Raw genomic sequence first — 144,179 nt, 5'->3', positions numbered from 1 at the left:
CACAAGATTGGCGCCGGAGGCGACGCCTACAACGTGCTGACATGAGGAAAGTTTCCAACCGATTTTTCATACACAAACAGCAGTTGACCGGCGTTGCCTGGTGAAACGTTGTTGTGATGCCTCGCGTAAGGAGGAGAAATGCGTATCATCACGTTTCCTACTTTGATAAAAGTCGGATTGTAGACTATAGCGATTTCGGTTTATCGTATCGTGACATTGCTGCTCGCATTGGTCGAGATCCAATGACTGTTAGCAGAATATGAAATCGGTGGGTTCAGGAGGGTAATACGGAACGCCTTGCTGGATTCCAACGGCCTCGTATCACTAGCAGTCGAGATGACAGGCATCTTATCCGCATGGCTGTAACGGATCGTGCAGCCACGTCTCGATCCCTGAGTCAACAGATGAGGACGTTTGCAAGACGACAACCATGTGCACGAAAGGTTCGACGACGTCTGCAGCAGCATGGACTATCAGCTCGGAGACCATGGCTTCGGTTACCCTTGACGCTGCATCACAGACAGGAGCGCCTGCGATGGTGTACTCAACGACGAAGCTGGGTCCACGAATGGCAAAACTTCATTTTTTTGGAAGAATCCAGGTTCTGTTTACAGCATCTTGATGGTCGCATCCGTGTTTGGCGACATCGCGGTGAACGCACATTGGAAGGGTGTATTCGTCATCGCCATACTGGCGTATCACCCGGCGTGACGGTATGGGGTGCCATTGGTTACACGTCTCGGTCACCTCTTGTTCACATTGACGGCACTTTGAACAGTGGACGTTACATTTCACACGTGTTACGACCCGTGGTTCTACCATTCAGTCGACCCCTGCAAAACCCCACATTTCAGCAGGATGATGCATGACTGTATGTTGAATGTCCAGTACGGGCCTTTCTGGATACAGAAAATGTAAAACTGCTGCCCTGGCCAGCACATTCTCCAGGTCTCTCACCAATTGAAAACGTCTTGTCAATGGTGGCCGAGCAACTGGCTCGTCACAATACGCCAGTCACTACTCTTGACGAACTGTGGTATCGCGTTGAAGCTGCACGGGCAGCTGTACCTGTACACGCCATCCAAGCTGTGTTTGACTCAATGCCCGGTCGTATCAAGGCCGTTATTACGACCAGAGGTGGTTGTTCTGGGTACTGATTTCTCAGGATCTATGCACCCAAATTGCGTGGAAATGTAATCACGTGTCAGTTCTAGTATAATATATTCGTCCAATGAATACCCGTTTATCATCTGCATTTCTTCTTGGTGTAGCAATTTTAATGACCAGTAGCGTACTTGCCATTTGCGCATCATACATGGTAACTGAAAAGTCTTGTGCAAAAATTTAGTGCACATCTCCATGGAGTCCTTCCGTAACCTGAAAAATGTCTAAACATACTATGTGCGCACGTGCGTGTCTGGAGTATTGGACGTTATTGCATCCACAACGCGTCTACAGAGGTCGTCATGATGCCGTAAATGCGATGCGTCACAATGCGTTATTAGATAACTCCACAGGAAGAAATCACAGCGAGTACGTCCAGAGATCGAAGGGGCCAGTTGGTTAGTCCATCACGTTCTATGAGGGGTGTTCAAAAGGAGAGGTACGAAGCAGCACTGTGGGTATAACTGAAGTCATACTTTTTTTTCGAAAGAAATCACCAGACCCCTGAGCACAACCACCCCGCTATTTCAGGAGCCGTAGTATTCCCTTTTCCCAAAAGTCCTTCAGTTAGACGTCCGGCCTGAAGCGGTTCCCTTTGAAATGCTTTTACACCGACGAAAGACATGAAGCATATGAAGATCTTATCTGTTCTTTCGGACATGTCCGAAAGAACAGATATCATTTTCATATAGTTAAGGCTAACCGGCCATTGACCTTCTTCTTCTGTGCTAGATGCACACGCATTGCCCGAACTCTTTCGGGACTCGGGAAGATTGTGTGCCGCGAGTAATGAGTACAGCGGGCAGGGGCACTACGAATGTGGTGTGTGGATATTAAGTTTGGAATGTGGGTCTCACGGGGAGAGTGCAAGGGATAAATCCCTGCAGTCGCGCTATCGTCTGTGCCCTCGGTGGCTCAAATGGGGAGAGCGTCTGTCCTGTAAGCAGGAGATCCCAGGTACGACTCCCAGACGGGTCACACATTTGCAAGTGTCCCTGTTGATGTATATCAACGCCTGTCGACAGCTTAGAGTATTGATTTAATTATCATTTCATTAAAGACATGAAAGTCGTAGTGCGAAATGTCCGGGCTTTACGGCTGCTCCTACTTTAACTTATACATTACGCTTTGTGTGACACCTAGCGAGGTGTCGCAGTGACTAGCACACTGGACTCGCATTCGGGAGGACGACGGTTCAAGTCCGCGTCCGGCCATCCTTATTTAAGTTTCTGTGATTTCGCTAAGTCGCTTAATGAAAATGCCGGGGTAGTTCCTTTGAAAGTGCACAGCCGATTTCCTTCCCCCATCCGTACCTAACCCGATGAAACCGATGATCTCGGTATTTGGTCGCCTCCCCCACATTAACCGCTGAAATTTGTCTGGCCTTGGAGCCATGTGGACGTGTATTATCGTCAAGCAGAATCACTCTCTCCGCGAGCAGTAGGTTTTCCCGTGATCACGGCAGTCGATGACTATCGAACCTCGGACGTCGAAACAGATGGTGAGCATTACCTTGCGTGGTGAGGGCTCGGCTTTGAATTTTTAGGGGGAGGTAAGGGCACTACATTTGCGTCCCTCAATGTCTCACTACATTACCCCAAAGCAGCATATTCAAATGTCAATGGGGTTTTGGTGTTGCGACGTTTCGTACCTTTTCATCTGAACACTCTGTAATATCCACGCATACATTTTACTACATACATTTCCTACATCATCGTGTGTGGAATCTGAATGAACATTCTCGTGATATTAAAAAACAGGACTTCAGCGTTACTAAAATAATAAATAATTATTGTCAATGACATAATTAAATATTATGTAAAAACCTGTATGTCACATAATACCTATGGAAAAGATAATGATAATCTACACCTTTCGTTATCTATGATTCTTCTAGAACAATCCTTCTTCTTGTTCGAACTGTTGTACTGATCCGATGTGATTGATGACTCGTATCACAGAGGTCTGTAAAAAGCTGTATTATGTTGTTAAGTAATATTTGAAAAATAGAGTTTCTGTGTCACTGAAATCAACCCTTTCGTTTGAACTTTTGTTTCAACATGATTCTCGTCCTAAATGAATGTTACGTTTTCTTATCAGCTACAATTGAGCGCAGCCATTAACGCTATTGATCAATGGTGCGGTTTATTGGTAAATGCTGAATAATCAGTGATTAACATTAGAATTACTTTTAAATGTTAATGCACATAGTAAAGTTGCAGGAAAGGTTTAATATATATATATATATATATATATATATATATATATATATATATATGTGTGTGTGTGTGTGTGTGTGTGTGTGTGTGTGTGTGTGTTAGTAGTAATACAGTGTCTGAAGGAGATTCGATAAGTGACTGTCTTATGTTCAAATAAATGGCTCTGAGCACTATGGGACTTATCATCTGAGGTAATCAGTCCCCTAGAACTTAGAGCTACTTAAACCTAATTAACCTAAGGACATCACACACATGACCGAGGCAGGATTCGAACCTGCGACCGTAGTGGTCGCGCGCCTCCAAACTGTAGCGCCTAGAAGCACTCAGCCTCTCCGGCCGGCGATTGTCTTATGTTAGCCGCCATCTTAGTGAAATATTGCAGCGGCAGTTTCAAACTGAATTTTTAAACAGACATAAATCTTGATCGACGTTATTGCGATAATAATTCTGTATTGGTGGCCCAGAACCCACTCAGAGGTAATAAATTTCACTTAGATTGTGAATAATCTTTAACTGTAGAGTAAACAGTATCTTACGTGATAAAAATTGTTCTATGCTTATGTATGAAGCCAGGTTATTTCGTAACAACTTTCATGAAATGCTTTTATGAGGAAATAATACGTTAGTGTTGTGCGCATGTGGTATTGTGTGTCAAAACTGTTCATTCCGCTTAAAGAAAAGTGTTGCCACCTCGAATAAGAGTAGCGGTAAATTGGACAGACGAGCTGCAACTAGTAACGAGACTGTTACGCAACGTGTGAGGTAGCGGGGGAGTCGTGGCGACCTGGAAATATTCAGAGTTCAGAGTGGGCGGCCACCCCTCTGGCCGCTCGGCGGGGACGAGGTCGTTAGCATCCACGTGGTGGCTCACAACGGCCGGACCACGTGGTCCATCCAGCACGTGGCTGGGAGTTCCTCGGTGACGCTGTGCGCCGGGAGGGCCAAAGATGGCGGACTTTGTGATACCTTAATGGCAGACGTTTCACAGTTCGTATGCAAATTAATAGTAACCAGATGAATTATGATACATCAAAAAGAAACAGGTGCATTACTATTATTTGCACGACGATTCTGATGGTGTAATCAGATTTTCCACTCATTTATTAGTTTTAAGTTTAGTATCTGGCGGTAAATTATACAAGTAACACAGAGCAACGAATTTCCAAAATATAAACGCTTCATCCGATTTTGTCAATCGCTGTGTCTGTAGGACGCTATTAGTGTAAACCTAAGTTGGTATGAATTACAGGCAGGTAGCTTAAATAGTACTTGAGTTATTGGAGGACAAAATAGCCGATTACTGTCGATCGCGTCAGGCCATAAGTACTCCCCAGTTACACGAAAAAAGCAGTAGCAGCATGCTTGTAAATATATTTATTCATCTATGTCTTTGTTTATATCCGATATATACTATTTATGAAGAAATAGGTTAAATATTTACTGTGTTTAGAAAGCACAGTAACATTAGGCTACTGGCCTACTTTTGTTTCTATTCCTTTGATATATGTTTATTTAATTTGTTTATGTTTACAATAATGTGTGTTAGAGCATGTTTATGGTCCAGCTGTAGGAATATTTATTTAATTTAAAGTTATTTAAATGTAACTTTAGTATTTCGAATATGTTTCGTTATGTTTGTGAGTGTACGTTGGCTTGGGGACATGGAGGGAGCGCTCTAGCCAATCACAGCGCTCGTTACTAAGAGAGGCGGATGTAGGCTGGGGAAGAGTATCATTTCCGGAGAGGACACGGGGGAGTACGGCAGAGGACACGAAGAGTGCTGGACGCACTGTAGCAAGAGAGGCTTGGAGAGAGTGGAGCGGTTTGCGCGTGGTCACCGCGGATAGAAATACTTTGGGGTGTCGACTTGTGCTCATGTGAGATTTCCGTGGCTTCTACAGTAGTCTACGTAGTGTGCGTTTAGAAGTGAATATCTCGCAAGCTGTGTTGTTGTTCATAACTAACTACGTGCTGTAGGAATCTATTGTTTCCCTGTTCATCATCATCAGTTATCTGCTATATTAGCAGCTCCTTTGCCTCCCCATTTTCTGCGATCCATTGCTTCCTTCTTAAGGCTTCTGTATGTTGTACCGTCCATCATGTCATCCAGTATCTGGAATCTCTTCCTTCCTCGCTTCCTTTTCCCTTCTACATAACCTTCTAAAACTGTTTTTATCATTCCGTCATTCTTTCTTAATATATGCCTAATCAAATTTCTTTTTTTTTCTCTTTATTACATCTGTCTTTTCTCTCCCACTCTTCTTAGTACCTCTTCATTTTTTACTTTGTCCGTCCAACTTATTCTTTCAATCCTCCGCCATGTCCAGTTCTCAAAAGCCTCCAGCCTTTCTCTGTCTTTTTTCCTCACAGTCCATGTTTCAGCGCCATATAGAAGAACACTCCATACAAGACATTTTATGAGTCTCTTTCGTGTTCTCTGTCCAGACGCTGCAGCAAATTCTCTTTTCTTATAAAACGCCTTTTTTGCAATCGCTATCCTTGTTTTAATTTCTGTGGTGCACTTCTAGTCGGTGTCTATCCTGCTTCCAAGATACTTAAAATTTTGCACCTGTTCTAGTATTTTTCCATTCAGCATAATTTTTATTTCCTTATTTCCTCCTAGTGCCAATACTTTTGTTTTCTTTATCTTAATTTTCATTCCATATTTTTTTCCGTTAGTTTCAATGGTGTCCAGCAAATCCTGTAATTCTTTTTCCCCTGTGGCTAGAAGGACCATGTCAAACACACTACTCTTCTTCCAGCAATTTCTACTCCTTTGTCATCTAATGAGCGTAGCTCAATCATATTTTCCAGGTAGAGTTTGAAAAGAGTATGTGATAGACAGCATCCTTGTCTTACTCCTTTTCCTAGTCTGATCTAGTTTGTACGTTCTCCTCTCACTTTAACTGAAACTTTTTGAATAAGATATAATGATTTTATAAGTCTTCCGGTTTTCCAGTCCACTCTCTTTTCCCTCATTATAGTCGCCAGCTTGTCCCAAACCACATTTTCAAATGCCTTTTCTAGATCGATGAAGAACATATATAGGTCTCTTCCTTTTTCAATAAACCTTTCTCCCAAGATTAGTAGGAGCCCTATTGCATCTCTGGTGCCCGTATTCCGTCTAAAGCCAAACTGCTCCTCGCCAAGATTCTCCTCCATTACTAAGTCTTTTATTAATTATTCTTAACATCACTTTGGCTGCATGTGAAATGAGGCTGATTGTCCTGTGCTCGCTGCATTTCTTGGTACCTTGTTTTTTAGGTAATGGAATCATTACTGGTGTCAGAAAGTCCTCAGGCCATTCACCACTGTCATATATTTTATTACATAACCTCAACATTTCTCCCGGTATTGTATCTGTACCTACCGCTTTGCCATTTTTCATTGCAGCTATGGCAGACTTTACTTCTTCCATTATGATGGTTGGTCATTTCCCTGTTATTCAACTTATATTTTATTTAATTGCTGGACCATCGACACCTATAAGTGTTTTTCAGAAATATGCCACATTCTCAAAAGTACTTCTACTATCGTACTCATCATTTACAGTCGTTAAGATAGTACCTGCAGATTTTATTTAATTGCAATCTTTCATTTGTAAATTTATATGTTACATTCATAATTTGCAACTGCCGAGTGATAGAAACCTTCGACCATTCGATTCGTGTGTGTGTTCTTATCGTATACTGTCGACTCAGCAGTATTTGCCCTGAAATGCGGCAGCTAGGTATCGCAGCCCCTGGACAACGAAACCAGCCAAAACTTTTAGTATTTCAACATTGAGTTGGAGGGTACGTAGTTAGGGGCCACACCATCATTCATTTTCTTATTGTTTGAAAGCACGCAAACAGTACCAAAGATTGCTAAAAATCCTTACTCTTGTATTGTTGAGATTATTTAATGTGCATGTAGCTTGTTTGCTGGTCCTATAACATCACTTTTGTGCACGAACTTAGTGCCATTTACACTGCCTGACTGACAACATTCCTACGCTATCCCAGGTCGAGATTTCTTTAACAAAATAAAGATTATTAGCCGGGAGAAGCAGCGATTAAATAGAACCTCATGTTACGCTAATGATAAGTAACTGGCTTTTTTGTAGTCTTGCCCAAAATTATACAATACCAATCTACCACGACACACCACAACTCCCTACATCCATCAGAGTGGAAATGTTCGGTTCTGAAAGTCACGACCATATAAATTACATTCCGGTGGTGGACTGTCTTACCGAAAGATGACGTTCGGCTGAAGGGGAAGAAACTGAGGGACAGCAAAGTGCTCGAGCTTGTCCTGATAAACGATTACTGTTCCTGTTTACTCGATTAACAAAAATGGTCCAGTAGTGCTGCATTTCATCAACACACACCCCATACTCATCTCTTCACTGTCTCTGACATGTACCCGAAAACAGCCGGCGTTTTACGAACCCGTGATGCGAATGATGTGCCAATTAACCTCCTCACTTCCTCAGAGAAGACGACGTTTCCTAGATAGCTGCGGTTTTGGCCCATCCAGTCCAACAAATCAGTAGCAAATTCATGGCGAAGGTGCAATTCGTTCCGCTTCAATATTTGTACAATTTGAACTTCGTAAGTTTGCATACGAAATCGTTCGTGCAGCACCTTGCGAACTGTTGTGTGAGGGATATTTAGCACTCGAGATTCTCGACGAATTGATGTTGATGGGCTTCTTTTGAAGGACTCTCTGATCTCTTTTACCATTTCATGTGCGTTTTCTGCCTAATCTGACGGTTTACACCATCATGTTCAGGCCTAATCGTCTTAACTCCCTTTGAAATTTACGTAAGAAATTTCTTTGGACATCAGAGGGTGATTTCGTTTCCGCTTACCGCGCCACGCATTTGGCTTTCTACTGAGGTGTAGTCAGTTCTTGAGTATGACTGAGCACCTGAAACAAAACAAATCGTTAAGGAAAATACCAGACAAGTGCGAGTAGAAGTCACGCTTTGAGGGTTCCACGTAAGCTTAATTATGTATGGAGATAATAAAATATAATAATGTTTGTAACCCTGTGCAGACATACATTTACAGGCGCCGGTGCCTATAACTTTGACGCACTGTAGCGTCGTTGGATGACTTTTCAGGATATGGTTTACTGTGTAAAGCTTCATTTACTAAGTCCCCTCTATAACCTCTACAGATGTGTAACATGAATTGTGAATCACTTGGAGGGTATTTATTGATCACCAGTGATAGTTTGTGTAAAACTTAAGCAATCTGCTTTTCAGATTTATGCAACCTTAAAAGTTTGGGTTGAAGTACCTTATCTAAGCAATGACAGAGTCGCGGTCCCTCTATGCAAGCCATGATCAGCGCAATGCAGAGCTTCATCATTATACAGTGAATAAAACTGACGTTACTGACAGTTACAAGAAATATGCGATAGCGATTTTAAAAGTATTGTTGAACATAACTACGGTTTAGGGCCACCTCATGTCATACTGATTAATGCACTACATAGTGTAATAAACACGTTTCATTACTGAGTAAAGTAATTAACTATACGCTAGAGTAAAGTAGTTTATTGCTAGTATTTGCCAGGAAGTAGGTTAACTTATACTTGTCTGCTTTTCTAGTACATACTATTTTCTTCGTATCCTATTACAAACGTTTATCATGTTGAAGCAAAGCTTAATGCAGTACTGCCTTACGTACGCTCGGATGAGCAAACCTCCATAATTACGAAAAGGTGAGGTATAGAAGGCAATACAGGTGCTACGTCAGATACAGCAGTTCGTACGACGTCTAATCTGCTAATTGAATCATCGACGGCGCACGTTATTTGTGACTTTCTCTACCAGAAGCACATTTTACGCAACATGTAAAGTATTAGACAAGATTTGCGTTGTGATTGCATTATAAACTGAAGTCTCATTTAGTAGAAGTGCCTTAGAGGCCCTCATATCATGACATCCATCCACTTCCGTATCACTTTCATTACGCTCACAATTACGTTTTCCTCTCCGACCCGTTCCCTGTTCATTCGTTTGCTTCCTTGTAAATCCCAATAATAACTGACATGCATCTCTCCATTGCTGGCTGCACAAACCGTAGCTTTTTTACGACCTTAACATTAACTGTCCAAAGTGAAGACTGCTGACTTGCATTGATTCTAAACTTTCCTTATCTTACAGTTAATGTAATTGATTATTTGTCTTCTTTCATCCGAAATGTGATACTAATAATTCTAAAGTTTTCAGCGAGCCAAACGCTATCTACAACTTGTACAGTTATAAACAGTTCGAAGACGTGAAAAGGGGGCACTGGTAGAGAATGGAGTGAAATAGGTGTGCAGCCTGTCCGCAATGTCATTCGATCTGAACGTTGGGCAAGCAGTCAATGAAACCAAAAACAAATTTAGAAAGGAATTAAAATTCACGGGGGAGAAATAAAATCTTCGAGATTTACCGATGATACTGTAATTCTTTACTTTTTATCACAAAACGATCTTATGTGACAAAATTTTCTTTTTTCTGAAAACACGATATTCAAAGTCAAAAAAATAAAAATACCGTAGTCCAACGTTTACAAAGCAGGAATGTATATTATTAATACGTCTAACGTGAGAAGTTTCCCATCTTCCACGTTATCTTGTTTTTTAAAGCTAATGATTTACCTTTAATTATTTCTTCGCCACTCACTTCTCTTTCTCTTCCGGGCCTTTGCAGAGGAAATATGTAAGTTTCTTGTACTATCCCTTACGAAATAATTTGTGATCAGATGACATACCCTGTACCTTATATGAAATAATATTTCCTGCAGTAGATTTAATATTTATCTTCACAGAGACCCTTTTCAAAAGGTTCGAGAGGAACTTTTCCTTCCACAAATGATTCGAGCTTTATGTGTTTTATTTTGTTAATTAATCTCTGGAATTCTGGCTACTTTAATTCCTACACTGTTTCGGTGTAGGAAGTTTGTTAAACTTTCATGGTCGAGTGTCATTAAACAATGACGGCAAACAGCCAAAAGATGTGGGCGTGAAACTTTATCATATGTTTCTTTCATCGATGGCCACTATTAATGGTACGTTTTATTATTTTCAGAGTACGACGAGTTGATTGCAGGTGGTGTTAATGCCTATTATAGGACACTAAGAAAATCTCATCGCCATTGAAATGTGCCTTCTTGACGCGACTTTGATTCATTCGCATTTCGTAACGTAATTTCGCGGAGGATTGTTCCACTGCAGAATTTTCTCTACCGACAGGGCACCTTCCAATTCTCGGAGATCGCAAAGGATTTGAAATGTAAGTTGAATGGAATGGATAGCGTATTGCGTAGACGTTGTGAATATCACCAAAGTAAGACAAGGGAAATGAACCGCAGTTGGATGAAATCAAGTGATGCTGAGAGAAATAGAAATTAGATTAAGAAATGAGACACTAATAATAGGAGATGGGTTTTGCTCTTTGGACAGCAAAATAACTAATGATGGCTGAAGTAGAGAGGATATAAATTGCAAACTGCCAATATCAATTAAAAACCTTTCTTAAAATTGTAAATACGTTACCATGCAACGTAAATTTCGATGTCAGGGACTATTTTCTGAAAGTATTTGCCTGGAGTGTAGGCCTGTAGGGAATTGGAACATGAATGAGAAATAGGTCATCAGACAAGAAGAGAATAGAAGCTTCTGAGATGTGGTGCTTCAGTAGAATGTAATTCGATGAGAAGAAGCTATTTTATGTTTCCTTCAATCGAGTACGGTAATGAAAAGATATTTTCCATCCAGAGAGCTGCAGATTAATCGGCTGCTTTTGCAGTTCTTTCCCCATTCATAATTTCTGTTTGTAACTGTTTTCACCATTGGTTACTGAAAGAGTATTCGCCTTGACAAAGATGGCGTTAAGAGTTTGACAATGACAGGTGTACCGACGTTGATCATACACTATGAATCATTTGTGTATCTTTTAGTTTCGTGACTTTTTTAAGTCTTTTGACGCTACCGACTTGGCTGAAAGTTATTTTATGTTTTGTTTTCTAGTTTAAAGAGACAGACGCATCTGATGATACTCTCACAAATCTAAGCCGGTCATAAAGTAAAGCAAAAATATTGCTTTAAAAGACTGTTTTGAATTTTAAAAATTTCAAACCTTAGATCACTGTATACTCAATGCGACTTTTTTTTATGCTACGTAATTTGCCTCTAAGATGTTTGGTTAATAACATAAAAAAGAATAATCTACAGAAGAGAAAAATTAGGAATTCGGTTTACGATTTTGGCAAAGTCTATAAGACTTTTCCTTAAATTTTGTTGCTGAAATTACGTACTGCAACGTAGGTTACCGCTCAATCTGTGGCTGATTAGCTAGCAGAAATGCTAATTTACCATCTAGGTGTTTAAGTTTTTATTAAAAAATAAAAGATAAGCTTCGCTACAGCAGTATGACCACTCTTGTAACCACACTGCGTGTTTTACATCACTATGACAACCGATGGCAGCAAATTGTGTTGTTAAAAGTAGTCCAGCTCCCTAGAATTGCATTTACTCTTTTGCTTGTTTGTAAGGAACCTGCTACGTGCGGCCCTGTAACGCTAATATGAACCTACCATGCACGTAAGCCATCACACATCAATTATTTATTGGCTGTTGCTCGTAATCTATGTTGCACCACAAAAAAGCGTCCAACTCAAAATTTTCTCTTGCAACGATATCAGCGGCATTATGACCTGCAATTTCAGTGGGAATCGGGAAACTCCCGGACGCTGATAAAACTTTGGCAAATATCATCACGTATGTAATTGAAATACTGACATTTTCCTGGTGTGGGAATTACTTATGTTGGAACTTTATGACACGACGAAGTGATGTCATCTGATAATACTCTCTAAACACAAGACTTTGACATTTTCCTGTTATACTTCATGGCTTACAGAGCGAGAAATGATTATCAAGCTTCATATCTACCCTTAACAAATCTACCCTAGTTAGGTAATACAGTACAGGATTATTAAATTATCTGCAGGAGATTTTTTTTATCCAGTAGTTAAGTTAATTTATTCATTTTCCAACTACTTTCTTTCTTTCTTTCGAATATTAACTTATGTTACCACAATGTGGAAACATGTGTGATTAAGGGAGAAGAGAGTACACGAGGAAGAAGGCATAAAACTTAAAGCAACAGAAAGTCAAATTAAACTGCTTTCACAGTACAGATATTACAGGAGCATGCCAACTGATAACCGGATGAGTGAAGAATGAACAATTTCAAGGTTTAGTCAGTTAAATCTTCCATACATCATTTGAACGAAACTCTTATCGAAATCATGTAGAACGAGTCACTTTACGGGCTATATATACATGATTACCCCCCATGAACCATGGACCTTGCCGTTGGTGGGGAGGCTTGCGTGCCTCAGCGATACAGATAGCCGTACCGTAGGTGCAACCACAACGGAGGGGTATCTGTTGAGAGGCCAGACAAACGTGTGGTTCCTGAAGAGGGGCAGCAGCCTTTTCAGTAGTTGCAGGGGCAACAGTCTGGATGATTGACTGATCTGGCCTTGTAACAATAACCAAAACGGCCTTGCTGTGCTGGTACTGCGAACGGCTGAAAGCAAGGGGAAACTACAGCCGTAATTTTTCCCGAGGGCATGCAGCTTTACTGTATGATTACATGATGATGGCGTCCTCTTGGGTAAAATATTCCGGAGGTAAAATAGTCCCCCATTCGGATCTCCGGGCGGGGACTACTCAAGAGGATGTCGTTATCAGGAGAAAGAAAACAGGCGTTCTGCGGATCGGAGCGTGGAATGTCAGATCCCTTAATCGGGCAGGTAGGTTAGAAAATTTAAAAAGGGAAATGGATAGGTTGAAGTTAGATATAGTGGGAATTAGTGAAGTTCGGTGGCAGGAGGAACAAGACTTCTGGTCAGGTGACTACAGGGTTATAAACACAAAATCAAATAGGGGTAATGCAGGAGTAGGATTAATAATGAATAGGAAAATAGGAATGCGGGTAAGCTACTACAAACAGCATAGTGAACGCATTATTGTGGCCAAGATAGATACGAAGCCCACACCTACTACAGTAGTACAAGTTTATATGCCAACTAGCTCTGCAGATGACGAAGAAATTGAAGAAATGTATGATGAAATAAAAGAAATTATTCAGATTGTGAAGGGAGACGAAAATTTAATAGTCATGGGTGACTGGAATTCGAGTGTAGGAAAAGGGAGAGAAGGAAACATAGTAGGTGAATATGGATTGGGGGACAGAAATGAAAGAGGAAGCCGCCTGGTAGAATTTTGCACAGAGCACAACATAATCATAACTAACACTTGGTTTAAGAATCATGAAAGAAGGTTGTATACATGGAAGAACCCTGGAGATACTAAAAGGTATCAGATAGATTATATAATGGTAAGACAGAGATTTAGGAACCAGGTTTTAAATTGTAAGACATTTCCAGGGGCAGATGTGGACTCTGACCACAATCTATTGGTTATGACCTGTAGACTAAAACTGAAGAAACTGCAAAAAGGTGGGAATTTAAGGAGATGGGACCTGGATAAACTAAAAGAACCAGAGGTTGTACAGAGATTCAGGGAGAGCATAAGGGAGCAATTGACAGGAATGGGGGAAATAAATACAGTAGAAGAAGAATGGGTAGCTTTGAGGGATGAAGTAGTGAAGGCAGCAGAGGATCAAGTAGGTAAAAAGACGAGGGCTAGTAGAAATCCTTGGGTAACAGAAGAAATATTGAATTTAATTGATGAAAGGAGAAAATATAAAAATGCAGTAAGTGAAACAGGCAAAAAGGAATACAAACGTCTCAAAAATGATATCGACAGGAAGTGCAAAATGGCTAAGCAGGGATGGCTAGAGGACAAATGTAAGGATGTAGAGGCTTATCTCACTAGGGGTAAGATAGATACCGCCTACAGGAAAATTAAAGAGACCTTTGGAGATAAGAGAACGACTTGTATGAATATCAAGAGCTCAGATGGAAACCCAGTTCTAAGCAAAGAAGGGAAAGCAGAAAGGTGGAAGGAGTATATAGAGGGTCTATACAAGGGCGATGTACTTGAGGACAATATTATGGAAATGGAAGAGGATGTAGATGAAGATGAAATGGGAGATACGATACTGCGTGAAGAGTTTGACAGAGCACTGAAAGACCTGAGTCGAAACAAGGCCCCCGGAGTAGACAATATTCCATTGGAACTACTGACGGCCGTGGGAGAGCCAGTCCTGACAAAACTCTACCATCTGGTGAGCAAGATGTATGAAACAGGCGAAATACCCTCAGACTTCAAGAAGAATATAATAATTCCAATCCCAAAGAAAGCAGGTGTTGACAGATGTGAAAATTACCGAACTATCAGCTTAATAAGTCACAGCTGCAAAATACTAACACGAATTCTTTACAGACGAATGGAAAAACTAGTAGAAGCCAACCTCGGGGAAGATCAGTTTGGATTCCGTAGAAACACTGGAACACGTGAGGCAATACTGACCTTACGACTTATCTTAGAAGAAAGATTAAGGAAAGGCAAACCTACGTTTCTAGCATTTGTTGACTTAGAGAAAGCTTTTGACAATGTTGACTGGAATACTCTCTTTCAAATTCTAAAGGTGGCAGGGGTAAAATACAGGGAGCGAAAGGCTATTTCCAATTTGTACAGAAACCAGATGGCAGTTGTAAGAGTCGAGGGACATGAAAGGGAAGCAGTGGTTGGGAAGGGAGTAAGACAGGGTTGTAGCCTGTCCCCGATGTTGTTCAATCTGTATATTGAGCAAGCAGTAAAGGAAACAAAAGAAAAATTCGGAGTAGGTATTAAAATTCATGGAGAAGAAATAAAAACTTTGAGGTTCGCGGATGACATTGTAATTCTGTCAGAGACAGCAAAGGACTTGGAAGAGCAGTTGAATGGAATGGACAGTGTCTTGAAAGGAGGATATAAGATGAACATCAACAAAAGCAAAACAAGGTTAATGGAATGTAGTCTAATTAAGTCGGGTGATGCTGAGGGAATTAGATTAGGAAATGAGGCACTTAAGGTAGTAAAGGAGTTTTGCTATTTGGGGAGCAAAATAACTGATGATGGTCGAAGTAGAGAGGATATAAAATGTAGGCTGGCAATGGCAAGGAAAGCGTTTCTGAAGAAGAGAAATTTGTTAACATCCAGTATTGATTTAAGTGTCAGGAAGTCATTTCTGAAAGTATTCGTATGGAGTGTAGCCATGTATGGAAGTGAAACATGGATGATAAATAGTTTGGACAAGAAGAGAATAGAAGCTTTCGAAATGTGGTGCTACAGAAGAATGCTGAAGATTAGATGGGTAGATCACATAACTAATGAGGAAGTATTGAATAGGATTGGGGAGAAGAGAAGTTTGTGGCACAACTTGACCAGAAGAAGGGATCGGTTGGTAGGACATGTTCTGAGGCATCAAGGGATCACCAATTTAGTATTGGAGGGCAGCGTGGAGGGTAAAAATCGTAGGGGGAGACCAAGAGATGAATACACTAAGCAGATTCAGAAGGATGTAGGTTGCAGTAGGTACTGGGAGATGAAAAAGCTTGCACAGGATAGAGTAGCGTGGAGAGCTGCATCAAACCAGTCTCAGGACTGAAGACCACAACAACAACACATACATGATTAGTGTTAACATTAATGAACACATTATTTTTTCAGTACATCTCATTCAACTACACATAAAACACGTTTTATTTTATTTATTTTTTAACTGGCTACCAGTTTTTAAGTATAAATTCGTCAGTTGAATAGAAGGAGTTGACCAACAGAAATGATTTTAAGTTAGATTTAAAACCTGCTTTGTTTCCAGAAAGACATTTTATGATACTGGGTTAGGAACAAAAAAAAACGTATAATAAAAGCTGTTTCACCCTCTAGTGCTGTAGGTATCGACATCAATCACCTTCTCAAATTGTGGTGGATTATTTTTGACGAATAGCGAATATATTTTAGCGAATATATGTACTGTGATTGCGCAGTTAAAATGCCTTCCTTCTTGAAGAGGTACCTAAATAATGTAGGTAGAATAACACCACATATTATTCTTACCGTTTGCTGTTGTAAAATCAATGCCTTATCTATAAGTGATGGGCTAGTGCAGAAAATTGTTCCATAACGCATCACTCAGTGGGAAAATGCAAAATATGGTAGGAGCTTTCCTCATTTGTTTCCAAGATTAACAATCATACGATGAGGAAAAGTAGCTGAACTTAGTTATTTGAGAAGCTCAATAATACGCTTATTCCAGTTCAAGTTTTCACCAAAGAACTTGGGGCATTCTAAGCTATTTACTGTTCTACAATTTTTTGTATAAAGCTATTCGCTGTGCAGAACTTAATGCAATGTGTGTCTTTTTCTTTTTTTGAAACTTTATGGAGAAACACTTGATAATTCCTTGCAAAATATCATTTACACCACTTCTGTTGCTTTCTCTCCAATGACACTTATTATAACACTAGTATCGTCTGCAAATAGTATCAATTCTGTCTGTTGAATGTTAAGTGGAAAGTCATTCACATTTATAAAATATAGGAGTGTATCCAAAATTGAACTCTGTGGGATTCCCTTTGTGCTGGCTCCTCAATCACTAAAATTTTCTATTGTTTCAACATTGTTGGTATTATTGTGCACAACATTTCGCTTTCTGTTTGTTAAGTACGATTCAAACCAATTATGTATAAAAACATCAGTTCCATTGTAGTGGCAAGGCAAGGTTTGAAGAAAAAAATATGTTTATTATGCATCAAACTGGGTTTAGGGGTAAAGAAAAGTCTACAAAGAGTACCCACTGCATTTGGTAAATGTTAAGTGGAAGGTCATTCACATATATAAGAAGTAGGACTGCATCCAAAATTGAACCCTGTGGGATTCCCTTTGTGCTGTTCCCCGTCCACAAAAATTTTCTATCCTTCCAACACTGAATTATTCTGCACAACATTTTGCACTCTATTTGTTAAGTATGAATCAAACCAGCTGTGTGTAAGAGCATCATTTCCATTGTAGTGGCAAGGCAAGATTGGAAGCAAAAGTTATGCTTGTTATTGCAGCAAACTGAAATTAGTGGTAAAGAAATTTGTTGATTAAATGCTTCATGTGGAGTGCTTTTGTGTACGGCTGTTGGACATCGAAAACGATAAATAAATTAAAAACTGAAGCATTTGAGACGCGATTTTGGAGTAGAAGAGAGAAAATAAAATGCGTGGATAAATTGTAGAACACTAAAGTACTGGAAATGGCAAAGGAGTCAAGAACTCTCTTAAATACAGTTAAGAAAAGGAAAGCTGAACGGGTAGGACACACTGTAAGGAAACAGCCTGTCAAACGTACAGTGGCAGGACAGGAGAAAATAGGAAGAAGGTTGAAGAAGGACGAAGGATGAGGAAGGATGAAGCGAAAAGAGGAAGATACCATGAAACGAAGCAGTTGGTTTGGAACGGACAGCAGCGGTGTTAGGAACCTTCCAATGGGAAGAAGATCTTATGATGACGATGAGCTTTAGATAGGTCATCTTCGCTTCAAACATTTGTGATGTAATCTCCAGAAAAAGCTAATTAACTAAAGTGCAATCATAGTTCTTTCAAATTAAGTTTGCACTAAGGGTATTTCGGTAGGTAGGGCGCAGCACGTTATCTCGACTGAAGTAACTGCAGGCGTCTTCCACCCTTTCTGTTAATGCATATGACATATGGAAGTTTGGGGTCTGGCACGGAGCAGTGCGCGGGTAGCCTAATGGTAAGGCGACCGCTCGCGATAAGCGGAAAATCCAGGTTCGAGTGCCGGGCCGACACAAATTTTTACAGTCGTCATTCCATTATACAGGTGGGAATACGTTTCATGTCCTCCTGTTAATGTTGTTGGGCGAAAAAGCGTAAGCGTGTTTGAGACTGTCGAACCTTTCGAGAAACAAAAGAGGAGACAGCGAAGAGGAAATAAATCGCACAACCACTAGGAGGCAGAGTCGCTTCGAAGAAGCAATCCGATCTGCAAACCTTCAAAGCTTATCACTTACTGAGTAATGTCAGGGTCGTCCTTAGTGTGTCAGAGGAAAATGTTCCGAGTGTATCAGCTGCGTTACGCTGTCAGGATCTGGAACGCTGCTTCCCCACTAGGACAATATCATGGTATCTTAGTGAAATTGCGTGCTTATGGAATATCGTCTCAGTTATGTGACTGGATTTATGGTTTCCTGTCAGAGAGGTCACAGTTTGTAGTAATTGACGGAAAGTCATCGAGTAGAACAGAAGTGATTTCTGGCGTTCCCCAGGGCAGTGTTATAAGCTCTTTCCTCTTCCTTATCTATACTAAACGATTTGGGAAACAATTTGAGCAGCCGCCTTCGGTTCTTTGCAGATGACGCTGTCGTTTATCGACTAGTAAAATCATCAGAAGATAAAAACAAACTGCAAAACGATTTAGAAGAAATATCGAAATGCTGCGAAAAGTGGCAGTTGACCTTAAATAACGAAAAGTGTGAGGTCATCCACATGAGTACTAGAAGAAACTCGTTAAACTTCGGTTACACGATAAATCAGTCTAATCTAAAAGCCGTAAATTCAACTAAGTACCTAGGTATTACAATTACCAACAGCTGAAATTGGATGGATTGGATTAGGGAAGGACGGGGAAGGAAGTCGAGCGTGCCCTTTCAAAGGAACCATCCCGGCATTTGCCTGGAGCGATTTAGGGAAACCACGGTAAGCCTAAATCAGGATAGGCGGAAGCAGGATAAAAACGTAAATTTGAAGGAACACATAGAAAATTGTGGGGAAGGCTAACCAAAGACTGCGTTTTATTGGCAGGACACTTAGAAAATGTAACAGACCTACTAAGGAGAGTGCATACCCTACGCTTGCCCGTCCTCTTTTAGAATACTGCTGCGCGGTATAGAGTCCTTACCAGATACGACTGATGGAATACGTCGAAAAAGTTCAAAGAAAGGCAGCATGTTTTGTATTATCGCGAAATATGGGAGAAAGTGTCACAGAAATGATACAAGATTTGGGCTGGACATCATTAAAAGAAAGGCGTTTTTCGTTGCGACGGAATCTTCTCACGAAATTCCAATCACCAACTTTCACCTAAGAACGCGAAAATATTTTTTTGACACCGACCTACATAGGGAGGAACGATCACCACGATAAAATATGGGAAATCAGAGCTCGTACGGAAAGTTATAGGTGCTCATTCTTTCCGCGCACTAAACGAGATTGGAATAATAGAGAATTGTGAAGGTGGTTCGATGAACCCTCTGCCAGGCACTTCAATGTGATTAGCAGAGTATCCGTGTCGATGTAGATGTAGACTCACAAGTATGAGCAAAAAGTTTTTAAGAAAACTAAAAATTGTGAGATTCATGTGTCCAGTAATTGGTTCTAAACGTTCTTTTCAGTCATATCAGCCCGTGGTAAAAGTTGGTATTGGTGCATTACGTGAACCATTTCTCGCATGCTAGAAAATGTGGCAAGCGTAGTAGAATTACAGCTGAGCAATAAAGCTAAATAATTTGTGGCATTCACGTCGTAAGGTTTTGACTCCGTTAGTGTCGTCTACGTATCACATATTTATATATTTCTTCGATCGAAGATGTTGAAGTAAATAATCCACAAATTGAATCAAGAGCAACTGCGAAGATGAATACTAGTAATTTAAAAGCAGATCCCCTTCGATTATTTTATACAGGACTGTCTTTTGCTCTAGACTGTACAACAATTAGGTTGCTTTCCGAAATAATATGACGTCTCCATTTTTAGCAATCGTATAAAAACTTCCTCTCAACGAAAGACACATATGTTAAGATCGAAATGTTATGCAGAAAACTTTAACAAACAAGCAATCCACAAAATTATAAACCTATCTCATTAAAATCTATTTATTGTAGGATTTTGGAACGTATGGTCATAGATACCTTGAAGAAAAGTCTGTTGACACACATCTGACAAGAATTAAGAAAAGGCGTTCTTCAAATGGTTCAAATGGTTCAAATGGCTCTGAGCACTATGGAACTTAACTTTTGAGGTCATCAGTCCCCTAGAACTTAGAACTACTTAAACCTAACTAACCTAAGGGCACCACACACATGACCGAGGCAGGATTCGAACCTGCGACCATAGCAGTCGCGCGGTTCCAGACTGTAGCGTCTAGAACCGCTCGGCCACTGCGGCCGGCCAAAAGCATTCAGGTGAAACGCAACTGTCTATTCACCCCAACTAGTGAATGTTTTTGTCTTAGTGCACCGGAATAATTCCTTCAGTAACTTACAGAATCGAGTAACATTTTTATAAAGACATGGCAGTTCACAAAGAGCGACCGTGTTAATATCCTGTGAAACTGCCTTAATATCACGAGCTGTTGCCACCACTTGTTTGTCGAAAACATAGTATTCAAGGACATTCTGTGACGATTTTAGTGACTTCCTGGAATGATGGAGAAGAGGACATGTTTCAGTCTTTGAGGTAACAGACCCTGGTCCCAAAACGATTGGGTCAAGAGTTATAAGTGAAAATCTTTCTGGTACCTCTGACAGTGGAATACATATACCTTTACTATTTTAACAAAGATTTTAGCCTAAATATCTTTTTAAGGTACTTATTAGCTCGTAAATACTTTATAAAATCCATGACACACCAATTCTGATTTTATTTATATTTTATTCTGACAGGTTTCTGACATAAACTGTGTTCACAGCACTGTACGAAACACAAAAGAAAAATCGTGTCAAATATACAAAGGAAATGGCCTAAGAGCTCACAAGATTATTTCGAATGTAACAGCATTTTAGTTGAAACTTCCTGGCAGATTAAAACTGTGTGCCCGACCGAGACTCGAACTCGGGACCTTTGCATTTCGCGGGCAAGTGCTCTACCAACTGAGCTACCGAAGCACGACTCACGCCCGGTACTCACAGCTTTACTTCTGCCAGTACCTCGTCTCCTGTGAGTACCGGGCGTGAGTCGTGCTTCGGTAGCTCAGTTGGTAGAGTACTTGCCCGCGAAAGGCAAAGGTCCCGAGTTCGAGTCTCGGTCGGGCACACAGTTTTAATCTGCCAGGAAGTTTCATATCAGCGCACACTCCGCTGCAGAGTGAAAATCTCATTCTGGAAACATCCCCCAGGCTGTGGCTAAGCCATGTCTCCGCAATATCCTTTCTTTCAGGAGTGCTAGTTCTGCAAGGTTCGCAGGAGAGCTTCTGTAAAGTTTGGAAGGTAGGAGACGAGGTACTGGCAGAAGTAAAGCTGTGAGTACCGAGCGTGAGTCGTGCTTCTGTAGCTCAGTTGGTAGAGCACTTGCCCGCGAAAGGCAAAGGTCCCGAGTTCGAGTCTCGGTCGGGCACACAGTTTTAATCTGCCAGGAAGTTTCATGTCAGCGCACACTCCGCTGAAGAGTGAAAATCTCATTCTGGAAGCATTTTAGTTGATGATGTGTTATGAAGTATACCACAGCTAATATGCTTGTGATGCTGGTTCTCACTCGGTTAACCCCTTAAATGGTCATACCTTACTATTGATCCTCATAAATTAATGAACGTAATATTCTCTGATTGCCTTAGATGTAGGTATGTTGACTTTTGTTTAAGTGACAAATATGGTGATTGAGGGTACTTAAATTTTATTGCTCTATGTGTAGGTTTGCTAATTTCTAGCGTTGCATGTCAGCATGAAATAATTAATTACACTCTATGTTATCCTAAGCTATTATTTTTATATTTTACACTTAGCAAATTGTATTTGTGCTTCATTTTCGTAATTTTTTTTGTGAAAAAGACATCGTTGTTAAGGCACTCTTGACAGAAACATTATGACAATCCTTTGTATCCTTGAAAGTTCTCACTTATGATTTTGTGAACTTATACTGTTGATTTGGTATGCTATTAGTATATCACTTCTGAAGGATTTGATCCTAATTATGCCATGGGATATCCCACTACCGGTTCCCATCTGTTCTCATAGTTTTTCATGAATTTGACAATGCCAGTTTCTGATAACCTTTCTGTAAACGTATCAGATATTGGATTTAATAATTTCTGTGTTGCTGGATGGTACATTTTTCCATAAAAATACGTAAACTGAAATAATACCTTTAAGAAATATATGTGGGCACGGATTGGATATTTGCAGTATGTTATTTACCTAATTCTAAATGGTTCAAATGGCCCTGAGCACTATGGGACTGAGGTCATCAGTCCCCTAGAACTTAGAACTACTTAAAACTAACTAAGGACATCACACACATCTATACCCGAGGCAGGATTCGAACCTGCGACCGTAGCGATCGCGCGGTTCCACACTGAAGCGCCTAGAACCGCTCAGCCACACCGGCCGGCTACCTAATTCTGAGAAGTTTATATTTTATTGTAAAGATGGGCCCCTTTAGTCTTTACGTTAAAGAATGTTGATATCGTGCGTAAAAAAACACTTACGTAATATAATTTCAATTTTTATTACTTTGTTTTCTTCAAGATTTTTGCCTGGAATACAGTTTTGTTGCGAGATGTATGATTAGTGTTATCTTCGTCCTGGCTACAAATGTATTACCTTTGTAGTCCTTAATCTTCGTGTTGTTTACTATAAGTTTTGGCCCTCTACTGTATCGTTTTGGTTCTCTTCAGTTTGTTGCTCTTCACAGTGATATCATACTTGTAATGTTGGAAGTGAATGATACTTTTAGAATTTACATGTAATGTTAGCTGCAGATTAATTTTTCGATGTAAGTAATTTTTCTGTTGTTACACTCGAAATAATCTCGTGACCTTGTAGGTCATTTCCTTCCTGCAATTGAAACGATTTTTGTTTCGTATTTCATACAGGACCATGAACATGGTTCATGGCCGAAACCGGTCTTAATAAAATATAAATAAATTCCACATTTGTGTATCATGACTTTTTTGGGGAGAATTGTAGGGTAGACAGTTTTCAGTGGTGGTAGTATGGACCAAAACATGAAAATAAGTTTGTTAAACATGGGCTCTGAAATATATACCTGAGGAGCTATATCGTTCATCTTCTACTGAACAAGTGTTCATAGCTCTTAGGGTACGCATTTTAGAATCCTTGTTTCCTCACACCTTTGGATATGCTGTCAATATTTTGCAGTTCGTTTTGATCGTGTGTAGAATTAAACAAATTTTGAAAGAAGGAGTTTAATGTAAGATATCTAAGAGTGTTGCTCAGATGTTCCTAAATTATTTATAAATATCAAAAATAGGAAAGGGTCAGTCAAATGTCATTGGGGAACGTCAAATGTAACTTAGATTCTGCTTGATAAGCTTCCATTTGCAAATAAATAGTGTTACCCTTCTGACAAGAAATCACGTTTTCAGTCAGGGGTGCGAAAAAACGTATGGGGTGAATGAATTTCTTTCCTACACTACTTTACAAAATGTGTTTAACTAGAATAAAGAGTCATGTGGCTGTATTAATGGTTATTATTGCGTAGCTTAGTGGATGATTCACTAATAAGCTTAGGCTCCTAACTAGTTACCAAGTAATAAAGAAAACGAATGCTGTAACTTCGAAGAACCTCTCCAATTTATTGCATAATTTGGTAGTTTTGTGCTACCACTACATAGGGAAGAGAGAGTCACAGATATGGTAAGAGTACTGGCATGGTAGTGACAAAAAAATGAAGGCATTTATCTTTGCCTATAAATCTTTGTATGAAATTTCAGTCAACCACTTTCTGTTTCCAATGTCAAAATACTTTTCCGACAAACACTTATGCAGCAAGGAGGGACAATAATAGTGTAATAAGAGAAATCAGGGTTCGCAAGAATGATTTAGGTGGTCACTCCTTCCACGTGATTTTCGACAATGGAACGGAATAGATATAATTCCAACACCTGCAAGCAAGTGCGACTTGCAGAGCAGTCATGTAGCTTTAATTATATCACAGGTCAACTTGTGATGTAAAACTCATTAGGCATCGTGCAACATGAAACATGACTGAATTGCATTCACAATGCTACAAGAAAAACTATGTTCAAATTACGCGTATTCCACTTCTTTTCTTTTCTAGGACAACAGTACAAACGATGAGTTTTATTTTCAAATCCATAACTGATACATACCTCACACAGCAGTTCGCACTGCAACGGCTTGAAGAATGTTTAACACGATATTCCATACTGCAGTTCACTCCATAACTCCTTGAGGGATGTATGGCATATTCCAGCACAATAACGCAATAGCCCAAACTGCGGTTCGCACCACGCCCCCTCATGGAATGTGTGGCATAATCCAGCAGTATAATGCAGTTACCCACAATGCAGTTCGCACCATACCATCTTGTAGAATGTGTGTAAATTCCAGCAGTATAACATAACAGCCCACACTGCAGTGCACACCACAACGCCTTTTGAATTGCATGCCATATTCCAGCAGTATAACACAATACCTCACACTGAGTTCGCAGCCCAACACTCTGAGGAAAGTATGTGAATTATGACCATTCCTTCTGGGACACCTGTGTTGCAAACTGTAGATTCTGTCGCCCTTTTTTAAGCTCTTGCTATGAAACGCTTATCTTTTCATCTTACCATCTTATTTATTTATTTCACATGTTACATTACATTGTAATACCACATCTGTGAATTTTAGATTAACAAAAATAAGACAACTCAGCTCATACAAATACAAAATAAGATTACATCAAGACTTATCAGTTTACTTGGTTCAAATGGCTCTGAGTACTATGTGACTTAACATCTGAGGTCATCAGTCTCCTGGAACTTAGAACTACTTAACCCTAACTAACCTAAGGACATCACACACATCCATGCCCGAGGCAGGATTCGAGCCTGCGACCGTAGCGGTCGCGCGGTTCCGGACAGTAGCGCCTAGAACCGCTCAGACACTTCGGGCGGCTGTCGTACTTTGTTACTATCCTGAAACTTTCTATGCTGATAGCGAAAAGCCCACGGCCGGTTATCAGTTTACCGAAATGTCAAATTATATTTGCTTGTACAGATCTTCATCTTATGACTCCCAATCTGTTAGCCATCTAGCATACATTCAGGGTTTTAAAGATATGTATGAAATTACAATTGGTACCAAAGAGCATCAATACCACTGAGAATCTTATTGAATTACAAAAGTTGTGAAAGTATGAATTTACGAACTAAGTCTGGTTTATTGATCGGCCGTCGTTCACGCTTTTCAGTTATTTACTTTCTGATAGTGTCCTCTCTGTCGTAAAATTACTGCAGTCTAAAAGCATGTGGTCAATATTTTGGTTGTTTCCTCCATTACAGGCGCACAGTACGTCATCAATTATTTTGCACCATTTACAAGAGAGTTTTAGTTTTCCATTACCCGGTAAGGTGACTGCAAAGTTCGCTGGCACGAAGTCGGTGAACCAAAACATCCCAAAGGTGTTCGGTAGATTCAGGACTCTGTGCAAGCCAGTCAATTCCAGAGATGTTATTGTCGCGTAACCACTAAGCCACAGGCTGCGCATTATGAGCAGATGCTTGATTCAAAATTGTTAAGGCTTTCGTGGCCACTTGTTGACAAACTGCCTATAGGCTTCTGTCTTGGGTTCTTCGGCCGACGTTCATCTAATGATTTTACTGTCGTTTCGCCAGCACGAGTGCCTGTATGCAGTATGCCAGTATGCAGTTCACCACCGGCAGTGGGGGGTGAAGCTTTGACAATGCCAGCCACTCGTGCTGGCGAAACGACAGTAAAATCATTAGAAGAACGTCGGCCGAAGAACCCGAGGCAGAAGCCAATCAGCAGTTTGTCAGGTGCTTCATTTGTTGAAAGATACAATCGCCATCCCCGAATTTCTCTTCAACAGTGGGAAGCAAGATGGTGCTTAAAACATCAGTGTAGGCCTGTGCTGCGATGGTGCCACGCCAAACAACAAGGGGTGCAAGCCCCCTCCATGAAAAACACGACCACACCACAACACGACCGCCTCCGAATTTTACTGTTGGCACTACGCACGCTGGCATATGACGTTCACCAGGTATTCGCGATGTTCACACCCTGCCCTCGGATCGCCACATTGTGTACCGTTATTTGTCACTCCACACACCGTTTTTCCACTAATCTTCTTACACCAAGCGTAAGGTGTTATGTGTGGCTTATCAGCATCCGCTCGACCATGAAACTCAGGTTTTCTCATCTCCCGCCTAATTGTGGATCTGATGCAGTTTGGAATTCTTGTGTGACGGTCTGGATAGATGTCTGCCTATTCTTCATTACGACCCTCTTCAACCGTCGGCGGTCTCTGTCAGTCAACAGACGAGGTCGACCTCTACGCTTTTGTGCTGTACGTGTCCCTTCACGTTACCACTTCACTATCACATCGGAAACAGTGGACCTAGGGACGTTTAGGACTGTGGAGATCTCGCGTACAGATCTATGACACAAGTGATACCCAGTTACCTGACCACGTTCGAAGTCCGTGAGATCCGCGGAGCGCCCTATTCTGCTCTCTGACGATGTCTAATGACTACTGAGGTCGCGGATATGGAGTACGTGGCAGTAGTTGGCAGCAAAATGCACCTAATATGAAAAACGTATGTTTTTGAGGGTGTTCGGACACTTTTTATCACATAGTGTATGTGATGTAACAGACCAAGGAATACTCATTGAACTAAACTATACCACACCAGGCATACCACCAGAGCCAAGTGCGTTACACGTTTATAAATACTCCGAGTAATAAGTTCGTTTATTCACATGTGCGCGTTGCGCGTTGCGCATACAGCGCAAGCTGTGGCTGCTCTACATCGCTGGCAACGGGTTCTACACAACGCTGGTGACTACTTTCAAGGACACTAACAGGTGTAACAGGTGTAACTCTTTTGCATCCGTTGTGAAAAAATAGTTGCCACTATTTATGTTCCAGCCCTCGTATTTTGCTTTAACATGGTGATGCATGCGGTAACTTCTTACGATTTTTTTGTAATATGGTGATGTATGGAGCAAATTGTTACAATTTTTCCCGGACATGGTGACGTATGAGATGATTTGTTATGGTTTGGCCGTAACATTTCGATGTATGGAGCACTTTTTTTAGAATTTTGCTGCGACATGGCGACGTACATGTAGTCTACACTGCATTATCAGCAGAAGATGAAACATTGTGTACTGCAAGATAATGTCAGTACCCCAAGATATGGTCACCATAAAGTATAGGGGAATATGGCATCAGTTATAGGCATCCTAAGACGAGTTTTTGACCAATAATGCATACAGTTTGGACCTGAGAATAACATTGTTTACTTCGGCACAAAGATAAACCTTTTCCTGTTGACAAGCGTAAGTACAAGTTAGATTAACAATAGTGCTACATGTATTTTGCAGTGGTATAGAACAAATCATTACATATTTTGATGAATAAGACAGACAACTTTGGTTTCTTTAATGTGTGGTATGAAGATCAAACTAGCTCATGGATATGTTCAAGTGCTACTTAAGCACTTATTGAGATTAACAGTGCCACTATCCTTGCCATATGGATTTTTAGTGCTACAGAACAGTAACTTACAGCAGTAGTGAATGTGTGGCGTGTGTGTTTTACATTCTAAATCTTTGTATATTTTGATAACTAATTTCTGATAAGTAATCTCATTTTGGTGTAAAGACAGAAGTGTAATTTGTAACAAGAGCTCTGTAATTATACCTACGTACTACAATACACAAACTGTATGTGTTTTGTACTTATCTTTATGTATTTTGATAAATAATTCTATTTTGGTGCAAAGATAACATTTTCAAGATATCCAACGTTCCTATCTGTGAGGAAGCTTGTTCCATTATCGTCTTTGGCCATGTTGTACTGTGTTTACAATCGTGTTTCATGTATTATGAAGTTATCCTTGCATATTATGAAACTATGTACTCGAAGTGCCACAATACATTAAACATCTCAACAAAACAGTTCTTTTAGTGTGGGTTATTGTTATAAACAGTTTGAGAATGTGGCATCGGTGTATAGATCACATGTGGTACCTAAGCACTATTGTGTTCAAGATCAGAACGTAATTAAAGAACCTATATTATCTAGTTAGTAGGTTTTTCTAGAGTAAAACATGATATGTTTTCTTCTTCCCCCATAAAATACTCGTAGTACTTGGTGAGGTGAAACATTACTGAAAAACTTCTAAGAACATCAGGTGACGATAGTTCTATCAATGTACATGCAGTAAAATATAGTCTCAAGTAAGTCAATGATCGAAATGCCAGCACATTTTACATACCGGGTCAAATATTTTAGAGACTAACTCAAGCCTCTCTACAAAAAATGGGACACCACAGATGTCAGTAACTACTGGCCAGTCTCCTTGCTTACAGCATTTTCCAGAATTGTTCAGAAAGAAATGTACTCAAGAGTGGTTAGCCATCTCAACAGAAATGGGATACTTAGTAAATCACAGTTCAGATTTCAAAAATGCTGTTCTACTGAGACAGAAACATACAATTTCACTGCCCACATAGTAGAGTCTTTAAATAATAAAATGTCACCAATAGCAATTTTCTGTGACTTATCCAAATATTTTAATTATGCAAACCATGAGATTATGTTACAGAAATTACAATTCTATGGTATAAATGGAACAGCAAATGAGTGTTTTAAGTCATATCCAAAGAGCAGGAACCAAAACGTTTCTTTACATGGCTTAAGTGATTTAAGGAAGTTTCCCACTTCATCTAACTGGAGTGAAATTATATTAGATGTGCCACACAGTTCGATCATGGGTCCCCATCTGTTCTTGATATACGTGAATCACCTCCCTTCTTGTCTGAAACAAGAAACTAATCTGTCATTGTTTGCTGATGATTCATGCATCATTATGAATCCAGTAAAAGAAACTGCAAAAGGAAATGATACAAATAATGTCTTTGGAAAAGTTATTAATTGGTTTTTTGTGAATGGGCTTGGTCTGAACATCGAAAAAGGTAGCACATCCAATTTTCTTCTGCAAGGAGTACAGTTTCTTCAATAAATATATCAACAGAAGTCACTAGCCAGGGTAGAGCATACTAAGTTTTTTGGTGTACATATAGATGAGAGCCTTGAATGGAAAATTCATATTTTGGGTCTCCTAAAACGACTAGGTTCAGCAACTTTTGCAATCAGAATAATTGCAAATTAGTAAGCTAACATATTTTGCATACTTTCACTCTGTGATGTCATATGGAATAATATTTTGGAGAAACTCAACATGTAGGCAAAAAGTATTGACTGCTCAGTAGAAAATGCTTTGAATAATATATGGGGCTCATAGTTGCACATCTTCTAGGCATCTGTTTAAAACATTAGGAATTCTTACAATGGTCTCACAATACATTTAATCAGTAATGAAACTCGTTCTGAACAACTTGGACCAGTTTCAAAACAACAGTGACATTCATGATTACAATACCATAAGAAAGAAAGATTTACACTGTCCTCTACTTAATCTACCTTTGACACAGAAAAACGTAAATATATGCTGCTGCAAAACTTTTTGATAAATTACCAAATGAGATAAAGTGTCTGACAGACAGCAGTAACAGTTTCTAAAATAAACTGAAATCTTGTCTCTTTCACCACTCCTCCTATACCATAGATGAATTCTTGAACACGAATAAATAAATCTATAGTTATAATATGCGCACTTTGTTCCATTTATGGGAATGAGCTAGGCAATAAATATTTTAAGCTTAAAGGAAAGAAACTTCTTTCTTGTGTGCATTTCTTATGCACTTGACACATTATGCATTGTAACAGCGACTGTGAAATTGATCACTGGAACACTTAACATACTAATATGACAAACAGATTGCAAACTTGCCATAAATACTGTGTGCGTTATTGATGTAGTTTTTAATACATATTTTAGGTATGCCAATACTCTTAGTTTCACTCTTAACATTTTTGATGGACGTTTTAAATGTGAAAATATCATTTTGACTCTTGACATAGGCACAGTGTGTGTTTTTATCTTCTTTACTGCTAAAATTATTCTTGGTCATGTTTATTTCTGTGCATAGTGCCATTTAAGCATAAGACGAAACGTCAGCAGCTTGCTTAGCATCTTATTTAAGTAGAGCACATGTGTTTTGTAGAGTTATACATACATGTATACATGTACAGGTGGAAATTATGTAAGTTGGAGACTACATGTTTTCAGAGATATTTTAGACATAAAAGTTACACATTGTGTCTATGACATAAATATTGTGTTGCTGATGGATTCTTCACATATGTGTTAGATGTGGAATTACTGTAAGTTACGCCCTTTATGTATTTTAGATGTGGAAAAAACATTGTGAGACCTGACTGACGCATTCACTGTGTGTGTGTGTGTGTGTGTGTGTGTGTGTGTGTGTGTGTGTGTTGCTGTCATATATTTTGACATACATTTTAGATGTGGAATGAAAATTGTAACACTTGACATAAAAACTGTGTGCATTTGTGTGTGTGTGTGTGTGTGTGTGTGTGTGTGTGTGTGTGTGTGTGTGTGTGTGTGCATGCTCGTGTGTGCTTACATATTTTTGATAAATAATAGGTACAATTTGATATGAATATATTTAATTTGAGGGCTCCATAACGCCTTACATCAAGTGTGGTACAACAGATTGAACTAGGTTTGTTGACAGATGGTGAGTAACCTTAAAGTTAGATCACTAGCGCCAAGATGAAGATGTATTGTCAATATCTTTATATTCTTTCTGGTAATTAATCGAATGCTTTTGATCATGAGACAAAATTCAACTTGTTTGGATACTTCTGAGCATTGCATTAAATCTGTTCCAATAAATTTTCAGCATGGTCCCATTGTACATAATTCAGATGAAATTTACACATTTTAGATACATAATTTGGATGTCGAAATACTTACTATTAAGTAACACCCTTTACACGTTTTCAGTAAATAAGTCTTATCGTTTGGGCACTTTTGAGCAGGGTGCAAAATTCAGATCGTTTGTATACTCTTGAACATGGAATCATAATGACTGGCAGAGAAGTTGTTGTTTTCATCGCCTTAGATTTTCTTGTAATTTCCCACAAGCACAATTGAGCTAGTTCTGCATATTGCAATTTTTTGAAATTCCCGTCTCGCCTTTTTGTGTTTTTTAATTACCTGCCATGCCATATTGCAGTTTTATTGAATTTCCCATAATGCCACTAAGTATTTTTGAATTTCCTACTACTGCTATCTCATATTTTTTGGCGATTTCAGTACCGGCTATTGGTGGTTGCTTGAGCTGTTGAACAACTTTGCCACAGCCATTCAACTGTCAGTGCTTGGTTAAATGGTTAAATGATATGAAGATTGGCTATGAATTATAATGGGTGATTCATGTTAATGAATATCATGGAACCAATGTTTGCTCACACAGATCCCGTGAAGTTCTTATGTTTACTCATCATAATTCAATTCTCCAGGCTGTAGTGTCTAATTACTTGTAAACTGTTTACAAGTGAGCTCTCTGATACTTTGTTTCCCTCCAGGTGACTGCTGTTACAGAGTTATTTTCTTCTTATGGTTGTAATAGATGAAGTGGGGGACTTGTCAAAGGAAAGGTTGACCAACATTTAAATTTATTCTGATTAGTAAGGCATTCTTCTTATTTCTTTGGTGTTTTGTCCATATGTGACATTTTAATAACGCAGTAACGCTGTTGACTCGAAATAACTTTCATGTCATGTACCTTATATTAGAGATGACCACTGACGACGGTGCTGTGCACAAATATGCATAGCATGCGATTTTTGATGCAGCAATGATGACGTATCCGTGCTTGTAACTTAGCCAACTACTGTGTTTGCTTAACACTGCATCTGATGTCGTTGTAGTACGTTCATGTAGCTCTCTTACCTTAGTATGGTGTGTTGTTGTATTTTTAGATGCACTTGACAATGGGCAGTCCCAGAACTAGTGGTTGAAATAACATCCTTCTTCAAATAGTATGGGGTTGTTTGATGTGAGGTAGCATCATGTTACCTGAGGACTTGTTTGTATGGAAGACAATGAAATGAAGTCATTGGCGATGGTTATGAGGATATTGCGATTTTCCAGCTGCTAGAAGAAGAGCACTGAGCCATTAGATGAGTGATTGTGATTTGATGATGGGTGAGAGTAGGCCCATATTTGGTTAATTGAGATCAGTAAAAGGAAAGACACTGATAGCCTAATAATGATAAACAAAATACATTACCTAATACTGATCATGATGAGATGTAACCCAGTATGAGTGGAAACATTATTTTACTTTCAAAATGTTAGGAGTTGCACTATGAATTGATTGTTTTGAAGTTGTAAGGCACATGAATTAGTTGAGATGAAGCGAGGCTAGCGAGAATATTAGTGATCAGTATTGTTTTTGAAGACAGGGAAAAGGCAGAAGCTGGAGCACTGAGAAAATGTATAAATTGTAAAGGTTCCTTGCTCTGTCACTTAGATAAATGATCACCCACTGTGAGCCACCACTTAATATACCAACATGTAGATAGAAGACAAGTGAAGGTTTTCAATGTTTTAATGACTGCAGTATTGTGGTAAATTGCTCGGACCAAGTTTGCTTCTTCGTTGAATATGAGATAGATTACTGAAATTTCAAGTGTTTAATTAATGATTTGAAATGAAAGGTGATGATAGATATTTTCCAGACCTTGATTATTTTCCTGGTACTTATTTTCACAGTGATCTGAATTTTTATAAAAGCTGTACCAACCAGCAGTCGCACATGTCAAATTGCGTTCCTCCATTTACCAGCTGTATAAGAATTGGGTGTATTGAAATGATAATGCTATAATTTTGTATGTTTATGTGTAAGTAATATTTTTTTTCTTTTTAGCTGTGTAGCTTGATTTCTATGGCTTTCAAAATATAGATGATACATGCGTCACCTATGTGTGGTGTTATGATATAAATTATTTTGTTACTAAGAACACATTTTGTTGACATACCCAGCGAGTACTATGGTACTCTTCTATCGCTTGACACTCTCTTACAGGTGGTGACTTTTTTATGTATGCTCTGAGCTCAATGATTGTTTTCTTCCTGACAGATCGAGGAATGACATCTGATTACAGCTATTTTTAGACATAATCACCATTTCTGTCGATGCATTTTTGTAGATGCTGTGGCAGTTTTTGTATGCCCATGTCATACCAGCTCGCCGCCATCCTATTCAGAAAGTTATGAACCTGTTCTTTCACCTTGTCGTCGGAGTTGAATGGCTTTCCGGCCAAATATTCGTTTAACCTAGGGAACAGGTGATAGTCATTGGGCGCCTAGTCAGAACTATAGGGTGGGTGGGTGATTATATTTCACTGAAACTGTTGCAGGAGAGCACCGGTTTGCCAAGTGATGTGTGGGAGGACGTAGTCATGGAGAATGTGTACACCCTTGCTGAACATTCCTCTTCTCCGGTTCTGAATTGCCCGTCTGAGTTTTTTTCAGAGTCTCACAGTACCTTTCAGCATAAATATGGTCCCAGTGATTCAGCTCCGACGACGAGGTGAAAGAAGAGGTCCATAACTTTCTGAACAGCGTCTACAAGAAAGCATCGACAGAAATGGTGACTATGTCGAAAAATAGCTAAATGTTCAAGCCGTAAACAGATGTAAACCATTGTAGAAATAAACAGGTCTACGTAAAAAATAGGAGACCTTACTTTTGGGATTACTCTCGTAACCTTTAATCGTTGGCTGATGGACTGCCATGCGATTCGGTTTAGCATGGTCTTTGCATGCTACTGACTTATCATCTGCTGCACATCACTCAATGGCCCACCCAACGCCATTCTCCACATCCATAATTGGGGGCATCTTCTGTCATAATAACCCCAACAGTCCCTGTGATGTGTCAGTGTGTACGATCAAGTGTGTGTTGAGTGTGCAAGGTAAGTATCCCTCTCTTTCTTAGAAAAACGTTTTGATGCTAGGATGCTATATATTCGATATACGACTTTAAACTGAATTATAGCAAACAGTTTTTCCATCAAGTTATCGTATCTCAAACACTGACTTAAAATTATCAACGTAGTTTCCGTTTTACTTAAAATTCCAGTTTGTCATTCTTATCTTAAGGTTGTTCCTAGGCTATTTCAAGCACTGCCTTGAAATTAGCAGCAGATTTTTCTTTCTTTAGTATTTCCGACGTATCTTGATTCTTCAAAAGATAAGAATGGCGCTTGCCAAGTTGCTGGAATGTCGTACACAACATAAAAACGTAAAAGGTTTCACACAATTTATTTTTAAATGAGAGAGGAAGGGACGAAGTGCGTCTACTTTTCGAATCGAACCACTAACCAGCTCAAGCAGGTCAGGCTTTTACACCTTCCTCAACACACTACTGACTAATTGTCTCCGCTTCCCTGTACCTCTCATTCTGCAATGATATTAATTTCTCCGGACTCAGCAGTTAAAATGAAAAACATCCACAGGTACAACTTCTTCAGACATGTGTAAAATGCACCTCTTTCAGATTAAAAAAAAAAAAAAACACTCCGTCTTCAGGCCACGGGTGGCCTACGGGGACCATTCGACCGCCGTGTCATCCACCAAGGAGGATGCGGATAGGAGGGGCGTGGGGTCAGAACACCGCTCTCCCGGTCGTTATGATGGTATTCTTGACCGAAGCCGCTACTATTCGGTCGAGTAGTTCCTCAATTAGCATCACGAGGCTGAGTGCACCCCGATAAATGGCAACAGCGCATGGTGGCCAGATGGTCACCCATCCAAGTGCCATCCACGCCCAACAGCGCTTAACTTCGGTGATCTCACGGGAACCAGTGTATCCATTGCGGCAAGGCCATTGCTCCTTTCAGATAACATCAGTAAATTAAATTAAAAAAATACTTACGTACACTAAGGTGACAAACGTCATGCGGTAGAAATATGCACATATACATTTGGCTGTAGTATAGCGTTCACGAGGTATAAAAGGACAGTGTACTGGCGGAGCTGCCATTTGTACTCAGGCGATTCGTATGGTTTCCGACGTGATTAGGGGGCGCGACGGTTATTAACAGACTCTGAAAGCCGAATGACTTCACTTAACGACCTAGAGCAGCGGCGATTGTGTAGAGTTGTCACTACTAACACACAACCAGGGCTGCGTGACATAACCTCAGAAATCAATGTGAGATCTACGACGAATGGACCAGTTACGATAGCGTGGCTAAAAGTGTTAATGGGCTATGGCAGCAGACGGCCGACCCACGTGCCTTTGGTAAAAGCACGCTTCTCCTGGGCTTTTGGGTATATCAGTTGGATCCTAGACGACTAGAAAACTGTAGCCTTGTCAGATGAGTCCCGGTTTCAGTTGGTAAGAGCTGATGGTGGGATTACAGTGTGGCCCAATTCTCACGAACCCATGGACACACGTTGTCAACAAGGCACTAGACAAGGTGGTGGTGCCCCCAAAATGGTGTGGGCTATGTTTACAAGGAATGAACTGGGTCCTCTAGTCTAACTGAACTCATCATTAACTGGAAATGGTCATGTTCGGCTACTTGGAGGCCACTTACAACCGTACTTGGCCCTCATGTCCCCAAACAATGATGCACAGTGTCACCGGGCCACAACTGTTCGCGATTGGTTTGAAGAACATTCTGGACAATTCGAGCCTATGATTTGGCCACCTAGATCGCCCGACACGAATCCCATTGAACATTTGTTGGACATAATTGAAAGGTCAGTGCGTACACAAAATCCTGCAGCGGTAATACACTTGCAAATATGGACTGTTATAGAGACAGTTGTTGTTGTTTTGGTCTTCAGTCCAGAAACAGGTTTGATTCAGCTCTCCATGCTACTCTATTCTGTGCAACCATGTTCCATCATCCTTATGAATCTGCTTAACGTTTTCATCTCTTGGTCTCCCTCCACGCTGCCGTCCAATACTAACTGGTGATCCCTTGATGCCTCAGAGCATGTCCTACCTACCGATCCTTTCATCTAGTCAAATTGTGCCACAAATTCCTCTCCCCAATTCCGTTCAGCACTTCCTCATTAATTACGTGATCCACCCCTTTAATCTTCAACATTCTTCTATAGCACCACATTTGGAAAGCTTCTATTCTCTTCTTGTCTAAACTATTTATCATCCATGTCTCATTTTCATGGCTGCACTCCATACAAATACTACCAGAAAAGACTTCCTCACACTTAAAACTGTACTCGATGTTAAGAAACTTCTTTTCTTCAGAAACGCATTCCTTGTCATTGCCAGTCTACATTTTATATTCTCTCAACGTCGACCATCATCAGTGGTTATTTTGCTTCCCAAATAGCAAAACTCATGTACTCGTATAAGTGTCTCATTTCCTAATGTAATTCCCTCATCATCACCTGATTTAATTCAACTACATTCCATTATCCTCGATTTGCTTTTGTTGATGTTCATCTTATATCCTCCTTTCAAGACACTGTTCAGTTCAACTGCTCTTCCAGGTCCTTTGCTCTCTCCAACAGAATTACAATGTCATCGGTAGACCTATGGCGGTATGGCTCAGTATTCCTGCGGGGACTTCAAACGACTTGTTGAGTCCATGCCAGGTCGTGTGGCTGCATTATATCGAGAAAAAGGAGGCCCGATACGGTGTTAGAAGGTATCCCATGATTTTTTTCATATCAGTGCAACCAGGCACGCAAAGAATATTTTCGTTTCAAGTTGGATTTTCATGTCACACAACATTTATAAGAAACTGCCAGAAAAGGGTAATTTCTAGACAGTCGAAGACAGAATCTCAGGTTTCTCCATATACAGTGAGAGAAAGCAGATGAGCCATGACCGGGCAATCAGTTATTTACAAAGCCTCAATGAAATTTTAAACGTAAGATAAACATAGGCGTGCGTTAAAAGCTTCGCAAGAATCTGCAGAAAGGACGAAGTTCTTGTAAGTGTATACTAAGAGTAGATTCTGTTGCCTTCACTTTATAGAACGGCACTTAAAGTAATTCGTGGTTAACATTAAGTACTTGTACTATCTTCGTCTTTGACATAGTCTAATATCAGAAAATTTTTCTTGTTTAATTTGTGGAGTGCACGTTAATAAAGTATATAGTCTAAATCTTTCACCTGTTGGGTAGAAGAAATAGAGACTTACATCTTATTTTCATATAGATTTAATTTTATTTATTAATTATTTAATGTCATTGCAGAAATGAAGATCATATTAGAAAATAGGGAAGCAGTTTTACATGAATCACAGTAATTTTGTCAAACCAGCTAGCTTCTACATTGATAACTTATGACAGGGTTTAGCACAACGAAGACAATCCTTGGAAAAAAAAACACTCTTGGAGATTACAATGTGGATTCCGCAGCCGCAGCCTGTACATTGACTCTCTTTGCCAGATTTCTCTCGGCAGATGAACACAATTCTTGCCCTGGACCGATGACATCGGGGTTCCACCGTGCTAGTAGTCTCTCCCTGAGCAGAGGGAGAGTTGCACTGTTGCAAACGAATAAAACGAAAAGCAGTGGACCCTGTACCATCGTAGCTATATGGACATAGTACACGTACTGCGCTATGCCTTGTGCCTGGTGGAAGCCAATTCTAATAATCGTGCCTATGCCACTTAAAGTGACAGTCTTAGCTGACATGTAAAGAATTAGTGTCTTTGAGTCAAACGTCTCTTTACTATAAATTTTGAGCTGCCGCATGGAATTACGAGTACGTCGGTACATGTATCCCACCAGTCCAAGACAAACAATATTGTAAGCTACTGACAGAGAAATTGCGACGATGAATATTATACGACTGTGAAACAGGTAATATTCGCTCGTTCTTTCCAAAGCAATGGTTGCCACCAGTACTATGCTCCAGGGTATTAGCGAACACAACAGCTGACGGCGGAATATCTTCCTTACTTCAGCACGTTCTAGGTCGCTAGGAAGCCTAAGGTGACGAACGCATGCGTACATTTGGTAACAGAATGAGTTGAGCCAGATACAGTTCAGAAGAGTTAGTGCGCTATCAATCTGCACCGTCGTAGATAAGTCAGGGACACCTGCCATACGATACAAGACCTCAGAAAACAAGATCTGGACCATACCTGTTATCTGAAAGGACAAGAATATCTTTCCGGGCAAGTTACGTAAATTGGGAAGGTACACGTACACTGCAGCAGTCAAAAATCGGAAGAGAATATTCACTGCTACAAATGTTATTTCTAAAGGTTCTAAGCCCTCGATTTTAAAATCCTTGTACTTCAAGGTGCCACTGTTTAGACTGTCTTTGTAGCTCAGTATTCTGTTTGTCGGCTTGTCTTTGCCCTGTATATAATATCCACAGTATGGTGAGTACCAACCACGGTGGTCCATGGGGGCGCGACATGCCTCGAGATAACTTGTGGAAGCAAAATCGCGACACTTTAGCAGGAGAATAGCCCTGCAAACAGAGCAGACGGCGTCGGTTTCGTTGAGTTGCGGACAGGGTTGGTCGTCAGGACCACCGAAAACGCAGCGGGCATCGCGCACAGACTGAATCGTACTGAAGGGGACATCCTGACAAATGCTGATCGAGTTGACAGTCATCCAGGCGAAGAGGCAGAGGTTGACGTTGGCCCTCTGCGTGTAGGCCAGGTAGCTGGTGACGGGTATGTGGGGCGACCCCTGCGACAGGTCGTGCCACAGCTGCACACGGCACTGCTTGCGCCGCTTAATGGTTTCCGGAGGCAGGTCTTCCAGTGGGCACATGGGGTGGTCCAGGGCGTTGGCCAACAGCTGCATGCAGCCAGTGTCCACGGACAGCGTAGCGTTGCTTTTGTCCTCCAGCTGCCACTCCTCGCCTGCAAGATCAATGACAGCAGTTGGGTGGTGGTTCTCGTCGTACGTTGAATGTGCCACAAATGCGGACAACTTTCCACCATAAACGGTTATCGTATTGTGCATGTCGCTACCAAACAATCCCATGTATGAGTATCTCAACAAAGCACGTCATTCTTACACTGCCAGCTGGTGTGAATTGAATAAGTGTTCTTCAGTATTCTCAGATACTTACGATGATTGTATGAAGCTGGTATCTGTTCCCGAAAGAACAGTTACCACTGATGACCGTGCAGCTTCTCTAGAATAAAATGATAATTAAATAGAAACCCTTAGCTGTCGATAGGTGTTGTTGATATACATCAATGGGGACACCTGAAGATATGTGCTCTGACCAGGAGTCAAACCCGGGATGTCCAGCTTACATTGCAGATGCTCTATCCGTTTGAGCCACCGATGGCACAGAGGATAGTGCGAATGCAGGGACGTATCCCTTGGACGCTTCCCGTGAGACCCATATTCCCAACTGTCCACAACCTACATTCGTAGTGTTCCTAATATGAGGGTCACTCCAAATGAAATGCACACTACTTTTTTTAAAATCCATCTTTTATTCTACATGTCTGAAAGTTTCACAGTGTGTAGATACATTCTTTAGGAACAATATTTTCATTTCTCTACATAATTTAGATCCCTCTCAACTGTCTTACGTCATCTTGGAACCAGCGCCTATATACCCGCACGGTAAAATCCTGGACCAACCTGTTGGAGCCACTGCTTGACAGCGTGCACAAGGGAGTCATCATCTTCAAACCTTGTTCTACGAAGAGAGTCTTTCAGTTTCCCAAAGAGGTGATAGTCACATGGAGCCAGGTCAGGACTGTAGGGCGGGTGTTTCAGTGTTGTCCATCTGAGGTTTGTGATCGCTTCCATGGTTTTTTGACTGATATGTGGCCGTGCATTGTCATGTAACAGCAAAACATACTGCTTTTTCAGATGTGGTCGAACACGACTCAGTCGAGCTTGAATTTTCTACTGTGTCGTCACATGCATCAGAAGTTATGGTGGTTCCTCTTTGCATGATGTCCACAAGCAAGAGTCCTTCGGAATCGAAAAACACCGTAGCGAAAATTTTCTACAAGAAGGTGTGGTTTTAAATTTATTTTTCTTGGGCGAATTTACATCATGCCACTCCAATGATTGCCTCTTGGTCTCTGGTGAAAAATGAGGGAGCCATTTTTCATCACCTGTCACAATTCTTCCAAGAAATTCATCTCCACCACTCTCGTACTGTTCCAAAAGTTCGCTGCATAGTGTTTTTCTTGTTTCATTGTGAGCCACTGTCAACATCCTGGGAACCCACGTGGCACAAATCTTTTTTAACGGCAACACTCAGTATTGTGCAAACACTTCCTTCCCTTATCCCAACGTAGCGTGACAATTCGTTCACTGTGATGGGTCTGTCAGCAGTCACCAATTCGTTAACTCTCTGCACATTGTCTGGAGTGTGTGCAGTAATAGGCCTGCCGCTGCGAGGACACTCTTCAATATTGCCGTGCCGGCTTTCATCACCTAACCTGTTTGCCCACCGACTAACTGTACTGCGATCGACAGCAGCATCTCCATACACCTTTTTCAACCTCTTGTGGATGTTTCCCACTGTCTCGTTTTCACAGCACAGGAGTTCTATGGCAGTACGTCGCTTCTGACGAACGGCAAATGTAGCAGCCATCTTGAAGACATGCTGTGACGGCGCCACTCACGGGAACAGGTTGAACTAAGTTTGAAAACAAGAGGGAAGGATGTATCTACACACTGTAAAACTTTCACACATGCAGAATGATAACTGTATTTTTACAAAAATAGTGTGCATTTCTTTTGGAGTGACCCTCGTAGATATTTGCCCATTCAGTGGTATCTGTTCTTTCGGGAACAAATACCATCTTCACAGTTAAAGGCTACCTGGCCATTGACCTCCTTCTGTGCGAATGCGCACACTTTGGCCGAACTCTTTCGGGACTTGTCAGCTTAGGCTGGCGCGAGTAATGAGTGAATGGGCAAATACCTATTAGGAACACTACGAATGTAGGTTGTGGACTGTTGGGACTGTGGGTCTCACAGGAAGCGTGCAAGGGATAAGTCCCTGCAGTCGCACTCTCCCCTGTGCCCTCGGTGACTCAGATGGACAGAGCGTCTGCCATGTAATCAGGAGGTCACGGGTTCGAATGCTGGTCAGGCCACACATTTTCAGCTGTCCCCATTGATGTATATCAACAACACCTGTCGGCAGCTAAGGGTTTCGATTTAATTGTCAATTCACTTGGGTTGAAGTTGTTGTTTGTTGTATTTTGTTACTATCCTGTAACTTTCTATGCTGACAGTGAAAAGGTGACCATTTTTAAATTAAATTTAATTACAGTGTGGTTATATATATGTAGACTAAAGAATCAACTTGCTTAAAATAATGAAGGGTAATCATTCAATCACTAAAAAGAAGGAAACTAATCGTCCACATACTTTGAGCTATAATTTTGTACCGCCATTTTTGCTCCATTCTTCACAGCTGCAACTGCTAGTTTCAACAATCAATTCTAATTACTCTGCAGTCCTCTTCTAAACTTTACAGCACTTATTAATTCGTACTCTTTCAATATTAATATTTGTTAACATGTCATTTAATGTTTGGAATAAATCATAAATTATTCATGTTTTGTAGTAATAAGCAACATCCTTTGTTTCGTAAATGGCCTCAAAAACTGTAGCTGGTAAGAAAATTACAAGCACAATTGGTGCACGTTCGTATTCAAATACTATCACAGAAAAGCTTGCAGAAACTCTTGAACTGATAAGGGCTGTCGAAATCACGTGTTGTTGTTGTTGTGGTCTTCAGTCCAGAGACTGGTTTGATGCAGCTCTCCATGCTACTCTATCCTGTGCAAGCTTCTTCATCTCCCAGTACCTACTGCAACTTACATCCTTCTGAATCTGTTTAGTATACTCATCTCTTGGTCTCCCTCTACGATTTTTACCCTCCACGCTTCCCTCCAATACTAAATTGGTCATCCCTTGATGTCTCAGATCATGACCTACCAACCGATCCCTTCTTCTAGTCATGTTGTGCCACAATCTCCTCTTCTCTCCAATTCTATTCAGTACCTCCTCATTAGTTATGTGATGTACCCATCGAACCTTCAGCATTCTTCGGTAGCACCACATTTCAAAAGCTTCTATTCTCTTATTGTCTAAACTATTTATCGTCCACGTTTCACTTCCATACATGGCTACACTAAATACAAATATTTTCAGAAAAGACTTCCTGACAAATCTATACTCGGTGTTAACAAATTTCTCTTCTTCAGAAACGCTTTCCTTGCCATTGCCAGTCTACATTTTATATTCTCTCTATTTCGACCACCATCAGTTATTTTGCTTCCCAAATAGCAAAACTCATTTACTCCTTTAAGTGTCTCATTTCCTAATGTAATTCCCTCAGCATCACCCGATTTAATTTGACTACATTCCATTATCCTCGTTTTCCTTTTGTTGATGTTCATCTTATATCCTCCTTTCAAGACACTGTTCAGTTCAACTGCTCTTCCCGGTCCTTTGCTGTCTCTGACAGAATTACAATGTCATCGGCCAACCTCAATGTTTTTATTTCTTCTCCATGGATTTTAATTCCTACTCCGAATTTTTCTTTTGTTTCCTTTACTGCTTGCTCAATAAACAGATTGAATAAAGTCGGGGATAGGCTACAACCCTCTCTCACTCCCTCCCCAACCACTGCTTCCTTTTCATGCCCCTCGACCCTTTTAACTGCCATCTGATTTCTGTACAAATGGTAAATAGCCTTTCGCTCAATGTATTTGACCCCTGACATATTCAGATTTTGAAAGAGAGTATTCCAGTCAACATTGTCAAAAGCTTTCTCTAAGTCTACAAATGCTAGAAACGTAGGTTTGCCTTTTCTTAATCTATTTTCTAAGATAAGTCGTATGGTCAGTATTGCCTCACGTGTTCCAAAATTTCTACGGAATCCAAACTGATCTTCCCCGAGGTCGACTTCTACCAGTTTTTCCATTCATCTGTAAAGAATTCGTGTTAGTATTTTGCAGCTGTGACTTATTAAACTGATAGTTCGGTAATTTTCACATCTGTCAACACCTGCTTTCTTTGGGATTGGAATTATTATATTCTTCGTGAAGTCTGAGGGTGTTTCGCCTGTCTCATACATCTTCTTCACTAGATGGTAGAGTTCTGTTACTTCAGAAGCCCATAGGGAGTTGTAAATGCCCAGAGTAGTCTAATAGGGCACAGGTTAAATTATAAATTATTCGTAAAAGCGCTGCACACGAAAAAGTATGGTCGCCCTACAGTGTCCTCAGTACAAGATGAGCTTGCGTTTTTACACCACACTGAAGCTGTCAGCCATTTCGCATTTCCTATCGATATATGATTTGAGGTCCATTCTTAAGAACTACGAGGGTTGGAACTTTAATAGAAGCAAATATTTATTTACAACTTACACAAAGCAGACACATGTTTCCAAGTTCTCCTGTCCTTGTGTATAACCCCTTGCCAGCAATGTGGAAGTCGTAGGGCACATGCAGCAGCGCCAGATGTGTTGATACACCGAGTGGGGTGGTCTACTTCCTGACGAATCTCTGTGACAGTTCTGAAACGAATGCCATAAAGAGGTTCCTTCATCTCAGGAATCAAGCCCCATCGATCGACCAAATCAGTCGCAAGCTGTGCGACACGAGACCGGACATTCTCCTGCAAAATGATGGGCGGACCTGTGCAGAAAGTGTAGCCGCTTCTTTGTCTAAGCTGTTCATTTTTGAAACACAGCCTGCAATCCACCACAGTCCCAGCCTTAAGCCCTTGTGATTTCCACTTGATTCCTAACATGAAGGAAGCACTACTTGGCAATCGTTTCAGACCTGTTACAGAGATTCGGGAAGTAGACCGCTCCTCTCGAACTATCAACACAACTGGCGCTGCTAAAACTATCCAACAAATTTCCACATCACTGACAACTGGTTACACACAATTCTAGCGACTACTCTGAAGGACCGTAAAGCTTTGAAACATTTAACAAGTTTGTTTGTGTGTACATCCTCCGCAGCAAGCACATAACCACTTATTTTGTAAATAAAACTGCCTTGTCCTGCTGCTAGTTACTTTATTTATCCCAGACGCGTTTCGCCTTCTCCTGTTCTAAGGCGTCTTCTGTGGGATCTATGACGACACAGTTTTGTTAGTTTCAGATTATTAAACAGATAACTTCGTAATTTATTGTAAAAAAAAGTAATTACCTGCGATTTGCTGATCTGCATTTCCTCACATCTAGTATGGAGATCGCACTACCACTTTTATCACTGCCGTATAATCACATCTTTGTGTTCTCGCCTTCCACAAACTGTTCACCATGTTTCTCACTCTTTTTCGTGGTGGAATATTGTTCTTTTGCCACTCGATACAACTATTTCGTCGTACACTGTTTTTCACAACGTAAATATTGCGATTCCATTACGTGTTTCATCTTCTTTGGTATGATTACCTATTTGTAGCCAACCTAACGAGGTATGTGTTCGAGACTAACTTCTATTTACGATGTTTATACCGTGTGTGTGTGTGTGTATGAGTGAGAGAGACTTTATAACTCACATACAGTCGCTGAGTGCATCCACTTTCCGAATGGAAGGTAATCTGAGAATTGAGGTAATTACTTCTACTGCAAGGGATCGTGGCAGAAAGACAAAACTCTCAATTAAAGCCGGAAAATTTCGACTGAGAAAATAAATGACCATCAAGAGAGACGGCAGAAACAGAAGTAACAAATGAAACTGGCAAAAGAGATCAGAGCGGTTCTAGGCGCTTGTCTGGAACCGCGCTACCGTTACGGTCGCAGGTTCGAATTTTGCCTCGGGCATGAATGTATGTGGTGTCCTTAGGTTAGTTAGGTTTAAGTAGTTCTAAATTCAAGGGGCCTGATGACCTCAGATGTTAAGTCCCATAGTGCTCGGAGCCATTTATACCATTTGAAAAGAGGTCAGAACAATTAACAATCCAGAAGTGACATCACCTAGCGATGTCGATATTAAAATAGTACTAGGTGACGAAACCAAAGTCATTATTGTGTCGTCAGGGACTGGAAGTCGATCAGGCTGGCACAGAAACAAAAGTTCATGATCTAAACAAATGTTAATAGAGGTGATTATTTGTCAACTACGATGAATTATACCTTAGCGATTTCCGTTTAAAAATGGTACTCGATGACGAAACCAGAGTCACTATTGTGTCGTCAGCAACTCGTTATCGACCAGGTTGGCTAAAGAAACAAAGGTGTGTGATCTAAAAATTGCTTGTAGGGGGCCGACCGAAGTGGCCGTGCGGTTAAAGGCGCTGCAGTCTGGAACCGCAAGACCGCTACAGTCGCAGGTTCGAATCCTGCCTCGGGCATGGATGTTTGTGATGTCCTTAGGTTAGTTAGGCTTAACTAGTTCTAAGTTCTAGGGGACTAATGACCTCAGCAGTTGAGTCCCATAGTGCTTAGAGCCATTTGAACCATTTTGTTAATAGGGATGATTATTTATCAACTACGGTGAACTATACCTCGGTGCGGTTGCATGTATCGAGAAAAACAGATCGTAAGTTAATGTATTGGGTAAGTGCTATATGAGCTGGAAGTGACCTGATGCAGAAGATGAACTTTGATATGACGTTGGAAGGGATTTCTGAGTCCAAGGATCAACACATGGACTTTGATTCTGTATTGCCAAAATAATTTTTAAAAGCCATGTAAGGCAACTGCATCAATACATTAAACGATTGCACGTATGAGAAAAAAAACACGCACCACGAAGGAATTATCCGAATGGGACAGAAATCGGTAGATGTGATATACATGTAAAGATCAGGAAAATTGGGCTATTTATTCAAGAGCAATAGCTTCACAAATTGAGCAAATCAATAACAATCTTTGCTCCTTATGTAAGCATTTATTCGTCTTGGCACTGCACTGGCTGTTAGAGTTGTTGGACTGCTCCTGAGGGATATCGTGGCAAATTTTGTCTGATTGGCGCGTTAGATCGTCAAAATTCCGAGATGGTTGGAGGGGCCTGTTGTTGTGGCTGTTTTGTTGACGGAGAATTCGTGTTTTGGGTCTTGAACGTAGTAACCCAAGAGTGTTACTTTATTGTGTTAGATCCTAGTGTATATCCACGGAAGATTCGCTTGTTCCTACAGCGATAATACGCCCTAGCGTTTTTTAGATATAGATCACGAACACTGAATGTACCACATAGCTCTCACGTATTGTTGTTCGTCGTGTCGAGTGACCACTCAACCTAGGGACTGTAATGGGACGGCTAATGTCAAAACCTGCAGAACGTGTGAACTTTGAACAAATGTAAAATTGTGTGGTTAAAGTTGATGGTGGCACCTAGCTCCTTTTTTCCTTCTTTTTTGTTTTGTTTTTTAGTGCTGTCCGTCAGTGGTATTGTAAATTTTTTGCTTGTACTCGTACGCTACTCCGATTTCGGTTCTACGGCTTATATTTGAAACAAAGAGGAAAGGCGTTAAGTATATAGTAGTTGGAAAAAGTCGTCCTAAGGAAGGCAAAGATAATCAACATTTTCCATATAATTGTAACTGCGATGAAGTTGTCATAAAGAGATTAATGAAGTTACGACTGTCTAGTTGTCAAGAGGAAAACTGTTATTCTTAATTGAAACTAAATGAGAAACATACTTCGGATGTTCTATTCGAATAATTCGTTTATTACAAAAAGTTCTCTTAAACGGGAAGATACACAAAAGTGTAAAAAGTTACTTTTTTTGATCGCAACAGAAAAATAGAAGAAAGCCAGTAAAGGTGGTAAATTACATCGGTGGTCTTAGTTGTAACGTAATCGTGATACAGTATCAAACAGATACAACAGAAGATAGTAGTTTTCGCTGGATCTAACTTTCTTTACGAAACAAGTTTCCTTAAGTAAATTTACTATTGGAACTGACACACGACCGTAGAGCGAAAAGTTTTATTTTCGGTATAGAATCCATTATCAAATTTAAAGGAAATTAGCCTATGTAGACAGCACGATTTATTTATGAAAGTATACGATAGATAATTCACAGTGCAATCAGCTTTAAATGGTTATAAGTTTTGTATATCGGTGCAAATAATTCCATCCAGCTAGAGTTCAAGTTACCCACACGTTTCTCTAACGCGAGCGCTTCGGTATACATTTTCCCATACTTTGAAATTCACGCATACATATGAGAATTACTTAAGAATTAGGGAATCCCTTATGATAGCAATACAGTCAGATGCGTCAACTTTAACAGTGGTTATACGTATCTTATTTCAGTTAGAAGCTACACTGAAGAGCCAAATAAACTGGTGCACCTGCCTAATATTTGGTAGCACACCCACGTGAATGCAGAAGTGCAGCAGCACGACGCGGAATGGACTCGACTAATGTCTGCAGTAGTGCTCGAAGGAACTGACACCATGAATCCTGCAGAGCTGTCCCTAAATCCGTAAGAGTACGAGGGGGTAGAGATCTCTTCTTATCAGCTTCCCAGAAATGCTGAATAATGTTCACGTGTGGGGAATTTGGTGGCCAGCGGAAGTGTTTAAACTCAGAAGTGTTCTTGGAGTCACTGTGTAGCAATTCGGGTTATGTGGGGTGTCGCAGTGCCCTGTGGGATTGCCCAAGTCTGTCTGAATGCACAATGGACATGAATGGATGCAGGTGATCAGACAGGATGCTTATGTACATGTCACCTGTCAGAGTCGAATCCAAACGTATCAGGGGTCCCATATCACTCCAACTGCACACGCCCCACACCATTACAAAGCCTACACCAGCTTGAATTCATGAGGTTGTCTCCATGCCTGTACACGTGCATCCGCTCGATACAATTTGAAACGAGGCTCGCCCGACCAGGCAACATGTTTACACTTATCAACAGTCCAATATCGTTGTTGACGGTCCCAGGCTAGGAGTAAAGCTTTGTTTCGTGTATCTATCAAGGGTACACGAGTAGGCCTTCGGCTCCTAAAGTCCATATCGATGATGATTCGTTGAATGGTTCACACATTGACACTTGTTGATGGTGCAGCATCGAAATTTGCAGCAATTTGCGAAAGGGTTGCACTTCTGTCACGTTGAACGATTCTCTTCAGTCGTCGTTGGTCCCGTCCTTGGAGGATCTTTTTCCGGCCGCAGCGAAGTCAGAGATTTGATGTTTTACCGGATTCCAGATATTCAAGTTGTTCTGCTGGCAGAAGAGCCAACACCATGTTAGTAGTGGAGGCCGAAATGCACGCGTTTTAGCTCACGCAGGCTGGCGTGAGGAGGGAAGAACTATACTGACGTGAGGTCTGGAACATGACGACTAATTAGAATTCAGAAAGCGGACGTAATTAGTTTGATACTTAACCTTAATCCATTAATGATGAACGTCGCTCTTGACGGTACATGAGTCACAATATTATTTGTTCAGAAGACATAGTAACTGAATATGGCGCCTTGCTAGGTCGTAGCAAATGACGTAGCTGAAGGCTATGCTAAACTGTCGTCTCTGCAAATGAGAGCGTCTGTATACAGTGAACCATCGCTACCAAAGTCGGCTGTACAACTGGGGCGAGTGCTAGGGAGTCTCTCTAGACTAGACCTGCCGTGTGGCGGTGCTCGGTCTGCAATCACTGATAGTGGCGACACGCGGGTCCGACGTATACTAACGGACCGCGGCCGATTTAAAGGCTACCACCTAGCAAGTGTGGTGTCTGGCGGTGACACCACACAAGTCACACTCGTGAAATGGTCATACTGGAAAATCCACAGTTCGTCGCTACCTCGGAGATGACGTGTGCTGTCGCTCGTGCGCCGACTGTAACACTACGTTCAGACTCACTTAAATTTTGATAACCTACCACCGCTCTAACAACTGCGCCAGACACTTGTTGTCTTTTATAGGCGTTGCCGACCGCAGCACCGTACTCTGCCTGTTTACATATCTCTGTAATTGAATACACATGCCCAGACCAGTACTTTAGCTCTTCTATGTATTTTCAAGTACCTGGTTGCACAGGGCTAAATGTAGTATATCATAAATCGTGACTGATTACTGAGGCAGCCTAGTACACTGTGTTTCGGTGGACAGAGCCCTCTTTCTCAACTCCATGCAGTCACATGAGAGTCGTTGAGAACGATCCGCACTTGTTAACACACATCCACACAGATGTTTCTCAGATTTACTGTAGTTCAGAGTAATGACATTTATATCAAAAATATTGGCAAGTTGTCTTGTGCAATTAGCTGTCTACATCTACATGCTTACTCCGCAAGCCACACACAGTAAGGTGCGATGCGTAAGGACGCTTTACCGCAGCTAGTCAGCTAGTCGTTCTACTCGCAAATAGAACGAGGAAAAAACGACTATGTATGTGCCTCCGTATCAGGCCTGATTTCTCATATCTAGTCTCCGTGGTCCCTACGCGAAATGTATGCTGACGGCAGTGGGATCGTTGCGCAGTCAGTTGCAAGCGTCGGTTCTACAAACTATTCAATTAGGGACCGAAATGTGAAACATTATTAATTAACTGTTAAATTAGAGATCGAAATTTTATTCATTAAATAAAAATGGAATCTATGGGATATATTATATACAGTTCCTGTATGAGAAATTTACAAAACAACACTAATTAGAAGAAGCCGTTTGTATATAGGGCACAAAAAAAACTATCTACACAAAATTTTAGTGCGCTTAGAAGAGATAGAAACACTTCCTTGTATGACATAAATGTCACAGGTGAACCATTTGCTTGATAGCTGTCCATGAAGATTTATTCCAGGGGTAGTCAACATTTTCACCTACTGGCCACTTTCGTATCTCTGTTACCAGTAACATTTTCTAGCCACCCACCTGTTCCATAGTAACGATTACATATGAATTAGGAAAATAACTCTACTTCGTAAAATTTATAAAGCATAGTTACAGGAACTTAAAGCATATAAAATAACATTACCAAATACACAATGCGATCAAAAGTATCCGGACACCAGGTAGAAAATGACTTACAAGTTCGTGGTGCCCTCCTTCGGTAATGCTGGAATTCAATATGGTGTTGGCCCACCCTTAGTCTTAATGATAGCTTCCGCTCTCGCAGGCATACGTTCAATCAGGTGCCGCAAGGTTTCTTGGGGAATGACAACCATTCTTCACGGAATGCTACACTGAGGAGGGGTATCGATGTCCCTCGGTGAGGCCTGGCACCAAGTCGGCGCCGGCCGGTGCGGCCGAGCTGTTCCAGGCGCTTCAGTCTGGAACCGCCGGTCGCAGGTTCGAATCCTGCCTCGGGCATAGATATGTGTGATGTCCTTAGGTTAGTTAGGTTTAAGTAGTTCGAAGTTCTAGGGGACTGATGACCTCATATGTTCAGTCCCATAGTGCTCAGAGCCATTTGAACCATTTTGAACGAAGTCGGCGTTCCAAAACATTCCGAAGGTGTTCTATAGCAATCAGGTCAGGACTCTGTGCAGGCCAGTCTATTACAGGGATGTTATTGCCTTGTAACCACTCCGTCATAGTTCATGCATTATGAACAGGTATTCGATCGTGTTGAAAGATGTAATCGCCATCCTCGAATTGCTCTTCAACAATGGGAACGAAGAAGATGCTCGAAACATATGGTGCCACGCAAAACAAAAAGGGGTGCAAGCCATTTCATCAAAAACTCGACCACACCATAACACCACCGCTTCCGACTTTTTCTGTTGGCACTACACATGCTGCCAGATGACGTTCACCGGGCGTTCGCCATACCCACACCCTGCCACCGGATCGCCGCATTGTGTACCGTGATTCGTCACTCCACACGCTTTTCCACTGTTCAATCGTCAGTGTTTACGCTCCTTACACCAAGCGAGGCGTCGTTTGGCATTTACCAACGTGATGTGTGGCTTATGAGCAGCCGCCCGACCATGAAATCCAAGTTTTATCACCTCCCACTCGCTTCCCAGCCCGGGTTCCCGGGTTCGATTCCCGGCGGGGTCAGGGATTTTCTCTGCCTCGTGATGACTGGGTGTTGTGTGATGTCCTTAGGTTAGTTAGGTTTAAGTAGTTATAAGTTCTAGGGGACTGATGTCCTCAGATGTTTAGTCCTATAGTGCTCAGAGCCGTTTGAACCATTTCACCTCCCACCTAACGGTCATAGTACTTGCAGTGGACCCTGATGCAGTTTGGAATTTGTATGTGATGGTCTGGATAGATGTCTGCCTATTACACGTTACGACCCTCTTCAACTGTCGGCAGTCTCTGTCAGTCAACAGACGAGGTCGGCCTATACGCTTTCCACTTCACTATCATATCGGAAACAGCGGACCTAGGGATGTTTAGGAGTGTGGAAATCTCGCGTACAGACGTATGACACAAGTGACACCCAATCACCTGACCACGTTCAAAGTCCGTGAGTTCCGTGGAGCACACCATTCTGCTCTCTCACGATGTCTAATGATTACAGAAGTCGCTGATATGGAGTACCTGACAGTAGGTGGCAGAACAATGCACCTAATATGATAAACTTATGTTTTTGGGGATGTCCGGATTCTTTTGATCACACAGTGTACTTCATGTCAAAGTTTTATGAAAAGTTAATTTTATTTTTTTTTTTCCTTTTTTTTTTTTAAGTTGTGTTAAGGTCTTATGGGACCAAACTGCTAAAATCATCGGTCCCTAAGCTTACACACTACTTAATCGAACTTAAACTAACTTATGCTGAGGACGACACACACACCCATGCCCGAGGGAGGACTCGAACTTCCGACGGGGGGAGCCTCGCGGATCATGACAAGACGCCCTAGACAACGCGGCTACCGGTTGCACCAAAAGTTAATTAAAATATTTTTAAAATCCTTCCTGCCTACCGTCCATAATGAAACCTGGAACACTTGGTCGTGGGCAGTGGAGATCAGGTTGACAACCACTGAAACACTAATGATGTTCACAGATGGTGTTCATACTGCTGTGTGATGAAAATAGTTTTATAGATGCTGCCGAACTCCTACGGATTTGTCTTGGTAGGAGTAGATAAAGCATTTGGAATACAAGACTGGAATAAGCATTCCAGAAGAGCTGGTTACTGGTTTGGCTGAGGCTATAACCATTATGCATGGAGCATGTGGTTGTTCTGAGTATGTTAGACAGCCGTTAGTAAAACCTTCATGGACCCCTAGCCGTCAAACGGTGCAACTGCGACATTTTTGTCACATAGAAAAATTTTGTGAGTTGTGAATATGCTCCTATTAATACCTCTGCTTGCAGAACGCCTTTGGGTTTCCTTATACAGTAGGTACTGGGAGATGAAGAAACTTACGGAGGATAGAGTAGCATACAGAGCTGCATCAAACCAGTCTCTGGACTGAAGACCACAACAACAACAACAACAACAACAACAACGACACAAAGCTACAATTTTTTTTCCTGGCCTGTCGGTAGGTGACACGCTCAGTTTGCCACGACCGGGGATTTATCTGCGTGTGCAGCTGACGCATGTGTTTTTCTGGGGGTTGTCTGTCTGGGACGCAGAGTCTCTGGATCTGAGCCTGAGCTCGCTATGGTGGAGTCGGCATGAACCGATCCCTGATAGCATCAGTGGGCTGTGTGCGACAACTTTGCTGGCTGGCCTCAGCCAATAACGTAATGCAATTTTGTAAACGTCTCTATGGGAACGCCTCAGCTGTGTAGACGTCTTCTGTTTTCTCAAGCAGCCAATGGCGCTTCGCAGCTGAAAGCTGGCAACGGGCGCTAGAGCTGCCAGCTATTCCCTTACACTGTCTCAGCTACAGCTGTGGAGGTCTGCTCGCCACATGTGGATGGCGGATGTTTACTTTGGAAAGCATGTCTGCAGTTACTGGAGAGTCGCCACTTCCCAAACACTATGGAGTTTGGCTAGGCCTGTTTCCTGCTACCTCGGTTGGTGGTCGTGGCAAAAATAAACGGGGCGTTATTTCTTGAGAGCGTTACCAAAGTGTCCACCACGGTTCGTGAAAACCCCTGTGTTTTGCTATTGAGCTGGCCGTTGTGGCCGAGCGGCTCTAGGCGCTTCAGTCTGGAACCGCGCTGCTGCTACGGTCGCAGGTTCGAATCCCGCCTCGGGCATGATGTGTAAGATGTCCTTAGGTTAGTTAGGTTTACGTAGTTCTAAGTCTAGGGGACTGACGACCTCAGATGTTAAGTCCCATAGTGCTTAGAGCCGTTTGAAACATTTCAGTTTTGCTATTGAGTTCCCTTAGCGCTCTTTCCATAAGATAGCCTAGTTTATACTGCTGCTTGCTATTCGTCGAAACCCTTTAAGATGATCAGCATCGCAGTAACACGAAGTTAGCCAGGCAGTATAGTGGTTGGCACATTGTACTATATATATGGATCTGAGCACTATGGGACTTAACATCTGAGGTCATCAGTCCCCTAGAACTTGGAACTACTTAAACCTAACTAACCTAAGGACATCACACACATCCATGTACGAGGCAGGATTCGATCCTGCGACCGTAGCGGTCGCGCGGTTCCAGACTGAAGCGCCTAGAACCACTCGGCCTCACCGGTCGGCGCAAATTGTACTCTCATTCAAATCCACATACGAACATCCCGGCTCAGGTTCTCCAAATCACTCCAGGTAACTGCCGGGTTGGCTCCCTTGAAAGGGCACGGCCGATATGTCTCCACATCTTGACACTGCCCAACCTCGTACTCTGGTTCTAATGATCTCGATGTCGACGAGGCATTAAAACCTAATCTTCTTTTTTCCAGTAATAAGAACATTGTTGAGTTAGAAATAAAATCAGTAATAATTGGGACAGAATTTTGCGTATTTCCGTTTGTGAGAGATTTGTGTAAATGGTGTGTGTATTTTCTACGTTTGCGCATCTTTAATATTTGTCATTATCAGTTAACACTGAGTGCTAAGGATATGCTTTACACTTAGTTAACAAACAGTCCCGAAATAGTGATATGCAGACATACAGATTTAGTGAATTCAGTGTTCCTGGATACACAGTACCAAAAGTGTGCCAAGAATACCGAATTTCAGACATTGCCCTTCACCACAGACAACGCAGTGGTCGACTACCTTCACTTAACGACCGAGAGCAGCGGCGTTTGCGTAGAGTTGTCAGTGCTAACAGACAAGCAACACACAGAAATCATTGTGGGACTTACGACGAACGGTCCGTTAGAGCAGTGCGGGGAAATGTGGCGGTAATGGGCTATGGCAGCAGACGACCGTCGCGAGTACTTTTTCTAAGGACAGGACATCGCTTTCAGCTCCTCTCCTGGTCTTTTGACCATATAGGTTCGATCCTGGTCGACTGTAAAACCGTGACCTGGTCAGATGAGTGCCGATTTCGGTAGATAAGAGCTGGAGTTCGAGCCTGGCGCTGACCCAACAATGCCGTGGACACATGTTGCCAATTAACTAAAAAAACTAAAGTAAACTCCGTCAGAACAGGCCTTGGAAGATCCAACGGTACCGACCGGCTGCCGTGTCGTCCTCAGCTCACAGGCGTCACTGGATGCGGATATGGAGGGGCATCTGGTCAGCACACCGCTCCCCCGGCCGTATGTCAGTTTACGAGACCGGAGCCGCTACTTCTCAATCAAGTAGCACCTCAGTTTGCCTCACAAGGGCTGAGTGCACCCCACTCGCAGACCGGTTGGTCACCCGTCCACGTGGTAGCCCAGCCCGACAGCGCTTAACTTTGGTGATCTGACGGGAACCGGTGTTGCCGCTGCGGCAATCCGATATGTTACTTACAAAGCTACCGGTGTGGGATCCGTACCAGATAGCGTTGATAGAAGAGATAGAGAAGATCCAACGGAGAGCAGCGCGCTTTGTTACAGGATCATTTAGAAATCGCGAAAGTGTTACGGAGATGATAGATAAACTCCAGTGGAAGAGTCTGCAGGAGAGACGCTCAGTAGCTCGGTACGGGCTTTTGTTGAAGTTTCGAGAACATACCTTCACCGAGGAGTCAAGCAGTATACTGCTCCCTCCTACGTATATCTCGCGAAGAGACCATGAGGATAAAATCGGAGAGATTACAGCCCACACAGAGGCATACCGACAATCCTTCTTTCCACGAACAATACGAGACTGGAATAGAAGGGAGAAACGATAGAGGTACTCAGAGTACCCTCCGCTACACACCGTCAGGTGGCTTGCGGAGTATGGATGTAGATGTAGATGAAATAGATGAAAGCACTGTGAAATCTGGTGGTGGCTACATAATTGTATGGGCTGTGTTTACATGGAATGCACTGGCTCCTGGTTATGCTCAGCTAATTGGAGACCATTTGAAGCTACGTATGGACATCATGTTCCCAAACAAAGTTGCAGTTTTTATGGAGACAATGTGCCATGTCGCCAGACTACAACTGTTGGCCCTTGGTTTAAAGAACTTTCAAGACAATTCGAGTGCATATATGGGCACCCAGATTACCCAGCATGAATCACATCGCACATTTGTGGGGCGTAACCTTGAGATCAGTTCTTTCACAAAATTCTGCAAATTCTGCACATAATTTAGCAATTATGGACGGCTACAGAGGCATAATGGCTCAATATTTCTGCAGGGGACTCCCAACGAATAGTTGTGTTCATGGCGCATCGAGTTGCTGCACTAAGATATTAGGAGGCACCCCATGACTTTCATCGCCTCAGTGCGTATAGAGAGACTTTTGACGCTTGAAGTGCTATTCTTATTGTAATACCGATTTCTGGGTAGACAAAACTACTGTCGACTCCAGTAAGTGCCTCTGGGGTGATTTATAATGCTTATAGAGTTCAAAGAATTCGTTTGGTTTTAGTTAAAAGACAAATGGAATTTTGTGTCCTGTTACAGAATCTGTAATTTAAATTTTTGCTAATTTATTTGATGCACAGGGTGTCCTACTCAAACCTCCCTGACTTCAAGGCCCCAGGGGAGATAAACCACAGTAGATACGACAGTGAAAAATGCACCACATTGTACAGCATCTCAAAGAATTTTTATTCCCGCGTCAGAAGTGCAAAGTATCGTCGCCAGAGTGAAGCATGGTCGCATGAAGTGAAAATGACGACTCCACAGCAGCGCGCGGAACCAGTAGTGTGGTTTGCAGAAACAAAGTCGCCGATTACTGTGTAAAGAAATTATCGTCGTGCGTATGAATGTGATACACCTGATGTGAAAACAGTTAAGGAATGGTATAGGAAGTTTCTGGAAACAGGAGGTATTCGGAAACATCCTGGCGGTGCACGTTACGGAGTTTCAGGACATCAGACAAACGTTTCTCAGAAGCCCACATAAGTCAATTCGTCAAGCATCTAGGCAACTTGATGTACCTCGATCAACATTGCATCGTGTAGTTCACCAGCGTCTTCGTATGTGTGCTTACTGAGTGCAAATTCTGCAACATCTGACCCCGAACGACAACTCATGCCGATAACAATTTGCTGTGGATATACTGCAGCTTATTGATATGGATGCCAGCTTCCTGGAAAAATGTTTATTCTCAGATGAGGCAACCTTTCATCTATCAAGAAGGGTTAATAGGCATAATGTTCGGATTTGGGGTTTGCAAATTCGCACATTGTCATTGAACATGTTCGTGATAGCCCTAAACTAAACGTCTGGTGCTGGCCAATGCACCACAGCATTGTTGGACCGTTGTTCTTTGCGGAACAAACACTGAATGAGTCACTGTATATGGACATGCTAGAGCAGTTTGTGTACCCTCTGATACAAGACTTGCAACACAACATCATTTTTCAACAAGATGGAGCTCTGCCGCATTGGTCAACGGATGTCCACAAGTTCCTGGATAATAAATTTCCCAATCGTTGGATCGGACATGGAGGACCCATTGCCTGGCCACCACGTCCACCCGACATTACGCCACTTGGTTTGTTCATGTGAGGGTTCGTGAAGCTCCGAGTGTATGCGACCAAAGCGGACGACATTCCTGCGTTGCGACATCGTATCACTAATGCGATTGCAACAGTAACAGAGGAAATGTTACAAAGAACTCGGCAAGAAATTGAATGTAGACTCGAGATTCTTCGTGCTGCAAGTGGTTCACATGTTGAGGTGTATTCATGATAAACAAATAAATTATTTGAGATGCTCTACAATGTGGTGCATTTTTCATTGTATCTAATGTGTCTTCTCTTCCTGGGTCTTTGAAATCAGAGAGATTTGAGTGGGACACCCTGTATTTCTACATCTACGTGATTACTCTGCTATTCACAATAAAGTGCCTGGCAGAGGGTTCAATGAAACACCTTCAAGCTGTCTCTCTACCGTTCCACTCTCCAACGGCACGCGGGAAAAACGAGCACTAAATTTTTTCTGTGCGAGCCCTCATTTCTCTTATTTTACCGTGATGACCATTTCTCCCTATATAGGTGGGTGCAAACACAATGTTTTCGCAATCGGAGGAGAAAACTGGTGATTGAAATTTCATGAGAAGATCCCGTGGCAACGAAAAGCGCCTTTGTTTTAATGATTGCCACTCCCATTCACGTATCATGTCTGTTGCACTATCTCCCCTATTCCACGATAATACAAAACGAGCTGCCCTTCTTTGTACTTTTTCGGTGTCATCCGTCAGTCCCACCTGATGCAAATCCCACACCGCACAGCAGTACTCCAGAATAGGGCGGACAAGCCTAGTGTAAGCAGGCTCTTTAGTAGACCTGTTGCACCTTCTAAGTGTTCTGCCAATGAATCGCAGTCTTTGGTTTGTTCTACCACAACATTATCTATGTGATCGTTCCAATTTAGGTTATTTGTAATTATAATCCCTAAGTATTTAGTTGAATTTACAGCCCTCAGATTTGTGTGACTTATCGCGTTATCGAAATTTAGCTGATTTCTTTTAGTACTCGTGTGAATAACTTCGCACTTTTCTTTAGTCAGGGTCAATTGCCACTTTTCGCACCATACAGATATCTTATCTAAATCATTTTGCAAGTCGTTTTAATCATAAGATGACTTTGCAAGACGGCAAATGACAGCATCATCTGCAAACAATCTAAGACGGCTACTCAGATTGTCTCCTATGTCGTCAATAGAGATCAGGAACAATAGAGGGCCTGTAACACTTCCTTGGGGAACGCCGGATATTACTTCTGTTTTACTCCATGACTTTCCGTCCATTACTACGAACTGTGACCTTTCTGACAGGAAATCACGAATCCAGTCGCACAACTGGGGTGATACTCCATAGGCACGCAGTTTGATTAGAAGACGCTTGTGAGAAACGGTGTCGAAAGCCTTCTGGAAATCTAAAAATATGGAATCAATTTGACATCCCCTGTCGATAGCACTTATTACTTCATGAGTACAAAGAGCTAGTTGTGTTTCACAAGAACGATATTTTCTGAATCCGTGTTGACTATATGTCAATAAATCGTTTTCTTCGAGGTACTTCATAATGTTCGTATACAGTATATGTTCCAAAACCCTGCTGAAAATCGACGTTAGTGATATAGGCCTGTAATTGAGCGGATTACTCCTACTTCCCTTTTTGGGTATCGGTGTGACTTGAGCAATTTACCCGTCTTTAGGTACGGATCTCTCTGTGAGCGAGTGGTTGGACATAATTGTTAAATATGGAGCTATTTTATCAGCATACTCTGAGAAGAACCTGACTGGTATACAATCTGGACCGGAGGCCTTGCCTTTATTGAGTGATTTAAGCTGCTTTGTTACACCGAGGATATCTACTTCTATGTTTCTCATCTTGGCAGTTGTTCTTGATTGGAATTCAGGAATATTTACTTCGCCTTCTTTGGTGATAGAGTTTCGGAAAACCGTGTTTAATAACTCTGCTTTGGTGGCACTGTCATCAATGACTTCACCGTTGTTATCGAGCAGTGAAGGTATTGATTGTGTCTTGCCACTGGTGTGCTTTACATATGACCAGAATCTCTTTGGGTTTTCTGCAAGATTTCGAGACAGAATTTCGTTGTGGAAATTATTAAAAGCATCTCGCATTGAAATACGCGATGTATTTCGAACTTCTGTAGAACTTGGCCAATCTTGGGGATTTTGCGTTCTTTTAAATTTGGCATGCTTTATTCGTTGCTACTGCAACAACGATCTGACCCGTTTTGTGTACCGTGAGGGGTCGGTACCATCACTTATTAATTTATGTGGTATATATCTCTCAAATGCTGTCGATACTATCTCTTTGAAAACATTCCACAACTTTTTTACACTTACATGATATTTTGCGAAAGAATAATGGATTTCTACTGCTAATGTTAAACCTCTGGTTTAGTCAGTTAATCCAGGACCCATCTCCTTAAATTCCCACCTTTTTGCAGTTTCTTCAGTTTTAATCTACAGTTCATAACCAATAGATTGTGATCAAAGTCCACATCTGCCTCTGGAAATGTCTTACAGTTGAAAACCTGGTTCCTAAATCTCTGTCTTACCATTATATAATCTATCTGATACCTTATAGTATCTCCAGGATTGTTCCATGTATACAACCCTCTTTTATGATTCTTGAACCAAGTGTTAACTATGATTAAGTTATGCTCTGTGCAAAATTCTACCAGGCGGCTTCCTCTTTCATTTCTTACCCCCAATCCATATTCACCTACTATGTTTCCTTCTCTCCCTTTTCCTACTCTCGAATTACAGTCACCCATGACTATTAAATTTTCGTCTCCCTTCACTACCTGAATAATTTCTTTTATCTCATCATACATTTCATCAATTTCTTCATCATCTGCAGAGCTACTTGGCATATAAACTTGTACTACTGCAGTAGGCGTGAGCTTCGTGTCTATCTTGGCCACAATAATGCGTTCACTGTGCTGTTTGTAGTAGCTTACCCGCACTCCTATTTTTTTTAATTCATTATTAAACCTGCTCCTGCATTACCCCTATTTCATTCTGTATTTATAAACCTGTATTCACCTGACCAAAAGTCTTGTTCCTCCTGCCACCGAACTTCACTAATTCCCACTATATCCAACTTTAACCTATCCATTTCCCTTTTTAAATTTTCTAACCTATGTCACGTCGAAATGAAGTGTAAGCTAGAGACAAATAGAGATGGAGAGCTGCCAGTCAGTCGAAAGATCGAAGATGGAAAGTACACGAGCAACTATCGCAATTATCTTACGTGGTGTAGAAAATCACGGAAGATCTAAAAGTGAATATCTACAGGTGTTTTTTGTACCTGATTCCTCGAATGACAGTAGAGTCAACAGCCTTCGGTGCATAAACGTGAAGCGCGTGTATCCCAGAATCAAACTTACCTTTGATGTAGATAGGACGTTCGTCTGGTACTCCAGGCCTGGCGGTCGTACGGTAATGAACTTCGTAAAGCGGCAGGAAACTTCGAGCTTCGTTGAACCAGACGTGGTAGTAGAAGCCGTAGAGCACGTCGGCGAGAGCGAACATTGACGACGCCTCTGGCTGTTGCTTCTCACACTGCGCGCTGAAGTCGTCGCGAAAGGCGAGGTGCTGCCCGTGGTACGACAGCAGGCGATCATTCAACAGCGGCAGCCTGTTGACGCACGAGCGGCGAGGTTGAACGTTAAAAGCAAATAAAACAAACACGCCAAATCATGTACAGTGCAAGCAAGAACGTAAAAATGTGCATGATGGAATTTTCGCTCTGCAGCGGAATGTGTACGCTTATTTGAAACTCCCTGGCAGATTAATACTGCTTACTGGACTGCGACTAGAACCGTCGTGTTTTTTTTTTTTTAAGTAAAGGTATTTCCTTGTGATGAGCTACAGTGATAAACATAGTGGTCCATTCATCGTGACCGGACCAAATATCTCACTAAATAAGCGTCAAACGAAAAAAACTACAAAGAACGAAATTTGTCTAGATTGAAGGGGGAAACTAGATGGCGCTATGGTTGGCCCGCTAGATCGCGCTGCCATAGGTCAAACGGGTATCAACTGCGTTTTTTAAAGTAGCAATCCCCACTTTTTATTACATATTCGTGTAGTATGTAAACAAATATGAATGTTTTAGTTGGACCACTTTTTCCGCTTTGTGATAGATGGCGCTGTAATACTCACAAACACGTGGCTCACAATTTTAGACGAACAGTTGGTAACAGGTAGGTTTCTTAAATTACAATACAGAACGTAGGTACGTTTGAACATTTTATTTCGGTTGTTCCAATGTGATACATGTACCTTTGTGAATTTATCATTTCTGAGAACGCATGCTGTTACAACGTGATTACCCGTAAATACCACATTAATGCAATCAATGCTCAAAATTATGTCCGTCAACCTCAATGCATTTGGCAATACGTGTAACGACATTCCTCTCAACAACGAGTAGTTCGCCTTCCGTAATGTTCGCACATGCATTGTCAATGCGCTGAGGCATGTTGTCAGGCGTTGTCGGTGGATCACGATAGCAAATATCCTTCAACTTATCCCACGGACAGAAATCCGGGAACGCCAGATCCGTTGAACGTGCAGGCCATGGTATGGTGCTTCGACGTCCAATCCACCGGTCATGAAATATGCTATTCAATACCGCTTCAACCGCACGCGAGCTATGTGCCGGACATCCATCGTGTTGGAAGTACATCGGGATTCTGTCATGAAGTGAAACATCCTGTAGCAACATCGGTAGAACATTACGTAGGAAATCAGCATACATTGCACCATTTAGATTGCCATCGATTAAATGGGGGCCAATTATCCTTGCTCTAATAATGCCGCACCATACATTAACCCACCAAGGTCCCTGATATTTCACTTGTCGGGGCCATCGTGGATTTTCCGGTTGCCCAATAGTGCATATTATGCATGTTTACGTTACCGCTGTTGGTGAATGATGCTTCGTCGCTAAATAGAACGCGTGCAAAAAATCTGTAATGGTCCCGTAATTTCTCTTGTTCCCAGTGGCAGAATTGTACACGACGTTCAAAGTCGTCGCCATGCAAATCCTGGTGCATAGAAATATGGTACGGGTGCAATCGATGTTGATGTTGCATACTCAACACCGACGTTTTGATTCCCGATTCGCGCGCAATTTGACTGCTACTGATGTGCGGATTAGCCGCGACTGCAGCTTTAACACCTACTTGGGCATCATCATTTGTTACAGGTCGTGGTTGACGTTTCACATGTGGCTGAACGCTTCCTGTTTCCTTAAATAACGTAACTATCCGGACACTTAGATGATGTCGTCCAGGGTACCGAGCAGTATACATAGCACACGCCCGTTGGGCATTTTGATTACAATAGCCATACATCAACACGGTATCGACCTTTTCCGCAGTTGGTAAACGGTCCATTTTAACACGGGTAATGTATCACGAAGCAAATGCCTTCCGCACTGGCGGAATGTTACGTGATACCACGTACTTATACGTTTGTGACTATTACAGCGCCATCTATCACGAAGCGAAAAAAGTGGTCCAACTAAAACATTCATATTTCTTTACATTCTACACGAATATGTAATAATAAATGGGGGTTCCTGTTTTAAGAAATGCAGTTGATATCCGATGGACCTATGGCAGCGCCATCTAGCGGGCCAACCATAGCGCCATCTGGTTTCCCCCTTCAAAAAAATGGTTCAAATGGCTCTGAGCACTATGGGACTTAACTTCTCAGGTCATCAGTCCCCTAGAACTTAGAAATAGTTAAACCTAACTAACCTAAAGACATCACACACATCCACGCTCGAGGCAGGATTCGAACCTGCGACCTTAGAGGTCGCGCGGTTCCAGACTATAGCGCCTAGAACCGCTCAGCCACTCTGGCCGGCTTTCCCCCTTCAAGCGACGAGTTTCGTTCTTTGTAGTTTTTTGTTTGACGCTTATTTCGTGAGATATTTGGCCCAGTCATTATCAATGGAGCACCCTGTATAACGTTAAACAAATGTTGATGTAATTTTTTATCTTTGCCAACAGGTTCTGCTATTTATCTACATAAAGCACGGAACTTTAACGAACGCCAATAGCAGCATACATTTTTCATCCACAGAAGACGTACTTGAATGTCTATGTTCTGTGTTATTCCCCCCATCTCCAGACAATCCAAGCCAAGGCACGCTCCGTCTCCTCAAGCTCCTTTCCGGCAGTACGTGGGGTCTGGACCCCTCCACCATACTCCACGCCTATAAATCCCTCATCCGCCCTATCCTCTGTTACGCCCATCCGGCCTGGATCTCTGCCCCCCCTACCTTCAGATCTTTGAACGCCATGCCCTCTGCCTCGCCTATCGCATTCGTCTCCCCTCCACCACGCGGATCCTGTACGACCTAATTCCGTTCCCCCACCTCCTACTTTTCCTCGAACAGATACGGATCCTCTACACCTCCCGTAAACTCGATCCTCCTCACCCGCTTGTCTCACCTATTCTCTCCCACCCTTGTGCGCTGCCGCGCCTGTATTCCCACGTCCCACCTGCTCTCCATCTCTCCACCCTCCTTACCCTCTCCTAAGGTGGCTTCCGCCAGCTCCCCCTCCTACCAAATTTGATCCTCCCCCCTCTTCCTGTGTTTGTTCCTTTGGGCACCCTCCTTCCCTTCTCCTTCCCTCCCTCCTCCCTTTCTCCCCTCTCCTCCCCCAGGCTTCCCCTACCCCCATCCCTCTACTCCTCGCCCCATCTCCTCTGCCATTGGCATCCTTGCTCTCCCATCTCCCTCCCCCTCACCCTTCTCACCCTCTTGGCAGGTCCCTGGACTCGCACACGTTACGCGAACATTCGCGCGCCTGAGATCATCGCCATCCGTTTCTCGTGTGTGCCGTCGTGTTTTGTGTTTAGTGTTCACCGTAACACTCCATCGTTCACATGTGCCATCGACATCATCAGTGTTAGTGCGTCGTGACAACAGTTTGTAGTGTGGATTATCGTCGAGTGTGAATGGCTCCATGGTTTTGTATTTATGTGGCTACTGTTTTATTACCTGCCATTATGTAAATTACGTCTATTCCTTCTGTGATATTACACAGGGTGGTCAGAAATAGTCTGAAAAGTTTGTGATGGTGTTGCAAGGTATATTGTCGTGAGAAATAATTCTTAAAAAAAATTCGATACCTAGCGCTGTTTCCGAGATAATAGCACTGAATTTAAACAGTTAGTTACGTGATGAAATTTCAAGCTCGCCGCCAGATACAATTATCGTCAGTTGGTGTCAGCGTCGATGGTAGCACACGAAACTGCTCAACCTTTGAGTCGGTTCGATGCTTACCACCATCACATGTCCCATTTTTATATAATTTTTTTGGTTTTCGGGAAAGCAAACCAAGAACACGATCGCCAACCCCGTTTCTTGAAGCTGCACACTCAGTAACTTGACTGGATAACTTCAGTGTTAATTAACTCAGAAACAGCACAATGTGTCTTATTTTCTTTGTGACATTTATTTCTGAGTGTAACCTGCCCTGTAACACCCTTAGACGCTTTTCAGACTTTTCCTGACCACCCTGTGTACAGGGTGAGTCACTAAGTGCTGCCAGCTAGAATAAAACCGAATGTATGATAGTAGCTGAAAAGTTTGTGGGACATATGTTGCATGGGAAAACAGGGGTCACAATATGACGCTGGTTTTTTGTTGCTCGGTGGGGTCGCTTTAGAGATATGAAGCTCACCTTCGTTTTTTAAATGGGATGCTATATTTTGGCACTTGTTTCTGACGGCGGCTATCGAGACGAATCCAATAATGTGTAAACGTAAGGTCTTTGAAGGTCAAGGAAGATCAAAAATGTGGTTGTTGTTGTTGTGGTCTTCAGTCCTGAGACTGGATTGATGCAGCTCTCCATGCTACTCTATCCTGCGCAAGCTTCTTCATCTCCCAGTACCTACTGCAGCCTACATCCTTCTGAATCTGTTTAGTGTATTCATCTCTTGGTCTCCCTCTAAGATTTTTACCCTCCCCGCTGCCCTCCAGTACTAAATTGGTGATCCCTTGATGCCTCAGAACATGTCCTACCAACCGGTCCCTTCTTCTTGTCAAGTTGTGCCACAAACTCCTCTTCTCCCCAATTCTATTCAATACCTCCTCATTAGTTATGTGATCTACCCATCTAATCTTCATCATTCTTCTGTAGCACCACATTTCGAAAGCTTCTATTCTCTGCATGTCTAAACTATTTATCGTCCATGTTTCACCTCCATACATGGCAACACTCCAAACAAATACATTCAGAAACGACTTCCACACACTTAAATCTATACTCGATGTTAACAAATTTCTCTTCTTCAGAAACGCTTTCCTTGCCATTGCTATCTACGTTTTATATCCTCTCTACTTCGACCATCATCAGCTATTTTGCTCCCCAAATAGCAAAATTCCTTTAATACTTTAAGTGTCTCATTTCCTAATCTAATTCCCTTAGCATCACCCGATTTAATTCGACTACATTCCATGATCCTCGTTTTGCTTTTGTTGATGTTCATCTTATATCCTCCTTTCAAGACACTGTCCATTCCGTTCAACTGCTCTTCCAAGTCCTTTGCTGTCTCTGGCAGAATTACAATGTCATCGGTGAACCTCAAAGTTTTTATTTCTTCTCCATGGATTTTAATACCTACTCCGAACTTTTCTTTTGTTTCCTTTACTGCTCGCTCAGTATACAGATTGAATAACATCGGGGAGAGGCTACAACCCTGTCTTACTCCCTTCTCAACCACTGCTTCCCTTTCATGTCCCTCGACTCTTATAACTGCCTTCTGGTTTCTGTACAAATTGTAAATAGCCTTTCCCTCCCTGTATTTTAACCCTGCCACGTTCACAATTTGAAAGAGAGTATTCCAGTCAACATTGTCAAAAGCTTTCTCTATGTCTAAAAATGCTAGAAACGTAGGTTTGCCTTTCCTTAATCTTTCTTCTAATATAAGTCGTAGGGTCAGTATTGCCTCACGTGTATGTGGTATGAGCGACCATTTACAGAAGATGTTCGAAGTGATGACCATTGGTAACTATGCAGTGCTGCAATCTTCTTATTATGTATTGAGCGATATTCCTTATCAGTTCGGCACTTATCGAAGCACATGCTCTGACAATTCTCTCTCCTATATCATGCAAATAGTAAATATTCGCCGAATACGGCCTATCCATCCAACGTGCCATCGATATGTAAACGCCATTCGACGGTTTCACAATACATCACTAATGGGAACGACATGACTAGTATCGTCGAATCAAACGAATGTGAAAGACGTATTCCTTCGAAGAATACGTCGATATGCTTCTCATTTACAGAGACTGCCAACTAAATTCAGTGAGATCTAGAGAGTTATTCACCGAAAGATATCCCCAACGTATTCACCCTACACGTGTGTATGATGAATTGAGAACAACTGGATCAAAAATGGATCTGAGCACTATGGGACTTAACATCTGAGGACGTCAGTCCCCTAGAACTTACAACTACTTAAACCTAACTAACCTAAGGACATCACACACATCCATGCCCGAGTTAGGATTCGAACCTGCGACCGTAGCTGTGGCGCGGTTCCAGACTGAAGCGCCTAGAACCGCTCGGCCACATGCAACTGGTTCTTCAACGCATCAGGAACATATCCGGCAAAGGGTAGTTACTAACGAGGGAACGGAAATTGGTACTCTTGCAACTGTGGTTTCGAGATCCTTGTGTTCGCGTCAAATCGCAAGGGAATCTGGCATGAGCCAGAGTAGTGTTGTTCATGTTCTGCATCGCCATAAATATCAACCTTCCCATATCAGTCTCCACCAAGAATTAACTGCTACAGATTGTATGCGTCACATTGAATTCTGCCGATGGACTCAACTTCAGATTCAGAGGGATGACACATTTATTAAACTGCTTTTATTTACTCGCGAGGCTACATTCACGAACCTTAGAAATGATAATTTGCATAACATGCCTTATTGGGAAACTGAAAATCCATGTTGGCTGCGACAAGCTGCACACCGAAAACCATGGTCGGTGAATGCATGGCGTGGGATTCTGGACGACAGACTTATTTCAACGAAGGTAATCTTAATGGTAGGAAGTACACCACATTCCTGCTAGTAGTGTTACGTCTTTTATTGGAAGAAATACCTTTAAGAACAGAAAGTTGTATCAAGGCGATGGGTGTCCGGCACATTTTCGCTAATGGCTAGAAATGATTTGCAGAGAGAATTCCGAAACTTTTGGATTGCACGCGGAGGAGATGTGTCGTGGCCAGCTCGTTCGCCATACATGACGCCTCTGTATTTTTTCTTCTGGCGAATCGTAAAACACATTGTTTATAAATACGTTCCAACTACAGATGAAGATGTGCGAGAGAGAATTGTCAGAGCATGTGCTTCGGTAAGTCCCGATGTGATAAGGAATACCACCCAATCCATGAAAAGAAGATTGCAGCACTGCACTGATACCGATGGTGATCACTTCGAACACCTTCTGCAAATGGAGGATCATGCCCCCTTTGTGACCTTCGTTGACTTTCAAGAACCTTACTGTTACACATCACTGGATTCGTCTCGATAGCCGCTGTCAGAAAATAAGTACCTGACTATGGCATCCCATTAAAAAAGAAAAAAAAAACACAGTGGATCTACATACCTCCATAGCAGCCGCACCTAGCAACGAAAAACTAATGTCATAGTATGGCCTCCGTTGTCCCATGCAACTTTTGTCCCACAAAGTTTCCAGTTCGTATCATACTTTCGGAGTTATTCTTGGTGGCAACAGTTAGTGACTCACTGTATAGTCTGAACTGATTTTAAATGTATACAGAGTGGTCCAGAAAAATGTAGACACTCGTCGATAGTCAGTATTAACAAAACAAAATGACATTCCGTTACAATTTTTGCACGAGTGGAGGGTTATTTTACGTGTTTAAAATGACCCCCATTAGCAGCCAAGCAACGTCGATTCCTCTCTACTGTTGACCTAACTACGACTGCCAGTGTAGCCAGAGGTTTGCCCAAGATATCATTGTTTAGATGAATTATAAAAACATAGGTAGTACACGAAAGCTACAGTACTCCCTCTAGTAAAAGTAGTAACACCGTTCGTTATAATAGTTTGCTCTGCTCCTCTGTTGCGTATCATGTGACCCATTTGAAGACAAAATACAATATCAAAAATTGAAGACCAAACGGAATCCCGTAATGACCAGTTGCTGTAACCATCTCCTTCAGTATCGTCCATTACTAACGTTTGTTTGCTCTATCCTAAATTAAATAATCTCAGCACTTTGTGTAACAGTTAAGCAAAAATTGATTCAGGAGTCATGAGTATGATAAAATAGTTTAGATAGTTTGACAAAATAGTTTAGATAAGTAGTTTAGACGTGAAGAGAATAGAAGCATTCGAAATATGGCGCTAAGGAAGAATGCTGAAGATCAGATGGGTAGATCACGTAATTAATGAGGAGGTACTGAATAGAATTGTGGCACAACTTGACTGGAAGGGATCGGTTGGTAGGACACGTTCTGAGTCATCAAGGGATCTCCAATTCAGTACTGCAGGGAAGTGCGGAGGGTAAAATTCATAGAGGGAGACCAAGGGATGAATACACTAAGCAGATTCAAAGGGATATAGGTTGCATTAGTTATTCGGAGATGAAGATGCTTGCACAGGATTGAGTAGCTTGGAGAGGTGCATCAAACCAGTCTCTGGACTGTAGACGACACCACAAAAAAAAAAAAAAAAAAAAAAAAGTGGCTCTCAGCACTATGAGACTTAACTTCCGAGGTAATAAGTCCCCTAGAACTTAGAACTACTTAAACCTAACTAACCTAAGGACAACACACACAACCATGCCCGAGGCAGGATTCGAACCTGCGACCGTAGCGGTCGCGCGGTTCCAGACTGTAGCACCTAGAACCTCTCGGCCACCCAGGCCGGCACAACACAACATTGAGTCTAACATAGGTTTCAATGTACACTGGTTTATACCTTATTATATACTTCCCAGGCGACTTCTTGTCTTCTTCCACCTTGTAATTCGCTGTCTGCTCGCTGACGTATTGCATATCCTGTATCCATCCCCTTAATTTCGTGTGTAGCATGTCCCTCATATGCTCCACGTGATTAATCCAGGTACTGAGTAGCTCATCATTCGGGTGAGTATCCTGAGAAACACAGAGAATAATTCAAATTACTGGCATAATATTCGCAACCAGCAGCCAGTCTTAACTTACACTTATAGGTAGCGCTATTACGTAACATTGAAATTGTGGCCGGCATATGGACTAACACTCAGTTTTCTACAGCCATTGCAACATGAATCCAAAATAAGTGTCTAGTGATGTCTTATTAAATACAGACAATTTTCAACCTATAACAACATATAAGAGAGTTCCAATTATTTCTAGGTAGCAACAGTATGAAGATAACACGATCTAGATTTTTTTTCCTTTTTGCTGTGCTTTCTTTTTCCTCGTTTTCCGCTTTACTTTCTTTATAAATCGAAAAAGTTATTTCAGGATGAGTACTGTAAATTTATTTTTTCCTACAGCTATGTTCCTGTTTGCCTCATGTCATCACCATCACAAATCGTTGTGCTGCTTGCTGAGCATCGTGACCCGACTACCCACACGTCTCCACCCTGGCCAGTAACCAGCTTCTCTCAGAACCTTCTGGGGAGGCAGACCAGAGATGTCCTTGATTTGATCTCTCCACCTGGTCGTTGCTCCCCCCTCCAGTCTTGTGCCCTAGACCTTTCATGATTATTTTCTCGAGACTTTCTCCATCTCTTCTCACAATGGCCATAGAACTAAAGAATTTTTTGGTTGACACGAGAAAAAGGCGCCTGGAGATACTGAGCTGGTCTATAATGTACTCATTTGTTCTTCTTTCGGTCTGTTTTATGTGCAGCATCATGCGCCAACACCAAAGCTCAAACGCTTCGATGCGCTATTAGTCTCTCGCTTTAAGAGTGCGTTTCTCGCAACTAGGAGTGTTGATATTTTCAAAAATATCGGAAAGCCGATATATTGATATTAAAAACATATCGTTACAGGCCACCGACTTATCGAAAAATGTGTCGATACATCGACGTAAAACGTGGATACGTAACAGCCTATAAATATATCGGGTGCATATGGTAAAAATACTGCCGGTTTTAGATCTCTATATTTAAGTATTGATTTATAATTTGATACTCTGTACATCAACAAGCTAGCTACCAGCTTATCACCCTTATAGCGAGAATTAAAAAGAAAACGCTGCACGTTCACGCTTGGTGATAACCACTTTGCTAACTGTATGTAAGAGGCACAATAAAAGGTGACCGATGGGTCCGTCGTTGGGTTTCGTCGCATATCGGATTTGCCCAGAACACTCCTTGTCGACTTCCCTGTTTTTTCCCATTTCTGCAAACGCCAGCGCCCTAGCAGCTGTAGTGTCAAATTTGCGTGATGAAGTTAAATGTTGCAGTTTCTGTTGGTAGCGCCGATTACCTCAGCATACCCCTCCCCCCCCCCCCCCCCCCCCCAACAACACACACACACACGTCTCCGCCCAATCGCGTCATTTACATTGTGGTCGTCTATTTCAAACTGTTTTTAATAATGCCAATGTGAAGAAATAGCACACAGCTGCTGTGCTATCTCTCAACATCGGAAATCTTGTTGTTTAATTGACCCAACCATCACCTAGTGTATTCGGACTTCCTCTTTGTGCCACCTATACTTCGGTGAAGGGAGTCAAAGAGAAATACTGCAGGTGATGGGAGCTCGAAAAGTAGTAAGACTCCTTCACACAGTGAAAGTAAAATTATGTTTTACTACAATTTGGAGACAACAGCTTCATACAGTACTGGCCATTAAAATTGCTACACCACGAAGATGACGTGCTACGCACGCGAAATTTAACCGACAGGAAGAAGATGCTGTGATATGCAAATTATTAGCTTTTCAGACCATTCGCACAAGGTTGGCAGCGGTGGCGACACCTACAACGTGCTGACATGAGGAAAGTTTCCAGCCGATTTCTCATACACAAACAGCAGATGACCGGCGTTGCCCGGTGAAATGTTGTTGTGATGTCTCGTGTAAGGAGGAGAAATGCGTACCATCACGCTTCCGACTGTGATAAAGGTCGGATTGTAGACTATCGCGATTGCGGTTTATCGTACCGCGACATTGCTGCTCGCGATGGTCGCGATCCAATATGGGATTGGTAGGTTCAGGAGGGTAATACGGAATGCCGTGCTGCATCCCAACGGCCTAGTATCACTAGCAGTCGAGATGACAGGCATCTTATCCGCATGGCGGTAACGGATCGTGCAGCCACGTCTCGACCCCTCAGTCAACATATGGGGACGTTTGCAAGACAACAACCATCTGCACGAACAGTTCGACGACGCTTTCAGCAGCATAGACTATCAGCTTGGAGACCATGGCTGCGATTACCCTTGACGCTGTATAACAGACAGGAGCGGCTGTGATGGTGTACTCAGCGACGAACCTGGGTGCACGAATGGTAAAACGTCATTTTTTCGGATGAATCCAGGTTCTTTTTACTGCATCACGATGGTCGGATCCGTGTTTGGCGACATTGCGGTGAACGTACATTGGAAGCGTGTATTCGTCATCGCCATACTGGCGTATCACCCGGCGTGATGGTATGGAGTTCCATTGGTTACACGTCTCGGTGACCTCTTGTTCGTATTGACGGTACTTTGAACAGTGGGCGTTACATTTCAGATAATGTTACGACCCGTGGCTCTACGCTTCATTCGATCCCAGCGAAACCCTACATTTCAGCAGGATAATGCACGACCGCAAGTTGCAGGTCCTGTACGAGTCTTTCTGGATACAGAAAATGTTCGACTGCTGCCCTGGCCAGCACATTCTCCTGATGTCTCACCAATTGAAAACGTCTGGTCAATGTTGGCCGAGCAACTGTGTCGTCATAATACGCCAGTCACTACTCTTGATGAACTGTGGTATCGTGTTGAAGCTGCATGGGCACCTGTATCTGTACACCCAATCCAAGCTCTGTTTGACTCAATGCCCAGGCGTATCAAGGCCGTTATTATGGCCGGAGGTGGTTGTTCTGGGTACTGATTTCTCAGGATCTATGCACCCAAACTGCGTGAAAATGTATCACATATTTGTCCAATGAATACCCGTTTATCATCTGCATTTCTTCTTGGTGTAGCCATTTTAATGGCCAGTAGTGTATAGAAGGCCAGTAGTGTATAGATATCACCACTCCATATTGTCATAGCGATATCGATACAGCTGGGACAGATATGTCACCGATATATATCGAAACATAATAGGAGGTATATCGATATTTGGGCTTATCAATATTCTGCCAACAACCCTACTCGCAACATAAAACTGAAGGGAAAACACGAGTCTTCCAACGTTATTAACACGTTATTTAAAAATTTTCCCTTGAACAGAATAATGTAAGGTTGCAATTTTGTGTTACAATATAAATCGATGTATTCGTAAAGTTTTGAAAGTGTAATTTTAAGCAAGATATGTTGAGCTGTAGAAACATACCGATAGATCGACAGAGAAAAAACATCAACAAAGAGTCTGGACTGAGAACGAGAGTGTGTTTGTCGTGCCACGGGAATGAGGGTGTACTGCGTACCGTGGTCGGTGTGAAACAATTGTTTCCCGCGGAAGAGCAAGTAATTAGCATATGGTTCGCGTTGCTTCTTAAATGGGAAACTCCCCATCGCATCCCCCTCAGATTTAGTGGTAAGGGGGCCCAGTGTACAGACTGTAAAAAGCTGAACATAGATCAAGCACGAAAACAGAAAGAAGGTGTACTGAACTGTGAAATAAAAAGCAAAATAGAAACTGTGAACGGTCCATGCTCGAGAAGTAGTGAGGTAGCGGGCGAGTTGTGGCGCCCTCGAGTGCCAAAGATGGCGGACTTTGTGAAACCTTAATGGCAGACATTTCACAGTTCGTACAGAAATTAATAGTAGCCAGATGAACTATGATTTCTCAAAAAGAAACATGTAGATTACCATTATTTGCGCTAAGATTCTGAAGTTGTAATCAGTTTTTCAATATCTTTGTTAGTTTAAAGTTTAGTATCTGACGCTCAATTATACAAGTAACACCCAGCAACGAATTTCCAAAGTATAAAAGCTTCATCCGATTTTCTCGATCGCCATGTCTTTAGAAAGCTATTAGTGTAAACCTAAATTGGTACGAATTACAGGCATGTAACGTAAATAGTACATGAGTTATTGGAGTCAAAGTGACTGATTACTATCGATGGCGTCAGACCATAAGTACTCCACAGTTACACGAAAAAACGGTTGCAGCGCGCTTATAAGCATATTTATTCATCTATGTCTTTGTTAATATCCGACATATGCCATTCATAAAGAAACTGGTGAATTATTTACTGTGTTTTAGAAAGAACAGAGACATTAGACTTCGAGCCTACCTTTTGCTTCTTTTTTTTTTATATATGTGTGTGTGGTCTTCAGTCCAGAGCCTGGTTTGATGCAGCTCTCCATGCTACTCTATCCTGTCCAAGTTTCTTCATCTCCCAGTTCCTACTGCAGCCTACATCCTTCTGAATCTGTTTAGTGTATTCATCTCTTGGTCTCCCTCTACGATTTTTACCTTCCCCACACTGCCCTCCAATACTAAATTGGTGATCCCTTGATGCCTCAGAATATGCCCTACCAACCGATCCCTTCTTCTAGTCAAGTTGTGCCACAAATTTCTCTCCAATTCTATTCAATACCTCGTCGTCAGTTATGGGATCTACCCATCTAATCTTCAGCATTCTTCTGTAGCACCACATTTCGAAAGCTTCTCTTCTCTTCTTGTCCGAACTATTTATCGTCCACGTTTCACTTCCATGCAAGGCTACACTCCATACAAATACTTTCAGAAATGACTTCCTGACACTTAAATCTATACTCGATGTTAACAAATTTCTCTTCTTCAGTAACGCTTTCCTTGCCATTGCCAGTCTACATTCTATATCCTCTCTACTTCGACCATCATCAGTTATTTTACTCCCTAAATAGCGAAACTCCTTTACTACTTTAAGTGTCTCATTTCCTAATCTAATTCCCTCAGGATCACCTGATTTAATTTGACTACATTCCATTATCCTCGTTTTGCTTTTGTTGATGTTCATCTCATATCCTCCTTTCAAGACACAGTCCATTCCGTTCAGCTGCTCCTCCGAGTCCTTTGCTGTGTCTGACAGAATTACAATGTCATCGGCCAACCTCAATGTTTTTATTTCTTTTCCATGGATTTTAATTCCTACTCTGAATTTTTCTTTTGTTTCCTTTTCTGCTTGCTCAATAAACAGATTGAATAACATCGGGGATAGGCTACAGCCCTGTTTCACTCCCTTCCCAACCCCTGCTTCCCTTTAATGCCCCTCGACTCTTATAACTGTCATCTGCCTTCTGTACAAATTGTAAATAGCCTTTCGCTCCCTGTATTTTACCCCTGCCACGTTCACAATTTGAAAGAGAGTATTCCAGTCAACATTGTCAAAAGCCTTCTCTAAGTCTACAAATGCTAGAAACGTAGGTTTGCCTTTGCTTAATCTATTTTCTAAGATAAGTCGTAGGGTCAGTATAGCCTCACGTGTTCCAACATTTCTATGGAATCCAAACTGATCTTCCCCGAGGTCGGCTTCTACCAGTTTTTCCGTTCGCCTGTAATAAATTCGTGTTATGATTTTGCAGCCGTGGCTTATTAAACTGATAGTTCGGTAATTTTCACATCTATCAACACCTGCTTTCTTTGGGATTGGAATTATTATATTCTTCGTGAAGTCTGCACTAGTAATTCAATTTCTGACTCAGCAGACTGCTAACACATTACGATGAAGACGAAAGGGTCGAATTTTTTCACCGTCCTTATCCGTTTTCAGCTGGCATTCTCTCTCTCTAACAACGCTACAAGTATCGTAGACGTACGGGAGAGTCAGAACTCTTACAGATGATTAACGTCACAATCGGACACGCAAAGATAACGACAGTGTGAATCAGACATAGGAAGCAGACTCTCAGAACTGACCACTTACGCGGCTGTGTGTGTCATTTTCTCTCCCATCTTACGTGTAACAAACTGAGTTATGGAAATGTCACTTACCATGATGTCGAATGCGAACGGAACCAAAGCTGCTGATATATGCCTCACACCATGTGAGAGCAACTGGGCAACATTCCGTGAGTAGCTGGAGACGTGTTCCAGGTAGACGGGCACCTCGGCCTCCAGTTCTGGACAAGACAGACGACATTCTAATGAACTACACAACTGACCAGATTTCTGTCAGAAACACAGCTTTCACTTCCTGGCTTCATCTGTTAATATGCTACATGTAGGCAAAACTGAAGTGGTACTTGTCAGCAAAGCAAAATCCCGGAAATATTCACCAAATTTATTAAAAAAAACTTAGAATACAATAGCTCCATATTTAGCAATTATATACAACCACTCGCTCACAGAAAGATCCGTACCTAAAGACTGAAAAATTTCTCAAGTCACACCAATACCCAAAAAGGGATTTAGGAGTAATCGGCTGAATTACAGGCCCATATCACTAATGTCGATTTGCAGTATGGTTTTGGAACGTACACTGTATTCGAACATTATGAAGTACCTCGAAGAAAACGATTTATTGACACATAGAACGGATTCAGGAAATATCGTTCTTGTGAAACACAACTAGCTCCTTATACCCATGAAGTAATGAGTGCTATCGACAGGGGATGTCAGACTGATTCCATATTTTTAGATTTCCAGAAGGCTTTCGATACCGATCCTCACAAGCGTCTTCTAACCAAACTGCGTGCCGACGGAGTATCGCCTCAGTTGTGCGACTGGACTCGTGATTTCCTGTCAGAAAGGTCACAGTTCGTAGTTCTAGAAGGAAAGTCATCGAGAAAAACAGAAGTAATATCCAGCGTTCCACAAGGAAGTGTTATAGGCCCTCTATTGTCCGTGATCTAGATCAACGATATAGGAGACAATCTGAGTAGCCGTCTTACACTGTTTGCAGGGGATGCTGTCATTTAGCGTCTTGTAAAGTCATCAGAACACCAAAACAAATTGTAAAATTATTTAGATAAGATGGCTACATGGTGCGAAAAGTGGCAATTGAACCTGAAGTTATTCACATGAGTACTAAAAGAAATCAGCTAAATTTCGATTACGCGTTGTCACACAAATCTGAGGGCTGTAAATTTGACTAAATACTTAGGGGTTACAATTAATAATAAAATTACAAGAGAAATCAGGGCTCGCGCAGAAAAACTGAAGTGCTCGTTTTTCCCGCGCGCCGTTGGAGAGTGGAACGGTAGAGAGACAGTTTGAAGGTGGTTCACTCAACCCTCTTCCAGGCACTTTATTGTGAGTAGCAGAGTAATCACGCAGGTGTAGATGTAGATGTCCACATTGTAACGTTCCTTAAAAAGTGGTATAATAGACTTGACGATTAAATTGAATGAATGTCTGATCTGTGGAATGACTACTGAACTCGAATTGTCGTGTGGCGTGTTGTAAGTGCAAGTAGTGTTCTTAGTCTGTGTAATTGTTAGCAAAACTTAACACGAATCGGTTGGGTAATGCAACTCTCAATACCAATAAAGAAACAGCCACTGCAAAATACGTTCACCCCCTTTACCACTGAATGCTAAAGCCCTGTTAAAAAACCAATAAGTTTGGTGCCTGTACACGTAACAATTAAATTAAATGGTCTTACGTCTAAAGCAGCAACGGTGGAACGCGTATATTCTGGTCTCTCATAAAAAAGTATAAATACACTAACTACAGGCTCAGCAGTGTGCAATGCTGGCCATAATACTTGAAATGCACATGAAATTCATTTGGCTGATAAACTAGAACATTTAAGAAATTCCAAATTCTTTGAAAAATATATGACCTGGACCGGGAGGCGTTGCTGATAATGATGGATTGCTAGTACTCACTGTATACAGCAAAATTGTATTGCAAATTAAGTTTGTCTTTTCAAAAACATCTGGCAATTGAAGTCACATTACTCACAATTGATTCACAAACAATGAGATTTAAACAGCAAGTATTATCTCACTTCATTAATCCAACGTAAATGCAAATCATCAAATTACACATAGCTCTGTTAACAAATCTTAAAAGCATTACAAAAATGAAATACCTAACTAGACGTTTACGTACATCGTGGGGTTACTCAACAATAACAAATTGTCAGCCAACTCACCTATGCTAACGCCCTGGCAAAAACAGAAATCGTAATTATTGAGAATCTTTACCTCGCATACATGAAGACTTCTGCTTCCATGTTCAACAATATCGACATACCTGCATTAATCTAACTCTTGGTGAATTCACACAGCACACCACAGAAGCTGCCCACCCCATCGTCTTTCCCTCACACACAGCTACCTACAAGTGTGCGCCCAGCTCTCTCCAGCACTACATTCTCAGACCAGAAACAGTATCTCTGGCTCTACGGTCGCGCACAGTCAGCAATCCACATTATCGAGCCTATCAGAGACATTCGTCGTTTATAGTATACTAGTTTCATTTTAATTTATTAATATTCTTATCTTATTCTGGTGCCCCAGTATACTCCTTTCAGCATTGTGTTCAACGCTAAAGACCAGATATTCATCATTTTGATTTACAGCTCCATGTATTGGCCGTGTTAGCAGCTAAAATTGTTGGAAGTGAGGTCCTTCAGTTATGCAAAACACCATTTTCTCTCAGTACCCGCCGGCCAGAGTAGCCTAGCGGTTCTAGGCGCTACAGTCAGGAACCGCGCGACCGCTACAATCGCAGGTTCGAATCCTGCCTCGGGCATGGATGTGTGTGATGTCCTTAGGTTAGTTAGGTTTAAGTAGTTCTAAGTTCTAGGGGACTGATGACCTCAGAAGTTACGTCTCATAGTGCTGAGAGCCATTTGAACCATCTCAGTACCCAAACATGTTACGGGACCACTGTGCCACCATCAGTGGGCTTTCGTTTTTTTTAATTCTTCAATGTGAACATTTTTTATAAATGATTATAAAATGATGTGCATCTTTAGTTCAAACAACAGATCGTTTCTTTTTGTAAATACTCACACGCGCACACACGCACACACACGCACACAGGCACACATCCACACACGCACACACACGCGCGCTCGCGCGCTAAAAAATTATACACTAAAATCTGCAAAGACGCACCATTTACACACAAAATGAATACCATATAAAAGAGAACACACACAGCTAAGAAGCGCACAGAAAACACACACACACACGCACACGCACACACACAAAGATAAAATGAAAACAAAATTCAAATTTGGCGCCGAACTCTCTGGTGAACAAATGAACAGTGACTGCGCTGGGACACACAACAAACCACAATCACACTGTGTTTTGCTGAAGTGAAGAGTGTTTTACTACGTTATTTGTGGAAAATACTTGTTATAGTTACGTGTGCATCACAACACCTCAGCATGATGCGGAGAATGCAAGTGCTTGGCACACGAAAACGTAAGTAAAAGCGAATATAGGCGCGGAAACATTGCGACAAACTAAATTACGTTCTAGAAGATAGGTTAACTTCCAGCAGAAAACTTTCTCATTAACATCGTTTGGTTGCAGATTGCAAGCTACCTCTAGTAATTAATACACAATTGATCCAGAAAATTCATGCACACCAAACGTAAAGGTATTTACAAAAAGAAACGATATGTTGTTTGAACTAAAGATGCACATAATTTTATAATCATTTAACAAAAATGCTCACATTGCAGAATAAATAAAAACGAAAAGCCACTGATGATGGCACAGTGGTGCAGCAACGTGTTTGGATACTGAGAAAAAACGGTGTTTTGCATAACTGACGGACCTCACATCCAAGAATTAAAGACGAGATTCAATCTTTAGAAAAAAGTGGAATGTATACTGCTTCATGTTACTTTTTTTGTGACAATGTATATGAAGACCAATCAGAAAAGGATAGAACTGCTAGACTGACTTAACACGAAAACATATGGAGACTGAAAAAGAGAGATTCCAACTTTGGTGAACATACTCTGAATGAATATCGTTCTGTGATATTGAAAGTCGTAGTATCATTGCCACATATACTACTACAACGCCACGCCAACGCAAGGTTGGCAGCCCCTCGTCTGCCGAGCACAGCGCACTCTAGCGGGCTGTGCAGCTCGGCGGAACTGGAGTGTGCCTCGTTCACTTCTTAGCTAGACTTCAGCCTAGGCACACGCACTCTCATAATCGGCCCTCAGCCAGTTCTGTAATGTTTCCACTGATTCTCTGAGGAGGGCCTATCAGGCTTAGTCCCTGGGAATATGTTGTATTGATGATGAAGAGTCCCATACTTCTTTACAGAGCGTAGGGGAGCGACGCGGGAGACCAGCGCAGTCTTACTAGGCAACGTCCTTGTGGAGGTGGTTTGCCATTGCCTTCCTCCGACCGTAATGGGGATGAATGATGATGATGAGGACGACACAACAACACCCAGTCATCTCGAGGCAGGAAAAATCCATGACCCCGCCGGGAATCGAACCCGGGACCCCGTGCTCGGGAAGCGAGAACACTACCGCGAGACCACGAGCCGCGGACATATGTTGTATTAGTTCATGGTATTCCATGTTATAAGACTGTCAGATCGTAGCCGCAGCTGCAGTCCTACAAACTACTGAAGATAAGTAATTTCATTGTACTACGTGTTTCCTGAATAGTAATCCTTCTCTCTAACAGTGTGCCGAACCGCGTAGTATTGCAACCTGGACTCCTTCAGCTCCTATCAACTCGGCCTCCTACTTATTTGCATTTAGTAACGAGCTGAAAACACCCGCGCATTTTGTGCCTCTAAACAGTGAGACACAATAAAAGTGATCTCCTCTATAGAGCGAGTAAAGGTATAAAACTAACGTTACTTGAACTCTGTCTGTCAAAAACACCACTCACAGGATCCTTAACGATAAATTACAGTTCCTCTACTCAAACTTGCTAACGTAGCAGTGACCAGTTAATACTGTCCTCACCATAAGATATAAGGGGGGGGGGGGGGGGAGGGGGGGGACAGTCGGACGGCCGTACTGTTGAGAATCGGTATGCTAGTCAGAAAAAATCGCCGTGAGCAATGATGCTGTCATTCCACCGACGCCACTTGAGCTGGCGTAACTTCTACGCTACGACATTCGCGATATGGGAACGCGCGCTGTCATGAAGCAGTAGGATTCCCTGTCGATGTTTCCCCCGCCGTTTCGCCTTAACCGCACACATTCTTCATTCTCCAATGGATGCCTCCTGGCATTCGTCCTTCGGCATCCAAGAGAAGAATAACAGCACGTTCGTACTGCTCGGACACAGTTGGTAATAACGTCTCCATAGTACACGCACGGAGGGAAGACGCGAATGCCATACTAATCCCTTGCCTACATGTCGGTGCTTATATACCTGCATAGGAGTCTCGCTACGTTGCGTTCACGCTGCAGCGACGCCGTCGCCCATATCCGAATGCGTGCCGGAAGCATGCGCTATCTGATATATTACAAAACGTCGCACATAAAAACGAGATCCTTCCGGGGCTTATACCTCAGGTTCTATTGCTGATAGAAATGTAGGGTCAAGTGTTTTGGACAGTCCTTGGGCTGGGGACCATTTGTATACCCCACAGAAGGCTCTTCTTAGTGTCGCTATCCAACAGTATGGGGCCAAAGTATCAATGTTACAAATTTCCTCCTGCTTAGGCAATCGGAGCGACTCAGTTGTCTTTTTGCATTTGATGCCTACGGTGAGTCTTAAGTGCCTTTTGGAAACACAATTACTTCATGGGCGTTCCCTTAGGAACCACCTCCCATCCCCCGAAATAAACCTTTTACTATCCCATTCCTTCGTACCAAAACCGAGCCGCGGATTCCAAGTAAATGGCTGAAATTCTTACGATGTATTCCCGATCTCCAAAAATTTTACTGATTTCTTTATCCGTTTACGAGATACTGAGGTTCATAGTTACCTCTCGTGTACGTGTCAAATATGCACTTAAAATCCGGTTAGAGGTGAAAATGTAGTTTATAAAGTGACGAACCACAGAGAAATAAGCTGTAAAGTATCCATAGAACCGAAAAAAAGACGTAAAATATCTTGAACTAACATTTGATTCCATCGTGATGACAAGCTATTACAGAACCAATAATGAAAGAAAGAAAAGGTTTAGGACTTTTAAAATTGATAAAAAAAAGTTATGGAGCAACAGCCCCACATCTACTTTATGTCTACCACAGTTTTATAATACCAACCCTGGAACATGCTGCACCAATATGGATGATATGAAACGTTCAAATCGGCCGCTGTGGCCGAGGGGTTCTAGGCGCTTCAATCTGGAACCGCGCTGCTGCTGCTGTCGCAGGTTCGAATGCTGCCTCGGGCATGGATCTGTGTGACGTCCTTAGGTTAGTTAGGTTTAAGTAGTTCTAAGTTCTAGGGGACTGATGACCTCAGATGTTAAGTCCCATAGTGCTTGGAACCCTTTTTTTTTCAAACATTCACACACCAAAAATATTTAACAAAATGATACGAACAGCGATAAATACTAGTCCAAGAGCCAATAGAAGATATCTATACCATGTAGCACATGTACAGCTACTAGAGCAGAGACTGATATAAGTGACAGCAAAATACGGAGAACCTAGATTAACAACAGAATCAAAAACAACGCACTCGTTAAAACAACCACCGATGCAGCTTAATTTTCCAAAACATAAATACTCGTTCCCACCAAGTGCTACTGAACAACTACGACAGAACCCAGCAAGTACAAGTTATGCCGCAGGAATTACAGGATCAATATTTGCAAGAGGATTAATATAGATTAGTTTAACATGCAAATAACCCTACTGAAGTTTTTAGGGAGGTTTTTTCCTCAGTATGGACCCAAATTCCACCTCTCAGCCAAAAGAACGGGAACTAAAATTAATATAAGGTAAAAAGCTCAAACCCTAACAAAAATAAAGAACGCAAAGAACGCAACCGCAGTATAAGAAAGGAATTACCCTTGGTTCAAACGAATTCATCGCCTGTTCGAAAATGGGTCCGCCATTCCCTTCAATAATATACACTACTGACCATTAAAATTGCTACACCACGAAGATGACGTGCTACAGACGCGAAATTTAACCGACAGGAAGAATACGCTGTGATATGCAAATGATTAGCTACTCAGAGTATTCACACAAGTTTGGCGCCGGTGGCGACACTTACAACGTACTGACATGAGGAAAGTTTCCAACCGATTTCTCAGACAAAAACAGCAGTTGACCGGCAGTCACTACTCTTGATGAACTGTGGTATCGTGTTGAAGCTGCATGGGCAGCTGTACATGTCTGTACAGGCCAGAGGTGGTTGTTCTGGGTACTGACTTCTCAGGATCTATGCACCCAAATTGCGTGAAAATGTAATCACATGTCAGTTCTTGTATAATATATTTGTCCAATGAATACCCGTTTATCATCTGCATTTTTTCTTGGTATAGCAATTTTAATGGCCAGTAGTGTATCAGTGACACCTGACGAGGAATGACTGCTAGTTAGACACACGCTTGGTGCATGTAGTATCAGTGAGCCTGCTGTCTGTGTGTTGAATGGGGAAGGTGCCCGACCTATTTCAGTTTGACCGAGGCCACGTGGTGATGTGCAGGAGTCTCTGTAGGAGCATTTCGTAAATTGCACGACTTGTATGCTTTTCGAGCAGTTCTGTGGGGAGTGTCTTCAATACGTGTCGAAACCAAGATGAAACCACGTCCAGACGTTGTCGGGTTGGGCTGCCACCCCTCATTACAGATGTCGGCTGTCGTAGGCTGGGCGGACTGGTAAAACAGAACAATCGGCGAACTGTGACGGAACTAACATCAGACTTTCATGCTGGGCAGAGTACAGTGCAGCGACCACTTCCATCGATGGCCGTCCGCAGACGGCGACCCATGCATGTGCCAATGTTAACAACACAACGTAGACAACTACGACTGAAATGGGCTCGTGACCATCGGCACTGTTCGTTAGCACAGTGGCAGAGCTTTGCATGGCCTGATGAACCCCGATACCTCCTTCAAATGGTTCAAGGAGCACTATGTGACTTAACTTCTGAGGTCATCAGTCACCTAGAACTTAGAACTAATTAAGCCTAACTAAGGACATCACACACATCCATGCCCGAGGCAGGATTCGAACCTGCGACCGTAGCGGTCGCTCGATTCCAGACTGTAGCGCCTAGAACCGCACGGCCACTGCGGCCGGCATACCTCCTTCATCATGTCGACAGGAGGGCGCGAATTCGTCGTCTTCCAGGGGAACAGCTCCCTGACGCCTGTACTGCTGGGCAGAGACAAGTTGGTGGCCATTCCATAATACTCTCGGGAACATTAACATGGGCATCCATGATTCCAATGGTGCTCGTGCAAGGCACCATGGTGGCCAAGAAGTATCGTAGACTGGTTCAATACTGTACTGTCTGCCATCGGGTTCCCTTATATGGCAGACAGCACCGCATAACAGCCATGCTATGAGGGAAACAAACCAATAGCCAAACAGGCGAAGACACCAGGAAACACGCCGAAGATTCCAGTCGATTAATAGGAACCTTTAGTTGCAGAGGTCGCCGCGACATATCCGGCCACGGATTTATAAACTGGGTTTCTACTGGCTCCAGCTCACTATATAGGCCCGGCCGGTCGAAGGCAGACCAGTCTTCGTCCGCTGCTAATGGCAACCGCTATAGTGGAGTCTCCGAGAAGATATAACCGAAGCCGCTGTACTGCACCGCCGATCGAAGTACCAGCCGACCGAGAGGAACCACATCTCCGGCTAGATCGACGGACGCCTACATCTATTGTACAGCCAGCTATTGTATTGTAGAAGAAGTTACGTTCAATAAACTGTTGGAGAATACAACAAATACCATGTACACCCCTTCATGACGTCAGTGACATTTTTCAACAAGACAATGCGCCATGTCACAAGACGAGGAGTGTGATGGAGTGGTTTGCGGAATACAGTGGCGAGTTATAATTGATGTGCTGTCCCCCAGCTCACCAGATCTCAACCCAATGGAACACATCTGGGATATGACTGAATGTGGCGTCAGATTGCATATCGCACCCCCCCCCCCCCCCATTTTCCCGAAAATTACGGGAATTAGGTGACTTGTGTGTGCAGATGTGTGTCAACTCCCTCCAGAGACCTACCAAGGCATCATTGCTTCCATGTCACGACGCGTTGCGGCTTTTATCCGTGCTAATGTGGACACACTGGCTATTAAGTATATGCTCATAATGTTCTGCCTGATCAGTGTACAAGCGTACAGTTATACATAGTTTTTTATAATATGTATGGATACCATTGTATGTATTGTATTGTATGTTAACCGGGGACCTATAAATGACGGAGAGGCTTCGTCCCCGCCGCAACCGCAGTGGTCCACAGCCCCACGACGACTACCGCAGACCACTTCCCCCCTCCGCCACCCCACACCGAACCCAGAGTTATGGTGCGATTCGGCCCCTGGTGGATCCCCCAGGGAACGTCTCACACCAGACGAGTGTAACCCCTATGTTTCCGTGGTAGAGTAATGGTGGTGTAAGCGTACGCGGAGAACTTGTTTGCGCAGCAATCGCGGAATAAGGGGAACCAGCCCGCATTCTCCGAGGCAGATGGAAAACCGCCTAAAAACTATCCACAGACTGGCCGGTTCACCGGACTTCAACACCAATCCTCCGGGTGGATTCGTGCCGGGACCAGGCGCTACTTCCTGCCCAGAAAGTCGTGCGTTATACCGCACGGCCAACCGGGCGGGCCATGGATACCATATTAGATGAAATTTTCGCACATTGCGAATTTCTAACTCGTCATCTTCCAGCGAAGGCGCCGCGATTCGGTTGATACCTCGAAAGGTTTCGCCGCTGAAATTCACCGAGAAAACCTGCATTCCCAAAGAACTTACTTACAAATAAAGACTCACCTGTTTTGCTGATGAATTCTCCTCGTGTTTTCAGCCGAGTGGTGGCGTCGTCTTGTGGCAACGTTTCAATGAGTTTCGTACCCATCATCTTCTGGCGAAGTGTGTCAACTCCCTCCCATCTTTGCCAGAAGATGATGGGTACGAAACTCATTGAAACGTTGCCACAAGACGACGCCAACACTCGGCTGATAACCCGAGAATAATTCATCAGTGGAATACGCCAAGAAAGACTGCAATCGCATGTATCTCACCTGTTTTGTTCAAGTGCCGCTGGAGAAAATTCCATTTTTGGCGCCCGGCGCATTTTCTGCCTAGGCGTATGGCTTTTGTGATGTGCCGAAGGGTGCGCAGTAATTTGGAGAGGACAGGACGCCTCTGATCGTCCGAGGTCAGCGTTTCCACGTTCCACTCCGTGATGTTAGACCTTTAAAAACAAAACGCAATCAGCTGGTGTAACAAATGAAATCCTGAAATTTGATTGTAAGAGGGGATGTGATACGCCGGAGCCAGTTGCTTTCTCCGTTCGATTCACCCGTATCGATTGTTTCCCTCTGGCGTTGCTTATCTTTGCCATTTTGGCCGGTGGTGGTGCTGGTGGGGTGGCGGGCAGACTGGATTTTGCCTTCGGAACGGCCGGTAAGTGTCGCTGCTCATAGAGTGAAACTAGTGTTTGCGTGGAGTTAGCTGGATTTGACCGGTGTATGTGGCTCGGAATGCGGAAGCGGACCTGTTATTGCAAGTTCTTGAGGCGTGACTGGGTCATGGTCTTCTACACAGGACGCTGAGCAATGTGTTATTCCTTTTGGCTATTGGGGTTGAATTATATACCATGCAGCTGTCTATTGAAGAAGTAGACATTCAAGCTTTCTAGTTTTACAATCAGACTTACCCGTGTTTTCACTAGCTTCTTTCTTATGAGAGTCAATATTGTATTGGAACTGCGACGTACTGGTGTAATAATATTATGCTTTGTCTCATCGTTGCCCTTTTAAAACTAGCCTGTTTGTGCTGGGGCAGTTTTACGTATTTTGAAATTTGAAGTCTACGGATAATACTCTTAACCATTTTTAATTTGCCTTTGTCTTGATGTGATCTCTCTTTGCAGAATTTTATCTTAATATCTTCTGGGGGCTGTTAACATTGTTTCTTTTCACTGTGGCTGTGTGTTTATGCTATTCTGTTTCAGCACTGCAGCGGCCACCTAGTCCATGTCTAAATCGATGCCTGGAGTACGACGCCTTGGCCGACCAATACCAGAGGGAACGGGAGGTTCTTTTGGCCGCGGGGAAAATGGCAACCGATACGGCGGCCACTCAGTTCTTCGGGTTGCAGTGAGTGGGGATCTTGCATTCAGTTGTTTCATCTGCATTGGGACGCCAAGGCGCCTGTTCCGTTTGCTATACTCCTTATATACACTACTGGCCATTAAAATTGCTACACCACGAAGATGACGTGCTACAGACGCTAAATTTAACCGGCAGGAGAAGATGCTGTGATATGCAAATGATTAGCTTTTCAGAGTATTCACACAAGGTTGGTGCCGGTGGCGACACCTATAACGTGCTGCCATGAGAAAAGTTTCCAACCGACTTCTCATACACAAACAGCAGTTGACCGGCGTTGCCTGGTGAAACGTTGTTGTGATGTCTCGTGTAAGGAGGAGAAATGCGTACCATCACGTTTCCGACTTTGACAAAGGTCGGATTGTAGACTATCGCGATTGCGGTTTATCGTACCGCGACATTGCTGCTCGCGTTGGTCAAGATCCAATATGGAATTGGTAGGTTCAGGAGGGTAATACGGAACGCCGTGCTGCATCCCAACGGCCTAGTATCACTAGCAGTCGAGATGACAGGCATCTTATCCGCATGGTTGTAACGGATCGTGCAGCCACGTCTCGATCCCTGAGTCAACAGATGGGGAGGTTGGCAAGAAAACAACCATCTTCACGAAAGTTCGACGATGTTTGCAGCAGCCTGGACTATCAGCTCGGAGACCATTGCTGCGACTACCCTGGACGCTGCATCACAGACAGGAGCGCCTGCGATGGTGTACTTAACGACGAACCTGGGTGCACGAATGGCAAAACGTCATTTTTTCGAAAGAATCCAGGTTCTGTTTACGGAATCATGATGGTCGCATCCGTGTTTGGCGACATCGCGGTGAACGCACATTGGAAGCGTGTATTCGTCATCGCCATACTGGCGTATCACCCGGCGTGATGGTATAGGGTGCCATTGGTTACACGTCTCGCTCACCTCTTGTTCGCATTGACGGCACTTTGAACAGTGGACGTTACATTTCAGATGTGTTACGACCCGTGGCTCTACCCTTCATTCGATCCTGTGAAACCCTACATTTCAGCAGGATAATGCACGACCGCATGTTGCATGTCCTGTAAGGGCCTTTCTGGATACAGAAAATGTTCGACTGCTGCCCTGGCCAGCACATTCTCCAGATCTCTCACCAATTGAAAACGGTTGGTCAATGGAGGCCTAGCAACTGGCTCGTCAGAAAACGTCAGTCACTACTCTTGATGAACTGTGGTACCGTGTTGAAACTGCATGGGCAGCTGTACCTGTACACGCCATCCAAACTCTGTTTGACTCAATGTCCAGACGTATCAAGGCCGTTATTACGGCCAGAGGTGGTTGTTCTGGGTACTGATTTCTCAGGATCTATGCAACCAAATTGCGTGAAAAAGTAATCACATGTCAGTTTTAATATAATATATTGGTCCTATGTATGCCCGTTTATCATCTGCATTTCTTCTTGGTGTAGCAATTTTAATGGCCAGTAGTGTATTTACCTTCAAAACTATAAAGGAAGGAGACTAGTTTTCTGAATTATACCTTATGTGCAGCGGGAGTTGAACCTATGTACATGTTAAAGATAAATACTTGATGGGAATCGGAAATCGGAAATTATGTGAATTGTCCTATTGCTATTGCCCAGGTGACCTATTTAAAAGTAACTTACTTCACCTTTATTATTCAAGTGCCCTTTGTCAAATGAAACTGATTTTACCTTTTATTATTGAAGTTGTTACAGTTAGTATAGAAGTTATGAGATGTTCTTGTTTGCAAGTAATTCAATCAGAATGGTTTTGCGTAATATACTTTTTTTCTTGTGTATCCTGTTCAAAAGAAACTTATTTCACCTTTATTTTTCAAGTGTCCTCGTTAAATGAAACTGATTTTACCTTTTATTATTGAAGAGCTTACAGTTAGTAGAGAAGTTATAAGAAATTCTTGTTTGCACCTAATTCAATTAGAAAGGTATTGTGTAATGTATTTTCTGACCTGTGAATATGATACACTTGTACAAAATTTTTGTGTAAATACTGTGCCCTTTGGGTTAAACTGTTGATCAGTAATATCTTGCAAACCCTCTGTACTTATTATTTCACTTGTCACCGGTTTGCACGTAAACACGACGTTGCAGCACGCTTAAAAGTGATGCCTCCGGATTGTTAGTGTGAAACTCTCAACGCTTTGAAAATAAAACATTCTTCATCTTTACGCTTCACGTCCACATATTTGCAGCCCTCTGACGCTAGAGGCCTCACAACTGTAGGGTGTGAGACGGCGGTGTGTGACGTAACTTTAACAGTGCGTGAGAAACAGAGTGCTGTAATCGTGTTTCGAATTCTAAGAGATCGCCCAGACACAGGGCAACCTCTCCTGACAGACCACACATGAACGCTGAAGCGATCCAGCGCCTCGAGTTCGCTCTCGTCGATCATCCTCCATATAGTCCGGACTTTGCGCCATCCTACGAGGCGTGTTTTTTATGTAAATACCGTTTTGAAATTAAAAAAAGACGTGCTAAGATATCTCAATAATTTTATTTCTACATGAAAGCCTGTACCTTAATCTACCTTTCTACATAATTTCCGTCAATATTGAGGGACTTCTCATAACGTTGTACCAGTTTTTGAATACCCTCCTCATAGAAGTCTCCCCCCGACTTGTTAAGCACTGCATCACCACTGTTTTGACTTCGTCATCGTCGTGAAGAAGCTGACCGCCCAGGTGTTTCTTCAAGTGCTGGAACAGATGGTAGTCACTGGGCGCAAGATCGGGGCTGTACGGAGGATGATCTAGAGTTTCCCATCGAAAAGATGTGATCTTTGGTCTGATTCGCCAGGTGCGGACGGGCATTGTCTTGCAGCAAAACGATGCCCTTGCTCAACTTCCATGGACTGTTGCTTTGTTTCTGGTGTGACGTAGGCCACCCACGTTCCATCGCCCGTAGCAATTTGGCTTAAGAAATCATCACCGTCGTTGTGGTACCGCTCAAGGAAATTCAATGCACTGTCTAAACGTTTGGTTTTGTGCACATCCGTCAACATTTTCGGTACGCAACTTGCGTACAATTTTCGGCAATTGAAGTGCTCGGTCACAGTGCTATACGAAACACTACGAGAAACATTAGGAAAGTCATTCCGCAACGACGAAATCGTAGGCCTAAAGCGCCTGTTTTCTCTCACCTTATCGTCCACTTCCTGCACTAAACTTTCATTAACGACCGAAGGACGCCCACTCTGTTGTTCATCATGCACATTTGTGCGGCCATCTTTAAATGCTCTCACCCACTTTCTTACCATTCCATCACTCGTAATGTTTTCTCCGTAAACTGCACAGATACCACGATGAATATCGATCGCTTTTAGCACTAAGAAATCTTATAACAGCCCGTACTTCACAGTCGGCGGGACTCACGATTATCGGAGGCATCTTAAACACTCAGTGCACAACGTAAACAAGGAAGAATCAGACTGTAATGGCGTCAGTGCGTAGATGAAGGTACAGGCTTTGACGTAAAAATAAAATTATTGAGATATCTTAGAACGTCTTTTTTTTAAATTTCAAAACGGTACTTACTTAAAAAACACGCCTCGTATATTCATCTGTTTCAAAAAGTTGAAGAACACTTTCGCGGACTTCACTTTGTGGTGATTAAGGCGCGACGGTAACACCAAACTGGTCTCTCGTGGAGAGAAATGTGCTCGTTCCCAAGGCGAGTACGTAATAAAAAAAGCACTCCGTCTTCAGGCCACGGGTGGCCTACAGGGACCATCCGACCGCCATGTCATCCTCAGTGAAAGATGTGGATAGGAGGGATGTGGGGTCAGCACACTGCTCTCCCGGTCATTAGGGTGGTATTCTTGACCGAAGCCGCTACTATTCGGTCGAGTAGCTCATCAGTTGGCATCAGGAGGCTGAGTGCACCCCGAAAAATGGCAACAGCGCATGGCGGCCTGGATGGTCACCCATCCAAGAGCCGACCACGCCCGACACCGCTTAACTTCGGGAATCTCACGGGAACCGGTGTATACACTGCGGCAAGGCCATTGCCAAGGCGAGTACGTAGAGAAAGAAATATACAGACATGAAGAATAAAGATGTAGAATGTTACTAAATTTTCTTTTATTCAAAAACCTACAAGAATTTTCACATAAAAAATTTGGAGACACTGTTTTTCAGCACATCCCAGTATTTTGTGGAACAGAATTGTTAAAGCTAAACCCAACTTATCCTTTCACAAATTTTAATGTTTTCCTTTTACAGGTGCCCAGGTCATAAGAGATGACTGAGAGTGAGCTCCTCCAGCGTAGCCGGCCAGAGTGGCCGAGCGGTTCTAGGCGCTACAGTCTGGAACCGCGCGACCGCTACGGTCGCAGGTTCGAATCCTGCCTCGGGCATGGATGTTTGTGATGTCCTTATATTAGTTAGGTTTAAGTAGTCCTAAGTTCTAGGGGACTGATGACCAGAGCAATTAAGTCCCATAGTGCTCAGAGCCATCTGAACCATCATCCTCCAGCGTAAATTAAGGGTGGTATGCGGGTCTGCTGACACATTTCCGAAAACTGACTGGTCTCTGTTGAAATACAGGGTGTCCGAAAAGTCTTTCCCTGATTACATAAATTCAGGCTAGAAGTAAGAAACAAATATGAAACTTGTGTCGAATTGTTTACAACTATCAAAGTTTTTTTTCTATTTTAGGATCGCAGCACGTAGGTAGTGGATGAGGGGAAGTGCCCAAGAAGCCATGTTAACCAATCAGGAGAAGGCAAAGTGCACAAAGCACTGGTCCGTAACAGGCCCGTCACAGGAGAAGCGGGTGCAGTTGGTGTGTTAGCTGCTGTTGCCATGAACCCACACATGAGTACACGGGACATTGCGAGAGCCGGTGGACTGAGTCAAAGTAGTGTCATGCGCATACTGCATCGTCACCGCTTTCACCCGTTTCATGTGTCGCTACATCAGCAATTACATGGTGATGACTTTAATCATCGAGTGCAATTCTGTCAATGGGCATTAACAGAGAATGCGTTGCAGTTCTACCTGTTTAACGATGAAGCGGGTTTCACAAACCACTGGGCAGTGAATCTACGGAACATGCATCACTGGTCCGTGGACAATCCTCGCTGGCTCAGACAGGTAGAGCGACAGCGACCGTGAACTGTAAATGTATGGTGCGGAATCATCGGCGACCACCTCATTGGTCCTCACTTCATTGCAGGGGCCTAAACAGCTGCAACATACATTGCGTTTCTACAGAATGATCTGCCAACGTTGCTCGAAAATGTCCCACTGGAAACGCGTCGACGTATGTGATATCAGCATGATGGTGCATCTGAACATTCCGCAATTAACACTAGGCTGACCCTTGACAAGATGTTCGACGGGCGTTTCATAGGACGTGGAGGACGCATAAATTGGCCAGCCCGTTCTCCTGATCTTACACCTCTGGACTTCTTTCTGTGGGGTACGTTAAAGGAGAATGCGTACCGTGATGTGCCTACAACCCCAGAGGATATGAAACAACGTACTGTGGCAGCCTGCGGCGACATTACACCAGATGTACTGCGGCGTGTACGACATTCATTACGCCAGAGATTGCAATTGTGTGCAGCAAATGATGGCCACCACATTGAACATCTATTGGCCTGACATGTCGAGACACACTCTATTCCACTCTGTAATTGAAAACGGAAACCCCGTGTGTACGTGTACCTCACCTCTCATGGCAATGTACATGTGCGTCAGTGAAAAAGACCAATAAGAAGGTGTTAGCATGTGCACGTAATGTGCTGTTCCAGTCTCTTCTGTACCTAAGGTCCATCACCGTTCCCTTTGGATCCCTACGTAATCCGGTGCTCTCCGATACCCGCGATCGAACAACGGAGGAGTGGTACTCAAGCGTTAACTTTAGGTTACAATATCTCCGGATGTTATTAACATTTTACAATGCAACAAACGGCACTGATTACGTATTTGTTTATATGTTCAGATGTGCTAACAAAACTAACGCAGTTCCATTTAAAAAAACGTAGGTTTGTGTTAAAAAACATACTTCCGTGCATTTTTTTATGGTTTGTATTAACCAATTACACTAGCCCCTCTCCTCACGTTCGGTCTGTGGAATCGATTCGTCAGTATTTGATGTGGTTTACGAAATATATCCAGCGGTAATGTTAGGTGACTCACCCTGTATATATATACCTCGTTCAAACTCAGCGAGGTGTTGATAACGGTGCCTTTGTCACCCTAAAGGCAGGATTCACTAACGTCAACTCACCATATATATATATACACTCCTGGAAATGGAAAAAAGAACACATTGACACCGGTGTGTCAGACCCACCAAACTTGCTCCGGACACTGCGAGAGGGCTGTACAAGCAATGATCACACGCACGGCACAGCGGACACACCAGGAACCGCGGTGTTGGCCGTCGAATGGCGCTAGCTGCGCAGCATTTGTGCACCGCCGCCGTCAGTGTCAGCCAGTTTGCCGTGGCATACGGAGCTCCATCGCAGTCTTTAACACTGGTAGCATGCCGCGACAGCGTGGACGTGAACCGTATGTGCAGTTGACGGACTTTGAGCGAGGGCGTATAGTGGGCATGCGGGGGGCCGGGTGGACGTACCGCCGAATTGCTCAACACTTGGGGCGTGAGGTCTCCACAGTACATCGATGTTGTCGCCAGTGGTCGGCGGAAGGTGCACGTGCCCGTCGACCTGGGACCGGACCGCAGCGACGCACGGATGCACGCCAAGACCGTAGGATCCTACGCAGTGCCGTAGGGGACCGCACCGCCACTTCCCAGCAAATTAGGGACACTGTTGCTCCTGGGGTATCGGCGAGGACCATTCGCAACCGTCTCCATGAAGCTGGGCTACGGTCCCGCACACCGTTAGGCCGTCTTCCGCTCACGTCCCAACATAGTGCAGCCCGCCTCCAGTGGTGTCGCGACAGGCGTGAATGGAGGGACGAATGGAGACGTGTCGTCTTCAGCGATGAGAGTCGCTTCTGCCTTGGTGCCAATGATGGTCGTATGCGTGTTTGGCGCCGTGCAGGTGAGCGCCACAATCAGGAATGCATACGACCGAGGCACACAGGGCCAACACCCGGCATCATGGTGTGGGGAGCGATCTCCTACACTGGCCGTACACCACTGGTGATCGTCGAGGGGACACTGAATAGTGCACGGTACATCCAAACCGTCATCGAACCCATCGTTCTACCATTCCTAGACCGGCAAGGGAACTTGCTGTTCCAACAGGACAATGCACGTCCGCATGTATCCCGTGCCACCCAACGTGCTCTAGAAGGTGTAAGTCAACTACCCTGGCTAGCAAGATCTCCGGATCTGTCCCCCATTGAGCATGTTTGGGACTGGATGAAGCGTCGTCTCATGCTGTCTGCACGTCCAGCACGAACGCTGGTCCAACTGAGGCGCCAGGTGGAAATGGCATGGCAAGCCGTTCCACAGGACTACATCCAGCATCTCTACGATCGTCTCCATGGGAGAAAAGCAGCCTGCATTGCTGCGAAAGGTGGATATACACTGTACTAGTGCCGACATTGTGCATGCTCTGTTGCCTGTGTCTATGTGCCTGTGGTTCTGTCAGTGTGATCATGTGATGTATCTGACCCCAGGAACGTGTCAATAAAGTTTCCCCTTCCTGGGACAATGAATTCACGGTGTTCTTATTTCAATTTCCAGGAGTGTATATATATATATATATATATATATATGGCACAACTGTGACGCTGGAGGCAGTAGAGTTAGTTAAGATCTTAGAAATTAAATACCAATACTTGTAAGAATTAGCTGCCCATTGTAATTAGAGTATATCTGTAGCTCACAATCAACTAAATTGTAATCAGCTGCAGCTAATATCTAACAAACTCACAAATTAGGACCCACTAATCATATAAGGAAGTGAGTGATGCTGTATAGTTATCTTTGATGATTAACAGTCGTTAACGGGCGACCTCCAGGGAACCTGCCGCGTTTCATTTGTATAAGACTTGCACAGGAAAGTGGGGCTCTGTCTGAGTTGACACCACTTAAGCCGCAAATGACGGTATTTTTGGGGTCAGTGGAATTTACGATACGGAGCGCCTGGCTCTGAGCTGCCCTTGAAGTAACTAATCTGTAAGTGTTCGTTGTGTCACTGTCATGACAAAGGCTACTGAGATTGTCGCCCCGGATACAGTACGTTGCGCCAGAGCCATACACCGAACACGATGGTCTTCCCTCTCGGTAGTGCCACGTCACCTTCTCGAGTCCGGTCCTCTTGCAACCGTACATTCTCGTGATCACAGCTGCCAGCAGCCATGTACAGTGGCTACGTTCCTGCCAAGTCTTTCTGCAAAATCCTGAAGGAACATCCAGCTTCTCATATCCCTATTAAACAACCTCGTTCAAACTCAGTGAGGTGTTGATAACAGGCCTTAGTCACCCTAAAGGCAGGCTTCACTAACGTCAAGTCACCATGATGTGTCTCAGATGTAACTAACGCTTCTAGTGTGATAAAAGAAAAAAAATAAGTTAAATATATTTCAATTTTTTTCAATTTTAGTCTGATAATTATGTATATATTGTGTTTCATACTAGAATGTCGTGTTCCCAGTTTGGCACAGCTTTGACACAGGAAACACGAAAGCTGACGAAGACGTCTGTCATCTGGTCGGCTCCTGATCGTTGTCAGAAGGAGGCTAGTTTTCGATTACGCAAAGGCTTCTATTATTCGGAAAAGGACAAGCCGGATATACTTACGTAATCAGCGTGGTGTCACCGCCAGACACCACACTTGCTAGGTGGTAGCCTTTAAATCGGCCGCGGTCCGTTAGTATACGTCGGACACGCCTGTCGCCACTATCAGTGATTGCAGACCGAGCGCCGCCACACGGCAGGTCTAGTGTAGAGAGACTCCCTAGCACTCGCCCCAGTTGTACAGCCGACTTTGCTAGCGATGGTTCACTGTTTACATCCGCTCTCATTTACAGAGACGACAGTTTAGCATAGCCTTCAGCTACGTCATTTGTTACGACCTAGCAAGGCGCCATATTCAGTTATTATAATCTGAACAGATAATATTGTGAATCATGTACCGTCAAGAGCGACGTTCATCATTAATGGAGTAAAGTTAAGTATGAAACTAATTACGTCCGCTTTCTGAATTCTCATTCCTTGTCATGTTCCAGACCTCCCGTCAGTATGGTTCTTCCCTCCTCACGCCCGCCTGCGTGAGTTAAATCGGCGTGCATTTCGGCCTCTAGTAACACGGTGTTGGCTCTCCTGCCAACCCAACAATCAGTATGAATTTTATAATTACCTAAGGGACCTTTAACAATGAATAATAAAAAAATTTGCATTTGCAAATGATATCATTAATAAATGGGGCAGCTATGAGTTGTATAGAAGACAAGGAGCGGCCTTCTGTCTACGACCAGGATGCCACAGTATTCCCTGCTGTAGTAAAGGCTGTTTTACGTTTATAAAAATAACATGACGTGGAGGTAGAAAAAAAATAAAGGAAAAGAATAGAATAAGAAATCTGGTAAACACTAAATATATTCAAATAACCCTCACACGCAATTAGGGCTTATTTATAAACAGTATAACTTACATAAGTAATTTTCTAACTGTATGGTGCTATCATATTTCAGCCTGTCCTGCGTTAGCTTCTTGGTTCACGTTTTTTGTCACAAATTACAGTCATTACTTTTCTCCTTCCTTCGAGACAATTCTTGCACCAATCAACACCTTCATAACAATAACGTGCCGGTTTACAGTATCGAACATAAATTACTTGAATTTTATTAATTAATAATGTTGTCTGCATGCTGGCAAGACCGCTCACTTTTATGGCTTAAAGACGACCTTCTTTACGCTTTCACATTACAAGCAGAAGTACGATAAAATCTGAAGCTCTATAAATGTTTTTACAGCCATCTTTTATTTAGATCAAAGCGGAACGTTCAGCTTCTGTTAAATGTTTATTTGACTGCGCAAACGATTTATTAGCGTCCGCGCTAGATGCGCATCTTTACAGTTACGTAAACTATATAAAACGTCTTTCAAAGAATAGGTATCGTCTCATAAGTTGATAATTTAATATACAGATAGGTGAATGCCTTTCCAAGGGTACTCACAGCTTTCACACGACGGAAATCCCAATAATATTACTCGCTGACGACAGTGTGTATCTAAAGTAAACTGATGTGCATCCTCAAAATGGCGCTAGTGGGACCACTCTTACGCGACTGGCGCGGAATTTGGATTGACGTGGTTTTTCAGATGTACAAACACGTCTACCATCTTTCGTGTACAACGCACCGCTCTTCTGGCTTTTGCGTTTATTCCGTCACTGTACTTGCATAACATTTACATAATACAGATCCATATAAAATGTGGTATGACCATAGCACGGAAGTACATTCAGCTGGCTAGATTACACTCTGCTCACCGCGCGGAGTGGCCGCGCGGTTTGAGGCGCCATGTCACGGACTGAGCGACCCGTCCCGCCGGAGGTTCGAGTCCTCCCTCGGGCATGGGTGTGTGTGTTGTTCTTAGCATAAGTTAGTTTAAGTAGTGTGTTAGTCTAGTGACCGATGACGTCAGCAGTTTGGTCCCTTAGGAATTCACATAGATTTGAACACTCTGCTGAATGTACAAGTTCTGTATTATGATTGTATGCCTTTTTCATATGCATCCTTATTGCGTTGATGTCAAGTAAGAATATTAGTGGAATTATGCTGTAAAGAACACCTCAAATGCCAGCAGTGGTTTGAGAATCAACGTTAAAGTTCGAAATTAGTCACTACCAAGAAATAGCACGCAGTGGTAACAAACCCCTGAATAAATAATAATCTTTTGTATTTTCAAAGAAACTAATGTCCACTAAGGTACAAAAACTAATATTGAAAAATGCATAACGCCCTGCTGTCTGTAATAATGTTTCATTTTTCTACCGGTTTCGGTTTTGAGCCATCATCAAAGGCAAGGCAGCTGGACAGCATACAAAAGTGGACAATGTGAGAATGCCAAACGGAAGACGAAGAAAAGAAAAAACCTAAAATCGATCAAAATACCCACGAAAATTGTCACAAATGTATTAGATGTCATACATGGTTTAACAGAAGTTACCACAGAAACCATAACTTCCAAGATAATATAAAATCAAAAATTGTAACAAGACAAAAATATGATGGCACATTGACACAAGTACAGCAATACAAATCAAAGAAATTCTAGGTCAAAGATGACAGTCTTGATAAAACCTAACACGTTGCCATTAAATAATTATGTGACAATAGGCTAATAAAACTTGATTGAGATTACATAAAAACGCCAATAAAATAAAATGTAAATTAACAGATGAATGTAAGATTATAAAATGTCTTACAATTCATTCAGAAAAGGTAAACATGTAAAATGCAGACTACAGATTCATACAAGAAGTAAGATTAACAAAAACTAGCGAAAAACAGGCAGGGTGCACGACACAACGCATCAGAGTAACATGCAGTAAGAGAAGAAATATTATCAAAGATTACAGTACGATTAAGAGCCATTAGTAATAGGCTATAACAGAATTTAATTTAATACCATACGAAATATTATTAGAGAAGTTTATACTATCAACTATGGGAGTAGGACATACAAATCTCAGAGCAAATCAAAGCACGTTGGGATATAATGATGACAGGCTCTGGGACGCAAGTAGTTCACTGATGTGGTACGATGAAGACGTTGTTAATATGTAAAAGCTTAAATAATAAACTACTGTACGTGGTAGATAAATTTAATCTCTTTCACAACGTCAACTATTCAGATTTCTCATAATACCAGGCGCGTCTGAAAAGTTCGGTGAGGGGTCTCAAAAAACAAAGGAAACAAGAGTTACAAATAAAATACGTTTACAGTCTTCATAGTAAGCAACACTGGTTACATCACACTCCTGACAACGCCTGTAGAGCTGTTGAAAACTGTCAGCAAACACTTCTTGTGGACTCGATCGAAGCACAGTGGTCCCGTCTTGTTGGATATCCGCAGGCTCAACTTTCTCGCTCAACGCAATGTGACCGTTCTTCAATACGTACTTATTCTCCAGATTTGGCGACATTTGACTTCTTCCTAGCAGTACTGGACACCGGAAGATCCTGAGAAAGATCCCAGCAGAAGGGTCGAAACATTGATCCTTTTAAAAGTATGACGCGGCCTAATAACCCAGAACATTATAACTTCAGTGACAACGTCCACGAAAGCCTGCAGACTTACATTATGCCTGCTGACTTACATATGACTTCTTTTGTTTCCTCGCTTTAACTTAATGCTGAATGGCTTACGCTTCACAGGCATTTCGGGTATACAACAAGGCGTGAGCACGCTACTTCGGGAGATTCCATAAGAAGCGTTTACTGACAATTTTCAACAGCTTCACAAACGATGTCAGAGGTGTGTTGCACCTACTGATGACTACTCTGAAGCTATTCTGTTCGTAACTAACGTTTCATTAATTTTCGGAGACCATGCACCGACCTTTTCAGACGCATCTTGTACTATTACTTGAAGGGAGTAACAGAACATAAAGATGATGGGTGCAAATACTAGAGAAACTGAAGTAATAATTTCGTTGCGCGAGAATAACGGTGCATATCTTTGAGGCCACTTATGAAACTTTTAATAACATCTAAATCTACTTGTTCGTCCATACTCTGCAAACCACTGATAAGTACATGGCAGAGGGTACTTGCTCCACTACCACATATTGGGCTGTTCTCATGTTTCATTCTCGTCTATGCGAGCTGTCACTAGTCTAACTTCGCCTCTGCTATTGTTACGAGAGCCTTATCTAGGGGTCCTATTATACTGTCAGCATCTTCATCGCCAATAGTTTAAGGTCAATGAGTGATGCGATACTTTTCAGGATTTACTCCCATCTAAGCACAGTCCTGAAAATATTCAAACCTCATATCGCGCACATGCATTCTTTCACCAATGACGCACCGATTGTCGTCCATTGCACACACGAGAATCTATCTCAGTTCTGTCACGCGTAAAATAAGACCGAGCAGTTCGTAGTTTACTCAGTATTAATCACAGCCTTTCTGCGGTTCACACGATACGAAGAGCATAGTGACCGAACCGTGGGTAGTGTCACCCACGCCATCACAACAATCAGCGTTCTTCTCTCTTCGTCACTCCCTACCACTCGACTGTTGAATGTGGTGTGGTCGAAAGAGACTCTGTTACGGTATAACAAAGGTATGTACAATGAAATATTTTTGTTCTTGATGCTTATACAGGGTGGACCATTGATAGTGACCGGGCCAAATATCTCACGAAGTAAGCGTCAAACAAAAAACTACAAAGAACGAAACTCGTCTAGCTTGAAGGGGGAAACTGGATGGCGCTATGACTGGCCCGATAGATGTCGCTGCCATAGGTCAAACGGATATCAGCTGTGTTTCTTTTAAAAATAGGAACTCCCAGTTTTAATTACATATTTTTGTAGTACGTAAAGAAATAGGAATGTTTTAGTTGGACCACTTTTTTCGCTTTGTGATAGACGGCGCTGTAATAGTCACAAATCCATAAGTATGTGGTATCACGTAACATTCCAACACAACGGACGGTATTTGCTTCGTGATACATTAGCCGTGTTAAAATCGACCGTTTACCTATTGCGGAAAAGGTCGATATCGTGTTGATGTATGGCTATTGTCATCAAAATGCCTAACGGGCGTGTGCTATGTATGCTGCTCGGTATCCTGGACGACATCATCCAAGTGTCCGGACCGTTCGCCGGATAGTTAAGCTATTTAAAGAAAAAGGAAGTGTTCAGCATCATGTGAAACGTCAGCCACGACCTGCAACAAATGATGATGCCCAAGCAGGTGTTTTAGCTGGTGTCGCGGCCAATCCACACATCAGTAGAAGAGAAATTGCGCGAAAATCGGGAATCTCAAAAACGTCGGTGTTGAGAATGCTACATCAACATCGATTGCACCCGTACCATATTTCTATTCACCAGGAATTGCATGGCGACGACTTTTAACGTCGTGTACAGTTCTGCCACTGGGCACAAGAAAAATTACAGGACGATGACAGATTTTTTGCACGTGTTCTATTTAGCGACGAAGCGTCATTCAGCAACAGCGGTAACGTAAACCGGCATAATTTGCACTATTGGGCAACCGGAAAGTTCACGATGGCTGCGATAAGTGGAACATCACCGACCTTGGCGGGTTAATGTATGGTGCGGCATTATTGGAGGAAGGATAATTGGCCCCCATTTTATCGATTTATTTATTTATTTATTTATTTATTTATTATTCCGTGGGGCCACATTTAGGAGAAGTCTCCATGGTCATGGAACGAGTCAATACATGAAATTATAACACGATTGTAGAAACAGATAAAATGAAATATAAGAAACATATTCAGGCGACAAGTCGTTAGTTTAAATAAAGAAAATCAAGAATGTAACACTGGAATTTGCTTAATTTTTTAGCTCTTCCAGGAGCTCCTCGACTGAATAGAAGGAGTGAGCCATGAGGAAACTCTTCAGTTTAGACTTAAAAGTGTTTGGGCTACTGCTAAGATTTTTGAGTTCTTGTGGTAGCTTATTGCAAATGGATGTAGCAGAATACTGCACTCCCTTCTGCACAAGAGTCAAGGAAGTGCATTCCACATGTAGATTTGATTTCTGCCTAGTATTAACTGAGTGAAAGCTGCTAACTCTTGGGAATAAGCTAATATTGCTAACAACAAACGACATTAAAGAAAATACATACTGTGAGGGCAATGTCAAAATTCGCAGACTATTGAATAGGGGTCGACAAGAGGTCTTCGAACTTACACCATACATAGCTCGAACAGCCCGTTTTTGAGCCAAAAATAACCTTTTTGAATCAGAAGAATTATTCCAAAAAATAATACCATATGACATAAGCGTATGAAAATATGCGAAGTATACTACTTTTCGTGTTGAAATGTCACTTATTTCAGATACTGTTCTAATGGTAAATAAAGCGGCATTTAGTTTCTGAACAAGATCCTGAACATGGGCTTTCCACAACAGCTTACTATCTATCCGTACGCCTAGGAACTTGAACTGTTCCGTCTCGCTTATAACATGCCCATTCTGTCTGATTAAAATGTCAGTTCTTGTTGAATTGTGGGTTAGAAACTGTAAAAACTGAGTCTTACTGTGATTTAGCATCAAATTATTTTCCACAAGCCACGAACTTATATCATGAACTACATTATTTGATAATGTTTCAATATTACACACAAGATCCTTCACTACCAAGGTGGTGTCATCAGCAAACATAAATATTTTTGAATCACCTGTAATACTAGAAGGCATATCATTTACGTAAATAAGAAACTGCAGTGGCCCCTGCACCGACCCTTGGGGAACGCCCCATTTAACAGTGCCCCATTGGGACTGAACATCATTACCACTCTCACTATTGCGGAGGATTACCTTCTGTTTTCTGTTCTTAAAGTAGGAGGCGAACCAATTGTAAGCTACTCCCCTTACTCCATAATGTTCCAACTTCTGCAGTAATATTTTGTGGTCAACACAGTCAAAAGCCTTCGCTAAATCAAAGAAAACACCTAACGTTCGCAACCTTTTATTTAATCCGTCCAAAACCTCACAGAGAAAAGAGACTATAGCATTTTCAGTTGTTAAGCCATTTCTAAAATCAAACTGTACATTTGACAGCAAATTATGTGAATTTAAATTCTGCAGTAACCTTGTATATACAACCCTCTCGATAACTTTAGCAACCACCGATGGCTTAGAAATAGGTCTATAATTGTCAACATTATCCCTGTCTCCCTTTTTATAAAGTGGCTTCACTACCGAGTACTTTAATCGGTCAGGAAACCGACCACTCCTAAAGGAAAAGTTACAGATATGGCTAAGTACTGAGCTAACATACGTGGAACAATACTTCAGTATTCTGCTAGATACCCCGTCATATCCATGAGAGTTCTTGGTCTTTAGTGATTTAATTATTAACTCAATCTCCCTCTTGTCAGTATCATGGAGGAGCATTTCAGGTAACAGTCTCGGAACACTTTTTTCTAAGAGCGCTATATGATTCCCTGTTGGGACTAGGTTTCTATTTAGTTCACCTGCTATATTCAGAAAGTGATTATTAAGTACTGTACATATATGCGACTTATCAGTAACACGGACATCCCCACTACGCACTGATTCTATATTCTCGACCTGTCTCTGCAGACCAGCCACTTCCTTTACGACTGACCACATGGTTTTAATTTTATCCTGAGACTTAGCTATTCTATCTGCATACCACATACTTTTTGCCTTCCTAATAACTTTTTTAAGCACCTTACAATACTGTTTGTAATGGGCTGCAATGTATGCTTATTTCTACGTAATGTTCTATTGATGTTACTACAAGATGTTTCACCGCATGACAGAATGGCGATGTACTTCCAACATGATGGATGTCCGGAACATAGCTCGAGTGCGGTTGAAGCGGTATTGAATAGCATATTTCATGACAGGTGGATTGGACGTCGAAGCATGGCCTGCACGTTCAACGGATCTGACGCCCCCGGATTTCTGTCCGTGGGATAAGTTGAAGGATATTTGCTATCGTGATCCACCGACAACGCCTGACAACATGCGTCAGCGCATTGTCAATGCATGTCGTTACACGTATTGCCAAATGCATTGAGGTTGACGGACATCATTTTGAGCATTTATTGCATTAATGTGGTATTTACAGGTAATCACGCTGTAACAGCCTGCGTTCTCAGAAATGATAAGTTCACAAAGGTACATGTATCACATGGGAATAACCGAAATAAAATGTTCAAACGTACCTACGCTCCGTATTTTACTTTAAAAACCTACCTGTTAGCAACTGTTCGTCTAAAATTGTGACCGATATATTTGTGTCTATTACAACGCCATCTATCACAATGCGAGAAAAGTGGTCCAACTAAAACATTCATATTTCTTTACGTAGTACACAAATATATAATGAAAAATAGGGGTTCCGTTTGACCTATGGCAGCGCCATGTAGCGGGCCAACCATAACGCCATCTGGTTTCCTCCTTCCAGCTAGACGAGTTTCGTTCTTTGTAGCTTTTTCGGTTGTCGCTTATTTCGTGAGATATTTGGCGCCGTCATGATCAATGGACCACCCTGTATACTGATGCAGTCTGAAGCGACCAATGGAAACTTGTACTAAGTCAGGGATTCAAACCGGGGTCTCCTGCTGACTAGGCAGATGCGCTGGCCACTACGCCACCCTGGCATAACGACTTTGGAACCTTAGCGCATCTGCCTCCTTCCCATTCACGCCTCAGCCCACTTGGTATTCACTCTAAACTCAAACAGCATTGCAGAGGCTCTCGAACTCTATTAGAGTAACACCTCCACATCAAACGATTCGGGGCTCCGGATTGAAGAGCAATGGATGTGAAAGGGTCGTGGTCCCCTTTCATTATCATTTTATTTGCTTTCCAGTGATACAGAACTCTCCGGCATGCGCGCGAGTGATTGAATGTGGGTGTGTTTCATTTTTCTATACGGTAATTTAGTCTGCTGCAGAGAATCAAAGGTAGTCGTACAGAATGGTAAACCTTGTACACTATTGGCCATTAAAAATTGCTACACCACGAAGATGACGTGCTGCAGACGCGAAATTCAACCAACAGGATGAAGATGCTGTGCTATGCAAATGATTATCTTTTCAGAGCATTCACACAAAGTTGGCGCCGGTGGCGACGCCTACATCGTGCTGACATGAGTGAAGTTTACAACCGATTTCTCATACACAAACAGCAGTTGACCGGCGTTGCCTGGTGAAACGTTGTTGTGATGCCTCGTGTAAGGAGGAGAAATGCGTACTATCACGTTTCCGACTTTGATAAAGGTCGGATTGTAGCCTATCGCGATTGCGGCTTATCGTATCGAGACACTGCTGCTCGCGCTGGTCGAGATCCAATGACTGTTAGCGGAATATAGAATCGGTGGGTTCAGGAGGGTAATACGGAACGCCGTGCTAGATCCCAACGGCCTCGCATCACTAGCAGTCGAGATGACAGCCATCTTATCGGCGTGGCTGTAACGGATCGTGCAGCCACGTCTCGATCCCTGAGTGAAGAGATGGGGACGTTTGCAAGACAACAACCATCTGCACGAACAGTTCGACGACGTATGTAGCAGCATGGACTATCAGCTCGGAGACCGTGCCTGCGGTTACCCTTGACACTGCATCACCGACAGGAGCGCTTGCGATGATGTACTTAACGACGAACCTAGGTGCACGAATGGCAAAACGTCATTTTTTCGGATGAATCCAGGTTCTGTTTACAGCATCGTGATGGTCGCATCCGTGTTTGGTGACATCGCGGTGAACGAACATTGGAAGCGTGTATTCGTCATCGCCATACTGGCGTGATGGTATTGGGTGCATTGGTTACACGTCTCGGTCACCTCTTGTTCGCATTGACAGTACTTTGAACAGTGGACGTTACATTTCAACTGTGCTACGACCCGTGGCTCTACCCTTCATTCGATCCCTACGAAACTCTACATTTCAGCAGGATAATGCACGACCGCCTGTTGCGGGTCCTGTACGGGCCTTTCGACTGCTGCCCTGGCCAGCACATTCTCCAGATCTCTCACCAATTGAAAACGGTTGGTCAATGGTGACCGAGCAACTGGCTCCTCACAATACGCCAGTCACTACTCTTGATGAACTGTGGTACCGTGTTGAATCTGCATGGACAGCTGTACCTGTACACAGCATCCAAGCTCTGTCTGTCTCAATGCCCAGGCGTATCAAGGCCGTTATTACGGCCAGAGGTGGTTGTTCTGGATACTGATTTCTCAGGATCTATACACGCAAATTGCGTGAAAATGTAATCACATGTCAGTTCTAGTATATTTGTCCAATGAATACCTGTTTATCATCTGCATTTCTTCTTGGTGTAGCAATTTATTGCCCAGTAGTGTAGTTTTCAGGTAGGCAAAGAGGTTTGCCCCTTTGTGTGAATGTTACCGGTGTTAGGTTGGTGGCGGAAGCCTCATCTCTGGGTTTTCCTGGCCACGGGGTCGCGTGGGAGACGTTAGAGTGTGTGGACAGTCAGTCTGCTTCCAGCTCGCCGAGGGTCTGCAGCTGAAGTCTCTTCGAAGAAGGGTGAGCTGACTTAACCGCGTGGCCCTTTGTCTCATAGCAAGAGGGGAGACTTTAGATTTTGGTCTCACGTTTCATCTTATAAAGATTGATTTGCTGGGTCCCAGCAAGGAATGCAAGTCTTTTGCAGACTTTCAGTTTGATTCCTAGACTTGACTTTGATCCGTAAGAAGAACATAGCACAAAGGTGTTGCATACGTTGAAGCCCCCACGGTTCAGTCTGAATGTTTGTGTGCCTGCAACTGCGTGTGTATGCATTCTAATCTTTTCAGAATCTTGGAAATTTTTGCTTCTTTGTGAATTTTCTTTGTCTAATTACTTTATGCCCGGTGGAAACCATCCACATGGGTTACTATTGGAGTTTGTTGGTCCTCTGCCATTATTCTTTGTCTGTTCAAATGTGTCGTGTGTAAGATGTTAATTGTTCGCGACTGCATGGTTTGATGTTACTAAAATATGGCGTCTGTACGTAGAAATTGTGTCTCCACGAACCACGTGGGCACACGAGTCTGTTGTGAAACGCATAGCGTTTCACAAGCATTTGTACTTAGTTACCAGGCAACAGCAGTCTATAGAAGCATTACATTAATGTTTTAGGGAATAAATAATTTTGCCTCCAATCTTATCCAGTGTACCGATGCTACGTCTCAGTTAACTACGCCATTTACCGTGTTGTTTTCCTTGTTAGCCCATCTATAGTGTTGCCATGTGCACAGGTCCAATAATTAGTGTCCTTTTCTTATTTAAAACAAATGCTTTGGAATAGATCTTGTTTTCAGCAATGTTGCTGCAAGGTGCACATATGCACAGTGTTCGTGCTCTCTTTACATTATTCAATATTTGATTGACCAGAACACTGCGTGGATCATATTAACAATTACATTCCATTCTTATCACTTACTTCACAATGAATGTACTTTTGTGAGTTTTCTTATAAATAAATTAAGTAATTATCCAACTCAGCGCAACCTCTTATATGTTGTGTGGCTAGCGTTGGTGGCGACCAAATCTTTTACACTGATTTCAATGTCTGATAGCATTTTCTTATTAAAAGTGCGCGTGGCTCTTTCAGCCATTGGGATACATTCAAAGTGCGCTTCACGCTACTTACACATTCTACGGAAGGCGTTCTACCTCCTACATGTTAATGACGAATATGCTGCCATGTACCCTGCGGTCGCCTAAAGAGATCGATAACCCCTTAGACACTGAAGCATTACGGGGTTGCATACGTGCAAGGCGTAGCCTCCCCGGCCAGCGTCGAACAAGGACGACAGGCGGCAAAAAAATCGTCGCCAGAGGTCCTCCGAGCCAGGGACCTATTTTCTCGGGAATGTCACGTGTGCGGAACTTGATCTTCTGTGTCCCAGGTATATAGCCCGGCGCAAGCCAACAAGTCGGCAGTCGGCTGCACCGGAGCTCTGGGCCAGTTACTGCGCCGGTTCTTAGCAGCCCATCAGTCAGAGCCCGGTCGGAAGCCGTCACAGTGGGACCAACGACTTTCCATCGACACCGCAAGACGTACCTGTCGGCCAACAATGCCGAACGCTCAGCTCTGTCTTTAGCGACCATCAGTGACACAGTCTTCATGTCTCTCTACGTTTATGCAATGTTCCAGGCCTGTATCAGAAGTTGTAATAGTTTTTTGTTGAAGAGAATTTTTCCTTGGTTATTACATTTCTCTACTGTGGTCCGAATAAACACCTGTTCTTGATTACCTCATTTTTATTATTGAGCCCTTTCTTTGGGGCGACGTCGTTGTTTTCCCGGGTAGTGTGAGTGGGCGAGTTTGGTACTCAGGAGGAGCCAGGTCCGTGCAGTGTCAGAACACGCTGGGGCCGCTGGCGGAACGCATGGACATTTCACAATATATATAAATGACCTAGTAGATAGTGTCGAAAGTTCCATGCGGCTTTTTGCGGATGATGCTGTAGTATACAGACAAGTTGCAGCATTAGAAAATTGCAGTGAAATGCAGGAAGATCTGCAGCGGATAGGTACTTGGTGCAGGGAGTGGCAACTGACCATTAACATAGACAAATGTAATGTATTGCGAATACATAGAAAGAAGGATCCTTTATTTTATGATTATATGATAGCGGAACAAACACTGGTAGCCGTTACTTCTGTAAAATATCTGGGAGTATGCGTGCGGAACGATTTGAAGTGGAATGATCATATAAAATTAATTGTTTGTAAGGCGGGTGCCAGGTTTAGATTCATTGGGAGAGTCCTTTGAAAATGAAGTCCATCAACAAAGGAGGTGGCTTACAAAACATTCGTTCGACCTATACTTGAGTATTGCTCATCAGTGTGGGATCCATACCAGGTCGGGTTGACAGAGGAGATAGACAAGATCCAAAGAAGAGCGGCGCGTTTCGTCACAGGGTTATTTGGTGAGCGTGATAGCGTTACGGAGATGTTTAGCAAACTCAAGTGGCAGACTCTTCAAGAGTGGCGCTCTGCATCGCGGTGTAGCTTGCTGTCCAGGTTTCGAGAGGGTGCGTTTCTGGATGAGGTATCGAATATATTGCTTCCCCCTACTTATACCTCCCGAGGAGACCACGAATGTAAAATTAGAGAGATTCGAGCGCGCACGGAGGCTTTCCGGCAGTCGTTCTTCTTCAGAAACGCTTTCCTTGCCATTGCCAGTCTACGTTTTATATCCTCTCTACTTCGACCAGTATCAGTTATTTTGCTCCCCAAATAGCAAAACTCCTTTACTACTTTAAGTGTCTCGTTTCCTAATCTAATTCCCTCAGCATCACCCGACTTAATTCGACTACATTCCGTTATCCTCGTTTTGCTTTTGTTGATGTTCATTTTATATCCCCCTTTCAAGACACTGTCCATTCCGTTCAACTGCTCTTCCAAGTCCTTTGCTGTCTCTGACAGAATTACAATGTCATCGGCGAACCTCAAAGTTTTTATTTCTTCTCCGTGGATTTTAATGCCTACTCCGAACTTTTCTTTTGTTTCCTTTACTGCTTGCTCAATATACAGATTGAATAACATCGGGGAATGGCTAATACCCTGTCTCACTCCCTTCCCAACCACTGCTTCCCTTTCATGCCCCCGACTCATAACTGCGACCTGGTTTCTGTACAAATTGTAAATAGCCTTTCGCTCCCTGTATTTTACCCCTGCCACCTTTAGAATTTGAATGAGAGTATTCCAGTCAACATTGTCAAAAGCTTTCTCTAAGACTACAAATGCTAGAAACGTAGGTTTGTCTTTCCTTAATCTTTCTTCTAAGATAAGTCGTGAGGTCAGTATTGCTTCACGTGTTCCAACATTTCTGCGGAATCCAAACTGATCTTCCCCGAGGTCGACTTCTACCAGTTTTTCCATTCGTCTATAAAGAATTCACGTTAGCATTTTTGCAGCTGTGACTTATTAAACTGATAGTTCGGTAATTTTCGCATCTGTCAACACCTGCTTTCTTTGGGATTGATATTATTATATTCTTCTGGATGTTTGAGGGTACTTCGCCTGTCTCATACATCCTGCTCACCAGATGGTAGAGTTTTGTCATGACTGGCTCTCCCAAGGCCGTCAGTAGTTCTAATGGAATGTTGTCTTGAGGTATAGGAAAAGTGAATGGCAGTGTAAGGACAAATGTAAGAAGAGTACAAGAGTAGTAGATGTAAGATTGGTGGTTGGGGCTTTCAGTGGCGTACGTACCCCGACGCAGAGCAGGAGTCTATGCAGTCGGCAGCGACGAAGCACGCGAGGTCCATAGCGAGCTGGTTGTTGGCCGTGGTGTCAGTGAGGCCGGCGAGAGCAGCCAGGCCGTCGTCGCATCCCTCGTACCCGAGGCTCTGGCGTCCCAGCATCCAGCTCGTTATCAGGCGAAGCATGGCACGCACCCCGATGGACCGATACTTGAGGGTCTTGTAGGCTATCAACACATCAGTGCGGCCTGCAAAACGTTGTAACGTATTACTATCTTTACGACGTTTCTCGTCGAGCCATATGCGTTACTTGCATTTCTAGCTGCTTTTTTCACACAAATAATGATAAAAATTCAGAAATTCAGGGTCGCCACCAGCCCAAGCCCTTCCTAACCATTTACAAAATAAAACGGAGCTGGAAAATATTAGTGTAATTACTTTAATAATTTAATTACAAGTACGCAAATTTCTTCAAGCAGCCAGATAAATATCACTCCGTGTCGTGCAAGATGCAAATTCCAAAATGAGATTTTCACTCTGCAGCGGAGTGTGCGCTGATATGAAACTTCCTGGCAGCTTAAAACTGTGTGCCCGACCGAGACTCGAACTCACAGTTTTAACGTGCCAGGAAATTTCATATCGGCGCACACTCCGCTGCAGAGTGAAAATCTCATTCTGGAAACATCCCCCAGGCTGTGGCTAAGCCATGTCTCCGCAGTATCCTTTCTTTCAGGAGTGCTGGTTCTGCAAGATTCGCAGGAGAGCTGCTGTAAAGTTTGGAAGGTAGGAGACGAGGTACTGGCAGAAGTAAAGCTGTGAGGACCAGGCGTGAGTCGTGCTTCGGTAGCTCAGATGGATAGTCTGCCGCCGGCAGTGCTGCGAGACGGTCACACGCCAGAGCGGGCGAGGCGCGCACGGTGTGTTTGTGTTTACTTCGGCCGCTGTCAGTGCCGTTTTCCCTTCTAAACCACCATGGCACACAACTATCGGAAGAAGACATTACGTTTCAACTTTTGTTCCGACTTCGCCCGACCCAAGGCCCTGGAGGTAGAACGATTTATTCGCGATGAAGTTAAAATATCACCAACGGATCTAATTGGTATCCACTTGTCCATAGTTAGCAGTACCGTCTACGTCAAAATGATCAACGATGCGGCGTGCGACAAGGTGCTTCAAGAGGCAAAACGTGGACTGCGCTTCTGTCATTCCGACGGCAATGTCGGACCCGTTACCGTCGATCACGCAGGTCTCGGCACACGGACGATAAGGATCTTCGAACTGCCGTTCGAACTACCTGCAGACGTCGTCATCGAGGCGCTCCGTCCCTATGGCAACGTTCTGGAACATGTTGCCGAACGATGGGTACAATTTCAAACCTATCCAGTTTTAAACGGTGGTCGACAGGTCCGCATCGAGTTGCAGAAACACGTGCCTTCCTATCTACGTATCGGAGGCTGCCGTGCCATTATAATGTACGACGGCCAACCTCGGACCTGTTCCGGTTGCGGGAAAGAAGGTCATCTACAGTCTGAATGCATTCAACGACGTGTCGCGCAGCTCCCGTTGTCGGAAGCGTCCGTCACACCCACGATGACCGCCCTGCCGGTTACTTACGGAGCGGCTCTCGCCACGTCTACAGTTTCGTCCAGTCCGTCGCCCGGTCCTTCCAAACGGCACGTCCCACCGTCCCAGTGCAGACGTCCCACCTGACAACCTTGCCGCCGAACGGGCTCCCGCACCGAACGCTGAGGCGAACAGTACTTTTTCACAACACCTGTTTGACCATTTCATTGTACCCACCGACGCCTTCGAACCAGGTCGACGCTCCTCCTTGCCGTCGTCCGACACTGAGGAACACGTGCGCAAACAACGCTCGCCACGCAGGCGCAAACGCCGTCGCCGTTCACCCACGGGCTCTCAAAGCGTCGCCACCCGCGACGACGAAGACGACACCCAGCCAGCCGACATTTCCACGCAGAGGTCGGCGGACAACTTTCAAGATAAACAAGACGTTTCGCAGGACGGGACCACCATGGAGGTCGCCACGCACAATGTAACGATCGGTGCGCCGGTTGAGACGCCTGTCTCCCCGCCGGCAACTCCAGATCTCTCTCACCACGACGCAATTCCCATGGACATAGGACAGACCCACGGCACAGGAGCATGACATTGACGAAGATACGCCCCCTCCTCCGGATGAGTTGCCTCCGCCGGACAAGGCTGCCTGTTAACATCAAAAGCGAGGCACTGCAGCTGATGGGACGGGACTTCCTGTCGGTGCCCTCCTCTTACTTCCCTTGGTGATGGTAGATGCGCGTCCACCACCACTGAAACAAACGTACCGGTTTACCACACTGAACATCAACATGATCGGCACTGCACCCAAGCTGCAACTCCTATGTGACATGCTTCGGGCCTCTGACGACGACGTCGCCCTTCTTCAGGAAGTACGCGTTGCCACACTACCACTAGTCTACGTCTACGACTCATACACGTCCACATGTGATCAATCAGGGCGTGGAGTGGCTTTCTACATACGCGAAGGAATCCCACTCAAGGACACGACAATCCTTCCCTGTGGAAGAGGCATGGCTGTTACCATCTTCGACACGCGCGTCATCAATATCTACGCTCCGTCTGGCTCCACGAACCGTCGGCAGCGGTCCACTTTCTTCGGACATGACGTGGCGCCCCTGTTTTCTGGACGTTATGATCGCCTTATCATGGGAGGCGATTTCAACTGTGTCCTCCATCCGCAGGACCAAATGCCTGGTTATTCGCCATGCCCGGCGCTGCTCACCTTAATCGAAGATTTTCATCTAGTGGACGTTTGGGAGAAAATTCATGGCAATACCCCCGGTTTTACCCATTATACAGCACATTCTGCGAGCAGACTGGACCGGTTTTATATCTCTGCCCACCTTGGCAATGAAGTCGCCCAAGCTGAACGATGGCCCCTTGCATTTTCGGACCACTGCGCCGTCATTTGTTCCCTGGCTCTGCCACCTCAGTCAGTGTGGCGCAGCAGAGGTTACTGGAAGCTTAATACCTCCCTCCTTAATGATCCACACTGCCGACAATGTATTGCCACTACATGGGAGTCTTGCGAAAGACGCCTTCCGCAGTACACATCCACGTTCCATTGGTGGCTCACATGTGCCAAACCTGCAATCAGAAAGGCTTTCATACAATGTAGCAAGGAAGCAGCAGCATGGCATCGAGAAACCACAAATTTTCACTACGCCGTCCTCCGTGAGCTCGATGCAGTCCCTCCATCACCTGACACTCATAGGGAACGACAACGTACTAAAGCTCGTCTCCTCTCTCTTCAACGTGCACGACTGCATGGTGTCGTAGTGCGTTCCCGACGACAAGACCTCCTCCACGACGAAACCCCATCCACAATCCATGCCGCATCCGACCATAGTCGTCGACGTCGGCTTTTCGTCCCCAACATCACGACCTCCGATGGTGTTCACCACACAACACAGGCGGCAGTGATGTCTGCCTTTGCTGAACATTATCGCCAATTTTATGATGATGAACCGGTGGCGACGCCCATTTCTGGTGATCTCCGTCCTTCCCCTGATCGGACCCTCACCGTAGCGGAGTCAACGTCCATGATGTCTGCAATCACCGCAGAAGAGGTGGTAGATGCGATCAACAAGGGGGCCAAGAACAAATCACCCGGACCAGATGGTCTCCCGGTGGAGTTTTACCGGGCGTTCACCACGTTAATGCTTCCTCGCTGGACGGAAATGATTCAGGAACTCTTTACTCCGTCCTTCCCAATTCCACCTGAATTCGTCACTGGCATTCTTCTACCTGTGCCTAAACCGAAGGGAGGGTCTCATGTCTCTGCACATCGCCCCCTTACACTACTGAATGCAGACTATAAAATCTATGCACGCCTCTTAGCAGCGCGCACACGCACCGTCTTACCTACGGTCCTTTCACCTGAGCAGACTGCACGTGGTTGTGGAGCCACCTTACAAACAGCCCTAGGAGAATGCCGTGACCTCATTGCACTGGCGTCGGTTTGTCGCCTTCGTGCAGCACTGGTATCCGTAGATTTCACGACTGCCTTTGATCGCGTTCGACACCCATTCCTCCTCATGGTGGCGACACGTATGAGGTTCCCTTTACTTTTTGTCGATGCCATTCGCCGGTTACAACTTCCCGCGGTCTCGAAGGTACAAGTCAATGGGAGGCTTGTAGGACCGATTCCTATACGCCGCTCTGTGCGTCAAGGATGCCCTATGTCTACTTTACTATATGCCATTGCACTTGAGCCCCTCATCACTGGACTTACCTCTAGACTGCAGGGCCTCACTTTGCGAGCCTACACATTTCACTGTAGGGCTTATGCGGACGATCTCCTCTTTCTCACCTGGTCCTCCACGGAACTCAATGACGCCATCCAATGGATCCACCAGTATGGACGTCTTTCTGGTAGCATTCTTAATGTTCGTAAATCGACTAAGATGCACATTGGGCGCGGCCTCCCGGCTATCGTGCCGACCCCACTCCCAGTCAGTGCCACCCTTCGTTACTTGGGTATCGAATTTACGAGCTCCACACACCGCACAGTGGCCCTGGATTACCGGCGGCTTTTGCAGTCGTTTCGGCCCCATGTCCGCGGTCAAGTGCACCGTAACTTAAACCAACTCCAACGTGTGTCCAATGTCAACATGTATGTCGCCCCTAAACTGGTACACGTCACCCAGATCCTCCCAATGCCGTTACTCCTTGGCCGCCACATCCAATCAGCCTTTGGATATTTCGTGTCAGCAGGGGCACTTTTCAAAGTCCGCTACAACACTCTAACACTGTCTCCTGCAAAAGGTGGCCTCGGACTCGTCAACGTGCGGGCACGATCTTCTGCACTCTTTGTCCACACTCTGTTGCGACACTGGCAGGGGCCGGTCCCGTCCTTAACACGCAGTCTCTTATGAGGTGTCACTGCCAGACACCACACTTGCTAGGTGGTAGCCTTTAAATCGGCCGCGGTCCATTAGTATAAGTCGGTCCCGCGTGTCGCCACTGTCAGTGATTGCAGACCGAGCGCCGCCACACGGCAGGTCTAGAGAGACTTACTAGCACTCGCCCCAGTTGTACAGCAGACTTTGCTAGCGATGCTACACTGACACATACGCTCTCATTTACCGAGACTATAGTTAGCTTAGCCTTCAGCTACGTCATTTGCTACGACCTAGCAAGGCACCATAGCATTTGATATATTTCTTGTGAAGCATGTACAAACAAGAGCGATGTTCTCTAATTGTGGATTAAAGTTAAGTATTCCAAGAACTACGTTCTTTTCTTTATAGGATAATTACTTTACCTTGTTCCAGACCTCACGCCAGTCTGCGTGAGCTTAAGCGCGTGCCTTTCGGCTTCCTCTCATAGTGACTTGGCTGTCTTCCCAAGTCACAACATTTTGGCGACGAGTCGCAAAAGGGTCTTCTTCTTTATACTCGCTTAAATTACTTGTGTCATGGCTTCGCCACAATCTCCAGAAGTACTGTACGAATTTTATCGCTTACAGAATCAGCAGACGCAGGCCTTATTGGATGCCCTTGGACAGCTCGGCCAGGGTCAACGTGCAATGCAAAACGATGCGGCCGCCGCTTCACCGCTACCGCAGCCACAACACGCAGTTGCACCACCTTTTCGTCCTTTTGATGCGGCACTGGAAAGCTGGACGGAGTGGTCACGCCAATTTGGATTCCAGCTCGCCGCCTACAGAATTCAAGGCATTGAGCGGCAGCCTTTTTTGCTTTCTTGTGTAGGCGTCCAGACGTACCGAGTGATAGTGAAATTATTTCACCGACGCGACGTAGCAACTCTGTCATACGACGAAATTTTGTCGGCATTAAATGCATATTTCAAATAATCAGTCAATGTCGTTGCAAAAAGGTATATGTTCTTTCATACAAAACGTGCGGCCGGTCAAACTAATCGGGAGTGGATTGCAACTTTGCAAGCCCTTACTAGGGATTGTGCTTTTGAGTTTGAATGTGGCCTCCCTTATTCAGATACTATGGTACATGATGCAATTGCACAGAACGTTTCTGATGTTCGTATCAGGGAACAGATTTTGCGACTAGTCAATCCCTCCCTTCAACAAGTGATGGACATATTGGATAGGCAAGACACACTTGACTTTGCTCAGGAATCATTTGCAACTTCGCCAGCTGTGTGTCACATTAACCGGCCCGCCGGGCGTGCTGCACAGAACAGTAAACAGCCCTCGCGCCCGTCCGTGCAGCTGCCGCCAAGCACTCCGCTAAGTGTGCCGTGCAAGCAAGCAAATGCAGTGGTAAAATCATGTCCGCGTTGTGCTACTAGACATTCGCGTGAGAATTGCCCATCACGCCAAGTTATTTGCTTTTTCTGTAATAAAAAGCGACATGTTCAGAGCGTTTGCCAGAAAAAGCTCAGATCGGACACTCCCAACCATTCCAGGCAATTTGCTTCACGCCGGAAATGGAATCGAACCAAGAATACCCAGGCTCGTGAACCGTCGCCCATGGAAATTCATGCAGTTCATTCCACTCCGCCCAGTGCCACTTTCTCTATCAGTGACTGTGTTCATCCCACAAATAGTGTGCGTCGCCGTCGACGGAAATCCCGTCAAGACGCAAGTGCTTCTGTACCAGAGCCTGTTCACGTTGCACGAGACAGTCGCTCTTGTCGTCAGCAGGACAATAAACTTTTTGTAGACTTGGACATTAATGGCAACGTGGTCCCATTCCAGCTCGATACCAGAGCTGCAGTTTCATTGATCAATAAAGACACATACAAACAAATGGGCACACCTCCCTTGCATGCCGCAAATGTTTAGCTAACTACATATTCCGGTCACACGATCCCTGTGTTAGGACAGTGCAGCCTTCTTGCAACATACAAGGGACAAACAAAACTTGTGTCTGTTTACGCCCTTCGTTCTTCTTCTGCAGTGGACTTGTTTGGTTTAGATTTATTCCAGTTGTTTAACTTGTCTATAGTAAATCAGGTACTATCAGTGAATCATACTGTGCCTTCAGATAGTGTTTCTCGTCTATGTGAAGAGTTTGCAGACATTTTTGCACCGGGCCTTGGTTGCGCTATGAACTATAAAGCACATTTGGAACTGAAAGTCAACGCGCAACCGAAATTTTTCAGAGCGCGCAATGTTCCCCACGCATTGCGTGATGAAGTTGCAAGAACATTACACGATTTGGAATCACAACATGTGATTGAACGTGTGCAGGCTTCTCTCTGGGCTTCACCCTTAGTAATATTGCCAAAACCTTCAGGAAAATTGAGACTTTGTGTGGACTTCAAAACTACAGTGAATCCGCAACTAGTGATTGCAACTTTTCCTTTACCCCGCCTGGAAGATCTTTTTGACAAACTGTACCCGGGTAAATATTTTTCGAAGTTGGACCTAGCGGATGCGTACTTGCAAATTACGGTGGACGAAGAATCCCAGCGTGTCTTGGTGGTTAACACGCATCTTGGTTTGTACCAATTCAAAAGACTACCATTCGCGTGTGCATCCACCCCTGCATTGTTTCAGCAATATCTGCAAACTGTTTGTGCCTCGGTCCCTACTGCAGCAAACTATCTGGACGATATTGTGATCTCCAGAAAGACGGAAGAAGAACATTTAGCCAATCTCAGAACATTAATTCAGGTCTTGCGACAAAATTGTCTTCGCTTGCGGAAGGACAAATGTGTGTTTTTTGCTCGTGACTTACCCTGTCTGGGCCATGTACTCAATGTCCAAGGCATACATCCCAGTCCAGAGCACCTCCGCGCCACACAAGACTTGCATTCGCCGCAGAATTTGAAGCAGCTACAGAGTGTGCTGGGAAAAATTAATTATTACCACAGATATGTGCCACATGCCTCTTCCATTTCAGCTCCGCTTCATCGCTTACGCCGTAAAGGTGTTCAGTTTGTCTGGACGACGGAATGCGAACCCGCCTTTCGCCAGTTGAAATCGGCGTTGCTTACCCATACTTGCCTTACGGCATTCGATCCCCAGAAACCCCTTTTGTTGATGGTGGATGCATCGGATTTCGGGATCGGTGCTATGCTTGCGCACAAAGATGGATCGCATGATCGCCCTATTGCCTTTGCGTCCAAATTGCTCTCGTCTGCGCAAAGAAATTATTCACAGATAGAGAAAGAAGCTTTGGCTCTCGTCTTTGGTGTTACTATGTTTAATGATTTCTTGTATGGTCGTCACTTTACCATCATCACAGACCACAAACCTTTGACGTCGCTTTTTCATCCGAACAAGCCTGTACCTCCACGTACAGCGCAGATATTCATTCGCTGGTCTCTTTTCCTCTCGCAGTACCGCTACGATATCTTGTATCGGTCCACTGCTAAGCACGGAAACGCCGATGCGTTGTCCCGTTTGCCTGTTGCTGATGATAGAGCATTCGATTCTTCCGAACTTGCTTGCCTGCTCATTGACGCGGAAACCGATGAAGTGGTCGAATCGTTTCCGATTGATTTTCGTCGTGTGGCTACGGCCACAGCTGCTGACCCTGTCCTTGCTACCGTTTTGCGTTTTGTTGCTACGCAATGGCACTTGTCACAGTGACGTATCGAGGATCCGTTGGTTCGCCGATTTTTTGCTCACAAGGAGAGACTTTTTGTTCGCCGTGGTGTTTTGCTGTTGCGTTCTGATAATGATCAGTCCAGGGTCGTAGTCCCACGTTCGTTACAGTCCTCTTACGGCTTCTCCACCAAGGACATTGGGGTATGGTGAGAACGAAACAACTTGCTCGTCAACACTGTACTTGGTTCGGAATCGATGCTGCGATTACGAATATGTGCTCTTCTTGCATGGCGTGTGCCGAACAACACTCTGCACCACCGCGGAAATTCTTTGCATGGCCGAAACCCACTTCCCCTTGGCAACGCTTGCACATCGATTTTGCTGGTCCATTCTGGAATGCTCGATGTTGGTTCTGGTCGATTCCTTCAGTAATTTTCCTTTTGTTGTCCGGATGTCTTCCACGACGTCATCTGCCACCATCCAAGCGTTATCCGCTATCTTTTGCATTGAAGGTCTTCCACGGACTATTGTTTCCGACAATGGCCCACAATTCATGTCCGCAGAATTTCAGTCATTCTGCAAGGCCATTGGTATTCAACATCTGACATCCGCGCCGTTTTCGCCTCACTCAAACGGTGCCGCTGAACGATTGGTTCGGACTTTCAAGTCACAGATGTTGAAGTTGAAAGAGTCGCATTCTCGGGAGGACGCGTTATTGCTCTTCTTGTCCTAGTATCGCTCTCAGCCCCGAGATGGTCGCTCGCCGGCTGAGTTGCTCCACGGTTGTCCTCATCGAACCTTGATGTCTTTGCTGCATCCGCCGCATCAGGTTCCTGTGCAGCGGCAGCCACCTGTTTTTGCTCCAGGCGACGTTGTATACTATCGCAACTATCGCGGTTCACGGCGTTGGCTCGCAGGGCGCATTCTTCGCTGCCTCGGCCGCGCTGTGTATCTGGATTTGGGGGCTTCTGGTGAGGTGCGTCGGCATCTCGATCAGCTGCGCCCCTGTCGTGCACGGGTTCTGCCGCTCCCCGTCTGCTTTCATCGACGGTGCCGTCCGGTCAGCGCTCTGGGGACCCATCTACTGGCTCGCCTCAGCCCCAGGTGTTACCGACGATGCCTTCCATTTTGCCCCATGGCGACGCGCCGCCGCCGCCGCCGGTCCTCCCGCCGGCGCCGCCCGCAGTGGATGCTTCGCTGCAGCCGCCAAGCGCCTCCCTGGGTCACGCGCCGCCGATCGCTTCCCGTGACCAGCTGTCCTCCGACATGGAACTCTTGCCCGCTCCGGACCAGATGTCGTCTTCGCCCGTCGGGTGCCCCAACGCGATGGAGGTCGACCCTTCGGCCCCTCCTGTCTCTCTCCGGGCGCATACACCGCATGTTGGCGTGCACCCTGGACTAGGTTTTCAGGCGTTTCCTAGCTCCCCTCGGATCGAATGGCCGGGTGTGGGTGGCACAGCCTCGCCTGTTGTTAGGCTCCCCACCTCGTCGCATACGTCTCATGGGGTCCTCCCCATGGCGGGTGGAAGCCTTATAACACAACTGTACGCCGATTTGCGGGGGAGGAATGTGGTGTCACCGCCAGACACCACACTTGCTAGGTGGTAACCTTTAAATCGGCCGCGGTCCATTAGTATACGTCGGTCCCGCGTGTCGCCACTGTCAGTGATTGCAGACCGAGCGCCGCCACACAGCAGGTCTAGAGAGACTTACTAGCACTCGCCCCAGTTGTACAGCAGACTTTGCTAGCGATGCTACACTGACACATACGCTCTCATTTGCCGAGACGATAGTTAGCTTAGCCTTCAGCTACATTTGCTACGACCTAGCAAGGCGCCATAGCATTTGATATATTTCTTGTGAAGCATGTACAAACAAGAGCGATGTTCTCCAATTGTGGATTAAAGTTAAGTATTCCAAGAACTACGTTCTTTTCTTTATAGGATTATTACTTTACCTTGTTCCAGACCTCACGCCAGTCTGCGTGAGCTTAAAAGCGTGCATTTCGGCCTCCTTTAGCAACACGGTGTTGGCACTTCTGCCAACACTTCATCTTAGATATCCTCCGACCAACTTCTCTTGACCCACCGATCAATGTGGCACCTATTTCTCCATTATTGTACCACGTCGCCAATTGTTTCACAGAACTCAGCTACGTTCGGGCCAATCTTCCAGTCACCCGTCCTCCCCGTACAAAAGATTATTATCGTTTGTTTATGCTGTACAACCCTTGCGATCCCATGTTGCTACAGCATCCTGACATTAACTGGCGCACGGTTTGGGGGTGTGTACATGCACCCTTTTTACCGTCGTTTGTGTCTGCACTCTGGTATATTTTAGTCTATGGAAAAAATAAATGGTTCAAATGGCTCTGAGCACTATGGGACTCAACTTAGAACTAGTTAAACCTAACTAACCTAAGGACATCACAAACATCCATGCCCGAGGCAGGATTCGAACCTGCGACCGTAGCGGTCTTGCGGTTCCAGACTGCAGCGCCTTTAACCGCACAGCCACTTCGGCCGGCAAGTCTATGGAAAATTCCCGACTAATAGTCGACTTTATCGTATAGGACTGGCCACCTCCCCACTCTGTCCTGACGTCAGCTCTAAGACACCGACGAGCACCGTCTTATGTGCCCCCTGAAACAAAACGTATGGCTCCTCATCTAACGAATCGTGGGCTTTTACCTCCGTGCCCCGCCAACGACGGTAACCCCGGATTTCCTGTTGTTGTCCCAGACATTTCACTACCCTCTTGCTAAGCACCATGCCCTCATCTGATTTCGGGGACAGGCTTTAGAATACCTCTTTCAGAGTGGTCCACATACAGTCCTTGACTTCTGGTATAAAGTTGTGACCGCGCATAGCACCCTCACCCGAAAACCATCTTACCGACAAACTTTTGCCGGTTATCTCCGCAGCGTCTTCCTTGACCCCCCTCAAAGTTGGGGTGTACCAAGCCTACCTGTCACATGATACAACACCCTTATCCATGTTCGCATGCATCGACCAAAAAAAAAAGGAAGGGGACAGAATATGTTATATTTTGTTGTATTTAATGTTTTTCTTTTTAATATTTTTTTTTTAACTAACAGTCGTTTGTATTTTTTAAATGATACCTTGAAGAACTCTAGCATAGTGAATATATATGTACTTTTAGTTTGTTCAATACAAATTATTAAAAAAAAAACAAAGAAAAGAGGATGTGTTATATTTTGTTGTGTTTAATGAGCCGGCCGTGGTGGCCGAGCGGTTCTAGGCGCTACAGTCTGGAACCGCGCGACCGCTACGGTCACAGATTCGAATCCTGCCTTGGGCATGGATGTGTGTGATGTCCTTAGGTTAGTTAGGTTTAAGTAGTTCTAAGTTCTAGGGGACTGATGACCACTGCAGTTGAGTCCCATAGTGCTCAGAGCCATTTGAACCATTTTTTTGGTATTTAATGTTATTCTAATAATTTGTTCACTTAACACTAATTTGTATATGTTTAACTGGTACCTTGAAGAACTGTTGCTTGGTGTATATATATATATGTACTCTCCGTTTGTTCAATAAAAAAAAAAGATGGTAGAGCGCTTGCCCGCGAAAGGCAAAGGTCCCGAGTTCGAGTCTCGGTCGGGCACACAGTTTTAATCTGTCAGGAAGTTTCATGAAGCAACTTGATTAATACAGGATTGGAAATCAGAGTAAGGGGGTAAGATCGACGCCAAAGAATTTATCGTAGATTATTTATTGTAACTAAATATTTGGTTGCACATCCTAACTACACATAACTGGTGCCTGATTCGAAATATTTAAGTAAGAAATACGTGAGAATGAAACAGAGCATAATTTAACTACAGCAAGAAGAAACACAGCAGACGGGGGTGGGAGACAATTATACTATCATCTCCTTTTCATTAATACCATAAAAATATCTAAGTGAGATTTGCATTACGATTATACGCATGCTCTATTCTGGACACAGGTTTAACCAATGCACAAGACTGTGCGATCATTATTTAACATATTAACTGCGTCTGCTGCTTGCAAACGGCCGAACTAGAGCACGTGGTGCATTCTGACTCAAACTGTTGTGCTGCTTTGTAGAAAGCGCACGATAGAACAGATATTCTTGTAGAAATTGTAGCTCATTAAACAAGCAAACTGTTAAAACAAAGCCTATTGTGGTGTCGTGGTGAACCAGAAGGGTCACTGATTACCAAACACGTGGCACAAAATCGGCACACGCAGACAAAAGCAATTTCCACAATATATAATACTAAAAATCATTTTAAAAAATAACTCGCTTCACACGCTTCAGTTTAGCTAAAGTTCTTAAGTATTTCCCCAGTTAAACATAACGAAGTCCTAACTCAACCTGATTCCCATCACTTGAAACCCCCCTTAACAGCTACGATCTGTGCTCACCAAGCGTTCACCGAAGAGTGCCCCTTTCTCTTACCTAGCTCCTCGTGCAGCGGAAGCTAGCAGAGGGGTAGCCCTCCAACCTCACACACAAATACAGCTTTCGACACAGCCGTCGACTAAGAAGGGGAAACCTCTCTGTTCAGGAATTGGAGACCTAAGTTGGTCATCCTGTGCTCTACTTTGAACGAGAAACAACATCGTCTGCTCCCAGCAGACGATGACCAACTCAGCGATTCCCACAAAACAAAACCGAAACCCACATTAAAACACACATATAATAATCAATAGGCCTTGTTTGAGTGCTCAGTCTTTCTGGAAGAGTTCATGAATTGAGCTAAAATCAGGTAGTAAAATGAATAGGTTGCACAGAATTCGACAAGCGACTTATGAAACGACTTCACAGAGATGTTTCAATGTTTTCACTCATCTTCATGCATGTACACAATTCAGGCAAGATTTTATTAGCTAGTACTACACAGAGGTGATGGCGATATGCATATACAGGGTGGTCCATTGACAGTGACCGGGCTAAATATCTCACGAAATAAGCGTCAAACGAAAAAACTACAAAGAACGAAACTTCTCTAGCTTGAAGGGGGAAACCAGATGGCGCTATGTTTGGCCCGCTAGATGGCGCTGCCATAGCTCAAACGGATATCAACTGCGTTTTTTTTAAATAGGAACCCCCATTTTTATTACATATTCGTGTAGTATGTAAACAAATATGAATGTTCTAGTTGGACCACTTTTACCGCTTTGTGATAGATGGCGCTGTAATACTCACAAACACGTGGCTCACAATCTTAGACGAACAGTTGGTAACAGGTAGGTTTCTTAAATTACAATACAGAACGTAGGTACGTTTGAACATTTTATTTCACTTGCTCCAATGTGACACATGTACCTTTTTGAACTTATCATTTCTGAGAACGCAAGCTATTACAGCGTGATTACTTGTAAATACCACGTTAATGCAATAAATGCTCAAAATGATGTCCGTCAACCTCAATGCATTTGGCAGTATATGTAACGACATTCCTCTCAACAGCGAGTACTTCGCCTTCCGTAATGTTCGCACATGCATTGACAATGCGCTGACGCATGTTGTCAAGCGTTGTCGGTGGATCACGATAGCAAATATCAACTTTCTCCACAGAAAGAAATCCGGGGTCGTCAGATTCGGTGAACGTGCGGGTCATGGTATGGTGCTTTGACGACCAATCCACCTGTCATGAAATTTGGTATTCAATACCGCTTCAACCGCACGCGACCTGTATGCCGGACATCCATCATGTTGGAAGTACATCGCCATTCTGTCATGCAGTGAAACTTCTTATATTAACATCAGTAGAACAGTACGTAGGAAATCAGCATACATTGCACCATTTAGTTTGCCATCGATAAAATGGGGGAAATAATCCTTGCTCCCATAATGCCGCACCATACATTAACCCGCCAAGGTCGGTGATGTTGCACTTATCGCAGCCATCGTGAATTTTCCGGTTGCCCAATAGTTCAAATTATGCCGGATTACGTTACCGTTGTTGGTGAATGACGCTTCGTCGCTAAATAGAACGCGTGCAAAAAATCTGTCATCGTCCCGTAATTTCTCTTGTGCCCAGTGGCGGAACTGTACGCGACGTTCAAAGTCATCGTGAAGCTATTCCTGGTGCATAGAAATATGGTACGGGTGCAATCGATGTTGATGTAGCATTCTCAACACCGACGTTTCTGAGATTCCCGATTCTCGCGCAATTTGTCTGCTACTGACGCGCGGGTTAGCCGTGAAAGCAGCTAAAACACCTACTTGGGGATCGTCATTTGTTGCACGTAGTGGTTGACGCTTCACATGTGGCTGCACACTTCCTGTTTCCTTAAATAACGTTACTATCCGGCGAACGGTCCGGATACTTGGATGATGTCGTCCAGGATACCGAGCAGCAAACATAGCACACGCCTGTCGGGCATTTTGATCGCAGTAGCCATACATCAACACGATATCGACCTTTTCCGCAATTGATAAACTGTCCATTTTAACATGGGTAATGTATCACGAAGCAAATACCGTCCGCCCTGGTGGAATGTTACGTGATATCACGTACTTATGGTTTGTGACTATTACAGTGCCATCAATCACAAAGCGAAAAAGTGGTCCAACTAAAACATTCATATGTAATAAAAATTCATATGTAATAAATTCATATGTAATAAAAAATAGGGGTTCCTATTTTAAAAAAAACGCAGTTGATATCCTTTTGACCTATGGCAGCGCGGGCCAGCCATAGCGCCATCTGGTTTTTCCCTTCAAGCTAGACGAGTTTCGTTCTTTGTAGCTTTTTCGTTTGATGCTTATTTCGTAAGATATTAGGCCTGGTCACTATCAGTGGACCACCCTGTATACGTTTGGGGCCTGAAGATGACTTTTGGATCTAAATACAGCCCCCAGTTTTGTTATCAATATTATTCAAGCACCACAGTTGTCAACAAGGTACTGTGCAAGCTAGTGGGTCGCTCCATAATGGTGTGAGCTGTGTTTGTATGGAGTGATTGGCTCCTTTGAGCCAACTGAACCTGTCATTGACTGGAAATGGTTACGTTAGTGTATTTGGAGACCACTGCCAGCCATTCATGAACTCCATGTTTAGAAACAACAGAGTCATGCCAGGTAGCCACAGCTGATTGCGACTGGTTTGCAGAATATCCCGGACAGATCAACAGAATGATTTGGCCAGCCAGATCGCCCGACATTGATCCCATTGAACATTTATCAGACAGACGCCAGAGGTCAGCTCGTGCACAAAATCCTTGCACCGGCAACACCTTCGCAATTGTGGACGGATACGGAAGCACCATGGCTCAATAATTCCGACACCATACTAGGTGGTATCATATGGCTTTTATCACCTCAGTGTGTCTACGTCAGCAGTAGTCACTGAGACGGCAGTTAGTGCACGTCAACATGGCTTGAGGTGTCCTGCGTCCTTCGCCACAGAAGTAATTAGCGTATCAGCTGACGGTCAGTACGAGGACCTTAGTGGTGGCTTCCATTGGTCCGGAAGCAGAGAGAGATGCGGCGACAGTAGTCGTGCACGACGACAACACTCTACACAGGAGTTTCAGCAGATCGATTTTTCAGACGAGTCCTTGTTCTGATAAGAGCATCGTGATGCTCATGTGTGGAGACTCCGAAGAGTATGAACGTGACTAGGTTACATTCGTCGCTCTCCTCGTACATGCCCATTACCTGGGGTTACTGACTGCGTTTGCCAGTTGGTACACAACACATAATCGGAACTGCTACGAGGGGCGTTCAATAAATAATGCGACACATTTTTTTCCTTTTAACCCTTTCGGGACGGAGCGCGTTTCCTCAAAGCGGAGCGATTCGGCGGCGCTGTACGGGTTCCAAAATGGTTCAAATGGCTCTGAGCACTATGGGACTCAACTGCTGAGGTCATTAGTCCCCTAGAACCTAACTAACCTAAGGACATCACAAACATCCATGCCCGAGGCAGGATTCGAACCTGCGCGCGTAGCGGCCTTGCGGTTCCAGACTGCAGCGCCTTTAACCGCACGGCCACTTCGGCTGTACGGGTTCCATATCCCTTGGTTTCTTTCATCGCTTATGTTTGACTTACGGGTGTAATTTATTTCTTTTTTTTTGTAAATGAAGCTTAAAACACGCTGTCTACCGGTATACTGTTTTCATTATTCCATATAACGCAATTTTTGACTTGGCGGTGGTGTTAAAACAGAAAAAATGAAAATTTTGATTTTTTGTTACTTTTTTTTAGTTGTGAGGTGAAGCATTGAATTATACCTATTGAAATTAGTTGTATCTTAGTCTTTAAAGTTTTGGCTTTAAAACGACATACGTGCGTGGGAAGAAAAATCAAAAGTCCATTTTGAGCGAAGAAAAATTTAATTTACGTCAATAAACAACAAAATTTCATAAAATTTGCTTAAAACAAACTTTACAACTTTTGCATATCGAGTTTTCGATAGGCAACCATATTTTACAAGTCCTCTCGGTACTTTGCTACTTTGTGATGCCTGTTGAAGAACTCAGGCAGATGAAGAGAAGGGTTGGACAGACAAGTTTCGCAGAAGAAAAAAGGGAACCGTTTTCACCCTCCTGGCTTGGAGCGATCACTGCAAACGACACAGTCACACTGTTTTCCGGTGTCTATTCTTGCGATAGCTTAGTACAGGCTGTCCATCCTGTGTAGGTCACCATGCTCAGAGCGTGGCCTCTTCCTCGAGCCCTGACCTCGCCCACAAGCTCCTTGACGAGACTCTTCCGAAACTGCAAATGACTCTTTGGTGTCTCTCCTCTTTTCTTTGCTACGATGACATGCAGTAAGTAAGCGCTGACGATCGCCAACTGATATTAGCCAGAACGGTTACCCTTTTGTCAGGATGCGCCCCGTCCCGTGTCGATACTCAAAGTCAGTTCCTAGATACAGCACTGGGTGTGTGACGTGACAATCGGTCCACGTATACGGGCCTCGCGTCCCATAGCGACTGTCACGTCGGGCCATGTTTACGGGCCTTGCGTCCCGAAAGGGTTAAAAGTAGGTCGAATTTATTCAGGATTCCAATACACTATATTATTCCCTACACTTTTAGCTACAAAACCCTATTTTTCAACGTAATCTCAGTTCAATGCGACGACCATATGCCACTGTAATGGGAAGGCCTGTGTGATCGCTTGGTACCACTCTAATGGTCGTAACCAAAGTCTTGCTGCATCTGTAACCTCCCAATTATAAACGTACTGTATGCCGCGAAGTGCATCCTTCAATCAACCAAACAGATGGAACCTGGAATGTGTAGACGCGCCGAGGAACCCAGCGAGTGCACACCTTTTGAGAAACGCAACTGGCCAGCACTACCAGAGAGACATCGAGTTCAGCTGTGGCATGATACCACCTTACTGGGTGCACCCCTAAGTTCATATGGTTCCAGTCTACTGGTCGACGTTGGAGCCAACGTCTTGTCGTATCAGTATCCTCCCCATCATCCGTGTACTGCTTCCTGCTCACTGCATCCTTCATTGGGCCAGACAGATGGAAGTCGGTAGTAGCGAGATCCGGGCTGTGGGGTGGATAAGGGAGAAGAGTCCAGTGAGTTTTTATAAGCTCCTCTCGGGTGTGCAGCCTTGTGTGAGACCTTGCACTGTTGTGGAGATAGAGAAGTTCGTTTGCATTTCAATTTACTGAGGGTAGCGCATCACACTTCAGAGTTGATCGTTACACTATATGAGGTAACGGGGAAGACGTGGCGCCATGAAAATATTCTAAGTTCCGAGTTGGCGTGGCCGCACGGGCCGCGGGTCGGCAAGCCGGAGCTGCTCAGCAACTGCGTGGTGCCGGACGTCAGTCGGAGCAAGAGGGGCAGCCCCAGTGCGAGATCCAGGCCAACCGTGTGGCTGGGAATTCCGTGTTGACGCTGTGTCGATGAAGGAGATTTGTAGGCCGGGAATGCCAAACATGGCGGACTTCGTGAAACCATAATGGCAGACATTTCACAGTTCGTGTAGAAATGAATAATAGCTGGAGGAATCATGATACCTCAAAAAGATACATATGCATTACCATTATTTGCGCAACGATTCTGGTGGTTTAATTAGATTTTCAATATCTTTATTAGGTTAAAGTTTAGTATCTCATTGTAAATTATATAAGTAACACCCAGCAGCGAATTTCCAAAACCTAAACGGGTCATCCGATTTTGACGATCGACGTGTCTTTAGAAAGCTAATAGTGTAAACCTAAATTGGTATGAATTACAGGCATGTATCTTTAATAGTAGATGACTTATTGGAGGTCATTATTGATGGTATCAGGCGATAAGTACTCCACAATTACAGGAAAAAAGCACCATGCTTATAAATGTAGCTATTCGTGTACGTCTTGGTCTATATCCAGTATGTGCTATTCATGAAGAAATTGGTCAAATATTTACTGTGTTTTAGGAAGCTCTAAGTCATTAGGCTACTGGCCTACTTTTGTTTCTATTCCTTTGATATATGTTTATTTAATTTGTTTATGTATTAAATATGTGTGTTAGAGCGCGTTTATGGTCCAGCCGTAGGAATATTTATTTAATTTCAAGTCATTTAAATGTAAATCCAGTATTTCGTATGTGTTTCAATATGTTTGTGAGTGTGCTTGGCTTGGAGACATGGCGGGAGCGCTCTAGCCAATCACAGCGCTCTTTACTACAGTAGGCGACTACCGAAGCCAATGGAGAGATTGGATGGAAGTGGGGGAGGAGATTCGGGTCGCACAGGACACAGGGGAGTGCTGGACGGGAAGGCGCGACGGGCAGTCGCAGGAAATGCTTGGAGAGTATTGAGCAGTTTGTGCGTGGTCGCGGGAGATAGAAATATTTCGTAGTGCCGGCTTGTGCACTTGTGCGACTTCCATGGCTTCTGCAGTGAAGACGTAGTATGCATCTAGAAGTGAATATCTCACGCGGTTATGCTGTTGTTCATAACTAATTACGTGAAGTAGGAATCTATTGTCTCCCTGTTATTCAACTTATATTTTATTTAATTGCTGAACCAACGGTAACCAATAAGTGTTTTGCAGTAATAAGCGGCATTCTTAAAGGTACTTCTGCTTTCGTACTCATCATTTAAAGTAGTTAAAAATAGTATCTGCAGATTTTATTTAACTGCAATCTTTCATTTATAAATTTCTATGTTACATTCAAAATTCACAATTGCCGAGTGATAGGAACCTTCGACCATTCGATTCGTGTGTATATTGAAATTGTATACTGTAGACTCAGCAGTATTTGGCTTGTAATGCGGCAACTACGTATCCCAGCCCCTAGACAAAGAAACCAGCCAAAACTTTTAATATTTCTATATATATACTAAGATGTTGTCTGTTCTTTCGGAACATGTACGAAAGAACAGATACCATCTTAGTATATATATGGTTAAGGCTCACCGGCTACTTGACCATCTTCTTCTGGACAAACAGTGCCCGAACTCTTACGGGAATCGGCAACGCGCCGCGAGTAATGAGTATAATGGGCGGGGGCACTACGACTGTAGCGCGGGAGAATACGTTGAGAATGTGGGTTTCGCGGCAGGCGTGCCAGAGATAAATCCCTGCAGTCGCGCTATCCTCTGTGTCCTCGGTGGCTCAGCAGTCTGGCTTTAGCTGTCGCAGCGGTCGCACGCTCCTCAAGTTTGCTCCGTGAACGTTCAGTGTTTACACCAGGGTTTTCGTGTTTCGTGATCGTTTATTGACTTTTTGCACGTGAATTAAGCGTTATCAATTGAGCATTTGGTCTTCGTTCGTGTCGTCTTTCTACGTAGTGCCGTTGGGATTTCGGCGTTGTCCGAGATTTCTTCGCTGCAGAACAATATGGCAAACTCCGTGAGAAAAAACCCCGTGATTTTCACCTTCGACAAGTGCACCCGTCGAGTACAGCCCTCTGCACTTAAAATACACGACTGGCTTACCGAGGTAATTGGCCTTCATTCTGAATCCGTTCATACCATGCAGCTAGACTCTGATGAATACTGCATTTTTGTAAAGTTTAACGATTGCGATGGTGTAGACTGCTTTCTGTCAAAATTTGGTTAGGAAATGGAATTTATACACCGTGATGGTACTAAATGTACTGTCAAACTCCGGAATTCCGAGTCTGTAATTTGGAATGTTAGGGTTTTGAATATTCCCATAGAAGTAGACAACTCGAAAATTAAAGATATCCTTTCAAAGTATGGGGTTGTCAGGAAAATAGTCAACGAAAGGTGGGCTTCGCATTTCAAGCTGCAGTGCTATAACGGCATTCGCTCCGTGGAGATGGAAGTGAAGGCAACCATTCCCTCCCACATCTTTGTTGACGGGCACAAGGCGCATGTTATGTACTCAGGGCAAACCCCTACATGTCATGTATGTAACGAGTCTGGTCACCTCCGTCAGGACTGCCCTCGCCGTGTTTTTGTGCTAACAAATAACCTTACGCAAAGCCGGAAATTAACACTCAACGATTTGTTGCCAGCCAGTAATACAAGAGAGCCGGCGGCTGTCGTGGATCCTGTTACTGCCTCTGAAAATGTTGCACTTAATGTTAATGACTTTCCGTCTTTAAAACCTGCATTAACTGCTGAAATTCCGTCCCGTGACAGCGAGATTCCCGCTAAAAAGCGTCCTCTATAGGACACTGAAAAAAATGTTGATGAGGACTCTTCCTGTGAAACACCCGTTGCCAGGAAGCCGAAGCCCAGTCCTGAAGATCTGTTGCAAGTGGAAAAAGGAGATGGAATGCGGGTCGATGTGGCTCCCACTTCCGCACAAGGACTTATACCGCCACGAACTGATAGTGACGCAGCTGGTAGTGACCTTTCACGGAAATGTGACCCTGAGCCTGAGGTCACAGCTGCAACAACCGCATCAAGTGCACAGCCCATACAGTGCGAACAGTACGAGGAAGTACCAAGTAAACAACCTGCTGACTCCGAAGCGCAACGCCGCACCGAAGGAGGAAATAAACAAGCATCACCGCCTCGCCAGCAAGACAACACAACAGACACCACGCCGGAACCAAATATCGACGACTCGCAAGCCTCGGCCGTTGCGCCAGACGGCCACCGCCGGCGGCTGCGACCGACACCGGGTCTTGCTGTCACGCGTCATCAAGCGAAAGCCACACCAGAGAAGAAAGACATCAAGAAAAAGAACATTAAATATGAAGTCATGAGGGCCTACACTGAAGAGGAGAAAGAGAAGGGCCACAGTGACTTATAGCAATGCATTGTCAGGATTTCGGGATACTTTCCTTCGCAAGCTCTTTGTTTAAAAGCAGTGCGAATTTTTCTAGGAAGTTAGTACATGTAATTGGCACACAGCTTGTAAAGATCGTGCCTTGTAGGGAAGCACGTTGCTGCTATAATCATACCGATCCTCATCCCAAATAGCTTCTTCTGGTATGTCTGTGATGCAAGCTTATAGCATTACTACTATTAACATTAATACAGTCACCCTTGAAATTGGCAGCACTAAAAGAATTCTTTACCAATCCGGGACAGATATCGCGCTGCTACAAGAAGTTGTGGTAACGGAATTTCGGATCCCAGGCTTTTTTGAAATTGTTAATGTTTCTACGGAAGCCAATATCGGTACAGCCATTCTTATAAGGGAAGGCATTCCGGTGACTGAAATCGAACGATTAGAATCAGGAAGAGCCATAGGCATAAAAACTTTTGGTGTGACAGTGCTTTACGCCCCATCAGGAAATTCCCACAAATTGGATCGTGCGAAGTTTTTTCAAGATGAACTGATTTATTTATTGAGGAAAAATCCGTGTTCTCTTATACTAGGTGGAGATTTTAACTGTGTTTTAAACCAGAAAGATCAACAACCCAACTTCAACTACTCGCCACAGTTAAAAAAAGTTAGTAAGTGATCTACACCTTAAGGATGTGTGGGAGCTTCAGCACCCGACGTCAGTCGGGTTCACGTATACAACCAGCCACTTCCGCAGCAGACTAAATAGAATTTACGTGTCACCAAGTTTTCAAAATTATTTATTAAACGTTGAAACTATTCCAGTGTATTTTAGCGATCACAGTACACTTTTAACTTGCTTTAATTTAAGTGTACAGCCAACCCATCGATTCAGAGGCCAATGGAATTTAAATATCTCTGTTTTAGCTGACGAAGAACTGGAACAGGAAATAAGAGTAGCGTGGACTATGTGCCTCCGCACAGTAGACGAGCACCCAATAGTCATTGACTGGTGGACTAGGAGGGCTAAACCAAGGCTGCGGAAAGTTGTCATGCAGTATAGTGCAGCGAGGCCAGGGAGTTGAGGAATACAAAATGGAGTTTTTATTACAAAGTTTTAAGAGACTTATATCAACAGGCCCATGATGACGTAATTCGTCTGAATGATATCAAAAAATAAAAGCCAAGTTATTAAGCATTAAACGGCAACAGATGGAGGGACTCAAAATTAAATCGAAAGCCACATCAGTCGTAGCAGATGAAACAGCTTCTCTGTATCACTTGGTGCGGCATGCTAAAAACAGACGTCTAACTTTAATTGATGAAGTCCAGACGCATACTGGTACGAGGCTCACATGCCAGAAAGAAATACTGGACGAAGTCCACAGTTACTATGAAACCTTATATGCCCCTACCACAGTGGAAGATGCAGCAGGTCCACAATTGTCGGGAACAGACAACGCTGACATCCTGTCACCTATTACTAAAGATGAAGTGCATGAGGCAGTGCGTAACTCACCTCTCAAAAAATCTCCGGGACTTGATGGCCTCCCTGTGGAGTTTCATGCCCGCTACTGGTCTATAATTGGGGACAACATCACTTCCATGGGAAATGAGGTCCTGAACGGAAAACCGGTCCCTGCAGAGTTTAAGGAAAGTAAAATAGTACTGATTCCTAAGAGTAAAGGCAAAACCAACTTAAACAATTTTCGGCCTCTTTCGCTACTAAATTCTGATTGCAAAATAATTTCGCGTATTATCAAGAAAAGACTCTCTGCCTTTTCCAACAAAATATTGAGTCATCATCAATCTTGTTCTCCGACCAGAACGATATTCGAAAGTCTATCTGCATACAGAGACGTCATTGCAATTACCTCAGAGACAAGTATAAAATGTGCTTTAATCTTTATAGATTTGCGACGCTGTTAAGAATGGCTTTCCACCCCCAGATTGTGAACATGCTATGGAATATTGCAACAGGTATAAATGCGAAAATAGCAATCAATGGCCAAACATCTAAACCCATACAGATAAGGCGAGGGGTTCCACAGGGCAGTCCCTTATCTATGTTTTTATTTTCCGTATCTTTAAGGCCCTTCCTCCGCACTGCCCACGGAAGATTAACGGGTGTAACATTGAGTGGTGAGAAAACTGTCATACGAGCTTATGCTGATGACGTGGGCGTTGTAATAAGGAATAAGGAGGAGACAGTTACACTGGAAAGAGAAACCCAAAGATATTGTCTAGCGTCGGGAGCGACAGCAAATGAAAACAAAAGTCAAATATTGCATCTACGGGGCCTAGATCACCTTCGACTGGCATGGGCAAAACAAGGCAACAAACATGAAGCTTTCGGAATAACCTTAATGGCATGTCCGATGAGGATGGCTGCTTTTAACTGGACGGAAACTAGGAGGAAAGTTCATGGTGCTGTAATGGAGAACATCCATCGAACTATGGACCTGGTGCAAAAAGTCAGATTCATCAACTCCTGCGTTTTGTCTAAAGCGTATTTCACTGCACAGGTATTTCCAATCCCTAAACTAGTAGCGAAAGGGATCATGTCCACTGTTACCAATTATTTATGGCGAGGAGACATATTCAGGGTTGGTGCGACTACCGTTATACTGGATGTCAGAAACGGGGACCTCGATTTGGTGGATATTCGCAATAAAGCATCTGCTCTGTTCCTCGAACGGACTTTCCATATACTCAGAGAACTTCCACAATGTATAACCGCAAAGCTCTTTGAGGCTGTGACACCCCATAGCCTGCAAGCACCGATTGATGTGCTAAGGATTAATGCCCCTCTGCAGTATGTGAGGAACTTTTTCCTCGAAGCAAGTTATCTTAGTGACGAAATCAGAAGCAACACACGTATCACAGCGCGTGACATCATACTTGAAAGGAAGTTAAATGAAGGTAGAAACAAAATGGAAACGAAATTCCCAAATTGTGACTGGAAAGCTGTGTGGCGGAACATCAACTATGCCAGGCTACGTACAGACGCTATTTCCGCATGGTACAAAACAGTTAATCATGTCATCAGCACCAACGAGAGACTGTATGGGATCGGTTTAAAACAGACACCCGTTTGTGGAAAATGCAATCAGGTGGATACACTCAGCCACAGATTCACCTGTGGTGGCAATGTGCATAACTGGAATTGGATCAGGCAAAAAATTGCCTTTCTCACCAGATCCTCTACAGAATATAAAACGCCATCGCTCCTCCTGAGACCAGGTTACTGGGAAAATATGTTAGTTATGTCATCCACAAACTTGGGTCGGACAACGAGATAGAATTCCGCGTTTACATGAAGTGTGAATATGCAAAAATCAGCACGTATCGCAACCACAAGAAGCACTACGGCAACATGCTGAAGATCGTTTTTGAAAGAATGGGTGTTGGTTAAATATGTGGAACCACTACAACACCTTGAACGAGAACGAACAGAAGAAAATTAAAAGTCACTTGGTTTCTTATTTTTATTTACTATTACCTTGCTTCCAGAACATTTTTTTTCTTTTTTCAAAACATTTTTTCAAAATTACTCGTGTTCGACTTCCAACGTATTTGTGTGATTCGAGAAGAATTGTTAAGTTTTTATCAGTGTTCAGTTTCTACTCAGAGAAGAGGTTTCTTCGTCTTTCTTACATCGGAGAATGGGAATATTGTGTTAAGATTTCTGCACAGTGCTATGTCCCAACAGGGAACATGAAAATGGTGTGGAAAGTGTTTGGGCCTCGACGCACTGGCAGTGCCGTGAAGAGACCCCACTGCTAGTGCGGCGTGTACCACGCCCTGACCATCCTAAAAATACAAAAAAATATAAAAATAAATATAAAATAAAAAGAAAATAAAAGTGGTTAATAAAAATTGGATTGTTGGAAAAAAGGATGTATATAAAAAAAGTGGATAGAGAAAAAAACAAAAAAATGGAAAAAAGTGGTTAAATAAAAGTGGTTAAAGACAAAAAAAGATGGATAGAGCATCTGCCATGTAAGCAGGAGATCCCGGGTTCGAGTCCCGGTCGGACCACACATTTTCATCTGTCCCTGTTGACGGTTGTCAACGCTCAGGGTGTTCATTTCATTGTAATTTTAATATTTCAACTCTAAGCTGAAGGCCACCATTAATTTCTTTGAAAGCCCGCAACCATGAGGGAGAGTATCAAAGAGAATAACTCCTTCAGAGGCCCAGAAGATCATGATTCTATCGTCTGTGGCTGCGGTTTTAAGCTTTTTGTACGGAGGAGATGTGATATGACGCCACACCATGGCTTGCAGTTCCGTTTCCGGTGCGAAGTGATGAACCTACATTTTATCGCCCGTGACGATGTTCGATAAGAAATGGTACTATCAGCCCTGTAGCAAGCAAACAGTTCCACACAGATGGTCCTTCGTCGATCTTTATGGTCTTCTCTTAAGTGGAGATGATCCCAGTGGGCACACACATCTGTGTACCCCTACGGGTAGATGAGTGTGCCAGCACTAACAAAAGAAACGGACAGTTGAGCAGCGAGGTGCGTGTGACGCGTTGATCACTTCGAATGAGAGTGTTCGCACGTTCCAGCATTGCGGGCGGGCCGCACACGGGGGATCGGACAGATTTGCACGACATCTTTACGATGGTGACAGACACCTAGGAATTTTTAACGCGTTTCAGCCCAGTCAGCAACTGTGATAAATTAATATTTCAAGAATCCGCCTCAGTTGCGAAATGTTAGTGGTCTTTACCCAGGTTTCAGTTAACCTAGCCTTCATCAGAAGCATAAAATAAACTAATACATGCCAGAATAAGACACGGTCGAACATAAAAAGCTTACGTACCGTGATACCAGGTCAACCTACGTTACTTAGCTGAGGAACAGCCCCTTCGTGGAAAGCAGTCGATTAACCGTGGACGCTACGTTGGAACTGACTGTGGCACGCGGATATGTGCCGAGCAAGATGGCGGATCACGCAAAGTCAAAGGTGCCTGCCATTGGCTGTCTTTATGTTATGTACTGAGAAATTACCTATAACCTTAAACCATAAACGACACCAGTGGCAAGACGCAATCAATACCTTCACTGCACGATAACAACGGCGAAGTCACTGATAACAGTGCCACTAAAGCAGAGTTATTAAAAACGGTTTCCCGAAACTCCTTCACCGAAGAAGACGAACTAAATATTCCTGAATTCCAATCAAGAACAACTGCCAAGATGAGAAACATAGAAGTAGATATCCTCGGTGTAACAAAGCAGCTTAAATCACTTAATAAAGAAAAGGCCTTCGGTCCAGATTGTATACCAGTCAGGTTCCTCTCAGAGTATGCTCATATAATAGCTCCGTATTTAGCAATTATATACAGCCGCTCGCTCACAGAAAGGTCCGTACCTAAAGACTGAAAAGTTGCTCAAGTCACACCAATACCCAAAAAGGGAAGGAGGAGTAATAAACTGAATTACAGGCCGATATCAGTAATGTCGATTTGCAGTAGCGTTTTGGAATGTATACTGTATTTGAACATCATAAAGTACATCCAAGAAAACGATTTATGGACACATAGTCGGCACTGATTCAGAAAATACCATTCTTGCGAAACACAACTAGCTCTTTATAATCACGAACTGATGGGTGCTATCGACACGGGCTATCAAATTGATTCCACATTGTTAGATTTCCAGAAGGTTTTCGACACTGTTCCTCACAAGCGTCTTGTAACGTAACTATCTATGGAATATCGCCTCAGCTGTGCGAGTGGATTCGTCATTTCCTGTCAGAAAGGTCACAGTTCGTAGTCATAGAAGGAAAGTCATCAAGTAAAACAGAAATGATATCCGGCGTTGCCCAAGGGAGTTGTTACAGGCCATCTATTGTTCCTGATCCCTATTAACGACATAGGAGACAATCTGAGTAGCCGTCTCAGATTGTTTCCCGATGATGCTGTCATTTACCGTCTTGTAAAGTCATCAGATGATCAAAATAACTTGCAAAATGATTTAGATAAAATATTTGTATGGTGCGAAAAGTGGCAATTGACCCTGAATAAAGAAAAGTGTGAAGTTATTCACATGAGTACTAGAACAAATCAGCTAACTTTCGATTACGGGATAAGTCACACAAATCTGAACGCTGTAAATTCAGCTAAATACTTTGGGATTACAATTACAAATACCTAAATTGGAACGATCACATAGATAATATTATGGGTAGAGCAAACCAAAGACTGCGATTCATTGGCAGAAGACTTAGAAGGTGCAACAGGTCTACTAAAGAGACTGCATACACCACGCTTGTCCGCCCTATTCTGGAGTACTGCTGTGCGGTGTGGGATCTGCATCAGGTGGGACTGACTGATGACATTGAAAAAGTACAAAGTAGGGCAGCTCGTTTTGTATTATCGTGAAATAGGGGAGATAGTGCCATAGACATAATACGTGATTTGGAGTGGCAATCATTAAAACTAGGGTGTTTTTCGTTGCGACGGGATCTTCTCATGAAATTTGAATCACCAGTTTTCTCCTCCGATTGCGAAAACATCCTGTTGCCACCCACCTGCATAGGGAGAAATGATCATCACGATAAAATACGAGAAATAAGGGCTCGCACAGAAAAATTTAAGTGCTCGTTTTTCCTGCGTACTGTTCGAAAGTGGAACGGTAGAGAGACAGCTTGAAGGTGTGATTCTTGAGTTTCTCCCGGCGTATTTGATAGTCAAAATATCCACGGGTGTGCTGCCGGTCTACAGTGTCCAACGGGCACAATATTTCGGCGATCATACATGTCGCCATCATCAGGTGAACTGACGGACTGAGCTCCTGTGAACGTGCCGGCACGGAGATCCGTACGCTATGGCTGCTCAGAGGGAACTGGGTTCGGTCGCGGCGGCGGCTGATTTAAATACCCTCCGCCCGCGGCGCGCTCCCTCCGCCGTCCGCGCCCCGCGCCACGGTCGCGCGGTGGAACAGATTGCGACGGCGTCTGAGATGACGTCGGAGTGATGGCTCTGTCCGCCGTGGTCGTCACAACTATACGTTTGCTCGATTTACTCTTGATTAACCCGATCGCTGGTTCCCAAGCCTTGCTAAGATTATAGCCACAGTCACGGTTTATGAGGTCGTCATTGGTGCGAATTTCGATGGCCTCTCTAACAACGCTGTCCCAATATCTCGACGTCTGTACCAGAATCCTCGTGCGGTCATATTCCATGGCGTGATTTTCCGACAAACAATGTTCAGCGACCGCCGACTTGCTCGGATACATCAGGCGAGTGTGCCTCTGGTGTTCACGGCATCGATCTTCGACGGTACGCATCGTCTGACCAATATACGACTTGCCACATTGACACGGAGTACCCATTTTTTCGAAATACAGTTCTCAGATGTTCCAATTCCTGGGGTAGACTCTCTGCGTCAGAGATAGTGCGCGCCCTATGTACTAGAGTTTTAAGTACCCCTTTCCTCTGTGAAGGGTGGTGGCAGCTGTCTGCGTGCAAATACAGATCAGTGTGCGTAGTCTTCCGATACACCCCATGACCCAGGGTGCCGTCAGCCCTTCTCTTGACCAAGACGTCAAGGAAAGGTAATTTACCCTCCGTTTCAGTCTCCATATTGAATTTGATGTTGGGGTGCATGGAGTTTAGATGTGTAAGGAAGTCAAGGAGTTTATCCATACCATGTGGCCAGATGACGAACGTGTCGTCCACGTAACGGAAAAAGCAAGTAGGTTTCCATACGGATGACGACAGGGCTTCCTCCTCGAAGTTCTCCATGTACAAATTCGCTACCACCGGTGAGAGTGGGCTACCCATGGCGACTCCCTCCGTTTGTTCGTAGTATTCTCCATTAAAAAGAAAATACGTGGAAGTCAAGACATGCCTAAAAAGTTCAGTGGTCTTCTCGTCATACTTCTGACTAATCAATTCTAGTGACTCTCGAAGGGGTCACGCAGAGAGTCTACCCCAGGAATTGGAACATCTGAGAACTGTATTTCGAAAAAATGGGTACTCAGAGTGGCAGATTCAACGTGCTCTCCGCCCAACCACTGCAGCACAACCTCTTGAGATGGATGAAATCACGATGGAGGAGGTAGGCACTGCATTTATTCCTTACACAGGCGCACTCTCGGGGAAAATCGCTCGCATTCTGAAGAAACACCGGGTCGGAACTGTGTTTTGTCCTCCAAATAAAACTCGTGCACTGGTGGGGAGTGCCAAAGATGACCTCGGTTTGAGGAAGGCCGGCGTGTACCAGATTCCGTGTCAATGTGGCAAGTCGTATATTGGTCAGACGATGCGTACCGTCGAAGATCGATGCCGTGAACACCAGAGGCACACTCGCCTGATGTATCCGAGCAAGTCGGCGGTCGCTGAACATTGTTTGTCGGAAAATCACGCCATGGAATATGACCGCACGAGGATTCTGGTACAGACGTCGAGATATTGGGACAGCGTTGTTAGAGAGGCCATCGAAATTCGCACCAATGACGACCTCATAAACCGTGACTGTGGCTATAATCTTAGCAAGGCTTGGGAACCAGCGATCGGGTTAATCAAGAGTAAATCGAGCAAACGTATAGTTGTGACGACCACGGCGGACAGAGCCATCACTCCGACGTCATCTCAGACGCCGTCGCAATCTGTTCCACCGCGCGACCGTGGCGCGGGGCGCGGACGGCGGAGGGAGCGCGCCGCGGGCGGAGGGTACCTGATGATGGCGACATGTATGATCGCCGAAATATTGTGCCCGTTGGACACTGTAGACCGGCAGCACACCCGTGGATATTTTGACTGAGCTTGAAGGTGGTTCACTGAACCCTCTGCCAGGCACTTTATTGTCATAGCACAGTAATCACGTAGAAATAGATGTATATGTAGAAATTTGTGAGGGAACAAGGCTCTAAGTAGATAGAATCCCGATGAGCGTTAAATGTAAACCTAGACCTTATTAACTGATACGAAATTTACTTAGACGTTACGTTCAGCTTGTTAGATTAAAAACCACATATGACCACCTCTATGTTGGTATGGTTCCGCACGATCTCAAGCGGGCGATGAACAAGGTTATATGTCAGTAACGCGAGAACTTCTCAGGGTTAGGAGAAGGTGCAAATAAAATAATTTCCATTATACATGGAGTAATATGTCTCTTTGTTAACGCGAAATTTGACTAAGGTTGTTATATTATGGCACTACATTACCACGCATTTATGGCTGACTGGGTGTGTAAAGCTTAGGGCATCATTTATGGCTTTATACACAGGTGGTCAACGTTGTGTTTAGGAAATCTGTAATAACTTAACCAAACATACACTAACTATAAATATAATATGTACGATCGTCCACTGTATGTAGTCACAAGGGTGACGTGGAACAAAACTCTTAAGGGAAAAGATTGATTATTAGTTAGCAGTGGGTTCAAGACCCTATGTATTCAAATATGTTATGCCACGCTAATTGTCGAAATACACACTCTAGTGTATCAGATATTACCTATTTAGGATGTTGCCTACAAGGCTGTTAACTATTTAGGATGAAGATTATTGTGAGCGTCTTGGAATTCTCACATAGACTACCAAGAAATAAGGACCTAATATTTAAAGTAGGGTGTGTCAGAATGAGCTTTTCACTCTGCAGCGCAGTGTGCGCTGGTATGAAACTTCCTGGCAGATTAAAACTGTGTGCCGGACCGAGACTCGAACCCGGGACCTTTGCTTTTCGGGGGCAAGTGCTCTACCAACTGAGCTACCCAAGCTCGCCTCACGCACCCTCTTCACAGCTTCACTTCTGCCAGTACCTCGTCTCCTACCTTCCAAACTTTACAGAAGCTCTCCTGCGCAGGAGACCACTTGTCCGCGAAAGGCAAAGGTCCCGAGTTCGAGTCTCGGTCCGGCACACAGTTTTAATCTGCCAGGAAGTTTCATAGGGTGTGTCAGAACGTACAACGCAACTGCCAACACACTTATGTACTATTGACCGATAAAGGTCAAGCTAATAATATGAACATAAGCTGTATTCTTCCCTATTGAACGGGAACATAAATTACGGATATGGTCTAATAGCGAGCAAAGTGTAAATGTCTCACGTATGTTAATAGCATAAATCAGAACCTAGTATTTAATGTAGGGTGTGACTGGGCCCACAACGGCCCCATCATCACGCTTACGTGCTGTTGACCGACATAGGTCAAGCACTTACTGGATATTGTCAGCAAACTAACCTTTGATAGGAATAATATCTCAAAGGCTACACTGTATACAGCGTGACTAAGCGGGCAACGCTATAGTTCTCATAAAAAAGATTCTTTAGAGCAACAAGGTCAACATTGTCTGCCTAGGGAAGAATACTTTAAACTGTATTCCATAAATATTAAAGTTAGCTTAAATTGGCGTCAAGATCTCATGAAATAGGATCGGCCAGCTTGAATTAAAGGCGGGCATAAGTTTCAATGCCTATGGGTAGAAAGAAAAGGCAATGTGTGCCAGCACCGTTGGTATATTTGTCTACCATTTTGTCAGTTATGTTGGAACGAGAACTATATATACCGTAAGGAATATTATTTAAACCATAGTATTGAACGTCACTAAATGTCGTGGTGAATTTCTAAGTCTTAAGCGTCGAAGTATCAGGAATGGATATGCAGTGACAAGGCACGAAAGTTAGTGTGATACTTTAGCTACGTGCCTTTCTTGACAGTTACTCGTAAACTAATCATTCACTGAATGGGATAACGTTGACCATCTGTATTGCAAAAGTCATCTATATTGAAGTTGCGTACAGTGATTTGGAAACTTAACTTGTATGTAACAGGACTAAGTATGACGGTACACTACTGGCCATTAAAATTGCTACACCAAGAAGAAATGCAGTTGATAAACGGGTATTCATTGGACTAATATATTATACTAGAACTGACATGTCATTACATTTTCACGAAATTTGGGTGCATAGATTCTGAGAAATCAGTACCCAGAACAACCACCTCTGGCCGTAATAACGGCCTTGATACGACTAGGCATTGAGTCAAGCAGAGATTGGATGCCGAGCACAGGTACAACTACCCATGCAGCTTCATCACGATACCACAGTTCATCAAGAGTAGTGACTGGCGTATTGTGACGAGCCAGTTGCACGGCCACCATTGACCAACCGTTTTCAATTGGTGAGAGATCTGGAGAATGTGCTGGCCAGGGCAGCAGTCAAACGATTTCTGTATCCAAAAAGGCCCGTACAGGACCGGCAACATGCGGTCGTGCATTGTCCCGCTGAAATGTAGGGTTTCACAGGGATCGAATGAAGGGTAGAGCCACGGGTCGTAACACATCTGAAATGTAACGTCCACTGTCCAAAGTGTCGTCAATGCGTACAAGAGGTGACCGAGACGTGTAACCAATGTCACCCCATACCATCACGCCGGATGATACGCCAGTATGGCGATGACGAATACACGCTTCCAATGTGCGTTCACCGCGATGTCGCCAAACACGGGTGCGACCATCATGATGCTGTAAACAGAACCTGGATTCATCCGAAAAAAATGACGTTTTGTCATTAGTGCACCCAGGTTCGTCGTTGAGTACACCATCGCAGGCGCTCCTGCCTGTGATGCAGCGTCAAGGATAACCGCAGCCATGGTCTCCGAGCTGATAGTCCATGCTGCTTCAAACGTCGTCGAACTGTTCGTGCAGATGGTTGTTGTCTTGCAAACGTCCCCGTCTGTTGACTCAGGGATTGAGACGAGACTGCACGATCCGTTACAGGCATGCGGATAAGATGCCTGTCATCTCGACTGTTAGTGATACTAGGCCGTTGGGATCCAGCACGGCGTTCCGTATTAGCGTCCTGAACCCACCGATTCCATTTTCTGTCAACAGTCATTAGATCTCGACCAACGCGAGCAGCAATGTCGTGATATAATAAGCCGCAATCGCGATAGGCTACAATCCGACCTTTATCAAAGTCGGTAACGTGATGGTACACATTTCTCCTCCTTACACGAGGCATCACAACAACGTTTCACCAGGCAACGCCGATCAACTGCTGTTTGTGTATGAGAAATCTTTTGGAAACTTTCCTCGTGTCTTTCCATGAGTCTTGCCGACTCAGCGGAGAAGCGCCTCTGAGGAAGTCCAGCGCAATCCTGGACGAAACGTAAGGAGCAGAAAAGTTCTTGGACCACGACCTCACATCCCGGAAAGTATATCAACAGCTATGATTATTTTCAGCCTTCCAAACCGCACTTCGTACCATCTGGTCACACGCGAAAGGCTGGACAAAGTCGATTGATGTGTGGTGAGTGTCACAGTCATTTGCTGTCAGACTGTGAATGTCTTATCTTGTGTGATAACGATATATGTCATTGGACGGTGATTGAAGTAGTGTGAATCAGTGCTATACGAGAAAGTACTCACTGGATCCTGCACAGTAGGCGTTATATATCCAGTCTGCACCGTAGCCCTGGAAGTTGGAGGTGTAGATCTTAAGGCAGACACAGTCGAGCACCGTAGTGCCGTTCGCCGCCAGCAAAACCAGCAACGGAGCAGCTACCCCCAATGGATGCATTGTCAGTTGTTGTTGAGGCCGAGAGGGAATCACACGCAGTGAGCATCGCAGGCACCGCGGGCCCACTATAAGGATTCTCGTAGCGGAAGTCTTTCCGCAGGATGGGAAAACCACAGGAAGAACGACGACCAGAAGTGAAGGTTTAGTTTCCGACATAAGAATTGCGAGGCTTGACCTTCTTTAACACTGATTCCCCAAGTGAGAGAGGTTGTAGGTAACTCCGCTCATTGTAACAATAAATTTGTTCATCCCTGTGATTGACGCTATACCTGATATCTTATACAGGGAGACAATATTATTAAAATACGTGCAATAAAATCGTCATTACGGTTTGTGTTAGGATGTTCAAACTGCTGGCCACGCGGCACTCTGGGAAATAGTATGCGCTGGCATAGTTTGGTTTAGCGACGAAGCCCACCTACATTTGGAGGGTTCGTCAACAAGCAAAATTGGTGCATTTGGGGGACTGAAAATCCGCATTTCGCGACCGAGAAGTCTCTTCACGCTCAACGGGTGACTGTCTGGTTTGCAATATCCAATCACGGAATAATCGGTGCGATATTTACCTTGATGTCACGGTAACTACCGAACGGTACATGAAGGTTGTGGAAAATGGTTTCATCCCCATTTTCTAAAGTCATCCTGATTTGACAAT

At 43.6% G+C, this 144,179-nt stretch overlaps 1 protein-coding gene across 1 annotated transcript; it reads right to left on the bottom strand.

Moving 5' to 3' along the window:
• Positions 1 to 37,452: 37,452 nt before the first annotated feature.
• On the bottom strand, positions 37,453 to 143,548 carry LOC126425081 (uncharacterized). The gene is made up of 7 exons (XM_050087995.1): positions 143,374 to 143,548; positions 109,261 to 109,498; positions 85,326 to 85,498; positions 75,194 to 75,321; positions 69,042 to 69,217; positions 60,438 to 60,688; positions 37,453 to 39,136 (listed from the first exon to the last, which is right to left on the bottom strand). The coding sequence occupies exons 1-7, from the start codon at positions 143,522 to 143,524 to the stop codon at positions 37,650 to 37,652; spliced, it is 2,604 nt and encodes an 867-aa protein (XP_049943952.1). The 5' UTR covers positions 143,525 to 143,548; the 3' UTR covers positions 37,453 to 37,649.
• Positions 143,549 to 144,179: the final 631 nt, after the last annotated feature.

Source organism: Schistocerca serialis, chromosome 10, assembly GCF_023864345.2.
Source record: "Schistocerca serialis cubense isolate TAMUIC-IGC-003099 chromosome 10, iqSchSeri2.2, whole genome shotgun sequence".
Lineage (NCBI taxonomy): Eukaryota > Metazoa > Arthropoda > Insecta > Orthoptera > Acrididae > Schistocerca > Schistocerca serialis.
Note: the sequence above shows the minus strand (reverse complement) of the source record. Positions and strands in the feature narration are given on the sequence as shown.

Excerpts from the sequence above, each read along its gene's own strand:
- LOC126425081 (XM_050087995.1), bottom strand. The coding sequence starts at position 143,524 with ATGCATCCATTGGGGGTAGCTGCTCCGTTGCTGGTTTTGCTGGCGGCG. Across the intron at positions 109,499-143,373 it reads CGCCTACTGTGCAGGATCCA|GCCGCACTGATGTGTTGATA; the intron begins GTGAGTACTTTC and ends AACGTTTTGCAG. Across the intron at positions 69,218-75,193 it reads CGTTCGCATTCGACATCATG|GATACTCACCCGAATGATGA; the intron begins GTAAGTGACATT and ends TGTGTTTCTCAG.